Below are 136,743 nucleotides of genomic sequence, written 5' to 3' on the forward strand. Positions count from 1 at the left end.
TGTCACACCGGTTTACAACCAAAAAGCAGGACTTCTTCTACAGAAACAAGAGGAATGCTTTGTGCCTCATCTGCTGCTGCTGAACACACTTCACAGCGTCTCTCTGCCAACCTGACCGCTCAGTATTTACAAAGTATTTACAGAAAGGACTCGCGCTGGATCGTCTGTTTGCTGCAAAACAAGCTCTGGTGGTGATGTGAAGATAAGCGATGAAGAAGAGGAGCATCAACCCTCGTCCCGGTCCCTCTGAGGAGCAGACACTCGGTCCTCAGGTGGCCAATCATCACCTTCCTCTGAAGGCCGCTCAGTTAAAGAGAAGCTTCTGGTAATAATATTCATGCTAATGTCAAACAAGTCCAGACAGCGTTGTGATAACGATGAGTTTTACAGATCAAACACTTTCCCACATGTTCATCACTTCAAACCCTGGAGGAAGGTCAGCGCTCGTCATCAAGGTGACAGAGTTAAACTACAGTCTTCATGTTTTTATTGCACATGCACAGAAAACAGACACAAGGAAAAGCTTCTTTTAGTCCTCTTTACACACAGAATTACAATAAACAATGACATTAAAATGCAAAAAAATGCTATAAATTCTAATAATATAGGAAAATACTGTAAGTAAAAAAGGCCCAAAAAACCTCCATATTTAAATATTTTTGAGATTTTAATGTAATGTATGCAACTATTGTAATTAATTAATCTTTATATGAACTGGCTAAGTGTGTGTCTGCATGTGTGTGACTGCATGTGTGTGTCTGCATGTGTGTCTGCATGTGTGTGTCTGCATGTGTGTGTCTGCATGTGTGTGTCTGCATGTGTGTCTGCATGTGTGTGTCTGCTTGTGTGTGTCTGCTGAGGGAACAATGGAGCGCAGGAAGGGCTCGGCTCCCTGCTGTCGTAGACGAGGCACATACCTCCATACATATTGTGTGTGTGTGTGTGTGTGTGTGTGTGTGTGTGTGTGTGTGTGTGTGTGTGTGTGTGTGTGGGTCCTTCCCCCACTATATACTCCAGAGTGAGAACAGGAAATGGCTCATTCACAAGGTTGTGACAGAAAGAACAACTGAAGAAACACAAGAGGTGGAAAAAGAAGAAATAAAACAGAATCACAAAAGCACAGAAACATTTGTACTCAATAAAAACACTTTGTGACAATCACAAGCAGACAAAACCAACAAGAACTGTATCAGAAAATCACTGGAAGAAGAACAGAAGTTAGATTTGCTGCCCACGAGCTCACGACCAGACAGAAGAAGTGTCTTGAGGACGAGTCCTCTGGTCTCTGGTCTCTGGTCTCTGGTCCACTAGTCCTCTGGTCCTCTGGTCCACTGGTCCTCTGGTCTCTGGTCCTCTGGTCCTCTGGTCCACTAGTCCTCTGGTCCTCTGGTCCACTAGTCCTCTGGTCCTCTGGTCCACTAGTCCTCTGGTCCTCTGGTCTCTGGTCCTCTGGTCTCTGGTCTCTGGTCTCTGGTCCTCTGGTCCTCTGGTCCACTAGTCCACTAGTCCTCTGGTCCTCTGGTCCTCTGGTCTCTGGTCTCTGGTCTCTGGTCTCTGGTCCTCTGGTCCTCTGGTCCACTAGTCCACTAGTCCTCTGGTCCTCTGGTCCTCTGGTCCTCTGGTCTCTGGTCCTCTGGTCCTCTGGTCCTCTGGTCTCTGGTCCTCTGGTCCTCTGGTCTCTGGTCCTCTGGTCCGGTCTGCAGGGGGCTCGTGGTCTCTGGGTCCGGGGTCCTCAGCCTCCACACCGTCCTGCCTCCAGCTCTCTGTCTTTGGGCAGCGTGTCGGTGTTTCTACAGCCCAGAGCTGCGACGCTGGAACAAAGACGGTCGTTATGCTGCTGAACCCACAGGCCCGAACACCCAGAACCCTGATGGCCTCCAGCCAAGTCTGTACCGGGTCTGTCTCGTGTCCTCTAGGTAGGACGCACGAGGAGAAGAAGGAGAGAGAGCGAGTGAAGCAAAGGAGGAGATGAAACAAGGAGGTGAGAATGTGACGAGAGAGAGGATGTAAAGCTCGACCTCCATCTAGGAAAGGAACCAAAGACACGACGAGGAAACCTCACTGGAACTGTGTGTGTGTGTGTGTGTGTGTGTGTGTGTGTGTGTGTGGGTGTGTGTGTGTGTGTGTGTGTGTGTGTGTGTGTCAACACAAAGAGTGAGAATATTCACCATGAGGGGAGATATTTGTTCAGCCGGGGAATTTACTGATGAGATTATGCTGCAGCTCTGCTGAGGGGCGAGCGGGTTGGGGGCTGGAATGTCAACAAGAGGCGAGAGGAGAGCGAGACTTAAAAGATTCAACCCCCCCCCCTCCATCACCTCCCCGCTCCATCACCCCCTCCTTCACTCCATCACCCCCCCACCCAACCACCCCAATTATTCTCCCTCCCTCTGTGGTCATCAGGGTTTTAACATGTTTTCTGCAAACGTGTGTGCATTAGTCGTCAATGCAAATAATTGTCAAAACATGTATCTCCTAAGTTACTCCACTGGGTGTTACTCCAATAACCATAACAACAATAACTCGTCAAAATTACTTGAAACAGATATTGCGTTATTTCACACATTCTTTGTCCCATCACAACCAGGTGCATACATTACCCACAATGCAGTTCGGTCAATGGTTTAGGTGTGTTATGCTGGGTTAGAAGCGGCTCCAGAGGTCTGATGAGCTCACATCTTGTTGCACACCTCCACATCTTTTTCCTTTTCAAGCCCGTAGCCTTCAGCTGCAGTTGAAGCTGACATCAAGTGACATCCCTTGAGGATATTTGTCAGACTTCACTTAGCTCCTTCTTTAACCACAAAAGGCTTTACACAATTTTTTCCAATCAGATGTTCTCCCGAGACCCTGAACAGGCTTTGATGTGCAGCTCTGGTGGAGTTCCCCTCCTCCAGAAGGGTCATCTCGTCGTACAGCCAGAGGAGAAGTTCATCGTGTAAACTGAAGAGAATTGATAATGTGACCTTGTTTATGACAAAGGAAACCTCCTCTTCAGGGGAACAGTGCATGCTCTATATGCTCTATACTTCACACGTCATGCATCGTCCTCCATTATCCCCTCCACGCCTGCATGGATCCACACGCCGGCGCTGGAGGTGTGGAACCGTTTGGAGGTTGAATATCTGGTGTCCAGAGAGCCGCTGTTTATTTTAGGGACCTCCTGATAAGCAGCCGGCAAAGGAGCAGAAACATTCACCAAGGGACTGCATGGTTGGGGGGGGGGGAGGCCGGCGGGCCTTTCCACAGCGAATGTGATTGAATGAGTTATGGACATAACTGTGGTTACAACATGGGCTCTAGAAGCTGCTCCGTGGCCTCGAGACGTGGACTGGAACGAAGCGTGAGAGAGGCGGCAGGAGGGGACGCGAGGACGCTGAGATTTCCATTCGCCCCTCAGTTCCACGTCCATTACAAATCCGTCCAGAGCAAAGTGAATGTTAAAATACTCCAAATTAACCCTGAGAGGGACAGAAGCTGCCTCAGCTGTCTGCCGTATCACTTTCCATCCAAGTGGTATGGATGGGGGTCCGACAACTGTCACCCTGACCTTGCTCCTCCAGACCACTCTCCCAGGACTCACTGGACTCTCTGATGCAGCGGGATGAGATTACCAAGATTTACAATCTCGCCGTCTCTAAAAACACAACCATCTGCCAATCAGGGACATGTATGAAGGTGTAGAGCTGCAAGCGTATGAAGAACAACACGTGAGGATCTCATGTCGTCCAGAGGGTCTATATTTAAATGTCACCATGAGTCACAGCAAAAGGTGATTACTAGTCAGCCAGAAATTGCTGACTGGTTTATTTGCTAATTAGCGAGTCTGTTTCGCAGAGATGAATTACATGCGTCCATGGATTATCTCTACATCTTCAGAAAGTAGAACATCACTTCTCTCTCCACTCATCTTGCTTGACCTTCATTCTGATCTTATCCTCATGTTGCTGGATCTTAACCATCTATTTCTTATTCCTAAACAAGTCTAAAGAATGCAGTCATGATGGGAGCTAAAAGTTAGCAGGTCTCAGTTTAGCGTGTCAGAAAGCCAACAGCAGGAAGAAGCAGTGAGGACGCCACACACCACCACCATGGAAACATGCATAACATTTAAAACAGTCCATCAAATAGTTGTGGAGACATGTGATCAAAAATAAAATGTCAGCCAGGTGGGCGTGTCACCAGAGTCATGAGGATTCATCCACTGGGGACCAGGAATGTTGGGTCAAAGTGTCATGGCCGCCACTAAATGCTTATGATAGGTTGAGTACAAAGGGTCAATGTTCATGTTTCTACCTGTATGTGACGATTAAAATATTTAGTTTAGCTGTTAAGATTTTTAAGGAGATCAAAGTGGTGGACCGACTGACCAACAGGACAACATGGCTGCCAGAGGCCACCACGAGCCGTCTGGAGGTGAAACGTGCCTTTGGGTGTGGTGGGTTTGATGGGTTTGGGTTTGGTGGGTTTAAGTTTGGTGCCTTTGGGTGTGGTGGGTTTGGGTTTGGTGCCGTCGGGTTTGGTGCCTTTCGGTTTGATGGGTTTGGGTTTGGTGGGTTTGGTGTTTGGTGCCTTTGGGTTTGGTGGGTTTGGTGTTTGGTGCCGTTGGGTTTGGTGGGTTTGGTGTTTGGTGCCGTTGGGTTTGGTGCCTTTGGGTTTGATGGGTTTGGGGTTTCCCTGAGTCCTGGTGCTCGTAGCACAGGAGCCGTTATCCCTCTGAACAGATTATATCAGCTGTCGTGCTGGAATGAACACGGTTGGTGCATGTTGGGTGGATGCTGCATGTGCAGAACGTGGACGCTGCTCGTTGACAGTAAATTGACATCTTCACGCTCAAACCCGGCTGCAGGCTGTGAACCATCGATTAAAGCCAGAACTGTGTCTTCACATTAAACTGGTACATGATATCTGATCAAGGCTACTGGTTTCCACCAAGGCCAAGTGAGGGGCTGACAGGAGGGAGGGAGGGGCCTCAGGGGGATGCTGCAGGGTGTGTGAAGCGCTGGCCTGCGTGCCGTCGACCAGCCGCCCGAGGGGGCGGCACATGGTGCCAGCAGCTGCCCCGGTGAAACGCTAACCCTCTAAATGCTCCGTCCAGTAAACAACGCGGGGCTGAACACATGCCAATGGGGGAGCCTGGGTGAGGAAGGGGGGAAGAGGTGAGCGGGGAGACCCAGCTGACGCCGTGGAGAAAGGAGAATTGACCCCTGTGAAATGGCTCATTGCAGCGCGGTGGCCACTTTTCCGGGGGGCCTGAGCGCGATAAGACAGTGAGAGAAACTCAAAACCCTGTTTGGCCGACGCGGCGCTGCATGCCACCAGCCACAGACAGGAAGCCCCAGACTCAAGACGTGCTTTCATTGGATGTATTTACAGAGAACACCACGTGCATGAAATACTGACGACGGACGGTTTTATCTTAATTGCAGAACCTTAAAGACTAATTATGCATGAGCTTATTTTTATCTATCTATATATATCTATATATTAAACAAGGTTTGAACTAAGTCTCCTTCCTTCTCCCGTCAAATAAAAAGCATTCATATTCATATGTGACTGATGTTAATGTGATAAATAAAGTGCACTCTGCGAGCCGGTTGCTTCCGGCCCTCAGGCCCACGACGGAGTGACAGGAACAGATGTAACGTCTGCGGCCCCTCGCTTGTAAAACAATCCATCTCACACTTGGAAAACATGACTTTACACCTCCATTGTCTCCCACCATCAACAACAACATCTAAATCTGGTTTGTTTGACACATAAAAAGTGCAAAGGTTTGCACGAGTTTCCATCAACACGATGGAGCTAAACCTGACCTGATGGTGGTGATCTGCAGCTTCAGCCGAATGGATTCAAGTGGAACTGGGATGTGGAGGAAAGTCTTCACACATTGGATTTAAGATTTGGTGCTTCTAATCGGGCTGCGCTCCTGCAGCTCAGAGCACGCGAGTGGCTCTTGCATGTCTGCACGTTGCTGAGACGCTTCTGCAGCGGACGAGGCCAGACTTTGACTTAATGTATGGGAGAAATAATTTTATTAATTTGCTGGATTTAAGTTGTGTTTTTTGTCCTGCACTGAAGGTGTGGTGGGAGGTGGAGTGTTGGATTGGGATGCCACCTATTGGTAACCACCAAAACCTGTTCGTTAAGCAAGAGGAAACTTCCTGATGTCTTGTATAACCTCAACGTGCCGTGAAACCTCTTTCTCCCTGAGCAGACTACAACATCCAGGAGAAGATTGCGAGGGGAGAGGTATGAATGCGTCCTCTGAACCATCTGTCCATTCAAGCTGAATATTCTCAGTATCTGTTCCATAAATGCTCAAAGACATTGAAGTGTTTCACATCGTATTTGTTTTCTCTAAAGGAGATTCAAAAGGTTCATTTCCACAATACCAGTAACTGTGATACTTTAAATCCTTCTTTTTTTGTTCTACTTCCTTCTGAAAGACTGCGGCCGTGAACACAACAACGCAGCAGCAGCATGACAGCGGTTTCTCCTGAAGGACGCAAGAGATTCTCTGATAGCAGATGAACTCTAACATCCCTCTAATCTCTGCATCCTGTAGTTTGAGGCCCACACCTGCCCGTACAATCTTTTCTATCAATCTATTAACCGTGTGTGTGTGTGTGTGTGTGTGTGTGTGTGTGTGTGTGTGTGTGTGTGTGTGTGTGTGTAAGTCAGAAGATGGGGCTCTAAACCTAAATATTTGTTATTCCCTTCTTCTGCTCCTCTATCTCAGCCATCACACACCTGCAGAACGTGACAGTTGATCAGCAGCGCTGCGAGCCCCGGCAGGATGAACTCACTCGGGGGACATTGTTCAGGGACGCTGCGCCATTAACAAACCACAGGCCTCCAGTTGATATTCAGGGGGCTTATCAGGAGTTTAGACAGTGGTTTACCAAACATTAACCACTCTCCTGGCTTTCCTGTGTAAACACGACCTTAATGACAGACCAGGCCAAGTCTCTGAGGACCAGCACTGCATCACTGCGTACCCACAGGAAGCGATGCAGGCCGCAGAACACACAGCCGTGGACGACTGCAGTGAAGAGACGGGGAGAGATGAAGCCGTGAGCAGAACAGGGAGGTGTTTGTGGGTGTTGTTGTTGACTGTGGTGTGAGAAACGGAGTGTGTGCACGCGTGTACAACCTAAAATGCAACTTCAGTTGCAGCGCTACAAGTTATGGCCATACTTTACTTCATCCCCCACACGCATTTCATAAACACAATGTAAAGATATAATGGATGTTTATAACAGATGTGGACTTTTAATGGTTTGTTGTCAGCAATTGTGTTACGTTCATCATAGTGAGTTATTACTGTATCTCTAGTTTGTCATCAATACATTTTGTGTTGAAATGAAGTAATATCAACTTCAGCTGAAAGTATGTTAAACAATGAACTTAGTAATATCAGTAGCATTTATTACATGTTTATCTCATTATGAGAGACATGACACTCTGACTAGTTGCCACATTATCAGCAGAGCTGAAGATTACTCAATATCCTCCTCCAGCAGCAGCAGGACCAGCCGGGGTTTCAGGTGTGAAGTCGAGGGTCTGTTCCAACCTGCCCCGAGTCTCCAGACACGGTGGGAGGGAAGGTTTCGGTTGACAAGTCTGAGCGAAAGTAGAAGAAAGGAGGGTGTGTGAACATAAATCTGTGTGTATTATTTGAACTCTGCACTAAGAGTTTAAGAGTGTTCCTCTCGTTTGTGCTACATGCCCACTCGTCTGTTTTCTTTGAAACAGAGATGCGAATGAATAAACACAGGTCTTGGTTGCATGGAAAGGTTGATTACACATATATAACTATGTGTATCATGTATTCATTATTACTGACTATATTTTAAAACAAATTGAGTATAACTGTTGCCTTGTTGGATACATGCTACGAGAATGATTAATTTGGACATACACATGATCAGATATTATAATGTGTTAGTATCAATCACGGATCCCAAACGTCTGTATTTGCAACTATGTGTTTATCGTGTGACCATTTAGTCATACAAGTAAAAAAAATACATGTTGCAATAAATTGTTTATTTTTGTTTTAATTGGATCGTAGACAAAGACTTTCCACTTTAAAATGTCAAAAACGTGACACATATTGATGGAAAGGGGGGCAGGCAGTATATTAATATTTAAATACACCACTGGACTCCATACTCTTGTCTTATACAGCTGCATGACTCGTATCAGCGATGATTAAAACATCTTTGTCCCTTTGTGAGTGTGTATCACAGCACAGCGCCCCCCCTAGTGGACGATTGTCCGCATTACCTGCACTTTCTAATGTTGCTGGTTCCTATCTTTCTCTTTTGGCTCTTATCTTTGGTACTATAATATCTTGCATAATAGTGTACTATAATCTTTTGTTGCACATATATAATCTGTGTATGACATTAGGGACTTGTATATATATATATATATATATATATATATATATATATATATATATATATATATATATATATATATATATATATATATATATATATATATATATATTAAAATTCCCTGTAACTCGTTGATCCGGGATATTGGGAAACTACTCCATTGGTTTTGCATTAACGCTTCATTTATTCAATGTCAATGTCATTAATTGATCTTGGAGACAAATACATTGATTCAGGTGAATACACGAAATGTACCTTTAACAAGCCCCGCCACGTCGTGACGCAATGGGTGTTTGGCCCGTGACGCTGCATGTACACGTAGCCTAGTAGGATGTGTTCATTGAAGATGGTGGCTGTGTGTCAGACTCACTGTCCTGTACACTAGTAAGAATTTGATTATTTTTCTATACATTTCCGACCTCGGGTAAGAGTCAACATGTGCCATCGTTAACTATGCGTCACTTTGAACGTTTCTATCTGGTTTATATAACGGTTACCCTTGTAAGTAGCTTAGGCTAGTTAGCAAGCAAAGCTAACTAAGCACCGATGCTAAGGCTAGCCAACCAAGCAATGACCCTGTTTAAATTAAGCCAGCGACCTGTAACTCTTCGGCATGCCTCCCTGTCAGTGTTCAAAGTGTTCACATGGATATGTGTGTTTGTTTTGGGGCAATTTTTGAGCGACAGAAGACATTAGATCGCAGTGTTTTGATGGTTATGTCGTTCAGGACGTGTAGCCTTACAGCAACGTACCGTTAGCCATTGAACACTCTGGACCTTTCCTCGCAGGCTGCTTACTGTCACGTTAATTTGATGTCGTGTCAAAACAAACAGGGGTGAAGTAAAGTTACCGGTTGGAGTTAAACACGTGTGGATGATTATCAGTGTTTATCTCAGAAGCTAGCTTAACTTTGTCTCGTTTTAATGATGACTACTACCCGGTAAGTTTACTTGTTTGCAGCAGTTCTTGGCGAATTTATAGCTCTGGCATAGTTTGGCTAAAATATCCGGGTTCGTGTTTGTTGAGCTCTTCTCTCCAAGAAGACTTTCCCACCAACTCGCTCTGCTATGTTACCTTTGTTACCTTTCTATCGGTTGAAATGCTCAATGTCAGTCCATGCTAGCGCCCCATAACTTCTCACTGACAGCTCCACAGTGTTTGTATCTGAAAGATATACAAATCTGTTTAGTCAGCGTTATTCTCAATCTTTTGTTTAATATCCATTTGTTAAAATGTCTGCCAGCAGCTAATCTGATCAACCAAAGCAATAAAGCTGCGCAAAAGCACAAATTAGCAAATTAGCAGCAGGGCTTATTTGACACTTTTTAGTTAGCTGTCAGCTACATCACCCTGTTTAGTAATCTCAGCTTTACTTTACTTCTCACAAAGAGCTACCAGTTCTCATCCCAATAGGTACATAAATAATTGCAATGTCACTTTGATATTTGTCAATAGTTTGTTGAAGCCACTAGATTCAATAATTAATTTTAAAAAAAAATCAGTAAAGACAAGTTGTTTCAGTGATATTATTTTAAGAAAGTTTTTTTTCTCTCCAGATACTTTCATATTTGTCAAAATTGATATTTTCTTCCCAGTTTTACAGTTTTGTACATTTTTCCCAACAAAATAAAATAGACGTTTACACTTGTTTATTCTAAGTATTTGAGTGCGATAAGTAAAACCATTATACTCAAGAGTACGCAATGTAATCAACGTTGCCATTCATTACAAACGGTTCCTTACTCTATAAAGTACTGTAGTATTGTTCATAACATCTTAGCGCTGATGTAGAAATTGCCACGTTGTCCTTTATGTTTCAATACACAAATAAAGGTGTGGTCGAATCCATCAGAGAGGCATGTGTAGCTTTTTGTTCACCGCTCCCTCTTTCCTTTTCTTTACCCAGCTTTGCCTGACTTCAGTCTCTTCAGTGACATCTACTACGGTGACCTGGTCCTCGGACCCGTTAGCTCTGCAGCCATGCAGCCCCCTCCTCGGACTGGACCTCCAGGACCCTCGGGTCCACCTCCTTCTGGGCCCAATATGTTCCGCAGGACCAGGCCTCACAAGCATACAGCAGCAGCTACTGCCGCGATGCCACCCGCTGCACAGCCCATGACGGACCCTTTTGCTTTTGTGAGAGCTCCTCCCCCCATGGCTGCAGGTGCACATTTGGCTGCAGGTGGTCTCTCAACAATACCCAACAGCAATCCCCCACCAATGCAAGCCCCACCTAACGCCATGTACTCTCAGGCTGGCTCAGGGCTGCCTCTACAACCACAGACACTGGGAGATGTCCCAGCTCCCCTTTCTGGTCCCCCGCCCTCCTCTCTACCAGCGGTGACACTGTTCAACCCTCACAGTGCAGCATCCCCTGGCGTTTACCCAGCACCTACTCCTGCAGGATATGCATCCTCGCATGGTGAAATGGGCTATTTTAACTCTACAGAACAGACATCATCTACGGCCACAGAGCCACCACCTGTGGCCCAGGCACCGGGTCAGACACCTTTTAACCAGGAATTTCAAGGACCGCCGGCTCCTCACCCCATGTTGTTCCAGCCCGTGCCTCCCACCACCTCCTATTCTCAGTGGGCCCCCGATCACGGAAGTCGCCCTCCATCCGTTCAGAACTATTTCCAGCCTACGAGTGACCCTCCGCCACAGCCTTTCAATTTACCTCCACAGACCCAAATGTACCCCTCCCATACCCCATCTCCCCATCACAACAACCCCACCCCTCCAACACAACCTGGGCATCCCCAGATTCAAGCTCCTCTTCCTCCCCAGAACCCTGTTAATGCGCCCAGTTCTCAGTGGGCTGACCCAAATGCACCCCAGCAGCATAATTCCCACTTCCAAACGCAGAGCTACTTCAGTCAGGCCTCTGACCCCCAGGACTCATGGTTCAATATACCTCCACAGGACTCAGGCTACCACCAAATGGGGACCGGCTTAGCCCATCCTCAACCCCGGCCTTACTCTGTTGGATCTCAACATGCCTCCAACACTGGGGCAGCGGCTGGGCCTAGTTCTAGTTTTGTCCCTGCCCCGGTGCCATACTCTGAGGAATCTGGTGCAATCTCAATGTTCTTCAAAGACAATGATGTGGAAAATGAAGAAACACTGGCTGGAGAGAGAAACAAGGCAGTGAATGGTATCCCTGGATCATTTCAGTGTCAGAGCAACCCACAAGCCCACAGTGGCCAAGCAGATGCTCCTTTAGATTATCAAGGACCTTCTATGCAAGGTCATTCACACCTACCATACATGAATGATGGCGACCACGCCCCACAGGCTACTACCCATAAGACTCACGATTCCCAGTACGACCATGTGGAGAATTTGGAGTGTGTCCCAAACCAGGAAGTATTACCCAGTGATGTTCATGGCAGCCCTGCTGCTGCTGCTACTGCAGCACATGGAGTTGACCAGTTTGAAACCGGGCCGAACCTGGAGACTCCCGATTCTATTCAAAGACCAATTCGATCTGCCAGTGTGTCTTCCAACTATAGCAATATGAGCCATGGAAGTGGAAGTGGCACTCGACGGCAACAGGGAGTCGTAGGTACCTTTATTCAGCAGGAAAGCCCACGTCTCACTGATGACGCTAACCTGTCTGCAGCCACTGGAGGCTACTTTGAGCAGATTGACACTTCTCCAGCTGTAGATGTTGGTGTGCAGCAGAGCTCCCTGGAGCAGACGTGGCCTCCCACACCGAGCCCCCCAAAACCGACTGGCATCTTTCAGGCCAGTGCTAACAGCTCTTTTGAACCCGTGCGCGCTCATGGGGTTGGGGTGCGTCCTGCTGAAGTTGATCGGGCTAATATGGTCGCGGAAGGGGGTGCAGATACGACACATGGCAACCTGGAGCAGCCGCCAGATAATATGGAAAATATTTATGGCTCAGGACACCCCCTGCCTGCCGGGGCAGCAGGCGGTGTTCCTCATCTACCACACCCGGTGGTTCACTCTCACTCTCGACCTTCATCCCGTGCTTTTGGGGGCAGTCGGCCCTGTGAGAGCCCGGCCACTACTCTGTGGGCTCAGCATGACCCTGCCAGCTTGGGCGCTAACATCATCCTCGCCCCCGCTGCCCCAACCGTTCTTGCACCTTTACGAGAGCCCAGTGCCGATGTCATCCAACCTCCAGAGGATGGCCCAATGGACCTGCAACCCTCCCAGAGAGTCCAGCCAACTTCACAGCAACACTCGGAGAACCTAGAGAACCCACCAAAGGTGAGTGAGGCAGAGCCAACTGACCCTCAAGGCAACCTGGGCTATGCTTCTCTCCTTGTGTCCGACTCGCTTGACCAGCCTGTTTTGATTGCCCCGCCAGTGTCCAACTACAGTGTGATTCCCCCCAGCACCTCTGCTCAAGCACTTAGTCAAAGTAGCCTTCGGGAATCAACCCCGCCTGTAAGAATTGTCACGCAGGGTCAGGGTGCAAGTACCTTCCAACCACCTCCAATGACCTCCAATCACAATCCAGTGTTTGCTCCTGGACCTATAAGCTTCAATTCTTCTGCCTCAAGCCAGGGCCCGCTAAACCTGACCCGAGACAACACGGACGCAACAACATCAGACATCACAGCTCCACCGCCGTCTCAGCCAGTCCGCCCGCCTCTCTCAAGGGGCCAATCATTGGCTGGAGACTCTGCTCTCCAAGTTAATCCACAGGCTTCTCTTGTGACTGCTCCTGTCTCTAATCATAATCAGCCATCAAATTATGAACTGCTTGATTTTTCTATGCACCAATCACAAGCCCAGAGCCAAACATCTGGCCATCCTTCCGCTCTACACGAGTCTCCGCAGTCGAGTAATGGATTTTACCTACAGGTCACCAAAGATGCTCAGCAGGGGGTAAGAACGCCAGGGAGTGTCCCTGACCAGACGCCGGCCTCTTCATCTGCCCCACAGGTACCACCAGCTCCCTCCCAAGCAGCTGCGAACAGCCAGCCGCCACCAGCTGAACCGCCTCAGCCATCAGACCCTCAGGCTGCACTGCAGGGACAAAATCATGCTCCTCCTGTTCCAGGGAATGAAGCACAACCTTCCCTTGACCAGTATGCACCTCCAGCACAGGGGCCTGCCGCGGGGCCTGCTCCTCCATCTGCTGCTGCGTACCCCCCTGCTGCATACCCGCCTGCTTCATACCCCGCTGCTGCATACCCCCCATGGCCTCGAGGACCAGTTCCTCCAGGAGCTTCCCAGCCAGCTCCTGCAGAACCACCTCGACCACCCTCCTCTGCAGGCAGCCAGCAAGGCTATGGACCCCCTCCTCCAGGGCCAGGACAGATGTATGGTGGCTATTATGGTAACTATGGAGAATACCCGGATAGCAGAGGACCATATCCACCTGGCCAATACCCACCTCCACCTGGGGATCCTCGAGCACAGCAATACTATCAAGTATGTGGAAGGAAAAAAATATATTTTTCTGAAGCTGTACAAAATGTTCAATAACATCATGGATCCTCATTGCTCCTATCTTTCAGGAGGGCCCATACAGGGGCCGAGCAGATCCTTGGTATGGCAGATATGAAGGTCAGGTCCCACCTAATCACGACCCAAACTACCAGTACAGAGAGCCTCCGCCAGAACGACCCAGCTCCAGAACCAGTCAGTACTCTGACAGGCCCTCCTCCAGGTGTGTGAGCCCCTTGCCATCATTTTTATATGAAGCCAGCAACATTTCATTTAGTCGTTAATTAGTCTAAGCAGTTAAGTGATTTTCTTTATAAAGATAAAATATAGGACTAGTTAAGGAATCCTCATGGTGAGTTTTGTTTTGTGTACATGTGTATAAAACAAACTATAGTATGTTCAGATGGTCCTTGTACTTGATCTGTAAAGCTCACTTTCTTCTTCTTTCCTCCCGTAGGCAAGGCTATCCTGAAGATTACCAGAGAGCCAACCAAAGTGCCTACAATGAATATTATGCAGAGTACGCCAAACAATATGCAGGTATGAGCTGAAAGCTGTGATTACTTACTAGAATGTCCAACAATTAGTTCACAAAACACATTAATCTCTATGTGTGAGTAAATGTTTTTTGATTAAAATCTCCTCCATATTTTCTTTTACAGGATACAACTACGGACAGTACGACCCCCGGTACAGAGGATACTATGATCCTGCATACTGGGCTAATTATGACGACAGGAGCAGAGACAACTACTATCATCAACAGGCGGCGTATCCTGCGAGGTATGCAGGGAAACCATTCATGTGCATTTAAACTGTGGCTCATACATTAATGTATTGTGGTGTTTAGCTTCTGTTGACCTATATGTGACTTCTGGATAATAGATTGAAAGCGGAAGTTAAAGGTTACCTGAGTGCGATCTGTCAGATAAACAACGACGCTCCGCTCTCCTCACAGGAAAGAGGGCTACGATGATCAGTGGCGCTACTATCCCGGTTATGACGCCAGTTTTGATGACGATTTCCGCCGACGCGGAGAAGCATACGCCGATGACTTTGACCGCCGCAGCGTCCACAGCGAGCAGTCGGCGCATAGTGTGCACAGCTCTCAAAGCCACCACAGCAGACGGAGCAGCTTCAGCTCGCGATCACAACAGGTGAAGATGTGTCTCCTGTGCATTGGTGTGTTTTACCTGTTGGTGTTTCTTCCACTCTTAATCTGCACTTGTGACCTGCATAAAGCTCTCAGCATCATCATAAGTATCAGCAGCAGTAGGCTTCAGATGTAGAACATGTAGATGCTAACCTGGCAGCTCATTCTGAAACCAAAAAGGTGAAACAAATGGCTAACTCTCACTTGAAATGTGTTTCTACACTGTTGTAATATGTGCAACTTACACTATGTGCCTGTTTACGTTGATGTTTTATTTGTTTTCCATTTGATAATTAACTAAATATGTCTTCACACCCTGCAGAGCCAGGTGTACAGAAGCCAGCCTGACTTGGTGTCAGCAGCCTTCGACGCCACATCATCCACGCTGGCTGTGGATTACTCCTATGGACAGTACCCGAACCCGACTGAATCCACCCAGAACTACGGCCAGTACCTCTATCCCTCTGAGTACACGGCAGACAGCACCTGGATCGCCCCTGAGCAACGTAAGTACACGGTCCTCAGTCTCAAGAAAGTTGACGTTTACCGAACGGTAAAGCCTTTTTTATGAAGACAGTTCAGTCGAGTACAGATGACACCACGAGATGTGGGACGTTCTACTGGTTCCTCCATGTGTTCCCTTTAGCTCCTCCGCGTCCAGCAACACCGGAGAAGTTCAGCATGCCCCACCGCTGTGCCCGCTTTGGACCTGGTGGTCATCTGGTCCAAGTTCTGCCCAACCTCCCCTCAGCGGGACAGCCCGCGCTCGTTGATATCCACAATATGGAGGTACGTTTATGAAACGTTGTATTTCAGCAGGTTTTGGTCCATTGAGGTAGCAACAGCGGGATGGAAATGAGGCGTAAGGGGTTAATGTTGCTGTTGTGCTATTTCAGGAATTCCTTTTATAGAGAAAGACTTTCTTTTTTTTTTAAATAGCATGATAATTAAAACCCTGCACAATGCAAACTCAGTCAAATGTAGCTCCCTCAGTGTTTCTTCAGGCTCTTTAGAATATGTAATGCTGCTCAAACTGTCAGCGTATGGGAGCTTTCCTTGTGATTTTCCTTTCTTTTACTGTTAACATGTAACTGCTACACAAAAGCTGTATGAAGTCCTCTGTTTGAGCCGTGTCTGTATTTGCAGACCATACTGCAAGACACCCCGGATCAGGCAGAACTACGAGCTTTCCCTGGACCTCTTGTTAAGTAAGTGCACGCTGCATCTTCTGTCCATCACAAATGTCAAAGTTTTATATTGTGTTATTGTCTGCGACCTCTTTGAAAAGACCAACACCATCAATGCATTAGCTGACTTCCTTCACCTGTTGGTCAATTGGCTCCGACTGGAAAGCTAAAATCTTTAAATCAGGTCCTCAGCAGTACAGAGAAGATAGTGTGTTTGCTTTGGCGAGACAGACAATACTTCAATTCATTGTTGGTTTTGGTCTTTTCAAAAGATTTCAACACAAGCATCCATATGACCTTCCCAACACTACATATTCAGATGTGTAGTCCATATTGTGTATCAATGCATACAGAACATGTTGTGTGCGTCTCTTGCTCTCTGTAAGTATAAAAGGAAGCACTGGTTTGACTAGTCACTGCGAGTCCGCCTCACATCTCGTGTCCTGCTCGTCAGGGAGGAGACCCACAAGGTGGACGTGATAAAGTTCTCCCAGAACAAAGTGCTGGAGTGTTCTCGAGACAACAACCTCTTGGACAGAGACTCGGCCCGCCTGCTCTGGGAATTCATTGTTCTGCTCTGCAGACAGAACGGGGTAAGACGGTGCGACGCGTCGCTGGGAATATGTCAAAGTAGGAATCAAATGTCTCACCGTCGCACTCGTGTCTCTCCAGACGGTGGTCGGCACAGACATCGCCGACCTCCTGCTGAAGGAGCACCGCTCCGTCTGGCTACCTGGCAAATGTCCAAATGAAGCCAACTTGATCGATTTTAACAACGAACCGCTGGCAAGAGCCGAGGAAGAGCCGGGAGCCGGACCGCTGTCCCTCCTGTCCGACACCTTCATGACCGTCCCAGAGAACCTCGGCAAGGAAACGGAGCGCTTCAGGGAGCTGCTGCTGTTCGGCCGCAAGAAGGTAAAGAGACGCTCTCCTCCTCTGCGTTGTAGTCATTTAACGAGTATCTCGTGAAATCTGACACAAGTTCTGCTCTATCTGTGAAATAGGATGCGCTGGAAGCAGCGATGAAGGGAGGTCTCTGGGGCCACGCCCTGCTGTTGGCCAGTAAGATGGACAACAGAACACATGCTCGGGTCATGACCAGGTGAAGCACGTGGACGGTTGGGACTCGCAGACTGCACCTGTGATCATTTTAACAGATTTAAAGATGTTGTTTGTATTTTGTTGTGTAGGTTTGCCAACAGTTTGCCGATCAATGACCCTCTTCAGACAGTGTACCAGCTGATGTCAGGGAGGATGCCTGCATCAGCCACTGTGAGTGGTTCTTCCTCCCTCTCCCTTTCTTTGACACTTCACATTTTTACCAATTATTCTGAAGAAGTTGCTCAGCTCTCATTGCCTCATTGCCGCCTAAGTTGCCATGTGTTTCGTACTGTGTGGTTTCGCGCAGTGCTGCGGGGAGGAGAAGTGGGGTGACTGGCGCCCTCACCTGGCCATGGTGCTGTCTAACCTCACACACACCCTGGACCTGGACACCCGCACAATCACCACTATGGGCGACACTCTCGGTAGGATGGCGCCTCTCTGCACCGAGCTAATACGGTGTTCATTCTTTACCACAACCAGCACGTTTCCTCACGTTCTCTCTGTGCTGCTGTTGTGCCGTTGCAGTGTCCAAAGGGCTGGTTGACGCTGCACACTTCTGCTACCTGATGGCCCAAGTTGGTCTGGGAGTTTTCACCAAGAAGAGCACCAAGATGGTTCTGATTGGCTCCAACCACAGGTTAGAGACAGAGGCACCTTTGTAGATCAGCATACAGTTACTGTACACGTGTTATGCCTCACGCATCACCTCATCTTTGTGTCTTCACTTCAGTTTGCCCTTCCACCAATGTGCGACCAATGAAGCGATCCAGAGGACGGAGGCCTACGAGTACGCTCAGTCTCTGGGCTCCCAGTCGTGCTCACTCCCCAATTTCCAGGTAGATGTTTTGGTACTTAAAGATAAATGTGTCGCAAAAAGTAATACATTGATTGTACTATATTAAGTAGGTCTATGAAGACGCTCAAGAAGTGTTTACATGTCCCTACCAGTGTGGCTTAAGACTGGATTCAAAGGTTCTACTACTGAGGAATAACGCTGTTCTCTACTCTTCATCAATCAAGGTGTTCAAGTTGATCTATGCATGCCGCTTGGCTGAAGCAGGCCTGAGCGCTCAGGCCTTCCACTACTGTGAAGTTATTTCTAAGAACGTCCTCATGCAGCCTTCCTATTACTCTCCTGTTTTCCTAAGCCAGATTATACAGGTATGCACTCACTATCCCGCCTCCTCTGCCCAGACACTTACCCGCTTTAGCGTTCTAAGAAGTTAAATTAATGTTGTTCGTGTTGACAGATGTCGGAAAAGCTGCGATTCTTCGATCCACAACTGAAGGAGAAGCCGGAGCAGGAGCTGTTCAATGAGCCTGAATGGCTGCTGCACCTCCGGCAGCTGGATGGGCAGATCAGGGTGAGGACGAGGACGAAGCCTGGTTATATTCACACAAAGATTTTCAAAATAAAATGTATTTTTGGAGTGTATGTATTTCTTATTTGTTAGACGTCTGACATTTTATTTGATGGAGAGGTTGTGGAATTGTATTAAATCTCTAATCTGTTCCCATGCAACTCATGTTTGAAGCTCGTCTTTTATTGTCTGTACTTGTTTTAGACCGGAGTGATCACATACAGTGAAGACAGAGGAACTCCTACACAGTTCAACTGCAGCAGCCCGAGCTCTGACTTGGACCAGCTGAGTCCACATGAAGCTTACGGTTCGTCCGAGCTGGACGGGCAGACCCCTGACAACCCACTGATGAGCTCCTTAATGCCCCCGCAGGGGGTTCAGCTGATGCCTCCAGGTGTGTGTGAATGTATTATGTTGTTCTTTACTATGAGCCAGATTCAGAACGCATCAGATCTAATATCTTCTCCTTTCTCTCAGCTCCCACCTCCATCCTCCAGGACGGGATGGCACCTTCTCAGACGCTACCCTCCAGTGAAGCGCCCCACTTCTACCCCGTCCCCCCCAGTGGACCACCGGGCCAGATGCCCGTCTCGGGCTACCCTCCACAGAACCCCGGCTTCGCGCCGCCGCCCTTCCAGCCACAGCCGGAGCAGACGGAGATGTACCCGGGGGCCCACCAGCAGCCGGGGCCCCCACCGCTTCAGGTGGGCCAAATGTCGCCCCACATGCTCCCCGCCCAGGGGCCGCATTCACCGATACAGACGAAGCACCCGCCGCCCCAGCACATGCCCCAGCACATGCCCCCTTCTCCCGGGCACATGCCCCCTGCTGAGCACCTGTCCTACGCCCCCCCAGAGATGCACCCTCCTCAGCCGATGTCCTCCTCCCCACCCAGGAGCTCCTTCACCCCGCAGATGGACTTCTATGACCACATGGCTCACATGGTCAGTGTCCCCAAAAATATGACGTAGAGCTTTTCTCCCTCGCTTGTGTTGTTGTGTACATGTGGTAGAAAATAGTAACCTCGTTGTCGTTGTCAGGGCCCCGGGAGGAGATCGAGGACGACTTCACAATCTTCAATGCACATGGTGCGTGTGTGTGTAAAACAACCTCCTGTTGAATCGGTTCAGGGAGGGTTGGAGTTTGCATTTGTTTTCATTACTGTTTTTTTTTCTGCTCAACAAAAATCCATTGCATTTAAACTTGTTTCCAGAAAATGAATTGAATCTCTACAATTTGGTTTCTAAATAGTTAATGAATTCATCATATAGCATTTTCTCGATGATGCCCAAAAGCAAGCTCCACATGTGTGATATTCTGACCAGTATCTTCTGGTCTGCAGGCTCCGGGACGCCGCTCTCGCACCACCTCTGAATCCTCCACCCACTCAGGTGGAAGAGAGCGCAGCAACTCTGCGGTGAAGCAGGTTTCTCCGCCGCCGCCGTCGATCCCTGAGCAGCCTCGCATGGAGGAGGCCAAGAAAGTCAAGAAGGACTCCCCGAAAAAGGTTCATACTCAGACAGAACCGCTGCGAACAGATTCAGCGCTCCGACAGCGTTCATGAGTGATCACCTGTGCTGTTTCCTTGTGTCTGTCCCACAGGGAGGTGGAGGAGGTGGAGGTGGAGGTGGTTGGCTAAACTGGCTCAAAAGGAAGGGGAAGAATGAGGCTCACCTGCCGGATGACAAGAACAAATCTGTAAGTTCCAGCTGTTCCATGTGCATGTCTTATTTCAGCATTCGTCTGTATTCATTTTCACATTTCTGCATTGGGTTTGTTCATGTACCTCGAGTGCTAAGAGCTCTACGCTCTGTGTTCTCTATCCTCAGATCGTGTGGGATGAACAGAAGCAGAAATGGGTCGACCTGAACGAGCCTGAGGAAGAGGTCTGCAGGGACGGATTCATTCTTTTAAGCAGACTGCCGTAGTTGAAAGCTTTAGAGATCAACCTGTTCCCTTTTTTTAATGATTTCTTTAGAGGAAGCCCCTTCCACCTCCCCCCCCTGGCTTTCCCAAGATGCCTCAGATGCCCGGGCCCGGGGGCCCCGGGGGCCCAGCGGGGCCTCCGGGTGGTGGTCCTCCTGTCAACATGTTCTCCAGGAGAGCAGGTGGGACCCGGGTTCCTCTCTGTGGCTTCCTGGCTTCACAAACACGGCGCTGGACCTCCATCATTCTGTTGATAGCTGACTAATTGGTCGGGTATCTTTCACGCCGGTTCTCTCTTTCCTCTCAGGCCCGAGGAGCAGATATGTGGACGTTCTGAACCCCGGCCGGATCGCTAAGCCGGGCGGGTTGGCCCCCGCGCCCGCAGACATCTTCGCTCCTTTGGCGCCGATGTCCATGCCCGCTAACCTATTTGTGCCTAGTTCAGGTGAAAATAAACTAGATAGAAAAATAACCGGTCTTTGATCTTAACTATTGAAGTAATTCAATATTTGTCTGTATCTCTCGTTTAGCGCCTGACGATCAACAACCTCTGGAGGGCTGCGAAGGAGGAAACCAGGACCAGAACTCACCAAACGCCGTCGCTGCTCCGCAGGTATCTACGCGTCCTTACTGGTGAACCCAGTGGGTTTATGTTCAAATATCCTACTTTCCATCTTGTGTGGTTGTTGCAGGGCGAGATCCCTGATGCGCTTTCATTCATGTGGTTTTAGATGTTCAACCCCACGTTGTTGCCGCCGGCTCCAGAAGGTCCTCCTGTGCCTGACGGCTCCCAGTCTGGGGAGGTAAGACTCTTCTCTCCTGTCCACCGCAGTACCATCATGCCACTACTGAACCATGACGCTCGACGCCCTAACAGCCGCAGTGTGCTTATTAGTCTGAATGTACGATAATGTCAGAGGGTGGAGGATGGTGGGAATGCACGCATGTCAACTTAAACTCTTTCCCCATAAACACGCTGCAGCGCAGCCTGGATGCGATGTTGAATCTGTGTTCCATTTGTTGTTTTAATCTAATTCTCTCCGTGTCTGTTTATCCAAGAATCACAATCTTCTACCGCTAATGTTGTTCATTTTCATTCTGAACTGTTGGGGAGTGGGAACAGATCTGATCTGCTAATCTGGTGCGTGGGAGGTTGATGATGTGGGTTTGTGGTTTTTTTTGTTGTCGACTGTTTATTTCCCTTCTGCTGTCTTTAGCTCTCACGTTCTAGCTCAATGAGTTCTTTATCACGCGAAGTGAGTCAGCATTTAAACCAGGTACCTCCAGCTGGGCCTCGACCGGCCCCCCTCCCCCCGCCCGCCCCCCACATAGCTCACCCCGTCACAAGTAGCACGCTTCTCCATCTGCACCCGAAGCTCCACCGCACATCTAACCCAGGACGTCTGCCGGCTCACCCGCCGGCCGCCTCCAGCATCTCCAGCATCACTCTCCACAGTATGACAGTCAAACCAGGCAAATGATCTACACATTTAAAAAACAATGAACGAAGTGGTCGTGACCTTATTTTGATCTCAGAATAGAATGTGTCCAATCAAATATTTGCCTCAGCTGTCAGTTGTAGAGTTCAGAGTGATGCATGCTGGGGGCAGGACGACTCCATTGCTTGTTGTCGACACAGAGCTTCAATAACACGTCATAAAGCTTGCATGGTGACTAAAATCTATGACGCGGTGCTTTGTCTTGCTGCCTCTGTGAACCGCAGTCCTCATTGTCATCACTTTTCCTTGACGTCAGTGTCAAACCGTCGCGCTCCTCACCTCCTGCGCCCGTAGAAGAGACGCGACGGTAACGCCGCACACACTGAGGTGACTGTGTGTTCTTTGCAGAGTCACGTTCAAGCCCAGGAAGCGGCGCCCGCTGGAGGCGTCACCTTTTACAACCCTGCCCAGTTTGTACAGGTGAGGAAACCAACACTGTGCAGCGTAGAAGGAGCTCTCTCTCTTTTAATTTAATTAATTATGACAAAAAAGTCATGAAGAAAAAAAACAACAAAAGTCATTCTGAAAAGAAAGTATTAATAAATAAATCATCTTTTCTCGTCGTAACGCTCGTTCCTTGTTGCGGTTTCCTCCTGTTCTCCAGACGAGTGCGGCATCGGGCGGCGGGCAGCGCGCTGGGCGTTTGGGCGGGCAGCGCCAGTACCCAGCGATGAAATAAACCTCTTCCAGAGAGATTGTGTCAACAGACTCGTTGGATCGTAAGATCCCACTTGGAAGTAAATGAAGCACATGGACACACGGCTCTCCGCCTGGACCTTTTCTGTTTCTGTACCTGCACCGAAGAAGAGTCTTCGAAGTCTCCATCATGTGATCTTCGTCCCAGCTCTTAACCACTCTGTCATCCATTTCTTTGGTTCAGTAATTGTCACTGGTGTATTTTCTTGAAGGGCTTTTTTTCTTGCATTAAACAGCAAGCGGACAGTCGTGTAACACGGACATTAAAGCTAAAACATGGATGCATTCATTTACATACTGTATGTTTGTGTTCAATAGAGAAAAATGTTGCTCTTCAAATCTAACACTGTTAACAGAACGATCATCCCAGGTCCGCTTCCGGCTCCCTTTGTGTCTGAAGTCCAAATGTCCCGTTTGATGGATTGATTGTATGTGTGATGGATAGAAAGTGGCACCTTTTTAATTTGACAGTTTGGACTCGTCTCTTGCGTCTCTTGGGTGTCACGTCAGCCGGAGATGAAGTGTTGTGTGAGAATGAATTGTGTCAATAGTGCGTTGTCTGCGTTGTTGTCTGCGTTTCCCCCGTCGCCCTCCAGTAGAGGAAAGCTGTCCGATGGAACCGGAGAAACGGTCTGCAGTGTTGGGAGGCTGCTCGTTTCAGATATTTATTCAACGTCCTCCTGCCGTCGGCAGCTCTTCACTTTACAGATGTGTCGGGGTCTTTTGTCCAAGTTGGGCTTCAGTTTCTGCTCCGAGAAATTTGACTCCCTGAAACGAGTGGAGGTCTTCAGAACAGCAGTAATTGGGATTAAACTGTTTTAAATGTCGCTAAAAAGAAATCTATCCAAATATTTGTATATCAGATTGATTGTATTTATGAGCTGTAGGCATAACTGTGTGTGTGTGTGTGTGTGTGTGTGTGTGTGTGTGGAGAGCAACTATTTTTTTCTGATAGCTTTGAAGAAATGCAGTTATGACTCACAGATGACGCGGATTCATTGACTGATCGTTTGTATTGGCCGCTTCTGCAAACAAATAAATCTTTATCTAAATTGTGAATTTAGAGTTGATTGTGCTTCTAATTCTTGTCTTTTTAATTTGCTGATGTGAATTGTAATTTGATTATTTGTCATCCTAAATGCATACCTGCATACTTGTCACCTTTCGGCGAAATTCGCTGTTTTGAAATCAAAATATGCCGTCAAGTGGATCGTGAAGGTCCGAAGAGTTTTTTGTTTTTGCCAGCTCTCTCTTTTAATTTAATTATGACAACAAAAAGTCATAATTATAACAAAAAAAGTTGACAAAAAAAAGTTATAAAAAAAAGTCATGACAAAAAAAAATCAACAAAAAAAAAGTCATTATGAAAAAAAAAGCCATGACAAAAAAATAAAGTTGACAAAGTCATAAAAAAAAAAATTACAAAAAAAAGTCATGACAACAAAAAGTTATGACAAAAACAATCAACAAAAAAAAGTCATGACAAAAAAGTTGACAGTCAGAAAATTACAAAAAAAGTCATGGCAAAAAAAAAGTCGACAAAAAAAGGGATTAAAAAAAAATACAAAATTTGCAAAAAAAAGTCATTCTGAAAAGAAAACTCATAACAAAGTTATGACAAAAAAAAATCAACAAAAAAGTCATGGCTAAAAAAAGTTGACAAAAAAAGTTATTAAAAACAAAAGTCAACAAAAAAAAAGTCGTGACAAAGTCATCATGAAAAAAGTCATGAGTTTGCAGGTCTGATTCTACTTATCAATTAAATGTTGTGAATGGTGATGGAGGTATTTATAAATTAGCATTTCATTTCTAATATACGTGGAAATGCAATGGAAACGCATAGTTCTTTATTTATATATAATCTGCCGTATTTCCTCTAAACAATTCATCAATTTACACTTGCATCATTATGTACAGTACAAAAACTAAATTGTCATAACATGACTGTTGGCAACACTTAAAAACCGTCACTTTGACAGATTTACAAGTAAATCCTTTTTGACTGTAAACATTTTCATCAAGCAACGATGATGATGATGATGATGATGATGTCTTGTGCGGAAGCTGGGCTCCCAGCTGGAGCAACATCGGAGCATAAATGTTGTATAATTGGGACGGTAACAAAGTGAGAACCTATATTTAAATATACATTTTGGCAAACTGGACTTTTCAACTATTTACAGTAAGTTTAGTCAAACTTAGACTTTCCACAGTCCACTCATCAGTGAGTGTAAAACAAAGACAGCTGCTTGAAATTAGAACAATGCATTACTACGATCTCCTCGGAGGGACGGCCAGCTCTTCCCAGCATCATGTTATCTGAGCTCATCAGAGTTCTTAATGTCTTAGTCTGTGTGTAAAATGTTGCTTTGCTCTTCTTGTGCAGTACAGAGAGTTTGATTGGGAGTGTCCAGTGCTGCCTGAGCTTTCTGAACAGCAACCTCCAGCATGGTGGGGTCACTCAGCAGCTGTTGGAGAGCAGCCGGCTCCATCTCCAGCAGCATACCTGCACAAATAGATGCAGCAGAACGGAAGCAAAGTATCATTAGTGTTACCAACACTCAGCCTTTATCCATGTAACAAAGACATAACATAACAAAGATGATAAACTTCTAAAGATATTAGATCTGTAAGAGCGATGATGTTTACAGGGAATGCTCCTGCAGAGTATCAGGTTACCTGTTATATCATTTGCATGAAGTGGATCCAGCTCTTCCACCAGTGAGAAGATCTTCTCTCCGAGCTTCTCTGTGTCGTCAGCGTCTGACGCATCACTGATGTCCGTCTCCTCCAGGCTCAGCCTGAAGGGAGGCAGCAGGAACATTATTTCAAACATTGTTTTGTGTAATTTATAACAAAATAAATCTTTCTTTTTATCTTAGTTCAGTAGATTTCACTTGAAATCAAAAGAAATGAACCACATACTCCTTAAGTGTCTTCATGGCAGATTTCACCTGCTCTTCCAGCAGTTTGGGGTCTGACAGAAGGTTTAAAACGACCTCTTGGTGCTGCTCCAGAAGCATTCCTGTTAATCAACAAATAATTCATGTCACAAAGCAAAAGGTAACAAATATAGTATAGTTCAGTGTGTCATATAAATGGGATTGTAAAAAAAGTAATGGTATATTGTATATCATACTAAAGTATGCATTACATAATAGTTGCTTAAAAAAGTATTTGCATATCAAAATAATAATGAGACTAAAGATTGCACATCCATTCTTGCTGCTCTGGGGGCCTCACGAAGACACAGCAGTGCAATAAATACTGACACTAACATGGCAACATGCTCACAACGACAATGCTAACAACCTGATGTTGCTTCATGTCTGATGGGTATCTTACTGCATAAAGTAGGAGTGTGTCGAGTTACACAGAACTGGTTGCTTACCTGTGATTTTCTGAGAGTGGCCGGTGTTGTAAACGTCCACCAGCTCAAACAGCTGCTCCCCCAAAGAGTCGGAAGACACAGACACGTCATCGTCGTCCTTACGTGGGACTTTGCTGCAAAGAGGTATCGATGACATGTTCATGCACACTTTTAAGGTTTTTTTTAATTTAAAAATGGCACAGCATTAAATTTATGTTAGGACTCTGACACACACACATTCACATCTATCAAGGGTTACCAAAATAATACAAAGCTCTTGTTGTCTTCATGGCTAAACACTCATGAAGACATTTCTTCAGACTATTAAATGATTTTGTCCTGCATTTAAACACTAGCTCACTCCTCTGCTGGGAACACATCTGGATCAGAAAAGAAAACTTATGAGAACCCACAAACTATGCGTATGGTGAAGGGAGATCTGGGTTGGCAACCCTGTGCCCATTGCTGTACCTGGGCTCCTGTGCCAGCTGCAGGGCTCGGAGAGCTTTCTCCACACCTGCGGTCAGCGTGGCTTTGTCCTGCACCATCTGAGTCAGGACAGGACCTGGCAACTCCAGCAGCATGCCTGGGACATACACAGGATTGGGAACTTTGACATAATTTAGTATTATTAAAGTTAAATCAAACAATTTGGCATGCAGTTCACCTCACCTGTGAGTTTCCCAGCATTCTCTTTGTGTTTGGGATAAATCAGAGTGTACAGTTTCTCACCAAGTGTGTCCAGATCTTCTGCTGCATCCATGTTTTCACTTCTCACATGAAGACACTGCTTGCAGGTGCCATGTTACACCATACTGTAACTTTTTAATCAACGGTGTCACAGAAGACTTTGACCTCTTGGCAACTTGTTTTGGTTCACAGCTTCTAATCACATCAACATTCAGACATCATCCACTTGACTTCACAAAATCTGCATCCAAAAATGCTGATTTTACAAAAAAAAGATTAGTTTAATTTAATAAGTGCGTACTCATCTTCACTTGCCCTCATATCATCATCTAAATTATTACTCGTTTTAGAGATAAAACAGCTGAGATTTAAAATGTTTTTTGACGGCTGTCTGTAAACACGAGTCGCGCATTAATGACGTCGGATTTTGACCGAGTACGGTGAAGACGTGTTCCTCCGCCGGGCTTGTGGAAAAGTAGTACTTGATCAAATTACATTTAATATGCTTTGTGCCCTAGTACAAACATAACTATGACTCTAAACGGGATCTTGGTGATTTATTATTTGTGTAAAATCTGATAAAAAATGAGTGTTCGATGGCAAATGCTGCATAACAAAGTATTTGTAGGTGCGCAGTGATTTGTGACAGAGGCTCCGTAAAGCGGTTTCCGGTCTCTCTAGTCCTTTTCCTTCGCTAAAAGGTAACGTGGTCGCCTCGGCCGCTAGTAGCCACTCACTAAACTGTATTTATCTTGTCTTCGCACTTGAATTCAGTCCCAGAAAGTAAGATATTATATGTGTGGTAATATTTATACATCCCATGTGGCATAAAATGTTCCGGAATAATGTAGGAATGGAAAGATACATTAGTGAGCACGATGCCGATGCTAGGCCTCGCCGTGCTCGATCAGCCCGTTAGCTGAGCCGTAGAGCTAACGCTAGCTAACTGTGCTTCAAAGTAACATCTGCGCTGTACTGTCTTGATCTGAGTGCAACAGTTGAAATACACTCAATGTTATATTTCGCAATACTTAACCAATAATTACTCCACTTAGCTGTCGGCTAATTTAAGAATCATTGAATCAAGTGAACACGTTACGTTGATAGTTAGAAATGGTAGCATACAAATGACGCCCGTCAGTTGCCAGTAACTAGCTAATAGTGTGATAAGTACCTCTAGCTTCTTAAAGTTGCTCTCAACCGGGCTATGATTTAAATAACTCTGTCTTGTCTTGTTTCCAGGTTCATCATGTCGGCCCATTTGCAGTGGATGGTCATAAGGAACTGCTCCAGCTTCCTCATCAAGAGGAACGGACAGACCTACAGCACCGTGAGTAACACTGCTTTTACTGCTCAGACCTCATACGAGTCCTAACCAGGACTGAATATGTGGAGCGTGAACACTGGAGGAGAGACTCAATTTGTTGTTTCCAAGAACTCTGTATGAATAGTGACAGCCATTTTTGAGTGTGCTATTGATATACAGTGTGGCCCAGAGCAATGAGGCAGTAGAGGTGTTTTGTGGTTATTACATACATAAGCAAGGCCTACAAACTACTGAGATACAGTACACTAAGTGCTCAATGCAGACCCTGTAGCTTACAGGATATGATGGTACTGGTCATGACTGTGTAATAAATGTGTAATAGTTTGTACTACCATTACAAGCTGTCCATTGGGGTTATCTGACTTGAATGTATTCATGTGACAGGAGCCCAACAACCTGAAGTCCAAGAACTCGTTCCGCTTCAATGGTTTGGTGCACAAGAAGACTGTCGGTGTGCAGCCGGCTGCTGACGGCAAAGGAGTCGTCGTAGTGCTGAAGAAGCGTAAAGGTAAACATTTGACACAATTTCAATCTTCAGACACTTCCTGTGTCTGTAGAACAAGTGATTTATTGCATGAATTAAAACTCATCAGCTGCCTGATGCTCACAGGGTTTTCACCATTTATATTCAAAGTCTGAATGGACATTTTTTTGTGATACCGATGCTTTCTTGAAACAAATGTGCTTATTTACAATGCGTTAAAATAGTTGCTGGTGCACTGAATTGTAGAAACTCCAATAGTAAAATCCATTTTACTGTTTTTAGAACAGTCATGAGCTGAAATTTAAATCATGGCTTTACAATTTCTTTATCTCTGGATTAAGACAACATCAACTGATCTGTAAGGACAAGATGGGGCGCAGATGAGCATTGCACTTTTAAGAAAGACATAAGGATTTATATAACAGACTTCAAGCAGACTCATATAAAACATGTCGGTTGCTTGTAGCTAATGTGGTAACATTGGAACATCTACTTTGTTTTCTTTCTGCACAGGCCAGCACAAACCCGCCAACTCTTACGAGAAGATCACCATCAACAAGAACTCTCGCGCCACGCTCAACAGCGTGAGGCACATCATTAGCAAGAACAAGTACAGGAAGGACCTGCGCATGGTGAGCGTAATCTGTGATGCTAGGCACTGTAATTCTTATCTGTATGATGGCCCTCATTCATTTATAGTTTTAAATTTGAACATGATTTGAGTCTCTCTTGTTTCCCCAGGCTGCCCTGCGTCGTGCCAGTGCCATTCTGAAGAGCCAGAAGCCCGTTGTGGTCAAGAAGAAGCGCGCCAGGACTGCCAAGACGGCATAAACTGATGCACATGATGAATAAATAAAAGTCTTTTGTTCAGAAAAAAACACCACATTGTCCTGTGGATCCTTAAGGCATCTATGGTTTATATATTATAGATGATTGAGCAGTTATTCGGTTTGGTGATGAATCGTGTTATTCCCATGGATATTTTAATATGGATTAAAACATCCATGGGAATAACACCATAGCATCAATAACTTTGACATGTATGCACTTGTCAAACTTATTGATGCTTCTGGGAGAGAGGAAAAGGATTAGGATTATTATAGGATTGTCAGGTTTTTTGTATTTTATGGTCCAGTTTGGAAAAGGAATCTCGCATGAAAATGTAATGCATACAATAAAATAGCTTTGGATCAATTAATGCCTTATGGTGGTCTTCCTTAACCACAGATGGGTCCCCAAGGATAAATTTCTTTTTATATATATTTTACACAAATCCTTGAACTCAGCCCTAAACATTTATTTTCTTTGTTTTTTTATCCAGCATTAGCTTAGAACCCCAGCGGACAGGGAAACAAACAGGACTTGCTTTGATCAGTAACCACTGAGGTGGAAACATTGGATAGATTTTAAAGCAGCCCACTGGCAGCTTTCCACCCACGAGCTTTGGAAAGAAATAACCGGTTGTCCTCTCCCCGTGAGCCTAAGCTGATAAAGTATACGGCAGCAATCATTTCTACAGCGGAGCGCATCGCCCTGACGCAGGAGTGAGACGTGCCTGCGAGAGGGAAGAACATCTGAAGATGTGATGGAGGCTGCGGACGCTCTGCGGGGACTCCGGCCGGTGCTCTTCTTCATGCCTTTAACTCTGCTGGTCCTGCAGAGTCAGAGCTTTGAGCTGCAGGACACGATCCATGCTCTGATAGAGGAGAACATCCACCTCCACGACCAGCTGGAGAACCTCACCCGGGCCTTCAGGGAGCTCAAACGGATGCTCCTTTATCACTCAAATGGTACGCAGTATTTTGTTATTGAAGTAAATGATTTTTTTTTAAATTTACATTCTTCATATATTTTTTTAAATTCTAATTTGTATTCTCCTTTTACACCAGTACACATATTGCATTTGTACATGCAAATACAACAATTACATTTGACTGCAGACAGGATGAATACTGCAGGCCAGCTTGTGATTGTGGGACCTTTGCTGAACTACATATTGCTCTTATGAAATGTGTTTTTAAACGCTCTGCCCTCAAGGTCAGAAGAGCTGCCTGCTTATCCCCCTTCCTCTCATTTCCTGTTGGTGTCCCGTGTGCTCGCTCTAATCCTTTCCACGCTGTCTTCATTCACTCTTTGTTTGACCTCACAGAGAGAACAACTACTCATGCTTCCTGTGTTTTGTGTTCACACAGACCCGCATCACCGCGAACACCGTGAACATGGTGACGACGATTCCCAGCATCTGTGGGACGAATGGGCCGAACACGGTGCGTATCGCGACATGTCGGTCTCCTCAGCCGACTGAAACACTTCAAAGCTTCCAGCCGATGTACTGCAGGACAAGTTGCAGCCTTGGTTGGCATTGATTTCATGCCGTGTTGGATGCAGTCAGGCTTACGGGTCATTCAGCACCAGAGGGATAATGAAGTGAAATGCAAATCTACTCTCTAGCAGCGCAACATATTATGTTGCACACAAATTGGAGGTCAAAGGGTCAACGCCACTTTAACCTCCCACGATGATGGTGTGACAGTATTTCTCCTTTCCACGCAGGCGTCAGTGCAGACACCCATCTTCTGTTGGAGCATGCCTTTTGTGGACAAGACCTGCACGACTCGGCCGCTTCCCTCCGTGAAGAATCGAGCCTCCTGCTGCTGACGGCGCTCTGCCTCACGCTGCTGCTGCTGAGACACGTCTAGGCTCCGTCCCGCCAAAGAGCTGCACAGAACTCCATTGTTTATGACAAAGTTATTCTATTGTGTCAATGGGGCCAACTCCAAAGGATGCTGTAATGATTGAGCCGTGAGTTTGGATGTGATGTGATTAGCTCTAACCGAGCAGAGTGATTATTGAGTGGAAAGGTTTGACCTCTCTGTGTTGGATGCATTTCCTCTGATGACTCCAGTGAAGCGGGAAGCAGCGCGTTGACGCCGGCGTCGCAGCACGAGGACGCTGAACGCACAACCTGCTGACCCCTTGAATGACTTCTTTGTGCTCATGTGGAACCACGTCGTTGTTATAGCGACGCTAGGATTGTCATTACAAAAGATTACTTCTATAACAACTTGTTTTCTTCTTTTTGTTATCCCTTAAGCTGTGAACACTGGTACACATTGAGCGGTTTGGATTCCTTGAGAAATAATCTTGGACACAGTTTTCCACAGGAAAAGCAGGTGGAACTAATATTAATGCTGCTCTGCTCCTGACAACATGAATTACATGTTTAACACCGTTACCTGAAACTACTTCTGTCCTTCAAGATGAACTCAGCAGCCTGATGCGTTTAATATTTATTTACTATGGCCAACTGAATGAAAGATAATATTCTAGTTCATTTGTGACTGATTAATAAATAAAACACTCAACAGCACTGAGTCCAAACGTGTTTATTCTCCTCCCTATTTCAATTGGTACAGCACATACAAAAGTTATAAAATTAACTAAGATTCAGTTTGTTTTCTACAGATTGAAACATATTTAATACAACGAAACAAAACAGGGAATGTGTTTCAAAACAATGAATAAATAATCGACATTCACAGCTCAAACAAAACATTGAAGCTAACATTACATCATTCTCACTGTGTACAACAAGTCATCGATTCAAATAATGGCAAAAATGTGCTTTTATTAATGATAACTTATTTTTACCATGGATTGATGTCATGAGGAAACCTTTCGGCCGTGATGTCGTGTTCTGCTTCACCGCTGGCCGTACGAGCAGCAACCTCGTCACCCCGGCTCCATCTGCCATCACTCGAGGCTCCACCTACATACAAGTCGTCTACAGCCCATGCAGAGTGTCAACACGTTTCAGAAGCAAATCATTCACGGACGCTCTAGAGGCTCTAGTCTATATCAAGGTCAGAGTCATCGTCGCTCACGACGGTCTGTACGATGGATCCGTTGCGAACCGTCTTGGAGACGACGGCGGTCTTGTCGGGCAGCAGGCCGTACTCCTGCAGCAGGGCCTCCACGTCCACGGCGAAGAAGTCCTCGCCGAGCTGGTCCGTCACCCGCACGAAGTTGCCGATCAGCTCGCTGGCTTTGTACACCAGCAGAGCGGGCAGAGCGCTGTCTCTGAACAGAGCGCTGGTGCTGATGGCCGAGCTGCGCACGCTGCAGAATTTGACCAGCGGGTACTCTTGAGCCAGACACATCAGGCTGCCGCTCATGCTCTCGCAGCCCGGGATGTCGGACTCGTAGATGTGGATCATGACCAGCGTGCTCTTGTCCTCCTCGTCCAGAGCCTCCAGGAAGTCCTCGCCGCCGCTGAGCTCACAGACCCGCGCGAAGCGCTTGCCGCTGCAGAGCTGACGCCGCATCTCCTCGATGCGCTGAAGACGGTAATGCTGGAGGAAGTCTTCGTCATCCTCCTCTTCCTGGAGCATGTTGTACTCTTGCATGGTCATCTGTGAGGCAGACGAAGAAGAGAACACATTGTTACAAGCTGATGAACAGTTATTAAAAGGAACTGTTGGACAGTCGGTGAAATATGCTTTCTGGTGGAGAATGACATCAGAAGATTGAAACTGTTCGAACGTCTGTTCTGTAAAAATGACTACAAAGAGCAGATGGCTAGATTAGCTTAGCACAAAGACTCGAAATGGAGGAAAACAGTTCGCCTGGCTCTCTCCAAAGGTAACAAAATGCACCAGAATCTCACCAACTAACACATTATCGAATATTGTTTGGTTTTACTCATCTGAACAAAAAGCCTATCTGTAATTAGACTGTCAGAAATTAGAGGATGGAGCCGCAGGGTTTCCACTATTCTAATTAGGTCGTATTTAATTTATATCATGACTGAATTTAGCCTTTTCCCACCGCGAGTGTCCTGTTAGGGAGTGTGGCACAGTTTCAAGAGTGAGTCACCGATGCCGGGTCGGAGTGAGGAACACAAGACATTTAAAAGCATTTCTTTTTTTCCCATGTCGATAGTTTGCCCTCATACTACTTACTTTGCCTTTGATTTTCTCCTGAAGCGCTTTCTGCTTCTCTTTGTCTTTTTCCAGGTCGAGGTCAGAGCGGCAGGTCATGGACAGCTTCTTGATCAGTCTTTCCATCTCTTTCTTCTGCTCTTGTTTCTGCTCCACCTCCAGCTGCTTGTACTTCCTCCAGTCATTGATGACCCCCTTTGGTCCTGAGAGAAAAGACAGTTTTACCATCATTGTAATTCCTTCACAAATGTTCACACAGCCGTCTTATTTGGGCAGTACTTCTTGGTGTGTGTGTGTGTGTGTGTGTGTGTGTGTGTGTTAGTACCTGTGTTGACAGCACTTCCATCGGCGCTGTAGTCTATTTCAGGCTCGCCAACGTTGCCGTCCCGGATGGTCTTTTTCTCCCCATCCTCATCTTCGTTGTCGCTGCCTTCATCCTCACTGCTGCTGTAGTAGTACTGCAGCTTCTCGCCCAGGATTTTGTCATCCAGAGTCGTCATGACAAAGGCTAACCTGATGGTGGACGTGTTTAATCTGTTAGATAGGGCACTAATGCAACTCTCTAACACAACACAACACGACACTTAAGTAGTTCATACGAGGAGTCGTCTGTTTATTCTTCGTATTACCTCGACTCATGAGCTCATACTTCATCTTCATACTGCAAGCAGAGGACAGTCTGTAAAATTCCTAGATTATATTTGAATAACAAAGGATGTCTCCATTTTGTTAAGTAATTTGACTCATAATTTGCCTGAGCTGCAGCTGACAAACCTGCTTTATCTTTAACCCCTCATAGATGAGACCTCTGCAGATAAACAACTGTGATAATGTCACACAATAGTATTGTGCCAGTGGAGCATAATAACCCAGATTGACAGCCATCCAAGCTGTCATAGTTCAGACAGAAAGGGTTTATGTCAAAAAAATAGGGCAACTGCATTATACATAGCTTAAGCAATGTGTGTCAACACAACCTTTAATGATGCACCGAGTCGTGTGTAAAGCAGCATAATGTGCACAGATGGAGACAGAGAGAGACACCCCCTCTCCTTTTAACAGTGGTAGGGAAGCAAAAACGGTAGAAAAATAATAGTATGTCTCGCTAACATTACAGCACTTTGGTTTGATAGTGTTGATGCTAATAAAATGTATTAACGTCAACAGAGAAGGAGCGAAGGCCTGCAGCTAACACCGAGCTAACGTCAACTGCTAGCTAAATTGAATCCATGGCGATGTGACAGCGACGATGGCCGTTATTAGATCAGAAAGCTATCGTCGGCCAGTTTAAGGCCGTTTCTGCAGTTTCCTAAAGTATATCGACGCTCCTGTAAAGAGGATAAGAGACAATCTCATAATCTTGTTTGAGAAAGTGAGCTAGCTAGCGATTCTTGCACTGACTTACTGCGACAACCAGTACACGTTAGCTAGCCGAGTGTAGATTACATCAGTCTCTCCAACATCATACACCGCTACAAAAACATATTAATGTCCTTTACTTATCTTACCGTAATTGTATAACCAGCTAAAGGTAGTCAAATATCTCCAACTCCTCCAAACTCACTCCTACTAATCTTGTAGCTGCCGCAAACCGCTCCTGAGTATGATGCCTTCATGGATATCGAAAATGTAGTAATTTGGAAAAGCGAGCGCAAAGAGAACCAACATGACGTGTTGCAGTTTAAACTACATTTATGATGTGGCCATAACAGGAAACATTGATTAGAATCACTCAATCTGTGATGTTTGTTACAACTTTTTACGCACATTTATTGCCCTAAATACGCTTATTAAACCTTTTTTGTTGTTAGAATCAAACATCTTAACCACATCATAGGCATTCAAAATAGCTAAACTGCAGAGTAAATTACAGCATTATTTTCATCTAAATTTGTATTTCAAAGTTTGGAGTGTGGTAACCGTGCAGTAAAGTTAGATTTTACAGAGCAACATTAAAGGCAACACGGTACCACGGTTAATCCGGGTTCCGCCCTGATGAAGGAAATGCAGGAAATTGCTGGAATTATTATGTAGTTTCTAGTTTCACCACTAGAGGGCAATCTGACAATGAAGTGTGACAGAGTATTTATCCTAATATTACTTCTGCTGGCAGGCTCACCAACATTGTCAGGATTAAAAAGTACCACGATATAATAATAATTATAATAATGGAATTATAGTTTCACTAAAAAATCCAAATTATCTAAAAATAAAAAATGTGATTTTCTGTTTGGTCTGGTATGAATAATCTTATACGTATCCTAATTTACCTAAATGTTCAAAGCCAACAGTTACCCGTGCTTCGATATGTGTTTTAAAACGTTGCTGTGCATGTTGTTCATTGATAAAACAACATGAGGTGTCTCTTCCTTGTGTTTCCTTCATTGTTCAGTCTCAAGCCAAAAAAACAGGATTTACAAGAAGCAGTGAGACATGAAAGTGACAATAGTGAGTCATGAGAAGCTCATATTAATGAATAGTAAAAACAAACATTTTAATTACTACCAATTTAAATGAACGGACAATAATCTGATTTGTATCTATAGTTTTATTTCAAGGAATGTCTCTATAATTTGTCTTTAAATAAACCCACAAACAATATATACCGTTATTGCTGGACAGTGTGAACATGACGTCGTCTTCAGACTCAAAGCATTTAACAGAAACTCATGTTCTCTCATGTTCTCACACTAAGCTCCCGTAGTCCCGTATGATTCTCCAGTGACATTCAAACAAACATTGCTGCACATTCTCTACACAAACATCTTTTTTCTTGGCAGCAGCCTCTTTTACCTAAACATCTTAAACCATAACCTCCTGGTGTTCGAGTCAGAGCTCGTCTGTCCTCGTTTTACTGTCGTCATCCTTCAACTGCTCCTCTGTCGGTACTCTGAACGCCACGTAAGGACACGTCCTGGTGTTCAGACAGACCAGTTTCTTCAGCGTGGCAGAGTTCACGATGTCAAAGCCGACTTGGCCCCCAAAGGTGCTGGGCTTCCAGTAAAGCGGAGAACAAATAGGGTTTCCCATGAGGCCTTTCAGGGAGAAGGGGGCGCCCATCTCCACCATGCTCTCTCCAAAAATGCTCCCCTCGCGGGTTCTCTCCAGCAGCAGGCCGGGGTAAAACTCAAGAGCATCAATATCACCGTAGAATTCTTCAAGCTCACGGGCGATCTCCTCATTATCTGCAAATGGCAAACACATTAGTTGCATAATTAATACAATAATCTACAACACAATGCACGATCTATAACGTTGCAGCCGTGCAGCTCTTTGATGGAAAGGAAGGAGAACGTGTGCTCGGCTTTTCTCACAGAGTTGTAAAAGTGAAACAGCACACGCTTCAGAGGTTGCGTGGTGCACGCGCGTGATGCGGTGCCCGCGCGTGATGCGGTGCCCGCGCGTGATGCGGTGCCCGCGCGTGATGCGGTGCACGCGCGTGATGCGGTGCACGCGCGTGATGCGGTGCACGCGCGTGATGCGGTGCCCGCGCGTGATGCGGTGCCCGCGCGTGATGCGGTGCACGCGCGTGATGCGGTGCCCGCGCGTGATGCGGTGCACGCGCGTGATGCGGTGCCCGCGCGTGATGCGGTGCACGCGCGTGACGCGGTGCACGCGCAGAGCTGCTTCCCTCACCAGTGAACTCTGTGAAGGACGCGTACGGCTTGAGGTTGAAGCGCTTCCTGTACTCGTTGAAGGGCTGCACGCGCAGTTTGCGAGACTCCTTGATGGTCTGCACAGACACTCGGGTCACGACGCCGTTGATGTTGAAGCCACCGCCGATCTGGAGGACAAAGATTTAATAAAGGAAAAGGTCATATTTAAAATACTGTATTCCCGTGTTGGTCATCAGTAAAGAGTGCAGATCGTGTGCACGTGACGAGGTTGTGTTGACATTTCAAAAGAGTCATAAAAAGTAATGATCGATCCACCAGTGTCGCGTTCCTGCCATTAAAAGAAAAGCAATGCGATAAAAAGTCATAATTATGAGATATAAATTCATTATTATGAGATAAAAAAGTTTTTTGCAGCTTTCTATCTCAGAGTTATGACTTTTTATTTCCTCTGTGAATGTTTTACTGGTGGATATGGGCTTACAGAATTTCTGGTAAGTGGCCATCAGCCTAAAAAACACCTGAAGATGAACTCAGTTCTCACTTTTCATCCTTTACAGGACACAAATCCAGCGAAACAGGAAGACGTGAAGTGTGAATGCCAAAAACTACGTTTTGGATATTTGGAGTTAATAATACTGTCGATTACATCCAACGTCCTCACTCATTAGGATTCAGTTAGAACTATGTGAACTTCTAAACACCACACACAACAATGTTTGTTGCTGCATGCGTCAGAGGTTTCCTCACCTGGCCGGCAGCCTGCAGAGAGAAAGCCTTCACCAGGTTCTCGATGCCGTAGTGCGTGAGCACGGTGTTGTTGAACACAAACTGCTTGTACGAGAGTTCGTCTCCATCGATCAGGAAGCTCTCGGGCATCAGCGGGTGCCAGTGGTACAGCAGGCTGAACTCCAGAGCGATGCGGTTCCCGTACTGGAAGTTGGAGTTAAACAGCAGCGAGGGATCGAATTTCAGCTGCAGCAGGTATCCACTGAGCTGCTGCACGTACTCCTCGATCACGATCTTTATGGTCTCACCTGAGGGGAAGGTGCAGAGACAACAAGAGGGCATCTGAATGAAAGCACCGACCCGACACGACACGATGGAACAGGTTCAAACAAAAGCTGACTCAATAACAACATTAATTATCTACGAGCGTGTGCAGGGGTTGTTGTCTCGCGCTGTGTTTTAAAAGTAGAGCAGCGCTACACAAACTTAACAGGATAAAACCATAAACGCGTTAAAGAAATAGTTCAACGTTTTAATAACAGTCGAGGAGAAGGATGAGTTCAAAGTATCCCGACGAACGTCTGTGGAGCTCACCGATGATGACGAAGCGCGCGGTCTGGAACAGCTGCTCGTCGTCCCAGGTGGGATGCTCCGCCTTCAGGACGTCGCACACCCGGTTGTGCTCCCGCAGCCAGAGCGTGGCGTACATCCCCAAACCCGGGAGCAGTCCAAACACTTCCTGACCGATGGCCATCTGAGCCTCAGGAGGAACGCCGGAGGGGTAGCTCATCTTCACGGGGGCGTCGGCCACCGAGGGAGGAAACATCTGTCCGTCAACCAGCTGACGAGAAAAGAGAGAAAAGATGAGCGTCTGTCCCTCGCCACGTCATCGGACAGCGAGGCGCGGTCCGTGTTCACGCAGCAACAAGCTGAAGGCTCAGTTACTGACGTTGAGGCCAACGCAGGCAGATTAAAGGCAATTATGAAGCATCAACAGCCCGGTGACGAGTGGTGGTTTGACTTTGCTCTTAGGATGGAAAGTATCTGTTCTTGAGCAACACGGTGAGAGACATCCTGCTGCTGCTGCTTTCGCTCCTTCACCTGATACTTGAGTTTTCCGTCCTGGTGAAGCCGGAGCTCCAGCTGGCGCTCCAGGTTGTCTCCGTACACGTGGCCGGCGTCCACCTGGAGGCGCCGCCGGGGGAGGAAACACACGGACGGGAGACAGGAAGAGGAAACGCATGAGTCAAAGCAAAGTCTCATGGAAGCCAACTCCTGTTTTTCTATCCAGTCAATACTCAAACACACAAAACCAACTCCAACAGAACCTGCCGGTCGTACTAAAACACAGCAGAGCGCTTTTCAAATAAGGTTCATTCCCACGGACAGAAGCTGTAAGTGGACGGACCCCGTGCGCCAGAGCCTTGGTGAAGCCCGCGCCCATGCGGTTGTAGGTCTTGAAGAACTGGTGCGTGAAGTGCTGAGCGAAGAAGGCGAACATGAGGTTGGAGCCCTGCGGGTCGGGCCTGAACGTCCTTCTCTTCAGCAGCCGCTCCACCAGCAGCTCAGGGTCAGGCAGCCCGGCCTCGCCTGCACAGGAGCACCACGGCGTCACGCAGCACACACACACACACACACACACACACACACACACACACACACACACGGCAGTCACAACACTGCAGGAGTGCGTCTGTGAAAACATCCTGATACAGTGAACTCGTCTGAAGGCCGGCGAGCCGCTCGCACGTCAGCGCTCCGCCTTCACGCTTCGTGCAGCGACACGTCGGCTTCATTTAAGCTGCTCCAGTTTAGGACTCCAGTTTTTCTATTTCTTACATTTTTGGAAGTAATAACTTTAAAACAATCGCTTGTAAAACACAGAGAGCACTAACTTATGATACCAACGTAGTTGCTTCCCTTCTGCTATTGTCAGAGCGTTGGATGAATATATTACAGGAGCGGGAGTATCGGAGTGTTTTTAATACCGATGCCAGCACTGGGGTTCGGTACAGATAGTGAAACATGAACGAGAGGCTGACCTTTGACCCCCAGAGGCGTGGGGCAGTCCTTGGGCACCGGGGGCAGAATCCGGGTGTAGTAGCTCAGGTTGTAGTAGGACTCCCAGCTCAGGTAGTCGTACTTGGAGTTGTAGGTCGGAGGGCTGGGTATCAGGTTGGACCTCACTGTTGAATTAAACAGGTTACTGGACACTTTGGCGCCGCGACGTCACTGAATGGATTAAATAAGCAACGGAGTCTGGACCTGTGAGGACCATCCGCATGAGGACGTCCCGCAGGAAGGTGTGGTTGATGAGGTCCCAGAGCCAGGTGAAGTGGGTGAGGATGAAGTGCTGCACATCTGGACTGGGCTTCAGGTACTGATGCACGCTGGACCAGAAGTCCGCTGAGGACAAAAAAAACTTAACTTAACAAAATTGTAACTGCAGTGCAGCCCGGAAATAAAACCCCTGGAGCGTATTAAAGTCAATAAATCACAGTCCAAGAGACGACTCATCCAGCTGACAGCATTGCTTCCTGGTGGATCGCTCAGCCGGTCAGAGGATGAAGTGGTGAGGGATCCTCAGAGATGTTTGAGCTTCCTGTCGGCCGGCAGGATGACTGGAAGGTCTCAACGGTCTGAGCTGATTGAACCTTTTCTTTTAGAGGATGCTCCATTAAATCAGCATCATATGATGAAGGTCCTGCTTCATTCCTTCATCCTAACATCTTCATTTTCATCTCTTAGCTCTGTGTTTGGTCAACAACTATCACAGCTAACTAGCTTCGCGGCTAACTAGCTCCACTGTGTACAGCAGCTAGTAAACCAAAGTGTTTGAAACCTTTTCCCAGTGTTGCTCGTTCCTTCTCTTTCCAGCAGCCATCACCCACTCGAGAGAGAAGAAGCCACGCTCACTGAACCAAAGCTGAGCGTGATGTAACCGCAGCGCTGTCATCCAAACACATCGCCTCTGATTATGGACCTCAATATGAGAAGGTCCTTGTTGATGTGAAGCAGAGCGGAGACGAGAGAGAGTAGATGTCAGAGTAGATGTCAGAGTAGAAGTTAGAGTAGATGTTAGTGTAGAAGTTAGTGTAGAAGTTAGAGTAGATGTTAGAGTAGATGTTAGAGTAGATGTCAGAGTAGATGTCAGAGTAGATGTCAGAGTAGATGTCAGAGTAGATGTTAGAGTAGAAGTTAGAGTAGAAGTTAGAGTAGATGTTAGAGTAGATGTCAGAGTAGATGTCAGAGTAGAAGTTAGAGTAGATGTTAGAGTAGATGTCAGAGTAGAAGTTAGAGTAGATGTTAGAGTAGATGTTAGAGTAGATGTCAGAGTAGAAGTTAGAGTAGAAGTTAGAGTAGAAGTTAGAGTAGAAGTTAGAGTAGATGTTAGAGTAGATGTTAGAGTAGATGTTAGAGTAGATGTCAGAGTAGAAGTTAGAGTAGAAGTTAGAGTAGATGTTAGAGTAGAAGTTGGTCGTTATAGAGATAGAAAGCTGCTCTGCTCCAGCTGCTCTCTCTCTGGCCGTCGCTCTTGTTTCTGTTTTGTTTCCAAATATTTGGGTCTAGACAAGAAATCCAAACTCTGTGGGCTCGAGGCGAAGTTCCCTGTTTCCTGATTAAACAACAAGGAGACTAGAGCAACCTTTCCTCTCGTGTCCAAAGGAATGACAGAGTATATTACACGAGGAGGACATGAGGAAATGAGGAGGAGATGAGGACATGAGGACATGAGGAGGAGACGAGGAGGAGATGAGGACATGAGGAGATGAGGAGGACATGAGGAGATGAGGAGGAGACGAGGAGGAGAGGAGGACATGAGGAGGACATGAGGAAACGAGGAGATGAGGAGGAGACGAGGAGGAGAGGAGGACATGAGGAGATGAGGACATGAGGAGGACTCACGGACGGTGCAGTTGTCTCCGCTGTAGCCGGTCCGGGTGCAGTCACACTCGTACTCGTCCTCCCCGTACCGGACGCACACACCCAGGTGCTGACAGGGGAAGTGACAGCACGGGTTCACTGTGGAGGGAAAGCACAAAGAAGACTCTTGTCAGACACGCAGAGGAACACATGACGGCAGGTGATGAAGGACATTGTGACATTAAATATTGACTCGCTCATGCACAAAACATGCGTCTTAACACACCTCACCCCGGCTGTCTCCACACAGGAAGTCTCACTTGTAATAATATAAAACATCTTCCATCAAAGTGTCGCTTTAATTCCTGCTCTCAATGCAGAACTTGTTTTCAGACATTCAATTCAAAACATTCGGTATCTTGAACGAGGATAAAGAAGAAGTCCTGAGAGACATGCACTTCAGCTGCAGGGAGGTGAAGGAGGTGATGTCATACTTGGAAAGACTCCTCATAACTCGTTTTCCTACACACAGAAACAGGGAGAGCGGGTCTGTGGATGTGGGACATTAAATCCAACATGTTGGCAGATGGAACATGCCTCTCTGCCCACGCAGACCCGTCCTCTCTGTCCAAACAGAGAAGCAGCAGATCAGCAGGTCTCATCTGCTGCTGTGTAAACCTCGCTGACACCATCTGATCTCACGATACAGATCCAACATCCAGGAAGCTGGAAGTCATCCGGAGAGCCGTGTTGGAGGCGAGGTATCAGGAGTCGGTGAAACTGTTTGTTCTCATGTGAGAGCAGATAGCGCTGGCCTCGGGGCACGAGGCATATTGTGTTTTACGAGTGGGAGTTGCCCTGACAGGTCACACCACATGTTTGGATACAGGTCAGACCCTGCAGGGAATACACACATCCAATTACATCCATTACCTTTGTTGCTACTAAATAAATAGTCTCACTGCATTGATTCGATGCACAAAGAGGCCTCGCTGCGATAAGGAGTCAAACATAAGAAGATGAGATAAAGTTTTTTGGCAGAGCTACTTGTGTGACAGAGCTCGCTGGAGCTGGTGGATCGTGTTTGGGGCCTGCTCGGGCCTGCCTTTGTGACCAGACGTAACGGAATGTCTGCAAGCTTCACGGAGCTGAACCGAGAGGTCTGATGATCTGATAACACACCGGGAGAAAGAAAACTCTGCATTTGAACATGTGTGAGCTCCTGCGAGAGCAGCAAACACTCAGACCAACATGTGGGACAGTGTAATACACACCAAGAACACACAAGCACGTTGACCTCTCACCTACCTGAGTCGGAGGTAACCTCATCACCCCGGCATGCGGGCTCCCACAGCAGCACCAGCAGCGCGCACACGGGTCCCAGGACAGGAGCTTCACCGGAAACAAAAAGAAAAATCACTTTCTGTGTGGTTGTTCTTCAGGGACAGAAAGATCAGACACACAGCGAGCGAGCGGCACACTCACATCTCATGTCAGCAGCCTCGGGTCAGGAGAATGGCATGCCAACTCCCGAAAACTGTGAGAAAAGTATATCCGCCCGGAGAGGAGGAGGAGGAGGAGAAGAAGAGGAGGAGGAGAAGAAGAGGAGGAGGAGAAAGAGGAGATCCCGCCGTGGACACAAGCAGACCGGCGGTCCAACAGGTTGGGTCCTGTGTGAGAGCTGCAGCGCATTGCGCCTTCACCTGCAAAGGAGCGGCGGCTTCAGGGAGCCGCGCCGCTGCACCGCCCCCTGCTGGCGGCCGCGCGCCACTGCAGCGCGCGCACGCCCCTCCCTCTCGTCTGCAGGTGTTCTCCAGTGCGGGTCCGTGCACCCCTTGAGGTAAAAAAATAACATATTTAACAATAGCATAAATATTCAACAATGTAAGAGTAAGTTCTGCAACTGAATTGTATATATTTTGCATTAGATGAGGCACTGATGGCACAGCGCTGTGTATTACGTTACATTCAAGCAAAAAATGCTTTTTGCTGGTACTTGGCTGAAAAAAATCTTCCACAGGTACACCACTAGAAAAAGGTTGAGAGCCACTGGTCCAATGAACCTTTTTAAAAAGTCATATTAATAATATTATAATTGTTGGATATTCGCCGACACGGTGGGATGTGATGAAAACAAAGCTCCTACAAGCGTTTCCTTTTTGGAGCAGACGTGTTCTTCAGCTCCACAGGACACATTTCAACATGTCATAGTGGGAAAAATATTAATGCAATTAATTTAAGATGAACCATGGCTTAATGATTAATGACTTCTGCTGCTTGCGGCTTAATGTTATGAATTAATTAATTATTCTGCAACAAAGATGAGTAAAAAGGACCTTGACCTCTTCATCATGGCTTTATTCTGAAAGGGCATCGTGATAATGACGCTTCATCTCAAGACTGTGTTCCAAGTAGAACCACGTTGAGTTCAACAGAGGGAACAAAAAGAGCTGCAGTGTGTTTCTGGCTCTGCTGCACATCCTGTAACGTTGGTGTGACATGTCTCACTCACACTGAAGACACAGCATGAAACAAGCAGCAGAGGTCATAGGGTCGAGGTGGACGATCTGACCTCTGACCCCGGACTGCATGAAGAGGTTGTGTGTCCACAAGTCGTAAAGTACATCAGTTACAGACGTTGCAAATGTTCTTTAATACACACTACTGGCATTCAGCAATGTTTTGGTATCTGTACTATTTTAGTTTTTATTGCTGTTAAATGTTATTTCTACAAACACAAGATGGGAACACTGCTTTACTGCAAACACGTGCAACTGTTCCTTTTGCTTTATTTTCCCTTGAGTGCAAAAAGTAAAGCGTATGAATAAATTTTGCAAAGAATTTGTGAAAATACGCACTAAATCTTTAAAACTGACGATTAAAAAAATGCTACACAGATAAGCTGTAGTGAAACTGGCAGAAACACAACTTTACCAAGTAAAAACAGCAGCAGAGCAGGAACACGCAGCAGGACTGACAGCTACGCTGTAAAATCCTCACAGGCTTATCTGGGATTGAAGCCCCACTCCCTCTGCAGAGCGAGGCTGCAGATCGAGATACAGATAGAGAGAAGACATCTGTTGACAGAGCAGATGCAGGTTTCAGGAATCACAGGAAAACTCTGCTCTGAAATTCCTCGTTTCGTTCGGTGCGTATCGCTTTATTGTTATCTGCCATGTTAAATCTCAGGACGGCAGTATTTCAAACATGCGGCTGCTGGTTTGCTTCTCCGTGGTGGTCTCCTCTCACGGCCTCCAGCTGCAGCCCAAACACACAAACCGTTGACTTATTTTGTAAACCGCTTTCCTTCCAGTCGTCAACTGAGAAATCTCTGTATTGTTTGGCTCCGGCTAAATATTTACATCTGGTTTTGTTTCCAACGACGTTCGAAAAACTGCCTCTCTGCTGCTGCAGATTGAGGTTCATCCTGCAGCTGCACTTCCACTACGCAAAGGAGGAGGTGCTGCTAGAAGTGTTGGTCGGAATGAACACATCTCAACTGAGGCCCTGAGAAAGTGTCTGGACGGTGCAGAACCTGCACACACACACACACACACACACACACACACACACACAGTCCTGTTTATGTACAACAGCTGTTGGGTTCATGTGCTGCCAGTCTGTCGCCCTCATACATGCTGTCTGAATCAAACTTCAGCATGTGAGTGAGATGTTGGTTTGCTACTGGAAACAGTTCAGCACTCGAGTGAATGATTTGACTTTCCACATTTGTGTCACACCACAAACTAGACAAAGAGGTCCTCAGAGTGTTATCCTGCAACGCTTTCCCAGGAGAAATGAAACGGACCATTTGAGTTACGTCATCAGTATTTATAGGCAAACTTATCGCTTCACCAACGAAGCCTCTTCATGAGCACTTTCAAGACCTTTAAGCTGCTTTAATTCATAAAAAGATGCATTAGCAAGATGTCTTAAAGTATGACAGCAACATTAGTGCATCTTAAAGCCAACATGAAAACAATCGTTCACGTTTCTGAAAACACCATTTATTTCAGGTTTGTGTTTGGATGTGACAAGAGAGAGATTTGCATGAATGAAGCAAGAGGTAATAATGCATCAGCACCATGACCGTCTTCTGCTTTTACTGGAAGACAACGAGGCTGAAAGATGGAGACAAGACTGAAACGCCGGTTTAACATCACATTTATTCAACAAAACATGTGTCTTTTAGGAGGAGCTGGAGGCGGCCACTGCAGCGCGTCTGGGTTTGGGGGTGGTCCCTTCCCTGAAACCATTCCTGGAAACAACAAGAAACAAGTGAGGCTGATGCAGAAAGTTATAGTAATACCAAGGGCCAGTAAATATTGGTGAAAAAAACTCCCAATTTATAATAAATTGTAAGCTGTAAGCTTCATGTCCCACAGTTCCATCAAATACTGGTAGTTGGTGGTCAGCAAACCAGAACATTAACCAGCTAAAGTAACCACAGTTTAGACACAAGTCATTCTAAAACAAATATTTATTGGTCCCGACTTGTTTAAAAAACAGAATAAACAGGGAGTCTGAGGAATTCTGGTTTACAGACTTTAAACAAGCCTTTTTAAAGCAAACCTCTGACAGGAGCAGATCACATGTTAGTTCCACTAAAGTGTTGGTTAACAAGCTCACACAATACCAGGATCCTAAACTGGCACAGCTAATTTAAAATGGTAAATATCTACATTCATGTGGCACGATGGAATAATAGTTATGATCGTAAACCATCAGTCCAACTTAAATATGCTCACAGAATCCCAGAGCATTGTTTTGTCCTTAATAAAGCTTACCTCAGAGAAAACACTGATATCACATTGAAATCAATTGTTCAGACATTTATTTTTCACCATCATTGGTAAGCAGCATTGGTCTTAAAATATAGATGTATTCTCAATAAAGCTCAGACTTCCTGCTCCCCCTTCCTAATCGAGTGAAAGTTAAATGAATGGTCTCTTTGAGGCAGACTTGTATTACAGCCCATGTTAGGAACAGACATTTAGTTCACACACGTGTTTGTTTGACAACACTTTCTTTATCATGCAAAGTCACAGCTGGTGAGAATATGGTTATATGACCCTGCTTTCTTATATACATGTCTGTTTAAGGTTGCACATCACAACCTGAGATCAATACAACCGTCTGAATAGAGAAGTATGTCGATATCGGCTTCCCCTGGGAGCAAGATGCAGTAAACTTGCTTACATTACATGCTGGGACGTGTCAACACATCGTAAACGCAGAGCCAATGTTTCTAGTTCCAAGTGGTTCAATCAAAATGTAGTGTACGTTTAACTTGTCCAACTCTTTTACGAGAGATTTAAAGCAAACACATTTTTGCTGACCTTGGGGTTAATTATATTTCAAAATCTTAGCATCAACATTTATATTATTCTGATATAAAAAGCCCATTAAACATATTTTCCAAGCTGATCCGATAACATTTGAGGTTCTGCTCCCGGTCATCTCAGGCGAGTATATTACGTCTAAAGATCTCACCTGAATCTCTGGTACACGACCTTCAGGTGTCTCAGACGGCCGGTTCCGGTGGTGTTCCTCCTCTTGGCCTTGGCGCTCCAGTTGTCTACAAAAGCAAACATCAGAGTTTATCGAGGCCGCTTGACCATTCACATGCGCTCAGTTCTACTCAAGTGTCCGCTAACAAGCTTACACAAAACCAGGAGCCGAAACTTTTCTTCTCCATGAAATCAAAGTTAAAATCGTAACCATGTACATTCATGTGGCCCAATTGAATAACACTTATGATAGTAAACCTTCAGCACAACAGCCAACTTCAATGTACTCAGAGACCCAGAGCATTCATTATGTCGCTAATCTCACCTGAATAGAAAGCTTACCTCAGAGAAAACACCGATATCATATTGAAATCAATTGTTCAGACATTTATTTTTCACCATCATTGGTAAGCAGCACTGAAAATATCTTAAAATATAGATATATTCTCAATAAAGCTCAGACTTCTCCCCCCTTTTTAACTGAGTAAAAGTTAAATTAACGGTCTCTTTGAGGAACACTTGATTTATGTTAGGGACAGACATGTCGTTCACACCCGTGTTTGTGTGTCACAACACATTCTTTATAAGGAAAAGTCAAAGGTTCTGGTCCAAGACAAAGTGATTAAACTCAAGTTTGTTTTACCCGACTACACATATGTATATAATATCTGCACATTATACCTGAGAGTTACAATAATGATCAATAACTTGTTTATCAGCCCATTTTAAAGCCAACAGCACACTTGCCTCCACAGTTTTGAGTATTAAACATTGTCTTATCAGTACAGATCATTAAATAACTTACACTTTCTCTTGCGCTTCTCAGGGTAGCCACATTTTCCACAAGAGGACTTCTGCAGGTGGTAAGCCTTGGACCCGCAGCGACGGCACAAGGTGTGCGTCTTGTTGCGGCGCTTTCCGAAAGAGGATGTTCCCTTGGTCTGAGAAGCAAGAATATGTAGAGTTCAGACACAATTATCAAAGACTTGATTACAGTGAGAAGCTGACAGTCTTGTCTCAGAAACAAAGGATGAAATCACAGAAAATCATTTGTTCAGACATTTGTGTTTTAAAACATCATTGACAAGACTCAAGAGGCAACAATCAGCACTGGAGGTTTGCTGTGAGGGATGCGATATTGAATACAGCTTCAGTATTACAACTACATCGTATTTAAATCATCAGTATGAAGCCCCCTAGAAGGTAACATCATGAAAAATTACCCGTCTTCAGCGGGTTAAAGGGGTTTGCAGGCTCGCCACTGCTGCATGCTGGCGGTGTGTACACTCAGTACTGGACGAAGCGGCTAGCTAGTTATGCTAGCCGCTATGGAAAAGCTCGCAAGTTACGCCATTTAGCTTTCTACATTGTGACTGATAAAACTATTCCTCAGTAATAGCTCGCCGGGAAAAACCGTATGGTGTTCAGAATTACATTCACGTTGTAAAGTCTCTTCCCGGCTAACTGGAGCCCATTTTGTACCCTGAATCGCAATGCTACGAGCAGCAAATAAACGCTGTATGGACGCAACGGGAACCGCGTTAATCTCAAATAAACGACGCTTCATCTAAAAAATACTTCACCCGAACGGTTACGATGTTTATCCAACATCTAAAAATGAAATGTTCACAACAGATGAACGGCTCATGACACAGATGTTAAAAGATTTTGTGCGCCAACGTTTCAACATACCATTTTCGTCCAGGGGCTAAGGGAAAAGAGACCGGAAGAGGAGTTTGCGCCGCATAAAACAACTTCCGCAGCGTATCCTGTGTAACACCGAAATGTGACCCGCGTATAGCATTTAGCTAATAGGCTGTAATGTTGTGAAAAGGGGAGCGATCATTTCATTTCCCTGCATAAAGCATTTTGTCAATACAAAATAATGTTATTACAACAGCCAATGATTTATTTATGAGTATTGTGTTGTTTTTGGGGCAAACAAAATATATATTTTAGAAGGTTTGTGATCTGTTGTTGTAACCCATGTAATGACTAAAAGTCAAGCCATGGTACCTAAAATGAGTGTTACATGCAAAATGAACGATTGAAAGGTGAATTGGTGTTGTGTAGCTGATTCTGCAGGTCCCACAACATCATCCAATCTTTATGTCAAGATATAGGCTAGTTTTACAACTATTATTGTGTTAGTAATAGTAGTGTACTGAGCCATATGGTTCATATTTTAAAATCAAATTGACACACAGCAAATTGGAGGTCAGGTTATGCATAACTATTTTTTCAACCCAGTACCTATAGCTGGTTAATCCAGCCATGGATATATGCTCCATGGTCAATGACTATAGGCTTTAATGGGCGACAAAGAAAAGAACTGTGGGTAGAGGGCAGCGACGAGCTTTCCTTTTCTTCATGCTTCCTTTTGAAGTATTCTATGCCTGTCCAACTAGGAGGAGCTCTAGGGCAGTGGGCAAACACACAGAACATGCTGCAGGGACTGTATGCAATCTGGCCAGGGAGTAATGCAGGTCCTGAGGGCCTTTGCAAGAGAGAACAGCGAGAGAAAGATATCTGGGCTTCTTTCTTAGCCTGCATGCTGACCCAGATTACTTCATGTGGTAGAAAATAAACCAATGGATGGCTAAAACTTTCTAAAACTCTAGATTTCTTGGAATTACATTTGAAAAAACAATGTTTTCATGTGATTTATAGATGTTCAGTGATGTCGATTACTGCAAAGCAACGCTACAAAAATGATGTGAGTCCCAGAATATGTGTCAGTAAAGGTACATTTGAGATCACACCCACTGATCACTCCTTGAAACACAGGTCAGATTTATTTCTATCCCCACATCTCAAGCATATAAGAGTCTGTCACCATAATGACCTGATGGCTCATCAGCTATTTCTTCCTTCACATCCATACGGCTCTGCAGCTTGTGGAGGTGATGCAGCTCAGACTGTTCAGATGGACTTTGATGACACATTCAAACAGATGTCAGACTGGACAGAAATCAATATCACCAACACGATCACAGAGCGCTATAAACATCCACTGACTTCTGTCAGGAGTTTGGCTCTGAGGAGGTGCTGCTGTCAGAGCAATTGGCCACCGTGTTGCTGTGAGGGTTTTAAATTGTACCGCGAGAGACTGAGTTCAGATAGACAGATAGTCTTCTGTCTGTCACTTTGACATGAACCCATGAAAGGAATTTAAAACAAAAGTAATTGCTGAGACATGAAACCAGCAGGCATTGGTTTGCAACAGCATCCTCTGAATAAAGGATAATGTAATGTCATTTTAGATGACGTAACAGTTTAAGGACAAGTGCTGATACACGTTTACCAGCCAAAGGAGGTCATGTGAATCAGGTGAATTGAAATAGGCTATTTTAAGAGCAGGTGCATTATTGTAAAGGAGACCATGACCTTGGGCTTCGGCTGAGTGAGGAGCATCTGAATGAAGCGACGCGCCCCCTCCGGCTGCCAGGCGGGGAAAAGGCGCATCCTTCTTTTACATTTCAGTCACGCAGCTTTGCTCAGATTTGAGATGAAGCATGGAGGATGTGTGTGTGAGTTTTTTGGTCGCTGCTTGCATCAGTGATCTAAAGACGAGGGAGGGAAAAATCGCGTTTGCTTTTATCTGATTTAACATTTCGGGATCCATTATAGAGAAGAACAAAACATATCCGTGCGCGTTAATTGGACAAATCTGCATTGCTTGCATCCGACCGAGCGACTGCACCTCATCGAGGAGGCACGATATCCGACACAAAATCAACAATTTCCCGCGGGACGTTTCATGATTTTACGTTTCATGTTGGCTAAATATATACAGATATAATAATCATTTGGTCTGAAGTGGACACAGGGAGATTTGCAATTGAGGTCACAACGAGGCGATTCCTTGCGATGCTTATCATCCAATAGCAATGATGCTGCGGTACGAGGGCAGTGAAATAGCATAGAAAGGTGATGGACAATGTCCTGTCCGGCGGGTACTCGACCCCTGCGCTGCTGGTCCTGAATGCGGCGGAGAGAGACACCTAACTGGGTGTCACCACCGAGCCCTGGATGCTGCGCCGCAGGATGGGATACGCCGACCCGTCGTCGGGTAAAGACATTCTCGGCAGTAGGTCTCTTTGTTTTATGTTCCTTTGCGCATTCGGACTCGTCACACTGCTGCAGCAGATTCTCTATGGGAAAAACTACATTAAGAGGTAAGTGCCGGTTATCACCGTTGAGTCGTCGTTGAGAAACATGTCGCGGCCTTCCTGTTTACAACAACAACTTACAGGCTGTAGTCATTCAGCTTTATACAGCATGCATTCACAGCCGTTTGTGTGAGACTTATTGCCCAATTAATGACTGAATGGTGACGTATAGGTAATGAATGATAACGTTGTTCGGTGTAAATGGGAGTAGTCTGGATGAACTATGGGACGCATGGGGAAAACAAGCTTTCATGGCTGAAAAGAACAATAGCAATTAACCATCCATCTTATTTTCCAGTGGCATAGAAGCAATTTCCATTGGATGTATTTGTTTTGATATTTTCTGAAAGCGAAGCATCACATTCATACCATACACAGTGTTGCAGCTGTGTATGGTAATGTTTTCCCTTTCTTTTCTTTACCCCCAAAGATCTTTATTTGATTTTCTGTTTCAGCTTTCTTGACTGGTCGTAGCCTACATCTGTCAGGCATCAGATTATCACAATGCAACCGAGAGCTATTGGAGCTGCTGCTGATGATTACTGATATCGACACTATAAAGATGATGTGTATTTCTTATCGGTCCCTGTTGAATAAATAATGTCACCAGGTTGCACCCAGCTCACACACCGTCACTGCAGAGCCATGTTTTATAATACCTCTGCAACAGTATCCGTCTCCCTGATATGGATTGTCCTCTTTTGCACTCATCGCCCCCATTTTAAGACCAAGAAATCCACTAAATCACAGACAAATTTCAGTGTGAGACGAGCAGATGCAGAGAAGCCGGGATGTTTTATCTTTAGGTGGTTAAAACAAAACAAAAAAGGTCACAAAGAACATAGAATCTCACTCCAAACCAAAAGGAACGATCTGAAAACTTGATCCCCTGCTGCAGATCGCTGAGCACATATGATGTTACCTCCAAAGCAACATATATGTGCTTCAATTTGAACGCTCCCCACACGCTAACCCCCCTGCTCCCCCGCCGGGCCGGTCTGATGATGATGTGGATTCATGCATCTCCACCTCCGCGGTGAGATGCATGAATTCAGACCCCACACACACACACACTTTCCTTTGCCTGTGTCCTGGGAGAGAGGGGAACAAGCCACCCATCAGAAAGCAGGGGGCTCATGCAGCGGCAGCCATTTTGCTACAGTCTGTCTGCACACACACCTCAGTGCAAGAGGGGGAGAGAAGGGAAGGAGACTGTGAGAGTGAGAGATGGAGAGGGAGGGACTTTTGCCTGTGTGTGTGTGTGTGTGTGTGTGTGTGTGTGTGTGTGTGTGTGTGTGTGTGTGTGATGCAGAGAGAGAGAGAGAGAGAGAGAGAGAGAGAGAGAGAGAGAGAGAGAGAGAGAGAGAAGGGGGTGAAGACGTCATCTTATGACATCTTTTCAAGCGTAAAAAACAGGAGTTGTTGTCCACAGGTTCAACCACACCCAACCTCCTACTGCTAGAGCCGAGCATGACAACATGCTGCAAGATGCTCATCATGCGCTCGCCTGAAAAAAAACATGTCGACAGTCGAGGCCAGAGCAGCAGCAGAGGAGACATTTGGATGCATAGATGGGATGGAACTCTTTAGGAGTAACAGTATACTATACATACTATATACTATATATACTATATACTATATATACGATACTTCCATCCCACATGACCAGAGACCAGACGGTTCTGCTCCATCACGTCGTCCATCAGTCAATCTGAGTCACAGTCGTTGTTGTGATGGATAACTCTCGACGTTGAGTTTCCACGGAGTCACAAAGTGTCACATGAATACTTGAGCCGCCTCCACTCACATTAAAGATGAAGCAGCGGAGGATGTACGACAGTCGCAGCTTCAAGAGAAGCCGACTTAAAGGCTCACAGCAAGTGACACACTTCTGTAAATGAAGACGCATTCAATTTCATCTGGATGTGACTTGAAGAGGACAATATCTAAAAATACTCTCCGCTATAGGGAGAAGCAGCAGAGACCGGCGGCTGCAGCCGGTTCATTAGCATCCAGCCAGAGAATCAGTGGCTTTGCAACTGGAACTCAGTATTTCATTGTCAGGTCATCTGCAGATCGTTAAATGTCTGTAAAACAGCAGCAGAAGTAAAGTAAAACATTTACTGTTATCTGGTTGGAAATGGTTGGCTTTACAAGAACTCTTGTTTTCTTACTCGTGATGTTGGAAAGTCTTTCTTGATGCATTATGTGTTGGAGGTGAATTCTAAAGAGCTTTTCTTGTTTTTTAGAGCTTTACGTTGATTCGTGCTCGTAGCAGCACAACAAACCGCGAGTTCATTATTTATAAGACAAACAGCACTTTGTTACTAACTCTATTCATTGGAGCTCCGCTAAAAATAGAGAAGAGAGACAAAGACTGTGAGCTAACAAGTATAAAATACTCCACTTCTCGACATCGTATCGATGCTTCTAACGCAGTAAAGCAACCGAAGGAGAGACCAAGAGGAGCTGGCTTCTGTTTTCATGAACAGACAATGAAGTTTCCACTGAAGCGCTGAGACTTCTTACAGGAAACACGTCTGGTCTAAGACATAAAGGTCTTAGACCATGTCCAGGCTCTCCTTAAAGCCAGCCAGTCACTAAATCCAATATGTATGAAAGTCCTTCCTGCTTTTAAGTCCCATTAAGGCTGCAGGTTTCAGAGCATTAGTGCAGCAGAGCGACTTGCTGGACCGCTGCGTGCTGCTCGAGGCTCTAAGGGAGATAAATGGATCCTAATGTTTGATTTGAAGACTGTGGATTGACCTCAGAGTCAGTGGGAGCCACATGAGATAGGTTGTGGTTTTACTTTTAGTACCCATCAATATATCTGTTATTGATCGAGCTTTCACGGGCCGAGTGTTTTGGTGATGATTTGGATTTTATGGTTTGAGTGAAAACATTTGGTTTGATCAGCGTTTCTGTGTAACATCCTTGATTTCAGAGCGTTCAGCATCCGGTCACATGGAGGTGTTGAAGGGGCACTAAGAGAACGCACCTGCATGTAGGTGTTGATACGAGTGCCCGGCTATGAATACTCCATCATATAATGCACCCAGAAAGGCTCTTTGGGTTCAGACTCCCTGCTGAATTCAGCTTCACACCCACGGAGCACTTAGAGATTAGTCACACATGAACACTTGCATAATAATCAGTCGGTAACGGGAGAAGTTGAACACCCACTAATATCTGGATGGACAGTCTCTTCAGTGTGGAAGAACTGCTCACCTTTAATGTGTTGATATCAGATTCTTAAAAGATGCTTATTGTCAACAAATCCCATGAAAATGAATTGATCCCGCGTTCATAGTTTGGCCTCTGATGAAGTCACTGCGATGGTCTCAGTGGAAATAGATGCAGCCGAGGCAAAGAGATCCCGACTGTCAGTCGCTCTGCGTCCTGCTGAAAGAAACATCATGCCGCCTGTAGACACAGACAGGTGTGTTCAAAACGTACATGTCTTCAAATCACATTAGAGAGAATCCCTGAGCACCTTTATGAGGAATATCTGTGTGAAAATATGCTCTAAAGTTAAACCTTTGAAGCTTCTCTTGGCGAGTCTGTTGGCGTCTCTTCCTCAGCAGCATTCACAGCAGTTACTGTTCCTCCCTTCTCTGCAATAAATCACTAAAAGTCCAACGCTCTGCAGGCCGGAGCTTCAGGCTGCTGGTGACTGAACCACAGCAGCGTCTCAGCCCGGCAGAGACGACCATTCAAACCATGACGTCATGAGCCGAGGATCCATCCCAACATGTTTGGTGTCATTCCTGTTTTTCTTGAGCCAAAAAGCTGGTCCCCCTTAATGTGTGTGTGTGTGTGTGTGTGTGTGTGTGTGTGTGTGTGAAAGGGGCTTGGTGGTATGTGTTTGAGGACAATAAATCACAAATAAACTGATTCATTTTCTTGCATAGTGCGCAACAGTTTAGCCGACTCAAAGGGGACGAGACAGGAAATTGGACCGGTCCCGTTAATTTCTTGGATGATGGATCTCTGAAGCCGGCCAGAAATGGAAGGAAAAGGTACCTTTCCAGTGTGACCTCCTGCACAACACCTCTGAGAAAAGAGAGAGAGAGAGCGAGTGTGTGTGAGAGAGGGAGAGAGAGAGAGAGAGATTGAACTACACCATATAGTGACGACCCAGCCCTGCATGTGTGGACTGGGCCGCTGTGACGTTGCAGCAGGCTGTCAGATGCTTAGCAGAGAATGAAAGCTGCAGCACATGTACACTTACTTTGCTATATATTGTTTTGACATTTGCAGGTAGAGGAAGTTAGCGAGGGTGGTGATGTCACAGGACCACAGACACATATTTACCTCTAACTTAACCTGTCTGCATGTCGACAGATGTTTCCGTCAGAATTTTCAGCCAGATTCTCAGATCTCCGTAATAGTCACACCCTGCCTAGCCGATATTAAGAAGAAAAAAAAAAGGTAGGACAGTTTGAAGGCATTTTTAGTATTTTCACAGAAACCCAAGAATGCCTCTTTTTTTTTCTTCATTACTCTGAAAGGTATAAACTCTCATATTTTTTCAGTGGTGGTTGCACTTCAGATTTGCTCTTGCATGCTGTCTGACCCGTCCACCTCGACCCAGACCCCATCCCCAGAAGCTGGTTGACCCTCGGTCTCCTGTTGGTGTGCTGGCTTCTCCTCGTGCCTCTGTGTCCCATCCAGCACCATCTCCCAATGCCTTGTCCTCAGTCTGTGTGTCATGTGTCCTGCACAGCTCTGTGTGTATGCCATGTACATAGTGGACACGTCTCTCTGCTCCCCTTTCTCCCCTTCTCACATCTGCATTGTCTCTCTCTGCGACCTGGACTCGCTCCTGTTCCTACAGTACCTTCTTTCTTACAATAGGACAGATTCCACATTCTTCCCCCCAAAAACGCTCTAAATTGAGCCGAGCAGCAGACGTCAGCATCTGTGGTGAAGTGCTGGCTCGTCTTTCTCATCCTGCATTGGTTTTGAGCCAGCATCGTACAATTAACCCTAAAACTGAGGTGACATTCATCTCATCAGTGATTTGCTGTCTTGCTTTTAGAACAGAGAACACTTGCACAGGTTTAATCATCTGAAGAAGTAGTAGAAGAAGAGCTGCTGCTCTCAGAAATACATCATCAGGTGGATGTAGACAACCAGTTTCATCGTTCCTCACCACTTCATCCCAGCATCGTGTTCCTTTAATGCATCTCTCCATTGTATTGCTCCTTGTGCTCATTTATTATTTCTTTGAGTTGTTTTCTTTCTGTTTTTAACCTTCGCCTTGTTTGCCTCCACAGCCAAAGTTAATATTCTGCAATATTATCCATCTTCAAAACATCACACTCCACCTTCTCTATCTGAGGACGCAAAGACCAAAACTCATTCTCACAAAGAAACATTGCATTTTCTATTTTAGCATTAAATCACTTTAATCCCCATCCAGCATTATAGATTATTACGATTACAATCTTTCCAGGATTCAGATATATCTCAGAAGGTTTATTTCTGCTGGTTTGAATAAAAGTTAAAACTGCTTTATTTGATATAAAACAACGTATTTAAGGTAAGAAAGGCATGTTTTGAAGCATTTATTTTATTCTGGATTTAATGTTCTATGTGGAAATTTTACTCTAATCCGTTCAGAATATTGAAGATTGAAACTTTAATATGAATTTAAAATCCACCAAAAACACACTGTTACACAACTGAAACTGATGAAAACATTATTACTTATATATATATATATATATATATATATATATATATATATATATATATATATATATACATTAACATTGTATTTATTTATTTTAGAAGTTAAAATAGATTTATTAGAGTCTTAAGCTGCAGTTGTTGATATAAAATAATATTCTGTATGTAATTATAATGATTTAATGCATCGACCCTCTCATACTCATACCAGACTCTAATCCACCATTTAACTCTTTCCTCTTCCAGACGGTTTCTGCTACTCTTCTAAATTGATATTCAGCATTTATATTTTAATCCCAGGATGCACATTAAACCATGCAAGTTTCCATCATAACCAATGAAATAAGTGAAAATATGAGAGGTATTACTTTTCTCCGTCAGTGTAGAGTCAGATGCAGTGAAGCCGCCGTCTGTGACGCCTGAAGCAGTCGCATCACGTCTCACCTGCCATCCCATAATGCCACACTGATATTCTAGTACTTCATTTTTCAGACATGTTATATTAAATATAAGCTGTTTTCCTTCATCGTGTTCTGTAAATACAGTTTTTTAAACTGCATTTCATCTCCACAGTAGTTTCTAGATGCCTTCTGTTGGTCGTGTGGAGGTTACGGCCGAGCGTGACTGTCTCTGTCCCTCCAGGTATCTGGAAAACTACGACGGCTCATATGAATACAACTCCACTGCATGCAGGGAGCTCCGGCAGGAGATCATGGACGTCAAAGTCTTGACAATGTGAGTGGTCATGTGACCGCCTCTTTCACCATCATGCGCTTCTCTCCCCACGGTGCTCTCAGGTTTGATTGACAGCCCGCTGCAAACGCCCACAGCGTACAAACACAAAAGCTGGAGTACGACGCCTCCCTCTGCCTCTCTGAGGAGGATGAACGCCATCACATGATGGCGCGCGAGGATCCATCCTCAATGCAGCGCTGTGCTCGCTGGAACTTCAGCGGCGCTTTTCGTCTCGTATGAATGTGAACATTGTCCAGTGACCTTTTGTGCCGGTTCCTCGAGCCGCCAAACCTTTGTGTCAAACATGTTCTGGGCGTTTGCCGAAGGGCCGTGAGGCAGGAGAACAGCTGCCGCCGCCCAGAGCAACGCTCCTCCCAGCATCTCAGAGGAGGAAATGTCAGCTCAAGGACAGCTATTCACACACAGGCCTGAAGAAGCCTCTGTCCTTAAGGGAAGTGTCCTTAAGGGAAGTGTCTTTAAGGGAAGTGTCTTTAAGGGAAGTGTCTTTAAAGGAACTGTCTTTAAAGGAACTGTCCTTAAGGGAAGTGTCCTTAAGGGAAGTGTCCTTAAGGGAAGTGTCTTTAAAGGAACTGTCTTTAAAGGAACTGTCTTTAAGGGAACTGTCTTTAAGGGAAGTGTCTTTAAGGGAAGTGTCTTTAAGGGAAGTGTCCTTAAGGGAAGTGTCCTTAAGGGAAGTGTCTTTAAGGGAAGTGTCCTTAAGGGAAGTGTCTTTAAAGGAACTGTCTTTAAAGGAACTGTCCTTAAGGGAAGTGTCCTTAAGGGAAGTGTCTTTAAGGGAAGTGTCTTTAAAGGAACTGTCTTTAAAGGAACTGTCCTTAAGGGAAGTGTCCTTAAGGGAAGTGTCTTTAAAGGAACTGTCTTTAAAGGAACTGTCTTTAAAGGAACTGTCCTTAAGGAAAGTGTCCTTAAGGGAAGTGTCTTTAAAGGAACTGTCTTTAAAGGAACTGTCTTTAAAGGAACTGTCCTTAAGGGAAGTGTCCTTAAGGGAAGTGTCTTTAAGGGAAGTGTCTTTAAGGGAAGTGTCTTTAAGGGAACTGTCTTTAAGGGAAGTGTCTTTAAAGGAACTGTCCTTAAGGGAAGTGTCCTTAAGGGAAGTGTCTTTAAAAGAACTGTCTTTAAGGGAAGTGTCTTTAAAGGAACTGTCTTTAAAGGAACTGTCTTTAAGAGAAGTGTCTTTAAAGGAACTGTCCTTAAGGGAAGTGTCTTTAAGGGAAGTGTCTTTAAAGGAACAGTCCTTAAGGGAAGTGTCCTTAAGGGAAGTGTCCTTAAGGGAAGTGTCTTTAAAGGAACTGTCCTTAAGGGAAGTGTCTTCAAAGGAACTGTCCTTAAGGGAAGTGTCCTTAAGGGAAGTTTCCTTAAGGGAAGTGTCCTTAAGGGAAGTGTCTTTAAAGGAACTGTCCTTAAGGGAAGTGTCTTTAAGGGAAGTGTCTTTAAAGGAAGTGTCTTTAAGGGAAGTGTCCTTAAGGGAAGTGTCTTTAAGGGAAGTGTCTTTAAAGGAAGTGTCCTTAAGGGAAGTGTCTTTAAGGGAACTGTCTTTAAGAGAAGTGTCTTTAAGGGAAGTGTCTTTAAGGGAAGTGTCCTTAAGGGAAGTGTCTTTAAGGGAAGTGTCTTTAAGGGAACTGTCTTTAAGGGAAAGACAGAGCCCCCCCCTCCTCTTCCTTCCCTCCGTTTCTCTTGTTGAGTAGTTTTTATGATGTTTCTTCTATTTACTGCCTTCATAGCATCTTAAATGTGAAAGTACAGCGTGGTCGTCCGTCCTCATTCCACTGGTCTCTCTGCTGTCTGTCAGGGTGAAAACCTCCGATCTGTTTGAGCGATGGAGGAACCTGCAGGTGTGTCGATGGGAGCAGAACAAGGAGTCCAGCAACAACTTCAAGTAAGCGCTCAAAAACATATTTTACATGAATGTTTCATCCTCTTCATATCTGTTATTATTATTATGGACGTATTGGGTTTCTGTTAATGGAGCCTGATAAGATAACTGCTCACAAGAGGTCAAGCAGTAGGTTGGACTTTCTCACAGGGCTTCAAACTGCACAGTTCTATGTGACTTATCAGTAAACACATACCTGCAAGATCATGCAGCCGTCTAACATTTAACATTTAACATTTAACAACAGCTGGTGTTCTTGATCACCCAAGAGAAATGTGAAGTTCTGTGGCAGAAGATGTGTCACTACTTCTTTATATTCACATTATTATTAAGATTGGGAAAAAAAGAGTAGAAAACAAATGATTCAAAGCAAAAACAAATGATTACTATTTGCACAGAAGCAACAAGGAGGAGGTGAAGCCAACTCTCAACATGAGGTTCAGGTCTTGTGGTGTGAAGTTTCCTCCTGATGAACTGACTCCCTCTCTGTCCTGAAGGATGTCTCTGTCTCGCTGCTGCAACGCTCCGTCCTTCCTCTTCACCACCAAGAAGAACACGCCTGCAGGAACCAAGCTGAGGTACGAGGTGGACACCAGCGGGATTCTCCCCATCACCACAGAAGTCTTCAAGATGTTCCCAGATGTGAGCGTTTGGTCTGATGCCACTAAATCTGTCTGCATTCAAGAGCCCACTAATCTGACTTTAACAACCGCATCTGTCTCCTGCAGGACATGCCGTATTCCAAATCGCAGTACAAGAAATGTGCTGTTATTGGAAATGGCGGCATCATCAAGAACACCAAATGTGGAAAGGAAATCGACTCAGCAGATTTTGTGTTTAGGTATACAGGATAAAATCCTTCCGTGTTTGTTTTTGCTGTCCGTGAGTGAAAGTTGGACTTGAACCCACAGAGCATGAAACACTCAAACATACTGGTCCTCCAACATTACCCTTCATATGCTGACTTGTTTTACAACGCTGTCACCTGTGACTGTGTACTCGACACCTGGAGGTAAAGTCATCAATCAGGACATTTACTCTTTACAAGGAAGGAGTCAGAAGTACAGAAGTACTTCTTTGTGAATATAAGGTAGTAGTGACCCATTGCACATCCACTTTGACTCATTGCAGAGCTCCTGGTCACAGACACGTCCTCCATAGTGCAGCCACCAGTATGCCGAGTGTGGGTCAACACCCAGTGCATGTTCACCACTTCATCAGTGCACCTGTCCTTTCTTCTGTGCAGGTGCAACATCCCTCCCATCAATGAGAAGTACTCAGCTGACGTGGGCACTAAAACAGATCTGGTGACGATCAACCCGAGCATCATCACTGAGAGGTACTGACCACAGAGCCTCTCTCTCAGTCGCTGCGTCTCTTTTGGCTTCTGACCTCCACGCTTCACTTCCTCTGCAGGTTTCAGAAGCTGGAGAAGTGGCGGCGGCCCTTTTACGACGTCCTCCAGAATTACGAGAACTCGTCTGTGGTGCTTCCCGCCTTCTACAACACCCGCAACACCGACGTGTCGTTCAGAGTCAAGTACATGCTGGACGACTTTGACTCCCAGCGGGGCGTGTTCTTCTTCCACCCGCAGTACCTGCTCAACGTGCAGCGCTTCTGGGCCGTGCAGGGCGTGCGGGCCAAGCGGGTCAGCAGCGGCCTGATGCTGGTGACCGCCGCCCTGGAGATGTGCGAGGAGGTCCACCTGTACGGGTTCTGGGCGTTTCCCATGAACCCCTCCGGCATCTTCATCACGCACCACTACTACGACAACGTCAAGCCGCGGCCGGGCTTCCACGCCATGCCCCACGAAATCTTCAACTTCATCCACATGCACACTCGCGGGATCCTCAACGTGCACACGGGGCCGTGCACGTGATCGCCCACTCCACGCCCGCTTTGATGCGGTTTACCTTTTCCTTAGTTTGTTTACAGGTTGTGTTTTATTTCAGTAATGAGACGCTTCACCACCTGCAGTCGCCTTCAGAGCGCTCGCTCGCCTGCTCTCCACGCGGTGAAGGCTGCTGCTTCAACTGCCAACATACTTCTCTTCTTCAGTTGTTCATGTAGCCGATGGAATCACTACGGTTATCTCCAACTCTGCAGCCGTAGGACGCTTGTTTTTAATGTGAAACGTGGTCTTCATAGTGATGTTGTGTCTGTGAGGTTTTCTAGTGGCTCTGCTGTACAGAGGTGTTGTTTTCTACTCGACATTGCACAGATGTTCATGCTGCACTGGCAGCGGGTGTGTTTGTGCCCTCATCCCCGACTCTCTATCTCCAACACTCTGTGGGTGTGGCAGCTTTTAATGTTTGTGTAAAACAAAACCTGGACCTTATTACTGAGCTAATATTTGAAGTAAAACGATAGAAAAAAAGATAAAATTCCAACATCCAATTGTCTACTTTTGTAATTTATTTCCTATTTGCCAGATTGACTGGCTGAATATTTGAAAAAACACTCTTAAAATAGCCGGTTTTCAGCGGCCTGCTCTCTTCCAGACGTCCTGGTGTATTTCTGAGAACAAAGCGGTGCATGCAGAGGAAAGGTTGTGTTTCTTTCTTTTGGCTGCTCACGGTTTTTGGACCGGAGCCACATCAATATTTCAAAACGACACCAATGAGCAAAACTCGATGCCGTCCAACTTGTAGAGCAGCGTTGTCCTCAGTGCTGTCATTCATGTCTTATGCCATGCTGCCTTATGCGATATCAAACCCCTACATGATATGCAACGCACCCACGTGTTCTGCTTATCTACAAATACATTAATGTCAAACTAAATTGTGGTTTTACTCTTGAATCGAAGGATATTTAAGGCTCTCTAAGGTACTTAAATTCATGTGCGGTTCTCAGCTTGTCTTCTATTGGAATTAGTGAAGTCCATTCCTCATGTGACGCTGCATGACTTTACTCTACTTGGCTTTGTGTGTGCCTGCTTCAAAGATCACTGAAATGTTTACACCTCCTCTGGAGCGCAGTGGAGATATATACACAAACCTTCACACAGAGACAATGGATTAGTTGTTCTTGTTGATCAAAGATGCACGAAGATGGTTGCTGCCCTTTTGTGAAATGACACTTTCATTTCTCCTGTATGGTTTCCTTCCTGTTTGACTTGTGGACATCCAGCTTGACTGCAGCGCTTTGAGCGTTTACACCCTGCAGCGCAGCTTTTTACTGTTTGTTTAGTTTCACACTGCAAAAGGTTTTAAGAGAACATAATATTTTATTTCTCCTCTGGTCTGCACTTCTTCTTTTTCTCATGATTCATACAGATTATGTATGTGTGCGTGTGTGTGTGTGTGTGTGTTTATGCACAAGGGATACGAGTTGAACACCAAAAATGTTTTGGCTTAACTAAATTGTGCACAACTGATTCAAGAATAGAAAAGGAAGGAAGCTGGTCTGAGTCCTGACGGAGGTCATAACCGTGCTTCTGAACTCTGGATCGTTCTTTATAATGGTATTGTGTTTGTAAATAAACTTGTTTGGATTTTCTCACTTATGTTTATGGCTTACTTATTATTGTGTGTCCATACGTGTGTGTTAGGTCAACACCGCTGCACGACTTCAGCTCATTCCCTACATATATAAATAATGCTCTTGCCTCAAAAGAATATGCTGCCTGATTTACTAAACATCCTGATTTACTGAATCAGGACATTTCGTGAATCAGGCAGCTCCTTGTGGCTTCAGAAGATACACAATATTCATTCAACAATCTCTTTTAAGATCAGTTAACCTCTGGTTTGTGAACACCATCATTAATCAGCGGCCGGTGTCGGTGTCCTCTCACTGACCGGCTCAGCAAAGGATGCTGCGAATATGAACGATCACACCTGAGGCTGCTGCGGGGCCGTTGAGGTCATTTCAATGTCGACTCTGTTGGAGAGCACAAGAAAGATGAACGATTTACGATTTACACTATTATTTTATATACACTATTATACACGTTTATATCATTTATGTTGGTCTGAGGCATCAGAGAACAGCGCTGCAGACCGCAGAGCTCCAGCGTCACGCCCGCTCTCACAAGTTACACAAAATGAGAAATAATTGTGTATCTGAACTCGTGATTCAGATCAGCTCCAAATATGTACCGCATGCTTCTTGTTCTATGGAAGCAGAAGTCAGAACAAAAAGATAAATCTCATGACATTAATGTTGTAAATGTAATTAGTGAGGAATGATTCCTGGTCACATGGGTCAGATGAGATTTGACTCTCTGCTGTCATTCGTAGGTCTGTAATCTGATGTTGAAAGATCAATATGACCAGCGGCTCCACAGCGATCAGGTGACATGTGAAAGCAATGAGACTGATGGGTTTGGCTCAGAGGTGCAGATGTGTACGCCACAGTGAGAGAACTGAAACCAGTTTACACAGACATTTCTGCTGTCAGAGGAAAATTAATCTTTCATACTTTAAATATTTATATAAGTTTACATTCGTCCTTGTTAATGTAAAACTATGCTGTGTTTTTGAAGTATTGCTTTTTTTTTTTTTTTACATTTTCCAACACTTTTACCCACGATGAGTGAATACAGTACTGCGAGCTCATGAATTGTTCATAATTAAAAAAAAAATGTTTTCTTGTGGTTGTAAGGATGCATTAGACACTAAGCTAAGCTAAAGACGCTAACCTAACCGCCTGCTGGCTCTTGCTTCATGTTAAGTGCACTTATTGACGCACAACACAAGAACACACACACGCCTGTCTAACTAGAATGCAAATATTTAGTATATTTACAGAATTAGTCATCTGCTCTGAATGTGTAGCATCTGCAGAAAGCGATCGGACACGTTCATGAACGTTGATCAACCAGCAGAAAGACTCAGTCCAGCAGCGATGGCGTCGCTTCAGGCGTCTGCAGACCGGCTCACTGACTGCTGCTCCTGTTGCTGCTGGACAACACAACTTTTCTTCACTTTCTTGGAGTCAACGACCTGAAGAGACTCGCAGGAGCAGCAGTTTGAGCCGCTGCTACTCAAGTCGTTTCCATACTGACAGCACGAACAGACGCCCTGCATGTGAGTCTGCCTGCGTGTCCCGGCTGAAGCCTCTTGGCGAGGAGGCGGAGCTTAAGGTTGCAGCTACGACCGGCAAGCGTTAGCTAGCTAGCGCGTAAGCTAGCTAGCTAGCTAACGCTTGCCGCGTAAGCTAGCTAGCGCGTAAGCTAGTTAGCGCGTTAGATAGTTATCGCGCTAGCGAGTTAGCGCGTAAGCGAGCTATCGCGTTAGCGAGCTAGCGAGTTAGCTAGTTAGATTGTTAGTGCGTTAGCGAGCTAGCGCGTAAGCTAGCTAGCGCGTTAGCTAGTTAGCGCGTAAGCTAGCTAGCGCGTTAGATAGTTAGCGCGTTAGCTAGAAAGTGAGCTGCTAACTTCTTTTTTTCATCACACCTGTTGCAATGTGTCAGTTGTAAAATGGACGTCAGTCGTTGACATTCTGTTCCTTTAAGTGGACGTTTAAGTTTTCTGAAAGCAGCGAAGAAAAGACATAATTCATTGCTTCATCGATTTACTCATGATTTACACACAGAGCCACACTTTCTATTAAAATAAACAAAGCGCAGTAGTTGTAAAGGAGGCAGAGTGAGTGTGTGTGTGCGTGTGGTAAAGCGTGTGTGTGTGTGTGTGTGTGTGTGTGTGTGTGTATGTGGTAAAGCGTGTGTGTATCCGTCTATCTGTGGCGGGTAAAAGCGAGACGCCCCCGGCTCGTAAAGCGATCCTAACACCATGAATAATGGAGCGCGCCGTGGCAGAGAGGATAAGTTCTCGCAGCAAGGCTCCTTTTTCACAGGGCTTTCTCCCGAGGGTCACGTGACAGCTGAAGTGATGGTTATTGTTCATGAGTAGTGTGTGTCCGTCATATAGACATATACCGCCCAGGTAGGAGCCGTCCAGGTAGCCCTCCACCCTCCTCGCGTCCCGCAGACGTCCACGCTGCCCCGAACCCCTCGGCCCCGCAGCCTCCCAGCATCCAGAGGGTCAAATGAATTACCTTACTCCATTAGAAACTCAAGGCAGCACTTACGAAACTAAAAGCCAGGGAAGTGGATGAATTAAAGATGCCGTCGAAACAGAAAAAATCCACCGCTTCAGAAGAAACCGAAGAGGTTGATGACGACGTGGAGGAAGAGGAGCCAGAACCAAAGGACGGGAGCAACGGGGTGGCCGGCGATGACACCAAGAGAGAGAAGAGTCGGAGGAAACACAAGAGCCCAGAGAGCTCTGAGCGCCCGGAGGACCAGAGACAAGAGGGGGGAAAAGCAAAAGTGAGAAAGAAGAAAAAAAGATCAGATGATGGTGTTGACGGTGCTGTGATTGAAAATGAGGCCGAGGAGCCAAACAATAATGACCCCACGAGCAATTCCAAAAAGGAGAAATCAGGGAAGCTCAAAGAGGAAGTGACTGAGATAGCGAAGGAGGAGAAGAAGAAGAAAAAGAAGAAGAAATCTCCCACAGAGACGCCAGAGGGAGAGGAGGAGATGGGATCCAAGGAGAAGAAGTCCAAAGACGGAAAAAAGAAGAAGAAGTCTCACAATGACGGAGACGAGGAGCCCTTGATCGAGGAGCAGGAAGAGGAGGAAGACTCAAAGAAAAAGAAGAAGAAGAAGGCAAAGAAGGGGTCGGTGGACAGCGACGAAGACAAAAAGAAAAAGGGGAAGAAATCCAAAAGTAAGCAGGTGGACTACGGCGTGATCTACCAGGATGAGCTGCTGAACTACCACACAGACTCGTCTGACGGGTACGAGGACGAGTACTACAAGAAGAAAGGTAAGGATTCAACACTGTGGAGCATGCTGTCCTCCAGGTGAGTCTCAGTTACCTGACACCTGTAGTTACCAGTTGGAGTTTCCCGACCGGTCAAGTCTTGAGTACAGTTTTCCTCCAGCTCCCTTCAGCTCAGACGCGCAGCACCCGAGGGAATCCCTCTCTGATTGTTGTTGGGTGAAAGCTCCGTTATGTTCCACATGAACGGAGCCAAACAGAAGCTCGGGCAGACAGGTGCTGGGAGCCGGCCCAGACGCCGGGCTGAGAACCAGCGAGGCCAGAGGGCCGGCAGCCAGAGCAGCTCTCTGGAGCATCCAGAGGAACGCATGGAGATGAATGCATGGAGATGAATGCATGCAGATGAATGCATGGAGATGGATGCATAAAGATGAATGCATGCAGAGGAATGCATGAAGAGGAATGCATGGAGAGGAATGCATGGAGATGAATGCATGCAGAGGAATGCAGAGATGCAGGAGATGGATGCATCCACAGGAATGCATGGAGATGAATGCATGGAGAGGAATGCATGCCGATGAATGCATGCCGATGAATGCAATGAGAGGAATGCATGGAGATGAATGCATGGAGAGGAATGCATGCAGAGGAATGCATGCAGAGGAATGCAGAGATGCAGGAGATGGATGCATCCAGAGGAATGCATGGAGATGAATACATGGAGATGGATGCATGGAGAGGAATGCATGGAGAGGAATGCATGGAGATGGATGCATGCAGAGGAATGCATGCACAGGAATGCATGCAGATGAATGCATGGAGATGAATGCATGCAGAGGAATGCATGAAGATGGATGCATGCAGAGATGCAGGAGATGGATGCATCCACAGGAATGCATAGAGATGAATACATGGAGATGGATGCATGGAGAGGAATGCATGGAGATGAATGCATGCAAATGAATGCATGGAGAGGAATGCATGCAGATGAATGCATAGAGAGGAATGCATGGAGATGGATGCATGGAGATGAATACATGCAGATGAATGCATGCCGCTGGAGAACAACACTATTAGGACACATTTGTAATAAAGGGTCTGCAAAGTCGCATGAATATTCTTGCTCAACAGACGTGAAAGATGTTCATCAAGTTATTCTACTTGCTGTTTATGTCTCGCAGCAACTAAGGATGTAGACTTTAAAGGTTTGGGTACTGTCCTCTAAAGATTCAAAGGAATTAAAACTGAAGATAGCGAACGCAGCTCTCCGGCATCAAAGTTTTGTAGATCAGTAGTCTGTAAATCTAACCTGTCATGAGGGGCCTTGAAGGAGCGTTTGCACAGTGCAGATGTGTTCACGTGTTGATGTCATGAAGACGTCTGAACTTAAAAGCTGTTTGTGCCTGCGCCCCGTGATCACGTTAACAAAGAGAGAGCTGTGAATTTAAAATTGTTTTTTTCTAGCATTTCTTCACTGCCAGATAATTGCTCCCATAAAGAAGCTGCTCATCATCTTGTGACCTTCAGAGGAGATGGTGGATGGAACAGCGAGTCCTTGTTGAGCGTCAGCAGCAGTGACACAAGCCTGTGTCTGGTTTCCTGCTTCAGTGGCTCACTGAGGCCTCTGACACTGCAAGGACTTTATCAAGGCTGATTTTATCAGCTCTCTCTCTTTAATCTGGCTTTAATAGCTCTGTTCACTGTTAATTAGATACCGCGTCCCTATCGGATGGCTGCCGCTGCTTTCCTCCTCTCCTGGATGTTTTTAGGTAATCTGTTTGCTTCCTCATGCATCCTTTACTTCCAGATCTGTTACGCTTTACTTGATGGATGTTTTTCATGAATTCATCTAAAATTACAGTTTCCAGCTTCAGTCCACATCCAGGTTTTTAACAGGATGAACAAAGTGCTCCAGCCCTTCAACACAGCTGTGTTCAGACTGCACACCACTATTCCCACAGTGTCCCACAGCTTCCAGTCCAGCGGATCCAGTCTCTTACACAACCGCAGGAGGGATGAGTTCACATTTGCGTACAGTAATGCAGACTATAGATTTACCACTTTATAAGAACACAAGTCTTCTGGTGCCAAAGTTGAGTGAAACAGACGATACAGCGTCGCCCTGAGGCTTTACCACCGTGCTGCTCTGAGCTAAACGCTACCTGCAGGAATGCTAACATGCTCACAGAGACAATGCTAACCTGCCGTGTTTTTTAATGTGGTGTCATCTGAGTTATGGCAGCGTGCCGAGATCAGATAAACAGCATGAAACACAGCTGAGGCTGAAGTGAATGACATCACTTTTTTTAGTTATGGAGTTATAAACTAAAGTCATTTAACAATAAATACACACATTACAATGTCCTGATGGTAGCACAAGTTATCAGAAGATAAGATAATCCTTTGAGAGCATGAATGGCTAAATATACTGATGATCCATCCAATAGACACAAATGAGAGGAAACATTAGCGGTTCATCCTCTGGGAACAAGCAACGGCTCAAATGTCCCAGCAACACATCCAGTCGTTGCTGTGACATCACAGCCAACTTAAAGAGCATCCTGTGATGTGTGCATGTCCCTCCGCTCTCCGTTCCCTCAATACAAAGACCTGAAATCACACAAACTGAGCTGGATTTGACAGACTGATGAGTTTTCCTCCTGTTTACCTTCTCGTCAACCCAGAAGCTTCTCGTCAACCCAGTCACTCGGTCACACAAAGAGACACAGTTGTGAAACGTGAGAGAGGCCTGTCTGGTGACACACACTCTGTATCACACACCAGACATGGATTCACTGCAGATTCGCCGCATTGAATTCCCTGGCATCCGAGCATGGAAGAAACATGATGCTGCTGAGTGTTTATGGATTATTGGACGCTGTGAGGATGTGACTGTCTTTGTGCTTTTACTCACCATTTCCTTCACCATCACTAAGTCCCGTGTGTGTATAATGTATGCATCGTGTTGCCTCGACATCACTGTTGATTTGTGCCGTTTGTGGCAGAGAGGTCCACGTGTCCTCTTCCTCTCGGTCTAATCTTCACCTTCCTCTTCCTCTCTTCCAGTGTACGAGGTGGTCACTATCACCGGTGACGTAAAGGGAGCCGGGACGGATGCCAATGTGTTCGTTACCCTTTTTGGAGACTTTGGCGTCACGCCCAAGGTTCACTTGGCGAGCAAGTGAGTTTAAAAGGGTTTGTGTGATTGTGCTGGCACGATGTCATCGAGTTGTAATCTGCTTTATTAATATGTAAAGCTCCAACGCACGTCTCAAGGACTTGCTCTGCTTTGACTTATTTCCTTCATGACGAGGTTTTTTGTGTCGCTTACAGTCAAATGAATTTCATTCTGCTTCAGTTTGTATCGTTGGAAAGCTTCGCTGGTCTAATGTTTCAATGTCAGCTGTTAACTTGAACCTTTTCTATCCCTTTTTTGATCATTCAGCACAGAAAAGAGGTATTGTCTGCTAACAGGACGGTTATGATTCTGTCCTTGTGTTGAGTTGTATAAATATATATATCGAGTGTATAAAACACTGTATGGGGGAGCATTCCTACACTAACCCGATGCGGATCAATCACCACAAATCAATCTGCACATTTCTTTGACGTGTTTGTCGAAACGACATCGACCCGAACCTGAAATGTCTTTTGATGTCGGGGAAGCGGCTGTGCTGCAGGAATCTCTCTCCTATACAGTCCTTTAATGTCGGACAGAGAATATCTGGAGTAAGGAGGAACTGTGTGACATGGCCGGTCTTCTTTTCCATTCAGAGGCGAATGAAAGAAGACCACGATGTCATTTCTGAGGATGATCAAATGACTCTCAGGGGATCTCAGCAGCAGCCGGCTCCCTTTATCTCCCCACACATTGATTGACAGATAGGGTTACCTGTGCAGCGTATAGGATATACCGACCTACTGTAAGGCACACTGGACCATGTCACTCACACCTCGTGTCGGTCTCGTTCAGACCCAACATGTTGTGCGTTCGGTGTCTCCTGCTGTGCGGCCGTCGTGCCGCTCAGCAGCTGAAACACCCGACATGGATGTCCATAAGTCTTTTTTCACAACAAACATGCAGCATTAGGAGTTTCACCTTACTCCGATATGTATTAGGTCCTGCCTGCATCGTGTGATACATGATACAGGTGAGGGTTTCTATGGCTCTAAGCTTATTTGCCCGATTGAACAATCGCGGCAGATTAAAAATGCAACTCTTTGGAAATTCATTGTGATCATAACAAATTCAGATTGCATGAATTCCAAAGTTTGCATTGGGTTTGCGTTCACACATGATCAATGTCTCCCGTCATTGTCTTCCAGGTGATCTCACACGGAGACAGAGAACGAGGGCATGAACACACACGTGTTCGACAGTATTTCACTGTGCACTTTAATTATGAGCGCGTTGCAATGTCTGTGGGCTGAATATTGCAGGAAGCTGAGAACAGATGGAGATGTGGGTCAGAGACAAAGGCAGGTATTCTCTGCTAGTGGAAAAGAGGGTGTCTGATTCGCTGCAGCGGGGGTCCATGCACACAGCGCCGTGAGGGCTGGACGTGCACGAGGAGGCCAAGCGGTCTCAGATTATTCAATCTCAGATTATTCAATCTGAGACCACCACAGTCCCCAAAGCCCAAGCAGTCAGGAGATGTAATCTACTGCTGCAGAGTCCATTCAGTCGTCTTTCATTGACCCTGAAATCTCTATCGATCAAGTAGAACATCTCTCTCTTTCTCTGTCACACACACACTTAACACTCAAGTTATCTTCCTCCCAAATTCTTATATTATTTTCTCAATTTCCAGGAGCCGAACGGCATTTGAGAAGAACAAGACGGATGTTTTCCGTATCAAGACGCACAACGTGGGGCCTCTGAAGAAGCTGAGGTACTGCACAGCGCTGACTGGGCTTTGTGATTTTGATTTTATTTCTTCTTATCAGGCAGTTTTGATTTTAGAGCATTTCACTTGTTTCAAGAAGTCTTGGCAAGTCAAATTTTCCTGTTCTGTTGGCAGATAATTTGTCTTATTTCAAGTAATATTTCCCTCATTTTATTACTTTTTTTCTTGTTTTTGGAAGCTGAATTTTTGCAGTGAACACGTCTCTAGTGTTCCAGCTGCGACGGCGGCCATCAAAGGCTTTCATCCGGCGACAGCAGGTTACGCCGTCTGTTGGGAGTTAGCGTCTCGCTCCAGAGGAGTTACATCCCAGCCACATGAGCGGCGGGATACATTTAGTCTGAGGTTTTGAACGATGGACGTCTGCTTATTCCAGAGCGCGTTTTACATTTATAAGACAAAACCATCTCAACTCCAGGGACACTTCCCAGCATCCGTTGTCTCTTTTACAACTGATGCTGCTGTTTCTAAGTCTCCTAAAAAAAAAAATTGCTCTAAAAAAAAAAATTGTTCTCAAAAACAATAAATTGTTAAAAAAATTAAAAAACACTCTCCCAAAAAAAATTGTTCCCTAAAAAACAAAAAATTGTTAAAAAAAATAAAAAAAGCTCTCCCAAAAAAATGTTCTCAAAAAAAAGAATTGCTCTCAAAAATAAAATTGCTCTAGAAACAAAAAAAACGCTCTATAATTGTGTTGTACTTACAGACAAGAGATTTGCTCGGGTAAAAAAGACTCAAATGAACCTTCATGCAGGTCCTCTTACATCATGAAGCGCTCTTCTTCTGTTTGGATGTTTTCTGCTGTGAGCGATGACAGAAATGCATATTTGGCATCAAACCACTGCCAACATTTAGTACAACACAACTCTAATCTGGTTGTAGCGTCGCTCAGGTTGCGTTGTGTTTCTCTGAAATGAACTCACTCGAGGACTCTTGAGCTTCCAGAGTTGTTTGATTGAGCTTCACCAACGTGCTTGCAGCTCTACTTCACTGTTATTCTTCCACATGTGGGAAGCGTATTCGCCCGCAGGATGAATTCATGCCCCGCTGTGACTCCCCAGGATCGAGCACGACAACACAGGGATGAACGCCAGCTGGTTCCTGGACCGGGTGGTGGTGACCGACATGAACCGGCCTCATCTGCGCTTCTACTTCGCCTGCAGCAACTGGCTGAGCCGCGAGGAGGCCGACCACCTGTTTGTCAGGGACCTGCTGGGCAGCTTGAACCCCATGGACGTCCCCAAAAGTAGGTCACTCTGGGACGAGCACCGAGCACGCAGAGGTTCACAGAAATAACAGTTGATTCAAATTCCAAATAGCTCCCCCGCGTAGCAGACAAACCACCGGGTTCGAACCGCCGGCAAGACGATAAGTTAGAATTCAATGAAGCCATGACGGCTCACAACTCCTCAAACGCTTTAATGCTCGTGCTCCAATGTGAGGACAGAGGAGCATGCAGAGGGCCGGCAGCGAACCCATGGAGCTACGGTTTCATCTGGTAACTGAATTCCATCAGTTTAATCCTCAGGTGAGACAGGTAGACCAGCCAGCGGTCCTCTGCTGCAATGTGATCTAACATCTCAGTGCTGCAGCCAGTGAAGCAGAGCGCTGTGAAGGCTCAGATGAAGACATGAGGACACTGCAGGGCGTAGTCACACACACACACACACACACACACACACACACACACACACACACACACACAGTTATGAATATTTAACTTGTAAACCATCTCCGTGTGGACTGTAAGGCACCTGCCAATGAAAATATAGAAGTTCAATTCATTCTGATTAAATAGTGCGCAGAGAAAGAACATTGGTTCTGAAGGAAACTGAATTATGATATTCTTACATAAGTCACTGTCTTCTTGACTTCCTGTTTTGCAGTAAATAAATACATCGTGAGCGTGTTCACTGCCGACATGAAGGGAAGTGGAACGGATGCTCACGTCTTCCTCATCGTCTTTGGAGAGAACGGGGACACAGGTTATATCATCATCATCATCATCATTTTATTACACGCTGAAACCAGCAAATGTTTGGCTTTTTATTCTTGATAAATGACTTGAAACAATCAGTTGCATATTATCATAAACAAGCAGATGAAGTTTGTGTAGACGAAGTGATCCACGACAAACGTTGTCTAGTGATTGTTCCTCAAACGTTGTCGTTCGTTTCAACGTGTTTGCCTCTCGTTCCTGAACGCTTGGTCCGTGTGAAAGGAGAGCGGCGGCTGGACAGCGACAAAGACAACTTTGAGCGCGGCTCAGAGGACAAGTTCACGGTGGAGGCGCCCAACCTGGGCAGGCTGAGGAAAATCACCATCGGCCACAACAACAAAGGCTCATCGGCCGGATGGTTCCTGGATAAGGTTTGTTCCTCCTACACAACTCTTCACACTGCTGCCCACCATGAACCCTCACAGAGGAGCATGACGCGTCTCCAGGTGGTGATCGACGACATGGGGAATAAAGAAATCTACGAGTTCCCAGTGAATCGCTGGTTCGCCATGGACGAATGCGACGGCAAAATACAGAGAGACGTGTTGGTGGGATCTGTGCAGCCGATGGGTGAGAAGCACACGAGACACTTTAAATGTCTTTTAGAGAGTTACAGTATTCACAAAACAAATATCAATGATATATTCGTGGATTTCTGTGGTCACATCTCAGCTGTTTTGTGTAATTTCCTGGATGAACTCAGGAATCGTGTACAATGTACAAGTGATGACCGGAGACGTGAGGGGCGCCGGCACCAACTCTAAGATCCACATCGTCATGCACGGCGCCAAGGGCGTGAAGAACAGCGGCAAAGTGTTCCTGGAGGGCGGCGCCTTCGAGCGCGGCCTCATCGACATCTTCAACGTGGAGATTTGCGACCTCATCAGCCCGCTCAGCAGGGTCACCATCGGGCACGACAACGGGGCCGTCGGGGCCGGGTGGTACTGCGAGAAGGTACGGCGCCGCCGTCCTTTAGCACAGCGACGCTCCACCTGCCCGTCACCCACCGAGCGCCCGTTTCGCCCTCCAGGTGGTGATCTACTGTCCGTTCACCGGCATCGAGCAGACGTTCCCGTGCGGGAAGTGGCTGGACGAGGACGAGGGCGACGGGCTGATCGAGAGGGAGCTGTACGAGATGGTCTCTCGACGGCAGAAGAAACAGAAGAGTGGGTAGGAAAGTAAATCACACGTCTCCTCTTCGCCAAAACAGAACTCAGGTTGCATTGTATTGGATCCATCCAGAGTACCCGTGGTCGCTGTGGATCCTGACATCAGACGTGAAGGGGGCCGGCACAGACGCCCAGGTGTTCCTGCAGATCTACGGCGAGAAGGGCAAGTCGGATGAGATCAGGCTGGAAAACAACTCGGACAGCTTCGAACAGGGCCAGCTGGACAAGTTCATGGTGAGCTCTGGAACTTTTCTTCCTCTGTTATCACGTTGATAAGTTCCTGTGAGTATCTGTTGTTCTCTTGACGTGCTTTGGGGTCGCTGTAGATTGAAATGCCGGACATGGGAAGACTGCGGAAAGTACGCATCTGGCACGAGAAGAGACACCCGTTTGCCGGATGGCATTTAGCGAAGGTGAGACCCGTCGCTCTGAGCCGGTTGAGGAGGTCGGATGTCTCCTCTCAGCATTATATCAGAGGCAGGATGGTCGTTAACCTTCCTGATCTCACATGTAGAGAAGAGAGAGTGTCAATGAGCCTGCAATGCAAAATGCAAATATCTCAGTTGTATGCTTTCAGAAAACTCCTGGCATTACATTTATTTTACTAAGAAGTGACGCGGCTGCACCATGATGTGCTTGTTCGTGTCACTTCTTCAGTCTTCATTTGCCTGAAGGTGAGACGATGAAGACACATGAGGCTGTCACTTTCTGCAGGTCACTTTGCTCAAGACCTTGACGATGGAGAAATATTCTTTTGAATGTGGCCGCTGGCTGGACATCAACGAGGACGACAATGAGATCGTCAGAGAGCTGCCGGCCACCGGAGAGCTGATCGCCGACCCGCTGCCCCGTAAGGCTCTCGACCCTAAAGCCAGACAAGCTGTGATCAGCAATGATTTCAAACTCTGTGTGAAGGTGCTTCATGTGAGCGCGCTCCTCTTTCTTTGTGGTTTTCAGTGATAAAGTATCGCGTGACCATCTGCACCGGCAACGTCAGCGGCAGCGGCACCGACGCCAGCGTCTTCCTGCATGTGATCGGTGACCTGGGCGACACGGGGGAGCGCCTCATGTTCATGAGCAAGAACAACGTCAACAAGTTTGAAAAGGGCAACGTGAGCGCATCATTAACACGCACGCGTCGGCTGGGGGATGCGCCGCGGACGTCTTTTAATCCCTTTCCCTCCGTCTCCCATCAGCACGATGAGTTTCTCATCGAGTCCGTGTCTTTGGGACAAATTCGCAGAGTGCGCGTCGGCCATGACGGGCGCGGCGGCGGCTGCGGCTGGTTCCTGGACAAGGTGATGGTGCGGGAGGAGGGCCAGCCGGAGAGCGTGGCCATCCAGTTCCCCTGCTTCAGGCAAGGCAATGCGACTCTAGAGACGGCTTCAAGGGATGGAAGACAGTATTTTAAAGAGTTAGATGCTTGTGTGATAAGATCCAATACACTCGTGTGTCTTCATCGGTTTAGCTTAGAAACAAACTGTCTCTGAAGGTTAAAAAGCCCCTCTGAAGATCTTCATCATAGCGTGTTATGTCTTGTTTGAATCCAGGATGCATCATCAGGAAGTGTAAAAAGTGCTTCAGTCTTTGTGCTGTTGCTTTTTCTTCTTCTTCGTACATACGGGAATGTTTGGACTTCTCTTCCCAAGATAGACAATAAGTGTGTTACATGTTCTTCTTAATTCTTTAGTCTGTAACCAATCAAACCTGAAACAGCCAGAGGCGTTTGTCTGCAGCGCTTCACCTCCACTGGTTCTCCAGTAGCAGGCGTTTAGTCAGACAGCTGATGGACGAGTTCGACACGACAAATAGGGACTAAATGCAGTCGACAGCGCGCTGCGTCCTTCAGTAACTGGAGCCAAACCGCAAGGTGGAGGTGCAGGTGGAGGTGCAGTGTTACACCCAGAAACCTCCTGTCTGTCCGGACGAGGGCAGGCTCACAAGGGGAGCCGGTGTTTTGTGTTTTAAGGGTGATTTTACTTCCTCAGTAATTCAAAATGTTTTGTGATTTGAAATTGAATTGAAGTATGAACTTAGACCTGTCAATTTTAATTGTTAAAATATAATATTAGCTTAAGCCAATGCATTTTGATGTCGGGGTCTTTCCTCCTTATTTCTTGTGTAAACTCAACGTTCCCATGTTTATGAATTATTCTTTCCACACATTGAAATATTCAGGGAGGATTAGTGGGCGGCTTGATTTCAGTGTTTTTAGGATTCAGTGTGTTTGTGTCTTTTCTGTCTGCAGGTGGTTGGACCGTAATGAAGACGACGGGCAGATCGTCCGTGAGTTGGTCCCAGCTGGAGACGGCCTGCTTCTCTTTAGTGAGCGCCTCCATGACATCTCCAGCACAGCTTGAGCAACTTTCATTTCCTTTTGGATTTCTAATATTATCTGTAATGGCCGTCTGTCCCTCCTCCCAAGATGTCAGCTACCACATAGCGATCAAGACCGGCAGCGTGAACGGAGCCAGCTCGGACTCGCGGGTGTTTGTGAAGCTGTACGGAGAGAAGGGCGACACCAACAAGATGATCCTGGCCGTCTCCGACAACGACCTCAGGAACTACTTTGAGACGGGACAAACCGACATCTTCACCATCGACACCTTCGACATCGGACAGGTGAGTTCTTCAGACATGAGTCCACTTCAGGAAGCAGAGTTCATGATCATGTAATGAGGTCTTACGTCCCCTTACAGATCAGCCGTTTCCTGATCGGTCACACTAACGAGGGCCTGCGGGCCGGCTGGTTTCTGGACAGTGTGCAGATCTCTGTGCCGGTTCATGGGAAGCAGTACATGTTCCCGAGCCACCGCTGGCTCTGCAAAGACGAGGCGGATGGGAAGGTGGAGGTGGAGATCTATCCCAGCGAGACCTTGGAAATCGAACAATGTAATTAACACCAACACGGTAGAACAATCATTTTACACATGACTGGTTTTTAGTTGGTGTTGCACTTCCTCTCCGTCTCTGCTAGTGATCAACTATGAAGTAACAGTGGTCACAGGAGACGTGCGAGCAGGCGGCACCAACGCCAACGTCTACTGCCAGATCTACGGAGACGAAGGAAAGACCGAAGTCCTCGTGCTCAAGAGTCGCTCCAACAACTTTGAACGCGGCACCACGGAGATCTTCAGGGTCTGTATGAAGCCTCGTGTTGTCTCAACGCTTTGAGGGCTTGAAGGTCCTGGTTTGACCGCTTGTTTCATGCCTAAACCCAGATTGAGGCTCAGGATGTCGGTAAGATCTACAAGATGCGCATCTACCATGACGGGAAGGGGATCGGAGACGGCTGGTTCCTGGAGACGGTGGACATCAAGCGGCTGACGATGGCCATGGTGCAGGTGGAGGTGAAGAAGCCGGAAGCCAAGAAAGACAAGAAGAAGGACAAGAAGAAGAAGAAGAAAGAGGAAGAGGAGGAGGTGGAGATGGTGGAGGAGCTGCAGGAAGTGGTAGAGACATTTTCTTTCTCCTGTAACCGCTGGCTTGCCAGGGACGAGGAGGACGGGGAGATTGTGGTGGAGCTGCTGACTGAAGGCAACGAAGACCTGGAGGGTGAGCAGAGCCAAACGGAGAGACTGGTGTTCTCTCCTCGAGGCCATGAGGTGTACATGACAATGAGACTCACTTCCTCACTGTGTTTCCATCCCAGTGAACTCGTATGAGGTCCATGTGTTCACTGGGACCATGTGGGGGGCCGGGACCGACGCCAACGTCTACGTCAACGTCTACGGAGAGATCGGCGACACGGGGGAGCGGCGGCTCAGGAGGGCCAACAACCTGAATAAGTTTGAGAAAGGCCAGGTGAAGCTTTGTTTGTCAGTTCTAGATAGTTTGTTGGAGAGTTTGTGATGTTTAGTTTGTCACTTTCCTGCAGAGAGTTAGATGAGAATATGCATACCTCTCCAATAGTTAAAGATGAGGTTAGCTTAGCTCGGTGTAAGAAGTGGTGTCCATAGATTAGTTTGATTGGTTTGATCTGCATGCTCCTGATGGTTATCATTGATACCGTTTCCCTGGATGAGCCGTGATTGTCTAACACATGTCAGATCTAAGGTGCCCTGCAGGTTAAATACAGATCAAATCAATAAGTAATGAGGTTCTCATGGACTACTAAACTGAGACCTGTGACATTTCTTGACCCTTCTGTTCCCGGCTGGATGGCGTGTGACCCAGGAGGACATCTTCAACATCTCGGCGGTCGACTTGGGGACCCTGAAGAAGCTGAGGATCCGGCATGACAACAGCCAGGCCGGTGCCGGGTGGTTTCTGGACCGAGTGGAAATTGTAGACAACAAAGATGACGCCACGTAAGTCACGACGATGTTGGAAAAGGAGCAGAAATCCATCTGTGTAACTGAATCTAAATGCCTTTAATAATTAACTTATTAATTACCCAAAAAATATTCTCATTTATTCAAATGCTAATACATTATTCACACCTCGCTGAGTCATTGAAGACGCCCAATCATTGCCGCAGGTTTCACCACACAGCATCAACCTTCACTTCATGAGAAGGTTCAGGCTCATAAAGTGACTGGAGAGCGCCACTGTGTGGCGGGAAACGGTACTCTGAAATAGTCTGGTGAAGCAATCCCAACAGAGAGCCTTTCTCTGAGTACTTCTAGACTCAGGAACATGTGATGGTCCTAAACAGACTCTTGTACCGGTCGCTGCACAGCATTCATCACATCTCCACGATGTAACCATGTCTTGTGTTTCAGGTACTTCTTCCCTTGTAAGCGCTGGCTGGCGGTCGATGAGGACGACGGACAGCTTGCCAGGGAGCTCGTTCCCGTGGACGAGGCTTTCATGAAGAAAGGCGATGATGATGATGAGGAAGACTCTGAAACCACACTTGGTCTGGAACAGAAAGGTGAGAGGAGCACTGTCCCAAAGGAGCAAAGGGACGTTCATACGTTTTGTCTTTTAAAGAATGAACAGGAATCACAAGGTTGCCGGATGTTTCATTTCTCATGATTTGTCGTTACAGCCATGTCAACAACGTACACAATGAGGCTGAAAACTGGTGACAAAAAGTATGCAGGAACCGATGCCAATGTCTTTATGGTTCTGTACGGCACCAAAGACGACACAGGTAACACTTCAGACGATACCCTGAATGTATGTACGTTATCATACGTCAGTGATGACATCACTCTGTGACGTGCACATCTACAGGGATCATTAACCTGAAGGCTTCAAAGACTCACAAGAATAAGTTTGAGCGGGGCATGATCGAGGAGTTCATCGTGGAAGCTGTGGACATCGGGCCGCTGAAGAAGATCCGCGTCGGACACGACAACCGCGGTACGGTAGGACGGACCAGCGGCCTGCAGGCGGCGCAGCACGAGCCACAACGCTTTGTGTTCATGTTGAAGGTGGAGGATCAGCAGGCTGGTTCCTGGACTGGGTGGAGATTGATGCCCCGTCTCTGGGACTGAAACTGCACTTCCCCTGCGGCCGCTGGCTGGATAAAGGCGAGGACGACGGGGCCACCGCCAGGGACCTTTTCCCCAATTCCCTCCAGACGGAGCATTACACACCATGTGATGACGCACACACACACACACACACACACACACACACACACACACACACACACACACACACACACACACACGTGTTGGGTATTTGATGCACGTAACTGTTGGTGTTTCATTTTTCATTTCGTAGTCGTTCCGTATGAAATTAAAATCTTCACCAGCGACGAGTTTGCAGCCGGCACGGACGCCGACGTCTTCATCGTCCTGTACGGGCGCGATGCGGCGTGCACACAGCAGAAGAGTCTGTGCGTCAACAAGAGGGAGAGGAGGATGTACTTTGAGAGAGGAGCTGAGGACATGTTCATTGTTGAGGTACAGGAACATAAAGAGGCAGAGATGGAAGGTCATCGCGCTCAGTGAAGAGCAGCGAGGCCGTCAGTGTTCGACTAACGCTGAACACTATTCATTCATGAATCCATGTCTTATTTCTGTGCAGCTGGAAGATGTGGGGGATGTAATTGAAAAGATCCGGATCGGCCATGACAACCGCGGGGTGAACCCGGGCTGGCATCTGGACCGAGTGGAGATCAGACGCCTGCTGAGGAAGGGAAAGGTACGAGGACGAAGCCTCTGCTGACGTAGCAGCGCTGCAAGATGTCAATACTCTGTTACGATGAAAGACCTGCAGTGAAAATGTGTCATGTCATATACATCATATTGTTGGATGATTTCACGGTTGTAGTAAATGTTGGAGCTGTTTTTTAAGTACTTCACATACTGTTTGGAACAATGTTCATGTTATACACGTAGTGAGAAACAGTAAAATGTTTTCCCATGAATTGTGGATAGTGTCACAAGGTAGACTCGTGTCTTTTACCCAAGCACATTTCTAGTTTGTATTAAATTATCTTCAAATCTTTTAAAAAAAATTAAATTAAAATTTTAAAAAATTGCTCCCCCCAAAAAAACGCTCAAAACTAAAATTTGCTCTCAAAAAAATTAATTTACTGTAAAGAAAAAGAAAAAGAAAACACTAAAATACACTCCAAAAAAAATCTTCTGAAAAACTAAAATTAGTCTCTTTTTTTTAAGAGTTTTTAAAAAAAAATTTAGAGCAAATTTTTTTTGAGCAAAAACTTTAGAGATAATTTAAACTTAAAATTTGCTTTGGTAAAAAAGACATAAATCCACCTTCATAGGAACACAGATGCTCTGCTTGGTCAGCAGGTGGCGATGTTCTCTGCTCAGATGGATGAGGTTCATGCAGCGCTGAGCTTTCAGAGGACAACAGCAGAACACTCACTGACTCTCTCTCTCTCTCTCTGTCTCTCTCTCTCTCCCTCTCCCTCTCTCTCTCTCTCTCCCTCTCCCTCTCCCTCCCTCTCCCTCTCTCTCTCTCTCTCCCTCCCTCCCTGCAGGGTTCAGAGACGGTCATCTTCCCGTGTGAGTGCTGGCTCGCCAAGTCGGAGGATGATGGAGAAACGGTGAGAGAGCTGGTGCCCTCTGACATCATCACTGAGAAACTTTCACGCGATGGAAACCTGAAGGTCACCGAAGTGGAGGTGGAGGACGCCCTGGAGAGTATGTCACCACACGCAGACAATGCATGCTGACATTTACACAGAGCACAGCAGAGATATCTGCAGGATTTGTCACCCTGTTCCTCCCCCCTCCACCCCTCCACCTCCCCCACCTCCCACCACCACCTCTCTGAGCGTTCGTTCAGAAACAAGACATTTCCCCTTCAGGTCCTCTCGTCCCTGACTGAGTCTCTGTTGTGACACTGGCACCAAACACTGATGGCGCATGGCTTCAGTTTCACTCTTTTTTTCTGCCAATTGCCCTCAAATTGATCCCGTGTGCGTGGTCAATGTTTCCCGCTGCAGCTCACACATACAGCGTGTCCGTGATGACGGGCGACGTGTACGGAGGCGGCACCGACGCCAACGTCTTCCTCACCATCTACGGGGACCAGGGGGACACCGGCGAGAGGAAGCTCAGGAAGTCAGAGACCAACAGCAACAAGTTTGAACGGGGATCTGTAAGACGCATGTTGTGCACCGCTCAACGCAAACAATCCAGACACAACTGGATTACAGCAAATACATCAGACACACTACACGATTATACTCGTTTCTTCTCCCCAGGTGGATAAGTTCACCATAGAAGCCGTTGACCTCGGGCAGGTTTTCAAGATCAAGATACGTCACGATAACAGCATGATGAGCGCCGACTGGTACCTGGACCAGGTGGAGGTGGTGGACGTGGACACGGAGGAGGTCTACCTCTTCCTGTGTGAACGCTGGCTGTCCAGGAAGAGGGAGGACCGCCGCATCGGGAGAGTCTTCTACGTGAAGGTATTCATGACGTCACGTGTACAGATATGAAGAGATTAAAAGCCCTTTTGTCCGTTCAGCCAGATTACAAAAACACTTTCTTCTTCATGGCATCTCTGTGGCAAACTGTCGGTTTATGAGCTGTATATTTCCTTAACTCTTTTAGTACGGAGCCTGTCGCCGGCGACAGAAAGTAGCATGCAAACAAGATGCAAAACTACTTTGACCGAATATTTGTGCAATGAAAAATAAGAAGCGTAGCTTTCCAATGTCTTTACAGTGATAGGAAACAAATCTCTAAAAGGTTCATTTTCAATTGTTTAGAAGAGAAAAATGATGAAAATTCAAAGACCTTTCTTTACTTGTTATACACACTGTTTAAAGCCTTCATAACATAATAATGAATAATACTTGCCAGATTTTGGAAGTTAAATTTCTCCGGAAAAAAGGAGCAAAATATTTATTGATGAATAAGATTTTTAGTACCAGGCGGAGTGTTATCATTACAGTACTAAAAGGGTTAAAGGTTTTTGGTTCTAATCCAATGTCAATGAAAGATATTTTGTTTGTCTCAGAGGACTAAAACAAATATTATTCTGCAGATTTACTACATGTTAGTGACAGGATGCTAACATGCTGCTATTAGCATTACCATGCTGATGGTGAACAGGTATAATGATTACCTCGTTCATTCAGGTGGTTCATGTTGAGAAACCAGCTAACTACAAACTAAACAAAGATACATCCAACTGAGCCTTTAAATACATCAACAGTGTTTTATTACAAACATCATAAAACATGACGAACGATGGCAAAATAATCAGCTCATGAATCCTGTTAAACACAAAAGGACTTTGTGTTTCTGTAGATATTAGCATGCACCTGTGTGTGTGTGTGTGTGTGTGTGTGTGTCTCTCTTCAGGGTTACGAAGGCGTCAGAGAAAGCTTCGACAGCAAAAAGAAGAACTCCGCCGTGACGCTGAAGAGCGTCGACAGCAACATGAACAAGAAGAGCAAGAAGAAGAAGGAGGAGGAAGTCGAGCTCCCGAGTAAGTGCAGACTTCCTGCTCTGCTCTGGACGTCGGTCACGACTCCTCCAGCACACCTTCACATAATCTCTGGCTCTCCATGAATGAACAAGCGCTTCCTCCTCCGCGTGCAGTCATACCGTACCACGTCACCCTCTGCACGGGGCTGGAGCGAGACGCCGGCACCGGCAGCCGGGCGTACGTCATCATCACCGGGGCCGAGCACGCGCAGACGGACCGGCTGTGGCTGCAGCTGCCGGACCGCAGGACGGGCTTTGAGGCCGGCTCGCTGGAGAGCTTCCAGCCCCACGGCGCCGACGTGGGGGAGATCAAGAAGGTCGAGGTGAGGGAGGTCCACACACACACACACACACACACACACAGGTGTAGTCTGACTGCTGCTCGTCCTCCTGCAGTTGGGTCATGACGGAGCGACGCCGGAGAGCTGCTGGCTGGTTGACGAGCTGTCTGTTGCCGTGCCAACCAAAGGGGTCAAATACATATTTGCTTGCAAGTGCTGGCTGGCCAAAGACCGAGGAGACGGGCTGACCGCTCGAGTGTTCAACGTGCTGGACGCAGAGGCCATCTCCATCTCGCAGCAGGTCTGTGAGCTCTAATGTGGTGTGTTAGCACCCCTTTAGCTGAGATGCTAATTCAATTAAATCAACGCAATAGACACGGAAATGTTGCACGACTCCAAGAGAGATTTGCGACATTAATATAGATGAAAGTGTGCTCATTGGAGGTTGATTTATTGATGAAGATATGAAACATCTCTAGATATTAAGAGAATAAATGACTTCATTCTGGTCAATGTTTACAAAACATAAAGTAACATCTGTGTTGTTCATTAGCTGCATAACTCATTAATATTCATGCCCAGTGACGTAGTACTGCTTGTGGGAGACGGCTGTGGTACGTGAAAAACAAACACAAGTAAAAGTACAATGTTTTCAGGTGATTTACGAGGTCACCGTGGTAACAGGAGACGTGCAGAACGCAGGAACAGACACTCAGATCTTCATGTCTGTGTTCGGAGCCAACGGCAGCACAGAGGAGATGCTGCTGCAGAAGAATGAGGACAGGTGAGCCCAGGGACGAACGAAGGACCATCTGATCTTATGTTGCCAAAGATGCACGAAAACAAGGTGAAGAAACCGCATGCAACACAGAGACTCGTCCATCATTAACTCTGTGTGGGCCGACAGGTTTGAGCGCGGGCAGGAGGACACCTTCAACATGGAGATCGATGACATCGCTCCACTGAGGAAGATGAGGCTTCGCATTGACGGCTCCGGCAGTCGACCTGACTGGTTTCTGGATCAGGTCAGACCAGTAGTACTCACCAAAGTCTGTTTGAAGGTCTTGAGGAGTGAACAGAATAGCCTGTGAGTGTGGAGATGAATATGAGGAGCTCACAGAGCCGTTCCTCCTCTGTGCTCGTGGCCAGAAGCTCGAGGCCACGTTGGCCTCCGCCAGAAAAGAACAATTCATGAAATAACACAGACGATGACTGTGAGCCGGTCTGAGGCTCCAGGAATAGCTGATCCTGCACAATGCACAGGTTCCCTATATTGTTGTTCAGGGCTAATCGGACATAAAGAAGAAACTGCTGATTTCATCTCATCAAACACCAGCAGCATAAAAAGCTGAACAGTTCTTCCAAAATCAATACAAAACACTCACAGGTTTGTGTTTGTACACAGTGTATGCTGTAGGTCACAGGACCATTCACTTCATTACATCACCAGCACAGACACACATCATCCTGCAGGAGGAGGGTCAGAGATTCACCGCCCACACAGACACACACACACACACACACACACACACACACACACACACACACACACACACAGCAGGAGTCCTGGAGTGTGCATATTGAACCATTAATTCTGTTTCCTGGCATCATCACACGCATGCATGCACACGTAATAAACCCACCACAGTGATGAGCGCTGTGTGTTACTGCAGCCAGTACAGAGGTTTACATGTTATGTGTGTGAGCTGGTTGTGTTAGTGCAAATGTCTCCAATGTGAATGAAGTCCAGCTATAAATAATATAAATTCTCTTCTTGTTGACCTTGTGAGCTCAACGTCGCCGCTCACCTCTAAATTCAGTCTGACGTCTCGGGCCGAACGCCTCGATGAAACCGAACACATTTCCTATGCAAATGTCTTGTCTGGTGAAGTCGGCGCTGCCTGCAGAGCAGCAGAGCCGTCAGGAACAATCCCGGCCTGTCCCTTCGCGGCTGGGACTCGCCGACTGCGAACATCTCCTTGACTTGACCCTGCAGAGCCCCGTGTGTTCAGCATCACAAGCAGATGTGCTGCCGTTATGGATTGCTGGGTCCGTGTATTGAAGAGGACGCACGCCGGTGCACCTGGCGGACCGCCAGCATCCTAATCCGCCCAAATAAATATGCAGAGCGGAGAGGTAATGCGAGTGCGGCTGCCAGAGCCGAGTCTTTGTCTCGTAATGAAACGTTTCCCAGGACCGGCGCTCAGACATCCCGGGGAGGAGAGCGCTCTCTTGGTGTCCACAAGATGATGACGTATGACACGACGCTTATTCATAGGAACTGTCTTCATCCACGCTGTGACGCTCGTCCACCACTGTGGATCAGACTGAGATATTTCAGCTATGTTAATGGACCGACGTCTTCATAACTCTACTCACGAGGCGTCTCTGAGTGCTGTGACGTTGATATGGTTGATAACATAACTCCTCCAGCCTTTTTTCTTCTAAGTAGTAAATTAACAACACGCTAAGCTAACGTGGTGGTCATTGTACCTGAAGGTCTGATGGTTAGCATAATCATCCTGAGCATGAACACGTGAGCATTCATACAGTTGATGTCGTACTTTTTCTTACGTTTGAGTAAATAATTAATAATATCCACATCGAGATTCTGAATAATGTGTGTGATTATAATGTGTGAGGGGCTATCTGTGTGCATCCAGGTGATCATACGTCACCTGACCACAGAGGAGGTGTCCTCGTTCACCTATGAGGACTGGCTTTCCAGGACCATGGGGCCCAAGAGAACCCTGATCTGTGAGATGGCCGCCGTGGTGGACGAGGAGCTGATGGTGGAGCTCACCACTTACACCGTGCAGGTCAAGACCAGCGACAGCGCCGGTACGTCCTCGACACACGATCACAGACATCTAAAGGGTCTGGTAGCTACAACAGATACTGTTAGCATTTACTCAAGAAGAAGACAATATGTTAACGTTTGAGGAACTGCGGTTTAAATCAACAGATGAGTGCATCCTCATCCTCTCTTTCCCTCAGTAGTTTCCTCCAGCTCTTCCTGAGAGATGCTGAAGGACTCAAGTGTCAGACGAGCGATTACATCTGTCAACTCAAGCCCTGGGTTCACCTTGCCGTGACCTTTCATGATTATTCTCTGAACTCTTTCAAAATAAAACACCTGCGGGTCCTTCAAAGGCTCAAAAGGGACGGTGGCTTGATATTCTCAGACGAGTGAACTCCTCACCCTGTAATGCCAAACTAGTGCCACAGCCTTTGTGTCTGTAATCACATTATTTCAACTGTCATCCGGAGCTGGAAGCTGAGTTCATGGATACGTTGCTCCTCATCGTCGTTTGACCTGTCCTTCAGCAGAGGTCTGTTTTTTTTCAGGAGGAACAAAGACGGAATAATTTATGTTTGACTCCAACGTGGTAATGAAAGAAATCCTCTTAAGAAAGCGTCCACGCGGCTTCGCTCCCTCTTTTCTTCATGCAGTATTTTCTACGGCTCAGAAGAGCTGCTGATCAATACGATAGCGTGGAGAGAAGTCTGAGCCGACTTCAAAGGAGCGCTCGCTGCCTCCGGCGGTTACTGGAAGCTGAGATGTAGATGTAGCCCTGCACCAGCACGCACTGGGAGAAATAATGAGCTAGGCCGATAGACAGACACACACACAGACACACACACAGACACACACACACAGACACACAGACACACACACACACACAGACAACATTACATGGGCGATGCTGTGCATGAAGTAATGGTCTCCTTTGGGATCATGACGAGATGATCTGCATGTACAGTCTGAAGAGGCATCGAATGTCAAGCAGGAGGGATATTAACAGAATATAATCATTTGAAGGTAACAGTTACATAAAACGCAATTCTTAATATTCTCATTTCGCTAACACTGTTATTGCTCATTAGAACTGCAGCGCTAATTCAATTCAATGAGATTCATTACTTGGTGCAGACAGGTGTCGAACAAGGACAACGAAACGCTGCAGAATGAGCGAGGTTTGTTCTGCTCCACATTCACTTAGTGTCCAACTCGCTGTAATGAAATAATAGAGCACAGAGGGATTATAGACGTGCTGTCTGAGTCAAAGAGCGCGGCTCATTTTACTCATATAGTCTGCATAATGTGTAGATCACTTTCCTCTGGGCTTTGCAATCTCACAATTTATTGTCAATTCAAGAAATCCCTTTATTAGTTGAGCTGCATTGCAGTTTAAAAAGATCTACAACAAAGTGCAACCACTTATTCAGATGGATAAAGATCAAGTGCATTTTTACGAGTTAATAATTGGAATAATATTTAGAAATTTCATTACAATCATAATGTTGAAATCGTTCAGATTTTGGAAGTGAATTCCCAGTTTGTTTCCCCTCATGGTTCTTTGTCCAACATGTTTTTGTTGCAGAACTCCTGCTGATTTCTTGTCTGTGTCCTCAGGCGCCGGCACCGACGCCAACGTGTGGATCATAGTCTTCGGGGAGAACGGAGACACGGGGACGCTGGCGCTGAAAGAGTGCAACAAGTCCAACAAGTTTGAGCGCAAGCAGCTGGACACGTTCCACTTCTCGGACATCCTCAGCATGGGAGAGCTCTCCAAAGTACGAGTCTGGCACGACAACTCAGGTCAGCAGCAGGCAGACTGTGTGACAAGCGCTTTTTGAACGACGTTAAAGTGAATCAGTCAACCAAACGTGTCGGACACGTCTCGACTCAGCGCTCTGAGGTTAATGAAACCTGAACGGTGGACGTCCGGTTTGAGGGAACCTGAAGCGGTGACGCACATTTTGACTTGTTCACCTGAAAGATTGCTGCGTTGCTCTCGTTTCATCGCTCGAGACAACATTCTTAGTGACCGCCGACGTGTGTTTCCTGACTCGCAGGTCCTGCTCCAGGATGGCACTTGGAATATATCGACGTGAAGGATGAGATCCTGGACAAAACCTTCCGTTTTCCCTGCGACCGCTGGCTCGCCAAGAATGACGACGACGGACAGATAATGAGGGAACTGGCGTGCGCCAACAACGACTACCTGGACCTCAACGAGAAGACGAGTAAGGCCGAAACACGCGACTCATTTAGAGCTGAAATCATTTAGAGTTCAGTCTGAGGTGATTTGGTTAAGTGCAGGACTGCTGTCTTGTGGTGTAGTGCATTGTGTTGCCTGTGGCTTCTCAGGACGGGCCGCTCTGCGTTTCAATGTGAAACCATAGCGAGGCGTCAAAAAACTGTTTTGTGTCTTGATGGCTCTTCAACAGACAAAAGGCCAGAAGCCACCTTGATGCTCTAGCCTGGAGCTATGACTCACTCACTGACAGACACGGTGGAATTGGTATTTTAGTTAAAGTTATAGTCTGATATGATATCCACCCAACTCTAACAATGTCCAGCATGTGTTCTGCTGTGTGAAAGATAAAACATTAAACTCTAACAGCATCTGCTGGTTTTGACACTCACCTCTGCAGCGATCCTTCCAGCTGATTAGCATCCAGCTAACCAGCTCCGGTTAGCATGTAGCTTGAGGAGAAGCTCCTGGTGGACGTCCTGCTGGGTTTTTTAATCCGGACGTTCGGGTCCAACTCTTTCAGCCTCTTCTTGTCACATCTAATCGTGGATTAAAAGGTGTTCCGCGTAGAGATACCACAGAGTTTCAGTCGCCATGTCTCTGCTAGCTATGTTGCTGTAGCTACGTGGGAGCTACATGAGATGTGAGGGAACGATAAAGGTCTCTGATTCGACGAATAGTCCAGTCACGTTGGAATAAGAAGCGATGTCATTGGCTAGCGCAAGTTTCATCCGCCAATGAGAAGCTGTTGTTGCCGTAACGACCGTGAAATGTTTACTCGCCGCCATTTTGACTCCCGTTGGTCGGCGCCCGAGAAAGGGGGCGGGGCTTTCCTCAGTGACGATGAATGACGATTTATTATATTTGTTCACGTTTAACTTAAGTGGTTGTTAACAGGAGCTTACGGTCTGGCATGTTATCATGTTATATATATATTATATATATGTTTCTTCTTTTTTTCTATCTTTTTTTTTCTTAAAAATTTTAAGAGGGGCGGCGCCCTCTAGTGACGCACCGTCACTGGTAAACAGTCGCTTAGATAGAGGCTGACGTCAATGAGACAAAATCGGATTACGTGCTGCTTTCATTCAGTGAGACTCTGCCTCTGAGAATGAACGAGTCCATGAATAGCTTCCAAAAGGGATTTCATATAATGAAAATCTTAAGGATTTTAACAAAACCGTGTATTTTCGTGCCGAGGTATCTCAATGCATGATGTGTATTCCGTGTGGAAATGGAGGACATGTTTGTTTGTCTGAGACCGTTTAATAAAAAAGTCCGTGTTTTTTCTAGAGTACGAAATCTGTATCACAACTGGAGACACCGAAACCAAAGAAAATGCCTGGATTGTACTTGAGGGGAGGAAGGGCCGATCAAAAGAATTTGTAATGGAGAACTCCTCGAAGAAGAAACGGTTCTTGCGGTAGGTACTTCAAGATTAACTTAACGAGCTGCAACTTGTGTACACGAGGAAGCTTAAAGAAATGTGTTTTCTCTCCTTCTAATTCTGCCTTCCCACTTATTATGATAATCCCCTTCAGCACCAAGCACTTGAGCTCAGGCCAACGCTGCCATTGACGATGATGACGTGACAAACTGGCAGTGACATGAATTTAAAGTAACGCGCTTGTGTTCCTCTCTTCTCAGGGGAAATGTTGACAGGTTTGAGTTTTCCTCCAAGAACCTGGGGGACATCGCCGGCATCTGCCTGGGCCACACGCCCAAGGATGGGAAGAAAGTAAAGGGGGAGGTTTTCTGGAGAGTGGAGGAGGTCGTCGTCACCGAAAGGGAACTAGGAAACAAGTAAGACGTCGGTTACTGCCATGTGGAAGTCAGCCGATCGTGTGTGATAATGGCTCCTATCCTGCATCAATGAGGTAATTATCTGCCTGTGTGTCTTCACCTGCAGGTACATCTTCAGCTGCAACGCCCTCATCGCGCTCTCTCCAAAGAGGGAGGATTTCTCCACCTTCGAGTGCACGAAGGCCATCGAGAGCTTCGCCAGTAAAGCTCGGAGCCTCGTGCCCGTCAAGTACGAAATCATCGTCATCACGGGCGACGAGAAGGGAGCCGGCACGGACGCCAACGTTTTCATCGCCATCTACGGCTCCAACGGGGACTCGGGCCGCCGGCAGCTGCGGCAGAAGTTTCGAAATCTTTTCGAACGCGAGCAGACGGACCGGTTCCTGCTGGAAATGCTGGACATGGGCGAGCTGCAGAAGGTCCGGGTGGAGCACGACAACACCGGCCTGAGCCCCGGCTGGCTGCTGGACCGCGTGGAGGTCACGAACACGGCCAACGGCGTCACCACCATCTTCCTGTGTGGGAAGTGGCTGCACACCAAGAGGGCCGACGGGCTGATCGCCAGGGTGCTGTACCCGAAGTACTAGAAGGACTGTTCACGACCAAAGAGATGCCGCTCTTTACGTTTTATACCTCAGGAACAGAGACAGTTTTTATATTCAAAGAGTTTTTAAAATTATTATATTAGTATAACATATACTGTGACAATATCTTGAAAGGTCAGGAAGCTGAATGTGCCATTCTTTTTAACTTTCATGAGTCAGGGATGGTTTGTTATTTAGCTTTTATAAAACATTAAACTCTTTTTGCACTTCAATACAACGTTCCAGCTGTTTGACTCAAACATGCAAACCAGCACAGATCCAAACGGCAGAAAGACGCCGTTATCGACCAGCTGCTGGAAACAGAGGAGCCACAAATGTTTCCCTTTAAGACAAAAACTGAGACGATGGAATTCACTACAAATGAATCCTAATAAAATAAATCCTCACAGTGCTCAGTATGAAGCTCACCATCGCTGCTGTGGGAAAAAACATTATGTTGCCTTAAAGTCTGGTGAAAATTCTAGTTTTACATATAAACATGTCCAGCAGAATTGTAGAAAATTGTGTAGAAAATGATGCTGAATACATTTTGTTATTTACAGTTCATTATAACGATAGCAGCATTTTCTCTATTCTTCTCATTTGACCTAGAAAAAGCTTCTCAAGTGTCCGAACATTTCACCATCAGGAGCTCGTATCTTATTATACAGAATATAAACCAGAACGTGTCCATTTTATCCAATTTATTACAAAAAGAGCACATACAAAAGGATAATATACAAGCCATGAAATAAAATTAAAAAAACAGAACAGTTTGGGTTTAGCAATGCAACTTTTGAAATTATCATTATTAGTAGTACTTTCTTGTAATAAAGTACAAAATTCCACCACATGTGACTAACATTTACCCATAATATGCTCATCCATTTCTTCATCAACACACACATCACCATTAATGCGCTATTGCTTTAATATTAATGATAAATAGTTCTATTTTCAGATAAAATATCCTATATTGAAAAACATTGCGCAGTCACAGCTAAACAGCAGAGTTTCGTACGGATGGCGGCAGCCCTTTCACTGGCACTTTTTGGGATATTTTCTCTTCAGTTTTGTTTTTCAGTTTCAAACAGCGACAAAATTATGTTTTTTTCTGATATATTCTTTGTATATATTTTCACCATATACTATTAAACCATTGAGACTATATTGAAACCTGAGAAAACATGCATTTTTAGAAAAGGTTGTGCTTTAATATCCTCGCCTTCCTTTTGAGACGGTGAAAGGAAACGGAGGATCGGTTCTGAGAGGAGAGATGGACGGGAAAATAAAAGAAGCGGAGAGTCGGAGAGAGAAGACAAACAGGATTAAAGATGACTGAACTGTCGGGAAAGCCACAGTGAAACATGCCTCTTTACACTCAACAGGTCTCACTCCACTTCTACACTTTGACTTCAATTTGGAGGACGATGGCTTTTGTAGGTTCAGTCAAATGTTTTCTCCTTCGCTCCGTGTTTAATTAAGCAACCAATAAGGCGTGGCGGCTTCATGGATTGATTGTTATTCATGGTTTCAGGAATATGGAAATATCTCCTAACACTTAAAGCGAGGCACTTGTTATGCTTAAAGTCTACCAACTGAAGAGAAACACCAGAGATGGAAAGTAAAAGACACAAAGAGTTAAAGGAACATGCTTCACAGATGATCGTTATCAAGACCCATAGTGCATTGAGAGAAGCAGAGCGGACCAAAGAAAAGCTGAATATTAATGAGCTGTTGCCAGTGAGAGGGTTCCCACACGCAAACCAGTGCAAAACTAAAACCAAAGAAATCACTCCATTGCAGTTTGTCCACTACGTCATCACAGCATGAGGGATCAGAGGAACCACTGATGGAATGTAACCAGACCCACAGCACCACGGGGGGGGGGGGGGGGGGGGGGGGGGCATGAGAGAGAGAGAGAGAGAGACACCATGGGACCATCAGAGAGAGAGAGAGAGAGAGAGAGAGAGAGAGAGAGAGAGAGAGAGAGAGAGAGAGACAGAGACAGAGACAGAGAGAGAGATGGGGAGGAGGGGAGGAGAGGATGGGGAGAGAGAGAGAGAGAGAGAGAGAGAGAGAGAGAGACTAAGAGAGAAGGACCAAGAGAGAGAGACCATGGGACTATCAGAGAGAGAGACTAAGAGAGAGAGAGACTAAGAGAGAGAGAGACTGGCGAGGCCGAGCGGCTCGTCCTCGTCAGTAAACATCACAGCTTGTGGAGATTCAAACAGCGGCTCTTTTTTTTTTTCTTCTTTTCTTTAACGTCAGAGTTCAGAAAGTACGACTGCATGCAAAGCATTCCCATTTAAAACAATGCAAAAATGAGGTAATAGTTTTTTTTCATAGCATTTTTGTGTTATTTCTAAATAAATAAATTATGATTCAATACCCGATCCCCTTCCCACCCCCGAAAAAAACAAACTATATAAAATTAAATACATACCCACAATATCTACAGTTAGTAATAAATTATGATTGTTAAATACTTAAGGCATCTCAACTGACAACACCCTGTGTAAACTATGAAAACTTCATCACAGATGACTCCACTACAGGAGGAGGCAGCTTCCAGACCCGCAGTGCACAACCAGGGGGTTAATCCCAGTTACTTCAGGGGTTAATCCCAGTTACTTCAGGGGGTTAATCCCAGTTACTTCAGGGGGTTAATCCCAGTTACTTCAGGGGGTTAATCCCAGTTACTTCAGGGGGTTAATCCCAGTTACTTCATCCTGAACCCAGGAGGAACTACAGCGTCTCCGGCTCCTCTGCTCTCGTAGTGCAGCGAGCAGCGAGTCCTGAAGGCGTCCTGCAGGACTGCAAAGACGAGCCGCCACAAAGGGTTAAACTAGAGCAGTGAACCTGCTCAGCCTGCTGTCTGCAGCCTGCTGTCTGCAGCCTGCTGTCTGCAGCTTGTTGTCTGCAGCCCGCTGTCTGTAGCCTGCAGCCTGCTGTCTGCAGCCTGCTGTCTGCAGCCTGCAGCCTGCAGCCCGTTGTCTGCAGCCTGCAGCCTGCAGCCTGCTGTCTGCAGCCTGCTGTCTGCAGGCCGCTGTCTGCAGGCCGCTGTCTGCAGCCTGCTGTCTGCAGCTTGTTGTCTGCAGGCCGCTGTCTGCAGGCCGCTGTCTGCAGCCTGCTGTCTGCAGCTTGCTGTCTGCAGCCTGGTGTCTGCAGCCCGCTGTCTGCAGCCCGCTGTCTGCAGTCTGCTGTCTGCAGCCTGCTGTCTGCAGCCTGGTGTCTGCAGCCCGCTGTCTGCAGCCCGCTGTCTGCAGCCCGCTGTCTGCAGCCTGCAGCCCGCTGTCTGCAGCTTGCTGTCTGCAGCTTGCTGTCTGCAGCCCGCTGTCTGCAGCCCGCTGTCTGCAGCTTGCTGTCTGCAGCCCGCTGTCTGCAGCCTGCTGTCTGCAGCCTGCTGTCTGCAGCCTGCTGTCTGTGCACGGCGAGAGGGAGGCTGCCTCCGTCCACCACGTCCTACATGTTCTAGCAATACAGCAACCAGCATAGCAAACACGAGGGAGGTCTGTCACACGAATACACTAAATCAATACGCAAGCTCCTCTGCTCCAACACGGCATGATTCTAGACCGAAATATAAACCAACGCAACGCAACGCAGGCAACCCCGCTGTTGCTTTAACTATTGTCACATGTGCTTGTTCTTTAGGCAATAAGGTAAACATTGACCCCGTCGTTGCCACCGAAGGGGGAGGATGAACACACGCTACAGTCAGGGAGCAGCCGCTGACACTGCTTTCTTTTGTTTTTTGTTTGTTCGTTCGTTAGTGTTGAGAAGACAGCCACAGCTCAGATTAACTAAGTCATGCAAAGCCATCTCTGTACCTTTTTTGTGTTTAAATTGAAGAAACGCTACCAAAGCTAACAGCCCAAGTCCACAATGAAACATGCATTTTGTGTGTGTCGTACACACTGTTCTGCACTGGCCCGGCGCCAGGTGAACACACAGGTACAGGAGCTGGAGGCCTTCCTCCCACCTCGCTCTGCACCTCCATCTCTCATCCTCTGGGCTTTTTTTGGCTTTGAGTTGTGTAAGCGGCGAACCCGCAGTGTGTCCACGTCCAGGTGTTGAAACACATCTGCACTCGCTGAACAGCCGTTTGTTAGACACATTCTTTAAGTCACACACAGCAGGGCAGAGCACACACACACTCACACACACACACACACACACACACTCACACTCACGTGAACCTGCGCGTCAGGTTCAAGCTACACCGTGACAAAAATGCATTTTGGTAAAATTACTTTCTACCTATTTTTAAAATACGTAACGACTCAATCAGCTGTGTCCACGGCAGTGAAAGAGACGACTCACACGACACAACCTCACACGACACCAACGCAAGGGAAATGTACAACTGTATTGCAAAATGTCAAAGCTGCATGATAGAAGTAAAACACTCAGCGAGCTGGTGTCCCCCCCCCTCCTTGTTACCCCCCCCCCCCCCCTGTTACCCCCCCATGTTACCCCCCCATCATAGAAGGCGACAGCGTCAGATGTCACTTGTTGGTTACTGCTACTCTACTACGACCACAAATGATCTTCAGGTAAACATGGCATCAGAGCATCTGTTAAGCTTTCATGTGGCAGAATATTCATTTTTGATTTAAGTGTGTTTGAAAAGAGAGAAATATATATTTATATATGTATATATAGATATATATAGAAAGAGAAGAGAGAGAGAGAGAGAGAGAGAGAGAGAGAGAGAGAGAGAGAGAGAGAGAGAGAGAGAGAGAGAGAGAGAGAGAGACAGTGTGTAGCCACCTCAGTGTGGGTATTTGTGTTCCCTCTCAGGACGTTACGTCATGGCTTTGAGGACATGCTACACAGCCCAGGACGACCTACAGCACAACACCACGACAGCAACAACACCCCACTACGACCAGCAAGCTACGAGTAAACCCTGTGTACATGAGTGTGTGTGTGTCTGCACGTGTGTGTGTGTGTGTGTGTGTGTGTGTGTGTGTGTTGCTTCCAGAGGGATGTGCTTCTATAGAAAAAGAGTTGGCCTCTCTTGCAGTTAGTTTTCCTGGCTTGGCTCAGTAAAGCGAGAGTCAGAAGGGTGGCGATGTCACATGAAGTCTGGAGACATTTGGCAAAGCACCCAACAGGGGAGGAGGTGGAGGTGGTGGTGGAGGTGGAGGTGGTGGTAGTAGTGGAGGTGGAGGTGGTGGCGGCCGGCGGCGGCAAGCCGAGGTGGAAGAAAGCAGGAACCACGCGAGGGCGATGGACCAGCAGCGGCTGAAAGCTCATCAGCTGTCGGCGCTCAGCTGTGTTTCGATGTCGACTCGACAGATCGGACACTTCCTGCTGGTGGCCAGCCATTGGTCCACGCAGCCCTGGTGGAAGAGGTGCATGCAGGGTAATCTCCTGGAGGACGGAGACACAGAGACACAGCGTCAATGATGATTCCTGCACGACTCTCTGACAGCGGAGATCACACCAGCTGCTAACTGCTTCTGTCCTCCGAGTCTCACGCCAGCGCTTTGAAATGCTTAACGTGTCGGGCAACAATCTGTAAACTGTTTGCTTTCAGCTGGAGTTAAAGGAAAAGGAGGACTTCCCTCATATCTGTCTGTTAAACAGGAAGCTAATGCCAGCACCTGGTTAGCTTAGCTTAGCACAAAGACTGGGAACAGGGGATGCTCTTGGTTTATCTAACTAAACCTGTCTGTCAAGTGGAGTCAGGAAGATGGAAGTTGGAGTTTCTCTAATTTGATCACGCTGGAACATCGAGATGTCAGTTCATGGTTTGTAAAATATTCAGCATTTGCTGTAAATGTATTTACAGCAAAAGGTTGAGAAGGTTGGAACATTTTACCTGAACATCTTTTAGGGAGATGAGAAGATCAAAACCTCTCATGTTCTACGTCCCCCTTCAAGCTAATGACTGCAATTCCCACAATGCAGCACTCTGATCTCATAAAGAAAGTGATGTTTTTGTGTGAACAGGAAGTTCTGACCTGACGTCCTCTTTGTCCTCCAGCATGGACAGACAGATGGTGCACTTCTCGTCCACATCTGTTTCCTCCTCCTCTCCGACCTTCAGCAGCAGCGGCTTCCTCTGCGAGCGGAGAGGAGGAGACAAAAGGTGAGTTTCAGGTGACTCCACTGCGCTGTGTGTGTCTGTGTGTGTCTGTGTGCGTCACGCCTTACCTTCTTGTACTTGTGAGGGAAGGTGAACCGCTCTATGGTGGTCTGCACCGCTCCTCTGCTGACACTGCCCAGCCGGTCCTCCAGCTGCAACAGCTCCTGGGGTGAAGTGGGCATCCAGGTGAGATTAGTGAAGAGAAGAAGAAGAAAATAAACGACAGTAATAACAACAACAACAACAGCACAGCTACAGCATGTAGAGGAGCTCTTGAGAGATGCTTTTCCAGTTCAAGGAGGAGTTTTGGAAACGGGTTTACCTCATAGCTTTCCCGCACGGCGGTGGCGTGCCGCGAGGGATTCAGACTCTGGAGCGCCAACAGGTGCAGCTGAGGGTACGGGTAGTTTCTGATTTCATGCACGACCTAACGGAGGAGAACCACCGTTACTTTACAGACCGTCTATTGTTTTAATGCATTGTTACAAACTACACAACTGGGTCTCTACTTCCAAGACAACAAAAGCAGAACTCAGCGCGTGTTCAACACACACACAGCTGTGGTCCAACGCACCACTTGTGCAGACGATGTGTTCCTGGGGAAGTGGTGCATCCGAGGGGAGGCCAGGTAATGCTGATAGTGCTGTGGAAGCTGCTGGAGCTGGTACTGGTGGTGCGGGAGGCCGGCGTCAACACTGAGGTCCCTGCAGGCAGACAGACAGGCCGCTAATTAAACATCATCCCCGCAGCGTGACGGCTGTCCGCCCCACGACAGGACCCCGCTTACCAGTCGGTGCCCTCGGCCAGGTAGCGCTGCTGCTGCTGGCTCATCGGCTGCGGCACGTGGATGGGAGGCGAGTACTCGTAGCCGGAGCGCAGCCGGTGCGCGTTCAGGGGAACGCGCTCCTGGGTTCTTCTGCAAAGACACGAAGAAGAGACCGTAAAACAGCCGCGTCGGTGTTGACGCGCGTGCGCGTGCGTGCCTGTGGGCGGGGCTTCTACCTGGCGTGCGGGAGGATCCTGCGGTGCTGCGCTTCCAGGAGCTGCTGCTGGATGAGGTATTGCTGGTGTAAGGCCTGAGGTAGGAATGGAGGCCCCGGCACGTCCTGGAACGGGGGCGGTGCGGGCAGGGCAGTGAGGGGCGGGTGGTGCGCCGGAGGCAGGTGGGGGGCGAGGCCGGTCTGAGGCGGCTGGCTGGCGTGGCCCAGAGGGAACTCTGCTGAGATGGGAGCCTGGGGAGCGGCCAGGGCGAAGTGTCGGCAGGAGGTAGCATGGCTGTGTTGGTGCCTGGTGAAGTGAGCTCCTACGGGCGAGCAAACGCAGGCGATCAGACGTGAAGCGCAGCGCTTTCATTCAGACGCCACAAAGAGGAGGAGGAGGCCAGCGCTCTCTGGCCTCCACACACACACACACACACACACACACACACACACACACACACACACACACACACACACACACACACACACACACACACACACACACACACACACACACACACACACACACACACACACACACACACACACACACACACACACACACACACACACACACACACACACACACACACACACACACACACACACACGGACACATACCAGACAGAACACACACGGACACAGGACAGACCTGACACAGGAAGAGACAAGACAGACACAACAGCAGATGGAGGACAGACACTGGGACCCCTGTGGAGCACCAGACACACACAGACACACACACAGACACACACACAGACACACAGACACAGACACACACACACACACACACAGACACACACACATACACACACACAGACACAGACACACACTCACACTCACACACACACACACACACACACACACACACACACACAGACACACACACACACACACACTCACACACACACACACACACAGCCTCTCCGCGGCAGGAAGGATGGATCTAACGGTCCGGCGCCTTGCAGAGAAGATCTACAGCAGAGGGTTGTCTTTGGTCCGCTGCGAGTCAATTTGATGGATTCAGGCTCTGTGTTGTGTTGTGTTGTGTTGTGTTGTGTTGTGTTGTGTTGCTGTTTGAAGGAACACATCTTCAACGGATTCTCATTAAAACCCATCACAGCGATGAGGCGGCTCACAGGGTCCACCTCTACCTCCCCAGCGCTTCCTATCAGAGGACACGAGGCGGCTCGTCCACTGAATCACCTCGGTATCAAGTTGCACAAAACAATCAATACTAATTACTCGCGGCCCAGATGGAGGCAGCTTCCTCCTCCAGCAGCATCACCGCTCCCCGGCTCTCTGGAGGCGGCTGCGTGTCATGAAGGACCGCAGCATCGTGCGTCTGCTCGGTTAGGAAGAAATAATTGTCTCATGTACTGTTGTGTCAGCGGTTTCCAGCAGAGTCAGGAAAAATACAGCTGGACGTGTTAAACAGTAACACGGAGCGACAACGCGAGTCTGATAAGAAGAGAGATCATTCAGTGATTAGTTAATGGACCGGGAATTATTAAGCAATTGCTGACAAATCTGTTTCACAGTCGATGGCTCACTGAGCCGAGATCCAATTCACTGGTTCTCTGTGGTCTATAACAGTTTAATGTAAACACTAAATCCCACATTATCCTTAAATAAATGTGCATTTATTGAAAGGAATAGTAAAATCTTTTGGATGTATGCATATTATTTTTCTCCGCTGGCTCTATGAAACTATTACAAAATAATAAAGCTCAGTGATTAGCATGTTGTCTTTTAGTTGTTTAATCTGTACAAATACAGAAGTATGCTGTTGTTTAATGAGCTTTAACAAACTCTACAAACACGACACGTGTTCATCAGCCAGAGGAGCTGCTGGACGTCACCTCACAGCTCTGATGACTTTCATATTAATCTCCACCAGCAGGACAAACGCACATTTCTTAAAATGTTAAACAATTCCTGTAATTGTTGCGCCTGACATAGTTGCGTTGCCGGTTGCTTTTGCTCCGTTGCTCGCAGCCGTGAGACGCGAGAGGCCTGCGAACCTCGAGCGACCCCAACGCGAGGAAGGAGAGCAGAAAAGGCCGAAGCTGGTTTAGTGTGAAGCCCGTGACCCGGCGAGACTGGACTCAAAGTGAAGCTTCAGGAAGAAAATCTAAATATGAGTCTTTGGGCTGTTTCACAGCATGAACTGCTGACATTCATATTTGACATATTGCAGTGCTGCCAGCAGCAGCGGTGATGATGTTATTGTTGCATCGCTGCTTCCGACTTTGACTTGCAGATACAACACGCCTGATCGGTGCAGAACACACACACGCACACACACGCACACGCACACGCCTCCCCTCACCCCTGCGCGGCAGCCCCTCCCCCGCGGTTTGGCTGCGGCATGGTGTCCCTGCGTGAGCGGCGGCCCGTAAGCCCCGCCCAGCCGCGACTGCAGCAGCAGACATCAAACCTGTCTCCCTCTCCTCCCCCTCGCCGCCCCTCCCCCTCCATCACTGCAGCTTTACAACCTCCCCTCCAACATCCAACAGCCAACATAATCCCGTCTTCGGCCCGGTGCGGCGGTCCTCCGTCATGTGAGCCGGGTGCGCGCGGCGGCGGCGGCGGCGCGCACCGAGAGCCCGTCGCCACGCTGCTGACCTCACTGATTGGCTCCTCTCCCAATCAGGAGCGAGGCACTGACGAGTGAAATCAGCTGGCGTGTTGCTCAGCTGGTCTGTGACCCGCTCACTGACCTTGATGCTAAACATCAGTTGGACGAGGCGCGCGCCATGGAGACAAAGCAATGGACGCCAACGTGTCCAGAGCGACGGGGACGCTGTGCATGTTACAGCTGTTGAGTTATTTAAAGTCTGTTGCTGTCTCGCAGGAGTAAGTTGCACACGTTGCCGTGTCTCAGACGCCCCTGTGTGTAAATAACTCAGCTATTTCTGACGCCGTGAACAGATGTGAGGCTCAAGTGTCTGAACGTGAGGAAGTCACAGGCTTCAAGACTGAAATGACTCGTTCACATTTAAAATGCTAAACATGTGAAATGAAGTGACACCAGAGTCTGAGCTGCAGCTGTTGACCAATCTTGTTTTTAAAGTTTTCACAGAAGAGTTTAATTTCAAGTGAGAGCAGCTTTTCAAACCAAGAGCTCGTTGGAAAATAATTAAAACCACTAATCATGTTGTAGGCCTAATACAGGCAGTAGAAGGTTTGTAATTGAAGGCTCTTGGAGGGCCACACAGTACATTAACAAACAGCCTGTGATTTAACGACATTATTCATCCTGCCATGAATAATCAAAAAGCTTTTCAGCACTCGAGCTGCCGTCACAAGCTACGGAGGAACAACTGCATATATTATTTTATTTTTAAAACCGAGTCACTCCGTGCTTCTCGATGTGCTTTCACTTGTGTAACTGTGTCAAGGTCTGTTCTACTATCACCACGAAGAGGCCGACGTGATGAAGACTGCAAACATACAAACACTTCAGAGGAGACATTTACATGTGGTTATTAAATGAAATTGACCTCTAACTATGCTACACATTTGGAGACTTTTAATCTATTGATAGTGATACAGTTGGATAAGATCTGTGCCGCTATTATGTCCTTTTGTTTATTCCATATAACATTTATTAGGTGGTAATGTGCACAAAACCCTCTGCACACCAGCAACTTCACGTTACGCTTGTTTTTGCATGAAACACAAACAGGAGACGTCGTGTTGAGCTTCAGAGCCGCTGCTCGAGGATCTGCTATGCTGCCCGTCTCGTGCCTTCTTTATGCTAAGCTAAGCTAACCAGCTGCTGGCCGAGCTTCATGTTTTTTTTCATGTGAATCTTCTAATTCTCTGCCAGAAAGCGAACAAGTTAACTGAGTTGACTTGTTCCATTAATACCAGTGTTTATGTGCATGTAATAAGAGACTTTAAAGGTATTTTAGTGTCAAAACCTCGAGGTAAAGTTTGGCGGGATCATAAATACCACAAGATGATTTATTTGCCGTATTGTTTTTGAACAGCTTCATTGTTTTGGTTCTTTTGGGCAATGCTGCAAATTGATATTGGATTTTTTTTTTTGCGTGATTGGCAAAAACTAAATTACTTTAGTTTGTTGTTTTACACAAAATTGACGGTCGTTAAATATTTTACCTGGATACAAAATAAATACCTAGACAGAAGCCTGAGTCCATATCCATGAGCTGTTAACTCTTCAGCAGTGATCACCAATGAGGATGAGTGGGCTGCGTTCTATAAACAGTGTATGGATCAGGAGGAAATGACAGCGTGTAACTTTACATATCAATGTTGTGTTTCCATTAAAACATGCATTTTTTTTCTAGAAAATGTGGTTGCCCCAACTTTAAAGTAAGCAGAGGAACAACTTGAACGTGTCAGACAGCTGAGAAATGAGAGCACATAGAGAGTGAGGACCGTCTGAGTGACGGCACAGTGGAGGGAGGAGGGGAGGAACACATGGAGATCAGCAAAAAGCACACTGAAGGTTAGAAAGAAAACTACAGTCTTTATTGGAAAATATTAGTATGTGTGGCACTGTATGATAATAGTAATATATCCTATATATAACCATAATAATATCATGCAAATAAAGACCAAAGGCAAGGCCCGACCATGCTCTCTGTAGGGTTAACAGAACAGAAGCAGCATCCAATGAGTAGATGTGTATGCTGACAGCACAGTTCAGTATAGCAGGGACATCTCTACACAGCGTTTACATTGGAATCTGCTGTTCAATGTGGAAAAACAAAAAGTATAAAATGACCATGCATTAGGATCTAATACAAGAACATAAGGTAGAAAACCACAACCAAAGAATAAAAGACATTTTCATTCTACAAAAGGAGTTCTACAGCAGTGCAGGATAAACACATCCCTGTAAAATGGATAGCATTCTGCAGGTGTCTGAGGGGACTTGAGGTGTGGAGGAGGGAGGGGGGCTGTGATTGATAGTGGGGGATTTTCCAATGGCAAGATGAGTTGGACTGGAGTCTAGTCAATTGATTGTGACTGACTAAATCAATTTAGCTAGCCGGAACAAAGGCTTTCACACAGGTAGGATCGCGGCAGCAGGTGTGGACGCCACTAAGAGGTGCAGTGGACCATCAGAGGTGAACATAGCTTCACTCAAACTGCATGTTTCAGCCAATTGGTGGACGTTAGGATAGAAGATTATCCGTCGTCTATTTAGGGGAAAACAGTGATCCAACAAGTTCTTTATGATTACAAAAGTTGGCACAATGCACCTTTGCAAATAGGGGACGGAGACTAAATTGAAGAGTTCAATTAAGTCTAATAATCGAACGGGGAGAGGGAATCAAAACGTATCCACTTTACAGGAATTTACAGCAGAATGTGGTCTATCCACACTGAATGGGATCACAATGACAGCTCGTAGTAAAGTCTGACGCTACAATGGGTTATTCACTGAAGAGCAACATGACAGTAAATAAAGACAAACTGTTTTCTACAGAAGGTGTTATTCTTTAGTCTTTAGTTACACAGAAGGATACGGTATGAGTGGGAACTCGGTTTTAATGCCAATGTCGTCTTCAGATGGAAAGAGGAAATGAGGAAGAAGGGGGTTCACAATACAGCTAGATGCAGAGAACAGGCAGAGGCTACGGCAGACAGCAGCAGATGATCGTTAGCTACACAATGGAGGGGGACAAAGGTCTGAGAAATGCGGAATGTGGAGCCAGCCTCGATACTATGGAACAGGAAAAAAGAACACAAATAAAAGCACAATGAAATCATTGGTGCTACTGCATGTAGTTTTAACAAAGCACGTAAACGTATTACCACTAATATTATTGTTATATAATCAGCATAGATAGCCTACTGCAGAGGAAGATGATTAAAGCTATTATGCCCAATTCAGCCAGAGTGGTTATTCATGTTTATCCTTTTGGGTTTTTTTTGTGGTTTTTACTGCACATGCAGCGCAATTTGCAGGTTTCATTTGACGCTTTTCCATCGCACACACACTCACACGTTTGAGGTTTACGGCAAAATGCCACCATTTTATACCATTTGTTAAAATAGCCAGCCGTAGCCATACAACTGAACTACGGCCATCACGCTACCTGTCTTTGTTTCTATTTATTTGTATGGAAGAGCACTTAATTGAGCCTAGCTGTGTGAAATGAGCAGGAGATCAACACACTGCATGCCAGCTGCACACAAAGGGACACACGTCCCTCACGTTGTCGGTCGGCGGCTTACGTTCAGATACTTGGCACCAAATTAAATGACAAATCCACGCAAAAGCGATGGATGTTTATTAGCTAAAGAAGAGCGAGTGACCGTATGAAGCCACTAATGTTGAGAATAACGTTAGCTTAGCGGTGACTGCACACGCACACACACACGCACACACACACACACGCACACAAACACACACAGAGAGAGAGAGAGAGAGAAACGCACGTAAACACCACGCAGTGGAAGATAAACCGCTAGCACAGCTGCGGATAAAAGACACACACGGAGGGGCTGCCGTTTGACAGCTGCTGTCATTTGGTGCGTTTACGGACCCCGAAACCTCCCTAAAAAAAGCAAACAACGTCCATGTTCCTCTCGTGTAACATTAAATGGCTTAAGTCCCGCTAACCGCGCGTGAACCGTCGTTTTAACGCGACGCTGCGGTTAGCGACGCGGCTAATGTTGTCTGCGCTGAACTGTCGCTGTTGTGCTGGCTTGCGTTTTTTTTTTTTTTTTTTGCTAGCAGGTGTCAGCTCTGTTTACATCGTTTGAGGACATTTAAAAGAAGGAAAAAGCCGAGAAATACGTGAGGGTTAGGATAAGAAGATATATGGAGATGGTCATACCTCTATTTCTAACTGAGCCGAAGACGGGGAGAACCAGATATCCAACATGAACTAACACCATCCTGGGTCCTTCTTTGTTGTGTGGGCAGCCAGCGAGACAGATGGTCCATGGAAATGATCCCCTCCAGTACCCAGCGCGTTCAAACGGACAGGCTGCGCAGCGCGCGCACGCAGACCCGGGCGACCAATCACAGAGCGCCTCCGATCAGGACCCTGCGGCTCCGCCAATGGGAGGAGTCCGTGCTGTGGACAGCCCGCCCCCGCGGCTGAACCCGTCAACCCAGATAAGGCAGTAAACTCACTCGGTACCGCTGCTTTCTGGACCCTCAAATAGACATCTGGTTAGATTTCCCCCCAGCGAGCTTCATTCACAGTTATTTATGTTTATTACAAAGGAATTACATGATAAACATTTCCCAGTAGCCTAATGCGTAATATTATTTTTCAGCAACTTTCAATTCTCTCACTTTCAGAGAGAAATGTTGGATTTTTCACTCCTGTGCATTTATATATTTTTTATTTGTGATACAAAATTTAAGATTAAAGGCCGTACATACCCACATTGTTTTTCAAATTGTTGTCTTATTGTGGGCATTTGCAAAAATGTGCTGGTATTCAGGCTACTTCTCATTAGTGTCAAATGACTCACTTCTTCACAAAATCAAGAACAATAAAATGAAACCATAGTTCTTCATGCTGTGGTAGTAAGTAACCAAGCACATTTACTCAAGTAATGTTCAACGTGCAACTTTGAGGTACTCTTTGTTTCTTTCTACTGCCATTCATTTATTTAGTCATACTAGTTATCTTGATGTTCACGTGCAACAACAAGTGATAAAAGTAAATATTCTGATGCATTATGGATGACTGGAGGCCTTGCTCTGCACTAGTGTTGTCAAAACACAAACAAGCAACATTACAAGAAAATCCAATTCATTCATTAGACTTCACTATAACTGCAAATAAATGTCCTGAGCAGTTTAATTCCCTGTGAGCACGCTGGACATCTGCTGCTCCTTTTCTGAGACCAACGACTACAAAACCGACTTGTAATGTGAATCTTTGAGTTTTTTAAGAACATGAAAACTTGTTAGATGAAATTAAATTAGAGTTTAATCATATTATTGTTCTCTTTGGGAGACAGTGGCTTGCTTGTCCCATGCAGGCTCAGTGAGACGTCTCCCACTAACAGCCACCAGGGAAACGCTGCAGGATGATAAGAAGTAATGTTCAATTCTTATATTTCCTTCTTGAAAAACAACCTCTCTAGGGTATCACAGTACAAGTACCTCTTTCTTGTACAGTGGATATGCTCAAAACTGTCTGTGTCCTGAAAATCTCTCTGCCTTTAGTGTTAAGCCTGCAGGGTGAAGGAACAGATGGGCGTGGGGAGGCTGAGGGGTCACAACTTAGTCCCATATGTCCTCCTCTTCCAGTTCCCACCATCTTAATGTTTAAGCCTGCGGTGCCACACAAAGAGCCTTTAGCAATGCTCCACCATCGCTGCACGTCAAACTACTGCAGTTCCCTTTATTCACAAATGAGAGGCCTTTAAATTCTGGAAAACTCTCACTTCACACTACACAACCTTTATAAGGTGTCTAGTTTTGTTTCACAACCTGATGTTATGTTTAGAATTATACATGGCAAAAAAAGGAACAAATCCTTTTTTTAATATTGCTTTAAAATAAACTAAAAGTGATTAAATGCTAAAATAGTAGCCAGGTTTAACTGATCAATTAAATAAGTGTTTAACATTTGCCCATTGGAGCTTTTACATTTCTTTTCATAAGGTAAAGCAAGTAAAACGTAGTTTTCTCACTAGTAATCACTGGTCTCATGCACGTGGTTCGGCTGTGCAGCATCGAGGCCGTCATGTTGAATAAACCTGGAATAGATTCATACAATGCACTCCAGAGCAGCGTCACTAAAACGACATCTGCAGGAGGAAGGATACTTATTTCTGTCTTTTGAGAGCGAGCCAGCACACAGGCCTGTAGAGATTAGCATACAGCTGATGTTCTGCCCCGAGGGTGAAAGGAGCCGGCGAGAGGGCTTTGGTTTCAGGAGCCGAAGACGGCATCGCTCCACTCTCATTGTCCTTTTCATGTGAACTCCATGTGTCCCCCTAGCGGCAGGTGTCGCAGAATGACCTCTGACCCCATGCGAGGGTGACGTATTGTTCGCGGCGAGGCGGTTGTCTAGACTGTTGGGCAACAGGATGAAAGGAAACAATAAGGCGCGTCAGTAAGTTTGTACCTACGAGGACAATTCTTCTCTCTGGGACGCGCGCCGTGCAGAACCCGGTTTGATGGACAGGACTTCAGGTTCATGTCAGAGCGCTGACATGTTGCGTTTACATGCGAGGGAGACGCTTCAGAAGTAGAACAGTGACGGCTGAAGATGTCGTTACAAACATGCAACACAAGTGATCAGTTCATAGAGTTCAGTCCCAGTTAAACTTGTTCTGACCGCGGCTCATGAGGAGCGGACCACATGTCCTGCTTCTGAACGACTGTTCACTAGAAAGGAAATGAACTGCTGGACAAGAGGCTCATTAAATAACGCTCTATTTATTTAGTTTTAAAATAGTTTCTTTTTGTTCTACAGACAATTTCAAGGAAGTCAAGGACTTGCAGAAGCAACAAAATAAACCCCTTTTAAAAATACTGACAGTAAAATAAAACAATAACAGAAGAGCAAAGCTAAATTACTGGTAATGAGGATAATATCTGACTTGAGGTTAAAGATGTGACCAAACATGCGATGTGCAGCCATCGTCGGGCCTCGCTGCCCTAAACCTCTATCAGTAGAGTCTTACCAACATTCAAGAATAATCCTAAGGAACTACAGCAACATGGGTTTTGCAAGCAGAAGTGGTCTGGTAACATAATCATTACAGTGGAAAGAACTGGCCAAAGGACACAGAACACGTCACATGATGCTCGACTGGATCTGCAGCTTGATGCGTTCAAGTCGCCGCTTTTCACAACAAATGACTTCCAAATGAACACATTTAGACTTACAGAGAAACAACAAATAAAAAGGAAGCAAATTTAAAATCAAACTGAAAAAAAAGAAAATCCATTTAGACTTTGGTTTAGTTCCTTTTTATGTCTCGGCGTTCCCCTTCTGTGACCAGCAGAAGTCAAAATAATTAGATTCTACGCTTCTCAAACATCTCTTTGGGAAGGAGACGTTCAATATGAAATAATACAAATCTGAAGAGTTACAACAGTGTGTGAAGTTGGATCGTGGATACAAACATCCAGTGTGGCTGCAGAACTGCACGAAGACAAAAAGACCACAACACGAGGGAGCGAGCGCCTGAGGGTCCGTACAGTAAAGGTTCTACTAGAGACGCCCAACGTGGGTCCACACGCCACACCACATAAAGGTTTATTCCTGTGCTAAATTCACATCTATTATTAAAATATTTATTGTTGATAGCAAAATCCACTGCTTCGTAAGGTAAAAGAATAAGCTTTGTACGAGTCTAAAATAAAATAGTGCACTTCAAGGCATCGGGCCGTCTCGCTCTGCAGCGTCGAATGGAAGAAGCTTCTCCTCATGAAGGTCCCACAGGTGATGAAGGTGAACACACACATCAAGAGCAGCCGGTCTGCACTGCAGGCTCCTACATTCACTGACGACGAGACGCCACGAGTCGTAGTGCCGTGGTCACAACGTGGAGGGCTTCTGCATTTCTCCTTCGAAACTGGACAGTTTAACCAGTTTTCTGTGTTTTTATAAAAACAACTTATTGTAATATGGTAGAAGCAGAAATAAAAGCTGTGGATTTAACTCAAGACGTTTGGGGAAATGCACGGGTTATCTTTCTGGTGGAGGGTTGACGCTGGAGGACGCCGCCGCTGTCAGGAGGCGTGTGAAACTTTTGAGACAAACACAAACTCTTCCCGCCAGCAGCAGCTGCACCTCCTGACACAAAGCCATGGGGACCGGACGAGAAGGGAAACCAGTGGTGAGACTTTGGAAAACTAAACCGACCCTCGACCGGTACAAAGCAAACGCTCTGGACGGCAGAACTTTCACCAGCTGCCGCTCACGCCTCGACCACAGGTGACGACACATAAACACGCAGAATCTGAAAATATGCCGTTCAGAGTCCGGTGAAGCAGTTCAGCAGCCGCTGCGACGCCGACCTGCTGGCAAGCAGCAACGTGACGTTTCCACTACAGGGCGCGCAAGCGCAACACACAAACAGACCTAAAGGTGTCGCCGAGGGGGAATCGAGGTACGACATGAAGACGGGGTATTGCTGAGTTAGCGGATTAGTCAGCCTTACGCATTTTTCCACCTGCACTTGAAGTGCTGCGCCATTTTTATTCCAACTAAACTGATAACGGGGAATCGCGTCAGTAGACTTTGATTGTTTAAAAACAGACGGCGCTCTGGAGCGGAAGCGTCCACAAGCGGTTACAGGCGAGGCCGCGACGACAGGAAGGATGTCAGCCGCCGCATGGAGGCGAGAGGGCGAGGAGCAGTGAGGGGAGGAACACGAGTCTTCAGTGTACTGAGCGCTTAAAGTAGGTATTTGTGTCCGGCGTCCTCGTCCAGGGTGAGGTCCACCACCTCAGGCGGGGACACCCAGGTGGGCTGAGGGGAAACAGTAGTCCAGAGCTGTGGCTGATTTGTGCTGTTTAACTGATCCACTGAGTTCTCCTTCCAGGTGGACAGACTCTTTATTACTCCTCCGCACGGATGAGCGCATCTGGATTCAGAAAGAAAAACACATGAAGTTGAGTTCATTCGTAAAACCAGAGCGGGGAGAGAGGCAATGCACAAATAGAAATAAGGAAAGTACAAAATGTCCCCCGTCTTTACCGTGCTTTCTCTTGCACGCCGACTATTTCCACCTCGCTGTCAGAGGTGGCAATGTTAATCTGGCCCTTGTTGCGTTGAGAACTTTCCTTGTGCGAGCGCGCTGCCTCCACGTGGCCTGAAACAAACGGAGGAACAGAGTCACACATTGTGAAGAGGACCAGAGCGCATGGAGCTGCAGGCCCTGCTGACGCATTGAAACACTGCAGCTGCTTTGACAGGCCAGAACAAAACGATGAATCCGACACTTGTGTGTTTGAAAAGCTGACTGGGATAGCATGGAGCGACACACTGCGACACAACAGAAACTTTATGTTCATGTTGGACAACGACGGCTCGTCGGTTACAAGAGAGCAATTATTTCATTTGGAAACAAGGCAGCAAGAGTTTTTTTCTTTTCCATTGCACCCAATGCAAGCGAGAGACGAGTGGGATGAAGGCAGAAACACTTCAAAAGGCGTCTCGCTGAGAATGATAAGACTATTTTCCCAAAATAGCAAGTTGCTTATGGATGACACCCATGCCTCTAAATGTCCCGTCTCCATTGAGAGGAAATGATCAGTTTGGATTCAGTGGGTTTGTAACTGACCTGAGAGAGAGCACAGAGCTCTTATACACCCAGAGCGCGCTGCCATATCCCGGCCTCTGTGTGTTTTTAGCTCATGCTTTATCACCGTGGGCCGGACTGTCTCCACACTCATACTCTCCTGGTTAGAATCAGTGTCTGAAATATCATAGTGACCCACTACTGGAAGCGCGTCTGCAGAAAACAAAGAGAACACTTCATTATTCAAATCATGCTTGGGAGCCGTCGGACTGTTTGGAAACAGGCTGGACCTCCGCAGTCCCACAGAACCATTGAGGCCTTTTCACTTTGACGGCTCCACTTCTGCTGTGAAACATCAACAAACCCAGAAACGTTCCCACAAACACCTGGATGCGTTTTTCATTTTTCAAAGCCGCACTAGCGAGACTTTTATATTGTACGAGTAAATGAATAAACTCCTAGAATGTATTTTTCTCTGCATTTATTGCTTTTAAAATAACAGCCATTCACATAAAAACTACACAAGAATACAGTCATTACAAAACACTTAAAAATTGTCCTACTCAGTGAATGAAATGTGGTGGGATAATAACTGCCAAACAGAAGAACAACTCTGCAGAACAGCAGGAACATGTGTCTTTGTTCTACCCTGTAAAAGAAGTCCCTGGGAGAGACACACACACACTATTATCCAGACGAGAGTGTGTGTGTGCGTGTGTGTGTGGGTTCGTCTGGACAGCGTGTACCATGAGAGAACACTGGCTATGAATAGCTGATTGGGCTGAAATGGGCAGGTACCTCTGTTACTAGAGGAACAGGGCGTGCCGATGTAAAGGCCATGTATTAAAGATAGAAAAAGGACTAATGTAAACCAGGAGAGTCTTTGGTAAACCATGAACCGTCCTTAATGTTTTAATGCACAGTTTGTATTCGTATGAGGCTACTTCACCATGTTGACAAAGCGGCTGATTTTAAAGGGTTCGTTCAGTTTTAACAAATGCAGAACAGCAGTTGTCGGATCCATTTCAAACCCAAATTTAACTAATTATGCACTACGAACCAAAAACACCAATATTCACATCATTTTAAACAAAACAATTAGGCCGAGAGAAAACAACCAAATAGATAAAATGTTCAGTCAGTCACCATTAATCAGCATAAGCAAAGCGTTACCTTGCACACATGCTGCAGATGAAAACCAGTTTGGCCTTGCACATTCTATACACTAATATAACCACATGCAGACAGGTGGGGGACCGCTGCCAAACTGACAGAGCTACATATACACAATGTACAAAATGTAACTTTTCTTCTCCCTATCTATAAATATGATTAGGCCAAAGATTCCTTCATCAATGACAGTGAATGTTGGGTATTAAGAACTTTGACACAATGGTCTTCTACATCAGTAAAAGTAGTGTTTCCACCTCAAAGAGAAGGCCACGGGACGCTCCGATCAGTCCGTTGTTTTAGGAAGTCAGTAAACATTGCCATGCACCGCACTGCAGCTGTGTCACTGCTGTGCATCGGTTAGTTGGATGCCTGGGGTTTCAGTTTTGAAGTCGAGCTGCGGACACGCGTGGAGACGCAGGCCACGCTGGCAAACCAGTGCAAATAAGAAATAACTAGGCGTATATTATAAGAGTGAAGACTTGAGGCTCTTGACACTGCAGCCAGTAGCCACAATATAGGAACCCATGCCTTATCTGCTGTCTCAAACCTATACATAGGCTACTAAAAATAAACATCGGAGTCCCTCCTCCCTCACTAGTTTCTTGTTACTGCACAAAGGCAGCAGTAGCAGCAAATGTTACAGAAACGCAAACCGTACAAAATGTAAACGCATCTAAACTAATCGTCAAAGGATTAAAAAAAGAAGCAAGAATTGTGTGTGGGTTAGTATATTGTGTTTATAGTTTTTTTATGCAAATCTATACTGTTATGCAAATGTTTTAATGTTAGTAAAGCTATACCACCAAAATGAAAGGTTGTCCCAAGACCCTGAACAATTAATAAGCAAAGTGCAAACATGGTTCAGGAGAAAAGAGGGCAATGTCGAGCGTTGAACTGAATTACTAAAGAGATCGTAGTGTGAGCTCTCATCCCAGCATGAAGTCAGAATGACAAGGCACATGCTATAAGCAGCAGCCCTCCATCCAGCACGGTTGTGACGGCTGCTCAGGTGCTGAACGCATGACATAATCAGCTCCTGTGTTTGTGTGGGTGTGTGTGTGTACGGCTGGTACACAAAAAACAAACGAGCCACATGAGAAGCACTAGAATAGGAGCGCAGGTGGACAGTCTACTGACATGTGCCGTGTCTCAGATGCTGCAGAAATCAAACGGGTGAGTTGAATTATTCTGAATGTCAAATCTCACAGTGATTCAGTGCCAGTAGACCAACCGGGCCTCAGGTCTGCAGAGTCACGTTCAAATGACCAGCTCGGGCCCCGCTGCTGCTGATGGTGCATCCGTTCAGTGACCTTGCATCGTTAACCTATTATTACCCATTGCCGTGCTTTCTGCATCAACTAGTTCTACACTTGGTGAGATCTAAGTAAGTGAAATCTAAACATTCAAGAGACCGGGGTCTGGAACACTTAGATTCCCATTCTGAGTGACCACTTCAGGTAGGATGTTGTTGTTGTTGTTTATAGGGGTGGAGGTGAGACTGTTGTTCTCTCGCGCCAACATGTAGGCAGCCATAGTCTCTGAAGACTCCGACGATGGCAAAAAGGAACTGGGTGGGGACGGGCGTCCCCCCTGGGAGGGGTGCTGCTGCCCCTCGAGGGCGTCACTTGAGCGTTTGGACGAGTCGTTGTCCGAGTCGAGGTGGGCAAGCTTTTCCATCCAGATGCGGAAGCGCTCCTCGGTCTGACGCTGCATCACAGCAAATCGCGTCATGGCCTCCTCCAGAACACTGCCGATGCCGTTCCTGTCCCACGAACTGGTGTCCAGCAGCCCATGAATCTGGGCGCCCACTCTGGATCTCTCCGATGCACGTCTGAAGCCAGCTTTAAAGACATTGAGGCCAAGCCATAAGAAAATACAGTAGCACTTTCATGCTTCGGAGGTGGACTTTTGTATTAAAGAGAAAATGACAGTTTGTTTTTGGTTACGTGCAGATCGACTCTTTCATGCTGATGGACTACATCATGCAGTTGAAGCACTCAAATCTGTGTGCGGGATGTAAAAATGGTTGAAAACATTTCATGTAGTACGGATCCCTAAACAGAGAGAACGGGATGTCTCGGGCGACTGATTTAGTGACCGTGGTTTGAAAAATGTGTTAGAGAGACTGAAGTAAAAAACACCCATTTGATGCAAATTCATTATAAAACTATGATGAAGGGCAACAGATATGTTAAACTATATTTTCTGCTAAAACTTAGTCAAATATACCAAAGGGTTAGTATAAGCCACTGTAGTGCTCCGGAAAGACATATTACCAGATAGACTACTTCACTTCTGGACACACAGCCGTGAACAAAACCATTCAAACACCACCAGCTAAAACCAGATTTAACAAAACATTAAGTCAGTCTACCAGAACCAAAGTGTTAAATTCTAGGAAATTCAATAGCAGTGAAAACATCTAAAGTACATGAGACTTCAGCAGCAGCAGGCCTGTACATACCACCCAGCTAGTATATACTTATAGAAAGAGATTTCTACAATCAGGAAGCGTCAGTCAGAACGGTATGCATTCATATTTTCTAGACGACACAAAAGCTGTGTGAGCACTGACAGTCGAAGGCGCTACAGAACTCCTTATAAAGAGAGAACCACCTGTTCCCAAGACAGAGCGAGGCGTATGATGAGAGCTAAGGAATAATTAAAGCTGCAGGATATACAAAATGCTTCGTAGTCTTAATGTGCTACAGACATCCACCAAAATATAAATTGTTTAAATTGACTTCAGCATTCTGATAAAATGGCACATTAAATATTATTGAGTCTAAACTCGCAGGTGTAAGACTATATTTCTACCAGCACACAACACTTGAAAGCAACTGCAGCTTTGCAACTGACTAACATGGTGCGATCAGACACCATTCCTTGTCTATTTACAGCGAAGGCTGAGGATATAAATGGTCCCTTGTGGAATTGCAGAGCTCGTAATAAAGGTTATAACTCAGTATAAATCATTCCATGAGTTGAAGAATGTCCACTCAACTTCCACAGCATGCAAACGATGAGACATATTTCTAAAAAACACACCTTGTATATATTACTAGTGACAGGGCTTTGGCCCTCCTAAACACACAGTCTAACTACCCAAAAACCAGGGTGAATGAAGAGATGAGTGAGAAAAAAAAACAAAAAAAGAGTGATTGATAAAACAAACAAAGCGGTGCTTGCACAGATTTGTTATGGAGAAGACTTTCTACAGCCCCATTACATGTTCTCACTATATGTGGCAAGTGAACACTTTGATTTGGCTTGCCTGAAATGTTTACATCACGCAGGCAGCCTCTTATTGTCAAGTTAGACGAAAGCTTAGTCATCTTTAATTGTCAAACACTGTAGGCCTATATGATTTTCTATCATTGTGTGATACAGTGGATACCTAAGTGGCTGCTATTGTTACCCTGATGGTAGAAGTACTTTGCTATAGGCATGTGTTGTGAACATGTTGCGTTACCTGTAATATCTGTCTTGATTGTCTTGCTACCTCCTGAAGTGTCGTCATCCTCGTCTTCAGAGGAGCTGGTGCTGGAGTCACACGTGAGCTCGCTGTCACTCGTACTGCTGTCCTGCAGCAGGTTGTACTTCTTCCGTGCTGCTGCCTCCCGTTTTTGCCTCAGCAAACGCATTCGCTCCTTGTGTTTCTGGCTACGGTGACCTTTCACTTTTGCCAGTTTGCCATTGGTTTGTTTTTCCTGCCCTCCAGCTGCTATCAAGGTGGGCTGGCAACGATTCTTTTTTGCAGCCATTGCATTAGGCAGCAACTCGCTCTCTGAACGTGACCGGCGGGACTTCCTCCCCCCTGTAGACGTAGATGACGATTGCCTTCCTGCTGTCTGCCCAGGATCATTTGTAGCTTCCATGTTGCCGTCTTCGTCTTTTCCGCTGGGAGCAGCAGCCCCTTCTTCCCCTGAGGAGAGCGTGTCTGAGTCAGCGAGGTGGCCACTGGATGAGGGGGAGAGCATGCAGTTGTTTGAGGAGTCGCTCTCATAGATAAGATGGGATACGGGCTTGTCGCTCTCTGTGGAGGCATGCTGGGACTCTGGGGAGTCTCTGCGGAGCTCCTTCATCAGGCATGGCATGGAGAGGAGACTCTGCTCACCCTCTGTATTCAAGGGGCTGTCTCCCTCTTTTTCCCTTGGTGGTGAGCTGGTACTGGCCTCTGATTTTAGGTGCTCATCCTGCTCTCCCTGAACAGAGCCTGTGGCCGACTGTGATTCATCAAGGCACTCTGGGGGGCACTCAGCATCGACAAAATCCTCTGCCTTGTCTGAGTCAGCCATCTTCATGCTAGTTGAGCCCAGAGCCCAAAGGTCCAACACACATGGACCAATGTGCCTGGACAGGAGCTGACCTGCTGGAAGAAAAACATCACTAATTCAATATCAGTCTGTAAATGATGTGCGTCTGTGCAAAGGGCTGGATGTCTGCCAGCATGGGCAATAATAAATGACATTATTGAATGTGGCAATACAGCAATTCTATCACAATGGTCCCAAAAAATAATGTTTCTTATTAAACATGTAGCTCTCCAGTCCAACTAAGTTATATTCATAAATAGTAGCATTTAAAAACTATTTTCCCTGCTTTACAAACTCATAAAAACGGTATGGTACACATATTGAGTGCATTTGTACTCTGATAACGTGTTGTATAACTATTGACTGTTCACATACAAAAAAAAAATGTCATTAAATCTCATGCAACAATTTGGCCAGAAATTCCCGTTAGCAACATTGCTGGTATGAAATTAACGTTTGCAAGCTTCTACTTTTAAGTCTCAAACAGTCTGCTTTACGTTGTGTGGATAAAAGTCAGTTAAACCTCAACAGACACGTAAAATACAACGTGTGCACTTCGAGACAGTTAATGATGATCGATTAAATGACTTTTACGTTAGTTAGTTAGTCAGATGGGTTTGTGGCTAACTGGAGCTAACGCAGGCTCGGACCCAGGCGCTACTTTTAGCTGCGTAGTAAAGCTAACCTCGGTCACAACCTCATACCCAGCGAACTTGGCGAGAAGAAGTGACTGGAAAATGTCCAGGTTTGCAGGACAGCTGCCTCGAAAGGTCCTATAAATGGAAGCCGTATCCAGCCACCCAGGGGCGTAGCACGCAGGCTAATGTCAGCAGCTAGCGTTAGCTGCTAACGTTATCTCAGTCAAAGCGGCAGCGCTAGCTACAACTCACCTCGGCGTTTAGTTATATTCTTCTTCTCCCAGTGTCGGACTCTTCAACATCTTCGGTATTGTGTAGCCTCTTTGATTTACGATGCATGGACGACGCCTGACTAAATATACTTTACTTATATACAACTTGGAATAATTTTAACGTGTTTTTGGCGCAGTGCGCTCGCACCTTTGCGAAGCCCAGATAGCAGCTAGCGCTTAGCTGTGTGTTTATTTTAAAATGTCTCCATCAGCCGTCCGTCTTTCACAAAGATACATGCGCCACTTCCGGGACATCCGAAAGATCGAGTGCCCCCTGTTGGTTGGATGAATGTACTACAGGAAGGGTAAATACCGCAGGACAGGCATTGACGGGAGGGGGACAGGCAGCTCCTGGTTGTGGTTTACGGGAACAAAGGAGAAGTTTCGCCTTTTAGGTGAATGAGGGTTTGCTTCATACTACTATATTCCAGGGTTAAAAATTAGTTGTGTGGTTAACTCCACTACTATCAACAAGTGAGAGAAAAAAACAGAAACAGGTTATAATTGGTATTATATCATAATTATGTTAACAAAAGAAGAAGAAAAAACAAAGTGATAAAACAACGTATTGCTTAGATGTTGTTTTTCGTCAACGAAAAAAAGTCGATTAATTTAAAAAAAATGTGCCCAAAATTTTTAGTTATTTTTCGTCGCGGAAATGGGCTTCCATAAAGGACACACAAATAATAAATAAATTCAGAAGCGACAAATACGTCACTCTATAGTATAATAAAAAGTTATACAAATAATAAGACATTAAATAAAACATACGCCTACAATAAAACAATTGAACCAATAGCATAAAACCGTATAACACACACCATCATATTTAGAAAAAGAAAGAATATAAGAAAGGGAAGAAAAAAGTACGGAGGTTTATTTTGAAGTACTTCCGGGTCGCCGTGACCTTTCCAGAGCGGTTGCCGTGTCGTCCTTCTCGCGCTGCTCCGGGAGCAGACAGACCTCACCGGACGCCATCATGCTGTCAGTACGCGTCGCAGCGGCTCTCGCCCGCAGTCTGCCTCGACGGGCTGGATTTGTAAGCAACACTAACTTCTTTTGTGTTACCGGTTGTGTCGATGTGCTGCAGAAAACGCCGTGTGTTTGGTAACAGTTCAAATATGTCATGGCGGTGCATGCACACGTCTCTGCTCCGGAGGACACCGGGCCCTTCACGTTGCGTCCCCACCGTTAACTTCAGCAGCTGACAGGCGGCAGCAAGATGGCTCTGGACGTGATTCAGGGCGACTGGACGGTCACATTGAGCTCTGAGACGCGTTACAGCTTCGACTATGACGTGACGGCGCTAAAGCGCAGTAATGACGGATGTAATTTGGTATTGAAGGTCAGTTTTCACGCTGGCCTTTAATCGCAAATGCATTTGCGAGGCTGAGCTTTGCATATGTGTTTATGCATATGGCATGATACTACGTTCAGTTTTATGCTGTTCTGGCTGAAAGCGAACTGTTATTGACGAGGACGTCCTGTGACCCTGTTACCTGCATGACCTGTGGCCCTGCTCATGTTTTCACATGTTGGAAGAAGTCCCAACTCATGTTGCACAGATAGGGATGACTTAATAGTAGTTTGCAATAAAATGTGAGGGAAAATTGCTCATAACATAAAAACGTCTATTTGGACTAATGTTGTTGAAAGTTGCACTTACTGCTGTTTCGAAAGCCGAGATGGTGAAAGTGATTGATTTAATAAAAGCTGTTCTTAGTTTGCAGCCACTATGTTCAAAATGTACATTTGTTGGGGAATGAAAATAGGAAACAATGCAAGTTACATTAATCCTTCCAGATTGTTAGAAAAGTGTTTTGTAAACGCTTGTTGAGCCGAATGAGTGAACTGGTAATGTGAGGCTGAACTGGGAAAGTTAATTGGTAATCTTAATTTTCTTATATTTTCTCCTCTTTGATGTTGAGATATTTTTACAATTGTGGATGTGCATGATTTCTGGAAAGAAATTGCGTTAAGTTTAAAATCATCTTGAACTGTTGCATCAGTTTGATCAAAGTTAAGTCACAAAAGTAAAAATGCTCTTCTTGATTGGTGTAAAATGTTTTCCTGCACTTGTTCGCATCGTCTTTTAAGGTTTCCAAGACCGTCGCAGCAACATGTGTCGGGGTCAAGAACCTGCACACCACCCAGCCGTGGATGGCCAAAACAGGTCAGTGTTTCTGGAAACCTGCATGAACAGAGGACTTAAGAGTCTTACGTGTTAAAGTCACCCACAGTTGTTAAAGGCGTTCCTTTACTTTCCAGGCACGGCCGAGGTGTCGTCCATTCTGGAGGAAAAGATCTTGGGCGCCGACCAAAACGCCGACTTGCAGGAGACGGGCCGCGTGCTGTCCATCGGCGACGGCATCGCCAGAGTGTACGGCCTGAGGAACGTGCAGGCCGAGGAGATGGTGGAGTTCTCCTCTGGTCTGAAGGTAAGACTGACGACGTGACCCTCAGACCCTCAGACGCTGAGACCCTCAGACGCTGAGACCCTCAGACGCTGAGACCCTCAGACTCTGACCTTTTCCACTTAACGGGTTGAGGCTACATCATGAATGTCGGGATGCTTGCATTAGCTTAACGAGCCTCTGAGCTATTCGGATGTAGGTCATTAGTAAACGTCCATGTTCTCTTTCTCTGACTATAGTACATAGCCACTGCTCCTGTCAGGGACAACCCATATGTAAATATGTATTGTATAAATACTAGAATAAAGGAGGCTGCCCATTTCCATGTTGCTTTTTCTTCTTCAGCAGTTTGGCTCAACTAAAGGGAGAAGTGGTGGTAACTTGTCGTTTCTCTCATCCAGGGCATGTCTCTGAACTTGGAGCCCGACAACGTTGGAGTTGTGGTGTTTGGTAACGACAAGCTGATCAAGGAAGGCGACGTTGTGAAGAGAACCGGCGCCATCGTAGACGTGCCGGTTGGTCTGGAGCTGCTGGGCCGTGTGGTGGATGCTCTGGGAAACGCTATCGATGGAAAGGTCACTGATGATAATAATAACCTGTATTTCAAAGCACCATTAATACACAATGTGCAACATAAAGTGCCTTTTAAAAGCAAGTAATCCTGTTTTTTACAAGATCACACTGCTAGCTGCACTAGCTGACTCCTCTTCCTCGCAGGGCCCCCTCGGCTCCAGCACCCGCCGGCGCGTGGGTCTGAAGGCGCCGGGTATCATCCCCCGTATCTCTGTGAGGGAGCCCATGCAGACGGGCATCAAAGCCGTGGACAGCCTGGTTCCCATCGGCCGCGGTCAGCGCGAGCTCATCATCGGAGACCGGCAGACTGGGTAAGAGGCTTCTGCTCAAAGTGAATACTGGAACACGCGCAGCAGCATTTCATGTTACTCCCAGTGCCACTGGACCGCCGCTGCAGCAGCGGAAGCGCTAATGCGGCGAGTTCGGCCGTTCCTCAGATCACGGCTGCTTTAAATCACCAATATGAACACATGCAAGTGCCCATGGAGCTGTTCCTCGGTGTATCGGGTGCTCAGTGTTGGAGTTTGCGTTGCAGCAAAACCGCGATCGCCATCGACACGATCATCAACCAGAAGCGCTTCAATGAGGGAACCGACGAGAAGAAGAAGCTGTACTGCATCTACGTGGCCATCGGCCAGAAGAGGTCCACGGTGGCTCAGCTCGTGAAGAGGCTGACGGACGCCGACGCCATGAAGTACACCATCGTGGTGTCTGCCACCGCCTCCGATGCGGCGCCGCTGCAGTACCTGGCGCCCTACTCCGGCTGCTCCATGGGCGAGTACTTCAGAGACAACGGCAAGCACGCCCTGATCATCTACGACGATCTGTCCAAGCAGGCGAGTTTCCTTCCATCGGATTGTTTTCACACCCTGAAAGCGAACCTCTGTGAATGATTTCAACTCTTTTAGTTTTGGATCGCCGGCGACCTCGCGTGTTTCCTCTCTGCAGGCCGTCGCGTACCGCCAGATGTCTCTGCTGCTGCGCCGCCCCCCCGGGCGCGAGGCCTACCCAGGAGACGTCTTCTACCTGCATTCCCGTCTGCTGGAGAGAGCCGCCAAGATGAACGAGAACTTCGGCGGCGGCTCCCTCACCGCGCTTCCCGTCATCGAGACGCAGGCGGGCGACGTGTCCGCCTACATTCCCACTAACGTCATCTCCATCACAGACGGACAGGTGAGCGCGCGGCTCGTCGGCTCGCTTCGTCTCCAGAATCCTGAACACGATTCTATTCAAACGGTGTTTTCTCGCTCAGATCTTCTTGGAGACCGAGCTGTTCTACAAAGGTATCCGCCCGGCCATCAACGTCGGTCTGTCGGTGTCTCGCGTCGGCTCGGCGGCCCAGACCAAGGCCATGAAGCAGGTCGGCCCGTCTCGCAGCTTTTTGAAATGATCGCAATCGGCTTCATTGATCCTGACTCATTGCTCCTGTCCGTCACCAGGTGGCTGGTACCATGAAGCTGGAGCTGGCCCAGTACCGCGAGGTGGCCGCCTTCGCCCAGTTCGGGTCTGATCTGGACGCCGCCACCCAGCAGCTGCTGAGTCGCGGCGTTCGTCTGACCGAGCTCCTGAAACAGGGACAGTACTGTGAGTGTTTCATTTCCCTTCAAATGCATCTTTCATTCCGCAGTGTTCTTCTGTTTTGAGACCGTGTGCTCGTGTTTCAGGTCCGATGGCTATTGAGGAACAGGTAACGGTCATTTATGCTGGCGTGAGGGGACACCTGGACAAGATGGAGCCCAGCAAGATCACCAGGTTCGAGAAGGCCTTCCTGCAGCACGTGCTGAGCCAGCACCAAGACCTGCTGGCGGCTATCAGGTGAGTGAAAGGGCTTCTGGGTATTTATGCTTCTGCGTTGTACTTTATGTTTCATGCATTTTTTTAAACAATCTTCTCTTGATTGCAGGGCTGATGGTCAGATCTCTGAGGCGTCCGATAAAAAACTAAAGGAAATTGTGTTGACTTTCCTCTCCAGCTTTGACTAAAAGTGCTGCTTTTCGTTCTGGTTGTTCTTGTTCACGTTGTGCAACAGTCGGTTATACTTTCTATGAACTCAAACGTTCACCTGATCTTCAATGTACAGAAACCTCTTAATGGAGAATAAAGTATTCCATCTCGTTGATTCAACTGCCTCTCTGTGTTTTTGAAGAGTTGAAACAAAAGCTGACGTCGTGCTCGGCTCCACCTGGAGACATGTTCTTTACATCCGGCCTCATGTGTTGTTGTTTTCTTTTTGACCAAAGCAGTTCAGATCAATCCCCTAAACACACAACTAGTGAGAAGCTTCCTGGGCTTTAAAAACACTCATTTACACGACAGCAGGATGAAACGACGAGTCATGAAGGTAGAAAAGCCTTTGTCATCATATGTAGGTTATACTAACCTCTTAAACTAATTTAGGTTAAACTAACCTGAGTTATACTAACCTGTTAAACTAACCTCGGGCAGACAGTCTCACAACCAGAAATTCAACCAAAAGGAGAAAACTACAAACTGAGGTTGGACTCTGGTGTTGAATCTGCTTTTATTTTTATTTTTTATGCTCAAAGGTCGTCTGAGTTGTAACAGTCAATAAATAAACTTTCTGACTTCATGCGATGTTTTCCAGGACGGAGTGAAGTCTTCATGTTCTCAGTCGTATTAAAGACAAACCATCGAGCTGTGAATCAGGTTTTCACTTCTTACCGGTGTAGTTTCAGCCTCCAGGCTGGAGGGCAAACGTGGACTTCAAGGACAAACGCTAATCTGTCCACAGCGCCCCCTGCTGGTGAGGCGGCGCAGCGCCCCCTGCTGGTGAGGCGGCGCAGCGCCCCCTGCTGGTGAGGCGGCGCAGCGCCCCCTGCTAGTGAGGCGGCGCAGCGCATGTCCACGTCTAAAAGTCCATTTTTAAGATGCACTGTTTCAAAGATAATATTACTTTTGTTATTTCTATAATTTGCATTGAGACTTAACTCTGTGATGATTTGCAGTGAAAACGATGAAGAAGCACTTAATTCTAAATTAGTCTTTATTACTGAGTCAAAACATGTAAATCAATAGAAAGAATAAATATGTATGTGAAGGTAATGACATTCAGAACTGACTGACCAGCCTGGTTAATATAAAGTGACTCATTTAGATGAAAAAGTGAAGTGCATATTTCACAATAACACACGTGAAGGTGGCGAGTAAATATTTCATAAATTGAACCAATTCAGTGGCAGAGTGCATCCTTATCGAGCTGTGTGAACTTAAACAAACTAGTGATTATTAGTGATACTAAATAAATAAAAAGACTGAAACGGACAATATTTAAATAAAAATAATTATAAATAAATCAAATACAAATAAACATTAAAAAGACAGCTGGAACACGTTACACCCAGTACTGTTTGGTGTGCACTGCAGGTCTGTGCTGTTTAAGCTTGGGGAGATTATTCTGCTTCACATAGCAGGGGTCATAATAATCCCACTCCAGGACGGACGCCAGGACGCTGGACAGACCGTCGCTGTCTTCTGACAGAATCCGCAGGGACACGCCTGAGAAAAATATGATGCAAGCATATCGGACCTTTTGCTCAGAGATCCTTCCAGATTCATAATTATCAGTAAAATATGAAGGTAGAATTGTGTCTTTTGTACCCGAGCAAATTTCTAGTTTATAAGTAAATTATCTCCAAATCTTTGCTCTAAATTTAAAAAAAATGCTCTTAAAAAAATGCTTTAAACAAAAAAGAAAACTTTCTAAAAAAATAAATAAGAAAAAGGTTTTAAAAAAAAAAACACTTAAAAAAGCTTTCAAAATAAAAATTTGCTCTGAAAAAAAATTGCTCCGAAAAAAAAGGTTGCATGTACCGTTAACCCACAAGAGCTAACGGTACATAGCATCAGGTGCATGTGCCGCTAGCCGCTGCGCGCTAACGGTCCATGCAGCAGGAAGTGGGGCTGCATGTCAACAGCAATTGTTTTTTTGAGAGCAAATATTTTTTTAAAGCATTTTTTTTAAAGGACATTTTTTTTGTGAAACCAAATTTTAGTTTTGAGAGCATTTCATTTTTGAGAGCATTTTTTTTTTTTTGGAGCAAAGATTTGGAAATAATTTACTTACAGACAACAAATGTGCTCGGCTAAAAAGAGACACAAACGTACCTTCATATAAATGTACTATGACTTAAATACTCCTGTATATCACATATGGGCTGTAGTATTCATCATACTGTTCCCGTTCTACTTGTGTACTAATATATGAATATTAAGTAATCATATTAACTACAGTGCAGCAGAAGGACACCAACGTTTACCTGCACTTGCCCCGAAGTCGCCGTCCAGTCCCGGACCCACAGCCGATGTGTTCAGGTACGAGGCCTCTGAAGGCCGGCTGTCGTACTCGTACTCCGCGTCCACTTTGCCAAACACAAGCCGGTCGGCCTCGTTCACATCTGTCAGCATCTGGTGAGAGCTGCTGTGACGGAGACGGCCCACATGCTGCAACTCCTGCTGTAAACAAACACACACACACACACACACACACACACACACACACACACACACACACACACACACACACACACACACACACACACACACACTTACTTTGAAGCTCATGTGTACGCTGGGTTTAGGATGGACATTCATTTGTGTTACTCTCAGGTCACTTTGTCTTGTCGGGTAATCAGGTTGTTTTATTTCTATTGTAATGAGGGAATATGCAGCTCTAAAGCGAATATAAACTCATAAGGGCCTAAAGATGGCTCCTCTTTTACTGGGTGATCTTCAGGCCTGGTTTTAAATCTAGTTTCTCTTCCTGTTTGATCAAATCACAACAGGAAGAACCGGCCTGTGTGTATCTCAGGAGTGATGCAGACATTAAACAGAAACATTTAAACAGCACAAGCATCCCGTCAGCAGTCACAGGACACTTGTTTGTGTGTCTGTGTGCCTTGTTTCCTGCAGATGTTCCTGAATGGACGTCCTCTCCTTGTACCAGCTCCACTAATGAGGAGGAGTAGTCCTGACAGTGGACTCACCGTGGGAGAGTTTGGAGGAACAAGGTTCCCTCTGCTTTCAGCCTCACAGTCACTGCTCTGGGGGAGGACCGGCGCGCTTTGACGCCATCCCGCGTTCCTGCCGCAGGACAGGTGCAGCGTCGGGGTGAAACCCGCAGCTGAGGAGGACGACGTGACCCGGATGGTGCTCGGTGCCCTCATCGTCCCAGAGCCCGTGGCGCCATCTGGCATCAGGAGCCGGATCCCGTGGTCCACCGCGGGCCTCTCCCTGGAGCAGGAAGCCCTGGAAGAGGTGACGGGATGCGGGAGGATGGGCTCCGACAGACACATGAACGCGCTCCTCTGGCTCCGCAGGAGGAGAGCCGCCTCCGACACGCGGCGCAGTCTCTGCGAGGTGGACTGCAGAAGCATCTCCTCTGGGTCCCGCCGGCTCTTCTTCCCGGACAGGACCAAGAACTTGTAACCCAGGAACAGGCAGTTCAGCAGAAGCAGGATGAGCACACAAGGGATGAGCAAAAGAACCACTAACGTCAGGTTGCTCAAAGGGAAGCTCTCCGTCACGTTGGATGGCGTGCTCTGGCTTACCCGCGACATCTCATCCCAGACACATGAAGGGGGACTTTAGGAGAACTGCTGACCTCAACTGAGATGTCACGTTGCCTCTGAGCGCGCAGGTGCGTCAATCAATGTGCTCTACTTTGCGTTTTAACGGGTTTTTTTGCTACTTTATCTAATAGCATCATTCCAGTCTGCGTCTCACGCGCACAACGTCTCCCGATGTGACTGTTGTCTTCCTCTCCTCTCCTCTTCATCTTTGTGGTCTGTCGGTGTTAACTAAGCAAAGGCTCACTGGCACTGCTGTGCCACGCGCTCACTGCGCCTCCACAGACATCACAGACCAACAGGTGAGTCCAATTATGTGCAGGATGTTCGGCGCTGTCGTTGCAACCAATCACCACTAGATGGCAGCAGGGGACCAGACTCCTGCAACCATTTATATATTTATATATATATATATATATATATATATATATATATATATATATATATATATATATATATATACATATATATATATATATATTACACACTACACATTGAAGCTTTACTGTATTTACTCGATGTCAGATAGTTACTTAAACGCCTGCATGTGAGTATCACAAAGAAAAGTGTTGAACAGAAGTGAAATTGTAGGTTTTTATTGGTTTGTCAGGTAATGATACATCAACTGCTGGCTCGTCGCAGAATAAATATATATACAAACATTTCAAATAATTCAATAGAACATTTGACAGATGAATCTCTCTTAGAGACAACATGTTTCTATTTTGTATACAAAGTAGATCCTTGTACACAAGTATATTTTGCTATTGTAATAAATCAATGCAAAAGATCAGTCATATGAGCACCATATAACCATAGTAGAGTTGTTGTTTCCTCCGTTTCTAGCGTTCTGGTTTGAAGAAGTCTCCACAGACTTGAGCAGCACGCTGTCATCCTCCGTCAGCACAGCCGATCATCTCGTCCCTCGACAGGAAGCTGCGGAGTCAATGGACGCCCTCAGATACTAAAGACCATCACATCTAACTGCTCCTGTGGCAACGTGCAGAAAGTCCTCTCCTCGCTGAACGGCATCTCTCTTAAGCGCCGGCTGCCACTTCCAAACACCGGGAGGTTGTGATTGGTTGTGATACGAGCACCTCGGGAAGGCTGTTTGTGAATGGGTAACACGCGGTGACGCTGCGGCGGCTGGAAGATGCTAGCACTGCGCCAGGCTGTGCTTGATGATCTCGCGAGACTGCGGCGGGATCCGGTCGGGGAAGATCACCTGGAACTCCACCACCAGGTCGCCGCGCTGCGACGGGCTCTTGGGCAGCGGCAGCCCTTCGCCCCGCAGCCGCCGCACGGCGCCCGGCTTGATGACGTCGCTGCACGGCAGAGGCATCATCCGGTTGTCGAGCGTTGGAACGTTCACGGTGCAGCCGCAGAGAGCCTGCAGGAAGGAAGAGGAAGGAAGAGGAAGTTTAGCTCTGTGCACTCGTGTGATGTTCAGCAGGAGTTTCATAACGCGTCCTCGTCATGACGGGATGAACACACACACATCAATTAAATGCCGACCTTTGAAAAGTGTTAAGTTACATAACGGATAAATATGGAGCGTCTGTCTTTCTCAAAGCTTGGCCGCTTTCTGTGTTATGCAACAAACCGGTGGCACAGATGTGATAATCACGGCTCTATTTCCAGGCTCCGTGTGGGAGGAAAGAGCTTCAGTGACTGAAGTGAGCCGTGGGAAGGAGGAGGCCGCGCTTTGAAATGTCACTCTCTGTGACTGCGAGCTAATCTGTGTGTGGGCTGCAGGCAGAGAGCCAGAGACGGCCTCTCTGCCTGCCGAGCAGCAGAGGAGTCAGCGGCTCACGGCGGCGCAGAGGGACGTGTGATTCGCGGGGGCAGCGAGCGCCGGCGCTAAACTTAGCTCCTGCTCTCTGTGGCGCTGCAGGAGGTGAAGGAGCGCAGGCGAGGAGGCTGCTGGGGGTCTGACGGCCCGCCGAGAGCCGAGGGGTCAGATGCCGAACCAGAACTCTGTGTTCTGTCCTCAGACGCTCATCAAAGATATCACCCTGGGATCAAACCACCGGGCTTAAGCTGAAGGCTTCTGGGTAATCGCTTGTCTCTGGCATTTCAGTGAATGCATCATTCTACGGTTACATAAAGGGTGAGAAGCCGTGCCGGATGGATTTTCATCTCCGTGAGGGGGTGTGAGTGACATAGTACTCTGCTGACGGCCCGTCGTGTTTCATAATAATTCATAACACAGGAAGCGTAACGTCCTCGGTAGGAGTGAAAGTGGAGACCTTTCGGCCTGACGTGAATGCGCCACACTCACCTCCTTGAGGGTGATCTTGGCGGTGAAGACGATGTGGGAGCCGTCCCTCTTGTACTGCGTGTGCTCCTGGTCCCTGAGGATGAAGGTGATGTCGGCGGGCGTGTTGTTGGGCGTCTCGTCTCCCTCCCTGGGGAAGGTGATCTTGGTCCCGGCTTTCCATCCTTTCTTCACCACCACGTTCAGCACCTTCTCCTCGGGTCGCAGGCTGCGTCCGTCGGGGTTGAGGCGGCTGCGGGTGATCTTCACGTGCTTGGTGCAGCCCTGCAGCACCTCGTCCAGAGTCACCGGCAGGTCGTGCACCACCTCGTCGCCCTGCAGCCGCCGCTGGCCGCGCCGCAGCCCGGCGTCGCCGCCGGGGAAGCCGCCCACGTGGCTGAAGGGGAAGCGCCTGAAGGGGTTGAAGAGGTCCTCTTCGCCGTCGTTGTCGTTGCCGAAGAAGATGTCGAAGTGGTCGGAGCCGTGGAAGAAGGAGGAGAAGGTGGCGTGGGGGTCGGTGTGGACGTTGCTGCGGCAGCTGTTGCCCTGGCCCGCCATGGACGAGCCACTTTTAAGACCTGCAGAACACAGAGGAAAGAGAACGAGTCCTGTTAGTCATCACAGCCTGCAGCTTCTCACCGTGTGTCTCATGTTGGTGCTTCCTCCGTTTGGATTCTGCCTCTGAATGTTTCTCTATCATCTTCAGCTGTTTATGAATAATGTATCATCCTCACAGCTGTTGAGCCGGTTGATTCGAGGTGGAAGAGTTTCAGTCCATCAGTGTTCAGCCTCATGAAGGCATGAATAGTGAATGCACCACCTCTCCTCAGTAATCAGACAGATGTCAGTTCCCATGTTCGCTACTTGAATGGAGTCCGTCTCTCACCTTCTTCTCCGAACTGGTCGTAGAGGCTCCTCTTCTTGGGGTCGGTCAGGACCTCGTAGGCCTCTGCGATCTCTTTGAACTTGTCCTCGGCGTCGGCGTCGCTGTTCTTGTCCGGGTGGAACTTGAGCGCCATCTTCCTGTAGGCCTTCTTGATCTCGTCCTCGTTGGACTCGGGGATGACGCCCAGCACCTTGTAGAAGTCCTTGCCCGTGGGCTTGATGGCCGGGCAGGGCGTGTCCTGCTCTGACTTGGTGCTTTCCTGTTGGAAACATGACAACCAGCCATTTAGTACAGTTACAACCTCTAGTTGTCATAACTCCACTCCAAAAAAACAAAGAATGTACTTTTTTAGTTTTGCAGATGTAATATGCAAAACTAATGAATAAATAAATCTCACAATGACCATGGTGCCTGCTTTACAAGGCTGATTATCAATAACTAATAAGCAAACACTCCAATATTCATATATAGAATATAAACCAGGAGGGTTCATGGACGACCTCCACATTATCTATTCATATGCAGAGAGATTATCCATCTGGGAAAACACCCTGATCAGAGAGAGAGAGAGAGACAGAGAGAGAGAGAGAGAGAGAGAGAGAGAGACAGAGAGAGAGAGAGAAAGAGAGAGAGAGAGAGAGAGAGAGAGAAAGAGAAAGAGAAAGAGAGAGAGAGAGAGAGAGAGAGAGAGACAGAGAGAGAGAGAGAGAGAGAGAGAGAGAGAGAGAGAGAGAGACAGAGAGAGAGAGAGAGAGAGACAGAGAGAGAGACAGAGAGACAGAGAGAGAGAGAGAGAGAGAGACAGAGAGAGAGAGAGAGAGAGAGACAGAGAGAGAGAGAGAGAGAGAGAGACAGAGAGAGAGAGAGAGAGAGAGAGAGAGAGAGAGAGAGACAGAGAGAGAGAGAGACAGAGAGAGACAGAGAGAGAGAGAGAGAGAGAGAGAGAGAGACAGAGAGGGGGGGGGGGGGTATTTCCCCCAACTACGAGATGCTCTGCAGTGATTGGCTGCTCAGGAATCAGAAACTTCATAGCAACAGAAATAAATCAATGAGCCTGAAATACAGAGAGAAGCCCCTTATGATTATAATATACCTCTATGATTATATACCTTCATGATAATAATACTCCTCTATGATAATAATACTCTATGATAATAATATTCCTCCATGATGATAATATTCCTCCATGATGATAATATTCCTCCATGATGATAATATTCCTCTATAATAATAATATTCCTCCATAACAATATACCAGGTGTAAAAGGTAAGTTCTCCAGCAGCTTTTAGAACATCACATGCACTGTTTCTTTTTTAACTAGTGACTGAAAAGAGAGCCAACTGTTCATATTTGCTGTACTTACGGCTGATGACGCGGAGCCCGCGCTGTCTCCTCTGTGCATCGCGCGCACTTTGCACTTGACGTTGACGTTTTTGTGCTTGACTCCAAACTGCGTCCAGATGAGAACCATGATGCTGGAGAGGAGAGTCTGCTGGAGAGAAGCTGCTGCTGTCGCGGCTCCGCTGCTCTGCTCTGCGTTAAATAGCTGCGCGGCTCCGGTACGCGCCTCTCGCGCGCCCACGCAGCGTGACCGAGCTTTCCCCGGACACGCCCGCTTCCTCGCGCGCGGCCGGGGATGCCGGAGTCCTCTGCTGCCCCATTGGTGCTGCGCCGATGAGCACGCGGATGTTGCAGCCTCGCGCTCCTAAAGAGGCTCACTTCCGGAGTTCTTGAAGCCGGAGCGAGCAGACAGTCACGACTCACAAAACATTAATATTAATATTAATATTCTTCCACAGACTGCAGAACAACCAGACACCAGTGATGCTGCTGCTGTCTGTCTGCAACATGATAATAATAATAATAATAATAATAATAACAACAATAATAATAACAATAATAATAATAATAATAATAATAACAATAATAATAATAATAACAATAATAACAATAAATCCCAGCATGGTGAAATGTTTTCTCTATCTTTCCACCGATCCTTTTAATCCTGTAATGTCCCCACTGAGGGATTAATTAAGGATTATCTTATTTTAAGGAGCAGCTGGGGGTTCAGTGTTTTGCTCAAGGACACTTCAACACGCAGAATATATGAGATTACATAATTTTGCTTTGAAAGAATGCAGATCGTTTTGAGTGGAATATTTCCCTCCTTTAAGTAGAATATAATCCTGCAGTGATTTTAATAATCCTGGTTTCCACGTTGACACAATAACATGGTTCAATGGAAACAGCAGCAGAGGAAGACGAGCTTCATCTTTTACTGGAACAAAAGGAAAAAACATTTATGTGAAACTCACCTTGATGTGATGCAATACTGAAATATACTGCACATGTGCACTGAATATGAATGTATAAATATACCTTCTTTGTTACTTTCCAGCTGTGAACAGCACAGCGAAGGATGTGTGTGTGTGTGTGTGTGTGTGTGTGTGTGTGTGTAGATCCAGGTGAGTGTTCTGCATTATGTAAAGTGATTCAGATAATAAATGCACAATAATGCAAATGAGCTGTTTCATAGCCTCCAAGTGGAGGAGGGGCTTCTTCCTGTTATGTAAGCAGAACGTGTTAAACCTTGTGTGTTTTCTTGTGTGTGTGTTTTCTTGTGTGTGTGTTTTCTTGTGTGTGTGTTTTACTGAGTGTGTGTTTTACTGAGTGTTCACATATTTTGCTTCTGTGAAAATTCAATCTATCACCTTAAGCTCCTGTTGACTGAAGATGCTGACGGGATCTCCAGAAGCACTGAGGAGTCCGTCAGGAACATGAAGTGTTTGTGTGCAAATGATAGGAGACAAGTTTAAACTTGTGTTTGAGTTTTAAAAGCAAAAGCTTTGCCTCTAATAAGTGTTGAGATTGAATATTACAATGGTACACAACTTTATATATGACAAATTGCACATTAGGGATGGAAATATAGCCAGAAAGTGCTGCTCTGTCATTAAAGAACAGACTGTTGCAGTGAAATATATAACAGTGAATATATATCATGTTCAATGTCTACTAATAATAAAGCTGGAGGACGATCGCTGTCCTCAAACGTACCTTAAGATACCTTAAGAGCACAAAACACACAGAAGATTTGTTCTTGTATGAAGGGAAACGTACATAAGCTCCCTCTTGTATGAGCTCGTGAGTGAACATCTCAGCATCTTCTGAAGCGTCTCCTCATGAAGGCCTCCTGCTGAGATGCAGCGACGCGTCTCTTCCTGTCGTGGAGGAGCTGATTCTATTTACAGATCTCAGATTACGACACGGCGGCTGTGCAGGAGGATCTGTGGTGTCACAGCCTCCGTACATGGCAGCGCTTCCTCCTCGGCGATCTGCTCTCGTCCAATGGAGGCTGGAGTTCCCCGTGGATTCTCCTCTCGTCTTACAGGAAACGACAGACAAATTTGGGTTGGAGGAGCTGCTCGTCAGGAGAGCAGCTCTGACATTGACAGCCGGAGCGATGCAGAGCATCTCAGCAGAGCATCTCAGCAGAGCATCTCAGCAGAGCATCTCAGCAGCTCCTCACAGGAACAGCCTGACTGTGTTCAGGCTGTTTTGATCTGTTCTCTGTCACGTTCAGTCTCTCCTGTTAAAACACGACACGCAGCCGACGGAGCCGAGAAGAGCCGACAGGCATCACAGCGAGAAGCTGCAGAGCCGAAGCGGCTCGAGGTGTTTGCAGCTCTCACGTCCTCATTGTCTCCATAATGATCTGTGCTTATGCGCATATTTCACATGTGAGATCAAACACAGTTAATAATCCATTCACACTCGCTGCACACGTTGATTTTATGGCCATTGAGAGAAAGCGATGACGTCATGTTCATGTTAAATATGATAACCACTCTTCATGAAAGCCACAATTCATTTAGAGCCACACTGTTATTAATAAAACATATGATATACTATATTATATAATATACTTGTTTTGGCTTTTCTCCATCGTGATGTGCATTTAGACTGATGTCTTCATTTAATCAACACAAACAAGGCTATTTGTTTATTCTTTGGCTCAGTTACATTAAAACCATACATTAGGATAATAATTGTGATTATAACTTAGATCGTGACATTTGTCTTTTAAATGTTTGTAGAAAATTGGAAGGCTTTTTATAACAATAATCATAATGTATTTGATTCGTTTAGTGCTTTAAAAGGTACTTCAGGCACATTACATGAAGTCAGATATCAGGTATAGTATATGATAAATATGTTTACAGTTCTATATCTTTTTCTTTATTATTTATTCATTAGTTCTATATCATGAAGATATGAAGGTAGATTTGTGTCTTTTTTACCTGAGTAAATTTATAACTTGTAAGTAAATTATCTCAAAATCTTTGCTCTCAATTCAAAAAATTTGCCCCTTAAAAAAACAAAAAAACAACAACTTTGCTCTCAAATAAATTTAGAATTATTTTTTTTTGGAGAGGAAATTTTAGTTTTGAGAACATTTCTTTTCCAGCGTTTAAAAAATAATAATTTTAGAGCAATTGAATTGAGAGCAAAGATTTTGAGATAATTTACAAACCAGAAGTTTGCTCAGGTCAATAAAAGTACCTTCACATGCTGCTGCATGGTTTATGGGCTCTGGAGCAACACACATTTAAAACTATTAGTTTAATGTTTAGAGTTGATTCACAGACTGAAACCTGGAGAAACGAGCTAGCAAGCCGTGCTAGCAACATGCTAACAAGTCAACATTCAACACTCATGTCCTCCAGCTGGCGTTTAATATCTGATAATCTCTTTATTTTGTATTCTGTGCGTTTCGTCCCTCATGAGAGCGATCATTAAGTTTTCACTAATAAAAGATCAAATGATTAGAACTGCAGATTCCTCCTGTTTCCTTCTTCCTGTCGCTTATGAAACGAGTTCCCGCTTAGAAAACACTTCGGCTTCCTTATGTGAGACTCTTATTAGCTTACACGAGACGCTTCCTGGTTGTTCAGGAGCTGAATCTCTGCAGGCGGACGAGACGCTTCCTGGTTGTTCAGGAGCTGAATCTCTGCGAGCAGCTCTCACACCTTCCCACTGCAACACTTCTCTTGTCCTTCAAAGGTCGGCGGATGAATCAACGTGTGAAAGTCGCTCTGACGGAGGTCACGCTCACCTCCAGGCGGCGTGGAGAAAGTTTCCGTCTGCGACAACTTTGGAATAAGAAGCAGAAGACGGTTTGATGTGAGGACGCTTCGGGACCGAATGCAGAGCGGAGAGAAGTTTGACATTCAAGAACGAAAACAAAATCTGTCATAACAAGTCATATTTTATCGCCGGCCAGGAAAGAAACGAGACGCTCTCATCTCAACTCGTTCCCTCGTCTGGCACCTTCTCCCCCGATGTCCTGCGACGCCCACGCGTCTGAGTGTCTGGTGAAGCGGCGGCGAGACGAGCGCCGCGAGCCAGATGGCGAGAAACACCCAGAGACTCAGCGATGAACGTAAACATGAACGCAGACGCGGCGTGAAGACACAGAGCCAAACACACACGCCATCAGCTGCCATCATGCTGGCTTCTCTTCACACAGATCTCAGGCCGCAGGACGAGAGGAGAGGAGACGAGGACAGAGGAGACATGAAGGCCTCCGAGGACAAGAAGAAGAGCAAGAACATGCAGCAAACGTCCAGAGAGGGAAAGAGGATGAGGGCGGCCGATGGGACAGACCTCTGTGCAGGAAGCAGACATTACGTGTTTTTATGAAACACTGCAGCCTCTGCTCTGATGAAACGAGGAGGAAGCGTCCTCGTTTACTCTGTAATCTGTAATCTCATGAAGACGGGCTACAGAATACACAGCATATGAACTAGATCATTTCAGAGGGTAAACATAAACACACGTACTCCTGTAAACCTCACAGTTACTAGGTTTTAATCTCCTCTCAACACACGACGCGTTCCTTCTGTTGCTTTATTGATCGTCAGCTGCTTTAAAGATCAATAATGCTTCACTGAAACAAAATGTCTTTCTTATTGATTCAGCGGATGCTCCTGAAACTGAGTATCTGATCATATTTGTGTAGTGAATTTGTGTTAATAAGATAAATCCTCTTGCCAAAGTTATGATGATCACTCATCTGGTGTCTCTTCAGCTAGAATCCGTCCTTCAAAAGCTTCAAAAGCTTCTGCAGCACTAATATAATATTATAATTGACCAGATACAGCTCACAGCTGAGCCTTTCAGCTGGTTGCATCGTGTTTACTAACCCTGTAGATAATTAACTGCTTTAATTATTATCACTGACACTTCTGCAGCATCATTCACTGCTACGCTAACGTCCGCTAGCACGTTGACCATGAACCTCTGAAGCTCCTGCAGTGACTCGCATGATGTTTCCTCATGTCGCTGGTGTGCAGGAGAGGAGTTACCAACTGAACATCGACGTGAACTAAACACCTTCATCCAGCTGGTGACAGTAACCGGTGGTTCGATGCCGCAGCGCTAACACGCCCGCTGTGAGGCTAACGATGCGCTCATGTTGGTGCATGTGTGTGTTGCTATTTCTTTATTTCACTGTTGAAATGAGTTTTGTGATATTGGTAACATGCAAATTGTACAATTTTAAAGAGAATAAATATCAGTTGTATTCACTCTAAACAATCTGATACCTCTCATGAAATGGTATTCTTTATAATACAATATTTATCAGATACACTTATACTTATTAGTGAATAGTGTGTAATATAAAACGTTTAGTAATTAACAGTATGAAATAAAACCACATTGGTAAAGTTTCATACAGCACAAACAGAAAAGGTTTCAGGTTATATAAACATCATATAAACATCATATAAACATCATATAAACATCATATAAACATCATATAAACATGGTGAGCTTCTCTTGCACATTGCTGCCCCCTGCTGGTAAAGGAGCTGTACTGCATATCAAAAGATTTGCCATTTATAGATATTTCTCACTGCAATGTCAGCCATTTTATATCACAGATACAGTTATGTAAGAGAGGAAATAATATTCCACACCATTCAGATAAATGACCAAAAGTTCACACTCATCCTCTCCTCAAATGACTCGCTGCCGTCCTCCAGCTGGACGTCTGGTCCTCTCTGGTCCTCCAGCTGGACGTCTGGTCCTCTCTGGTCCTCCAGCTGGACGTCTGGTCGTCTCTGGTCCTCTCTGGTCCTCCAGCTGGACGTCTGGTCCTCTCTGGTCCTCCAGCTGGACGTCTGGTCCTCTCTGGTCCTCCAGCTGGACGTCTGGTCCTCTCTGGTCCTCCAGCTGGACGTCTGGTCCTCTCTGGTCCTCCAGCTGGACGTCTAGTCCTCTCTGGTCCTCCAGCTGGACGTCTGGTCCTCTCTGGTCCTCCAGCTGGACGTCTGGTCCTCTCTGGTCCTCTAGCTGGACGTCTGGTCCTCTCTGGTCCTCTCTGGTCCTCTAGCTGGATGTCTGGTCCTCTCTGGTCCTCTAGCTGGATGTCTGGTCCTCTCTGGTCCTCTCTGGTCCTCCAGCTGGACGTCTGGTCCTCTCTGGTCCTCTAGCTGGACGTCTGGTCCTCTCTGGTCCTCTCTGGTCCTCTAGCTGGATGTCTGGTCCTCTCTGGTCCTCTAGCTGGATGTCTGGTCCTCTCTGGTCCTCTCTGGTCCTCCAGCTGGACGTCTGGTCCTCTCTGGTCCTCCAGCTGGACGTCTGGTCCTCTCTGGTCCTCTCTGGTCCTCTCTGGTCCTCCAGCTGGACGTCTGGTCCTCTCTGGTCCTCCAGCTGGACGTCTGGTCCTCTCTGGTCCTCCAGCTGGACGTCTGGTCCTCTCTGGTCCTCCAGCTGGACGTCTGGTCCTCTCTGGTCCTCCAGCTGGACGTCTGGTCCTCTCTGGTCCTCTCTGGTCCTCCAGCTGGACGTCTGGTCCTCTCTGGTCCTCTCTGGTCCTCTCTGGTCCTCCAGCTGGACGTCTGGTCCTCTCTGGTCCTCCAGCTCGGCCTCTTCGTCGCTGCTGCTCTGCAGACTGAGCCGAGCTTCCTCTGAGGCCTTTAATCCTCTCTTCGAGGGGATCTCAGAGGAAACGAGGAGGAAGATGAGAGTGGACAGGCAGAAAGGCCTCGTGCAGGCGGGTAATGCGAGCTGAGAGGAGACGACATGTGAGAAGAGAGCATGACACACGATATGAGAGACGTCTGGGTTCAGATTGCGTTTGACTTACCACAAACAGCAGCT

At 46.4% G+C, this 136,743-nt stretch overlaps 12 protein-coding genes and 3 non-coding genes across 26 annotated transcripts; 5 read left to right on the plus strand and 10 right to left on the minus strand.

Moving 5' to 3' along the window:
- The first annotated feature begins 8,705 nt into the window (after positions 1 to 8,705).
- Positions 8,706 to 23,820, plus strand: sec16a (SEC16 homolog A, endoplasmic reticulum export factor). Of its 4 annotated transcripts, none has more exons than XM_068573749.1 (31): positions 8,706 to 8,792; positions 10,315 to 13,820; positions 13,907 to 14,058; positions 14,293 to 14,375; positions 14,498 to 14,618; positions 14,794 to 14,992; positions 15,311 to 15,494; positions 15,635 to 15,777; positions 16,135 to 16,196; positions 16,630 to 16,768; positions 16,848 to 17,090; positions 17,180 to 17,277; positions 17,366 to 17,447; positions 17,584 to 17,701; positions 17,805 to 17,916; positions 18,010 to 18,115; positions 18,300 to 18,440; positions 18,530 to 18,643; positions 18,845 to 19,034; positions 19,118 to 19,584; positions 19,681 to 19,728; positions 19,983 to 20,147; positions 20,243 to 20,338; positions 20,470 to 20,526; positions 20,619 to 20,748; positions 20,874 to 21,011; positions 21,097 to 21,179; positions 21,298 to 21,369; positions 21,784 to 21,843; positions 22,414 to 22,485; positions 22,670 to 23,820. In XM_068573749.1, the coding sequence occupies exons 2-31, from the start codon at positions 10,389 to 10,391 to the stop codon at positions 22,742 to 22,744; spliced, it is 7,182 nt and encodes a 2,393-aa protein (XP_068429850.1). In that variant the 5' UTR covers positions 8,706 to 8,792; positions 10,315 to 10,388; the 3' UTR covers positions 22,745 to 23,820. The 4 variants fall into 4 exon arrangements, with proteins under 4 accessions (XP_068429850.1, XP_068429852.1, XP_068429853.1 ...); XM_068573751.1 differs by having other exon boundaries at positions 21,784 to 21,822; XM_068573750.1 differs by having other exon boundaries at positions 8,755 to 8,832.
- A 792-nt stretch (positions 23,821 to 24,612) lies between these two features.
- On the minus strand, positions 24,613 to 27,231 carry LOC137784134 (uncharacterized). Its single transcript, XM_068574584.1, has 6 exons — positions 26,804 to 27,231; positions 26,603 to 26,717; positions 26,153 to 26,265; positions 25,687 to 25,786; positions 25,441 to 25,562; positions 24,613 to 25,267 (listed from the first exon to the last, which is right to left on the minus strand). Exons 1-6 carry the CDS (start codon positions 26,892 to 26,894, stop codon positions 25,107 to 25,109), a joined length of 702 nt encoding a protein of 233 aa, XP_068430685.1. The 5' UTR covers positions 26,895 to 27,231; the 3' UTR covers positions 24,613 to 25,106.
- A 285-nt stretch (positions 27,232 to 27,516) lies between these two features.
- Positions 27,517 to 29,512, plus strand: rpl28 (ribosomal protein L28). Its single transcript, XM_068574267.1, has 5 exons — positions 27,517 to 27,604; positions 28,064 to 28,151; positions 28,533 to 28,656; positions 29,146 to 29,264; positions 29,374 to 29,512. The coding sequence occupies exons 2-5, from the start codon at positions 28,071 to 28,073 to the stop codon at positions 29,461 to 29,463; spliced, it is 414 nt and encodes a 137-aa protein (XP_068430368.1). The 5' UTR covers positions 27,517 to 27,604; positions 28,064 to 28,070; the 3' UTR covers positions 29,464 to 29,512.
- Positions 29,513 to 32,002: 2,490 nt separating this feature from the next.
- Positions 32,003 to 43,428, minus strand: pdcl (phosducin-like). Its single transcript, XM_068574243.1, has 14 exons — positions 43,265 to 43,428; positions 43,088 to 43,171; positions 41,822 to 41,938; positions 40,181 to 40,321; positions 39,958 to 40,101; positions 39,324 to 39,505; positions 39,017 to 39,100; positions 38,510 to 38,756; positions 37,937 to 38,223; positions 37,209 to 37,356; positions 36,403 to 36,757; positions 33,898 to 34,085; positions 33,594 to 33,775; positions 32,003 to 33,044 (listed from the first exon to the last, which is right to left on the minus strand). Exons 1-14 carry the CDS (start codon positions 43,269 to 43,271, stop codon positions 32,481 to 32,483), a joined length of 2,730 nt encoding a protein of 909 aa, XP_068430344.1. The 5' UTR covers positions 43,272 to 43,428; the 3' UTR covers positions 32,003 to 32,480.
- A 2,499-nt stretch (positions 43,429 to 45,927) lies between these two features.
- rpl37 (ribosomal protein L37) lies at positions 45,928 to 49,055 on the minus strand. Its single transcript, XM_068573288.1, has 4 exons — positions 48,982 to 49,055; positions 48,095 to 48,230; positions 47,273 to 47,357; positions 45,928 to 46,037 (listed from the first exon to the last, which is right to left on the minus strand). Exons 1-4 carry the CDS (start codon positions 48,982 to 48,984, stop codon positions 45,968 to 45,970), a joined length of 294 nt encoding a protein of 97 aa, XP_068429389.1. The 5' UTR covers positions 48,985 to 49,055; the 3' UTR covers positions 45,928 to 45,967.
- Positions 46,560 to 46,638, minus strand: LOC137784336 (small nucleolar RNA SNORD72). The gene has a single exon (XR_011077392.1). It is a non-coding gene; the product is annotated as a small nucleolar RNA SNORD72 (small nucleolar RNA).
- LOC137784337 (small nucleolar RNA SNORD72) lies at positions 47,625 to 47,703 on the minus strand. The gene has a single exon (XR_011077393.1). It is a non-coding gene; the product is annotated as a small nucleolar RNA SNORD72 (small nucleolar RNA).
- Positions 48,299 to 48,379, minus strand: LOC137784338 (small nucleolar RNA SNORD72). The gene has a single exon (XR_011077394.1). It is a non-coding gene; the product is annotated as a small nucleolar RNA SNORD72 (small nucleolar RNA).
- Positions 49,056 to 50,699: 1,644 nt separating the features above from the next.
- Positions 50,700 to 63,285, plus strand: st8sia5 (ST8 alpha-N-acetyl-neuraminide alpha-2,8-sialyltransferase 5). Of its 3 annotated transcripts, XM_068574843.1 has the most exons (9): positions 50,700 to 51,467; positions 55,373 to 55,480; positions 55,806 to 55,892; positions 57,798 to 57,890; positions 59,701 to 59,787; positions 60,282 to 60,426; positions 60,513 to 60,625; positions 61,031 to 61,123; positions 61,201 to 63,285. In XM_068574843.1, the coding sequence occupies exons 1-9, from the start codon at positions 51,322 to 51,324 to the stop codon at positions 61,661 to 61,663; spliced, it is 1,335 nt and encodes a 444-aa protein (XP_068430944.1). In that variant the 5' UTR covers positions 50,700 to 51,321; the 3' UTR covers positions 61,664 to 63,285. The 3 variants fall into 3 exon arrangements, with proteins under 3 accessions (XP_068430944.1, XP_068430946.1, XP_068430945.1); XM_068574844.1 differs by lacking the exon at positions 55,806 to 55,892 and having other exon boundaries at positions 50,702 to 51,467; XM_068574845.1 differs by lacking the exons at positions 55,373 to 55,480; positions 55,806 to 55,892 and having other exon boundaries at positions 50,701 to 51,467.
- Positions 63,286 to 65,850: 2,565 nt separating this feature from the next.
- On the plus strand, positions 65,851 to 91,350 carry loxhd1a (lipoxygenase homology PLAT domains 1a). Of its 2 annotated transcripts, none has more exons than XM_068574841.1 (41): positions 65,851 to 66,559; positions 69,581 to 69,695; positions 71,326 to 71,406; positions 72,480 to 72,664; positions 73,305 to 73,403; positions 73,640 to 73,788; positions 73,864 to 73,987; positions 74,121 to 74,371; positions 74,448 to 74,583; positions 74,660 to 74,820; positions 74,913 to 74,999; positions 75,301 to 75,436; positions 75,544 to 75,698; positions 75,783 to 75,943; positions 76,835 to 76,911; positions 77,012 to 77,208; positions 77,286 to 77,478; positions 77,564 to 77,724; positions 77,808 to 78,141; positions 78,239 to 78,390; positions 78,763 to 78,896; positions 79,311 to 79,462; positions 79,580 to 79,684; positions 79,768 to 79,896; positions 79,968 to 80,135; positions 80,263 to 80,444; positions 80,569 to 80,685; positions 81,491 to 81,653; positions 81,959 to 82,113; positions 82,220 to 82,429; positions 83,331 to 83,457; positions 83,571 to 83,779; positions 83,853 to 84,038; positions 84,394 to 84,521; positions 84,645 to 84,762; positions 86,401 to 86,578; positions 88,155 to 88,340; positions 88,598 to 88,768; positions 90,073 to 90,202; positions 90,427 to 90,582; positions 90,689 to 91,350. In XM_068574841.1, exons 1-41 carry the CDS (start codon positions 65,851 to 65,853, stop codon positions 91,167 to 91,169), a joined length of 7,248 nt encoding a protein of 2,415 aa, XP_068430942.1. In that variant the 3' UTR covers positions 91,170 to 91,350. The 2 variants fall into 2 exon arrangements, with proteins under 2 accessions (XP_068430942.1, XP_068430943.1); XM_068574842.1 differs by having other exon boundaries at positions 66,256 to 66,559; positions 79,768 to 79,893.
- A 4,301-nt stretch (positions 91,351 to 95,651) lies between these two features.
- ark2ca (arkadia (RNF111) C-terminal like ring finger ubiquitin ligase 2Ca) lies at positions 95,652 to 105,284 on the minus strand. Of its 3 annotated transcripts, none has more exons than XM_068574753.1 (8): positions 105,071 to 105,284; positions 98,269 to 98,569; positions 98,054 to 98,182; positions 97,841 to 97,970; positions 97,589 to 97,693; positions 97,335 to 97,427; positions 97,142 to 97,242; positions 95,652 to 96,548 (listed from the first exon to the last, which is right to left on the minus strand). In XM_068574753.1, exons 1-8 carry the CDS (start codon positions 105,129 to 105,131, stop codon positions 96,431 to 96,433), a joined length of 1,038 nt encoding a protein of 345 aa, XP_068430854.1. In that variant the 5' UTR covers positions 105,132 to 105,284; the 3' UTR covers positions 95,652 to 96,430. The 3 variants fall into 3 exon arrangements, with proteins under 3 accessions (XP_068430854.1, XP_068430853.1, XP_068430855.1); XM_068574752.1 differs by having other exon boundaries at positions 97,335 to 97,430; XM_068574754.1 differs by lacking the exon at positions 105,071 to 105,284 and adding an exon at positions 102,394 to 103,892 and having other exon boundaries at positions 97,335 to 97,430.
- A 2,357-nt stretch (positions 105,285 to 107,641) lies between these two features.
- On the minus strand, positions 107,642 to 117,071 carry ark2n (arkadia (rnf111) N-terminal like PKA signaling regulator 2n). 4 transcript variants are annotated; one of them, XM_068574030.1, is made up of 5 exons: positions 116,839 to 117,071; positions 115,105 to 116,001; positions 110,502 to 110,672; positions 109,916 to 110,030; positions 107,642 to 109,802 (listed from the first exon to the last, which is right to left on the minus strand). In XM_068574030.1, the coding sequence occupies exons 2-5, from the start codon at positions 115,934 to 115,936 to the stop codon at positions 109,613 to 109,615; spliced, it is 1,308 nt and encodes a 435-aa protein (XP_068430131.1). In that variant the 5' UTR covers positions 115,937 to 116,001; positions 116,839 to 117,071; the 3' UTR covers positions 107,642 to 109,612. The 4 variants fall into 4 exon arrangements, with proteins under 4 accessions (XP_068430131.1, XP_068430130.1, XP_068430133.1 ...); XM_068574029.1 differs by having other exon boundaries at positions 115,105 to 116,004; XM_068574032.1 differs by lacking the exon at positions 110,502 to 110,672 and having other exon boundaries at positions 115,105 to 116,004.
- Positions 117,072 to 117,765: 694 nt separating this feature from the next.
- Positions 117,766 to 121,969, plus strand: atp5fa1 (ATP synthase F1 subunit alpha). Its single transcript, XM_068574688.1, has 11 exons — positions 117,766 to 117,897; positions 118,956 to 119,031; positions 119,127 to 119,296; positions 119,674 to 119,847; positions 119,990 to 120,156; positions 120,381 to 120,681; positions 120,794 to 121,018; positions 121,098 to 121,205; positions 121,285 to 121,429; positions 121,510 to 121,660; positions 121,749 to 121,969. The coding sequence occupies exons 1-11, from the start codon at positions 117,838 to 117,840 to the stop codon at positions 121,825 to 121,827; spliced, it is 1,656 nt and encodes a 551-aa protein (XP_068430789.1). The 5' UTR covers positions 117,766 to 117,837; the 3' UTR covers positions 121,828 to 121,969.
- A 1,228-nt stretch (positions 121,970 to 123,197) lies between these two features.
- On the minus strand, positions 123,198 to 125,421 carry hwa (huluwa). Its single transcript, XM_068573315.1, has 3 exons — positions 124,849 to 125,421; positions 124,123 to 124,318; positions 123,198 to 123,361 (listed from the first exon to the last, which is right to left on the minus strand). Exons 1-3 carry the CDS (start codon positions 125,419 to 125,421, stop codon positions 123,198 to 123,200), a joined length of 933 nt encoding a protein of 310 aa, XP_068429416.1.
- A 603-nt stretch (positions 125,422 to 126,024) lies between these two features.
- Positions 126,025 to 130,284, minus strand: zgc:122979 (uncharacterized protein LOC641576 homolog). Its single transcript, XM_068574038.1, has 4 exons — positions 129,938 to 130,284; positions 128,574 to 128,832; positions 127,712 to 128,265; positions 126,025 to 126,820 (listed from the first exon to the last, which is right to left on the minus strand). Exons 1-4 carry the CDS (start codon positions 130,043 to 130,045, stop codon positions 126,587 to 126,589), a joined length of 1,155 nt encoding a protein of 384 aa, XP_068430139.1. The 5' UTR covers positions 130,046 to 130,284; the 3' UTR covers positions 126,025 to 126,586.
- Positions 130,285 to 136,743: the final 6,459 nt, after the last annotated feature.

The sequence above is a fragment of the Clinocottus analis genome, unplaced genomic scaffold (assembly GCF_023055335.1).
Source record: "Clinocottus analis isolate CAN_PGR_092001 unplaced genomic scaffold, fCliAna1.0.p SCAF_13, whole genome shotgun sequence".
Lineage (NCBI taxonomy): Eukaryota > Metazoa > Chordata > Actinopteri > Perciformes > Cottidae > Clinocottus > Clinocottus analis.

What these genes read in the sequence shown, in the direction of transcription:
- sec16a (XM_068573749.1), top strand. Translation starts at nt 10,389, where the DNA reads ATGCAGCCCCCTCCTCGGACTGGACCTCCAGGACCCTCGGGTCCACCT. An exon ending in TGCTGTTCGGCCGCAAGAAG is followed by an intron (nt 17,091 to 17,179) that starts GTAAAGAGACGC and finishes TCTGTGAAATAG; the next exon opens with GATGCGCTGGAAGCAGCGAT. An exon ending in CGGATGACAAGAACAAATCT is followed by an intron (nt 20,339 to 20,469) that starts GTAAGTTCCAGC and finishes CTCTATCCTCAG; the next exon opens with ATCGTGTGGGATGAACAGAA.
- LOC137784134 (XM_068574584.1), bottom strand. Translation starts at nt 26,894, where the DNA reads ATGGATGCAGCAGAAGATCTGGACACACTTGGTGAGAAACTGTACACT. An exon ending in GAATGCTGGGAAACTCACAG is followed by an intron (nt 26,718 to 26,803) that starts GTGAGGTGAACT and finishes TGTATGTCCCAG; the next exon opens with GCATGCTGCTGGAGTTGCCA. An exon ending in GCCATGAAGACACTTAAGGA is followed by an intron (nt 25,563 to 25,686) that starts GTATGTGGTTCA and finishes GCCTCCCTTCAG; the next exon opens with GCTGAGCCTGGAGGAGACGG.
- rpl28 (XM_068574267.1), top strand. Translation starts at nt 28,071, where the DNA reads ATGTCGGCCCATTTGCAGTGGATGGTCATAAGGAACTGCTCCAGCTTC. An exon ending in AGTGCTGAAGAAGCGTAAAG is followed by an intron (nt 28,657 to 29,145) that starts GTAAACATTTGA and finishes CTTTCTGCACAG; the next exon opens with GCCAGCACAAACCCGCCAAC. An exon ending in ACAGGAAGGACCTGCGCATG is followed by an intron (nt 29,265 to 29,373) that starts GTGAGCGTAATC and finishes TTGTTTCCCCAG; the next exon opens with GCTGCCCTGCGTCGTGCCAG.
- pdcl (XM_068574243.1), bottom strand. An exon ending in CGGAGACAACTGCACCGTCC is followed by an intron (nt 40,322 to 41,821) that starts GTGAGTCCTCCT and finishes TTTTGTCCTCAG; the next exon opens with CGGACTTCTGGTCCAGCGTG. An exon ending in GTCCTTCACAGAGTTCACTG is followed by an intron (nt 36,758 to 37,208) that starts GTGAGGGAAGCA and finishes TGCCATTTGCAG; the next exon opens with ATAATGAGGAGATCGCCCGT.
- rpl37 (XM_068573288.1), bottom strand. An exon ending in TGAGAAGCGCAAGAGAAAGT is followed by an intron (nt 47,358 to 48,094) that starts GTAAGTTATTTA and finishes TTGCTTTTGTAG; the next exon opens with ACAACTGGAGCGCCAAGGCC. An exon ending in GTCGTGTACCAGAGATTCAG is followed by an intron (nt 46,038 to 47,272) that starts GTGAGATCTTTA and finishes TGTTGTTTCCAG; the next exon opens with GAATGGTTTCAGGGAAGGGA.
- st8sia5 (XM_068574843.1), top strand. Translation starts at nt 51,322, where the DNA reads ATGCTGCGCCGCAGGATGGGATACGCCGACCCGTCGTCGGGTAAAGAC. An exon ending in ATTAAGAAGAAAAAAAAAAG is followed by an intron (nt 55,893 to 57,797) that starts GTAGGACAGTTT and finishes CTGTCCCTCCAG; the next exon opens with GTATCTGGAAAACTACGACG. An exon ending in TCAGCAGATTTTGTGTTTAG is followed by an intron (nt 60,626 to 61,030) that starts GTATACAGGATA and finishes TCTTCTGTGCAG; the next exon opens with GTGCAACATCCCTCCCATCA.
- loxhd1a (XM_068574841.1), top strand. Translation starts at nt 65,851, where the DNA reads ATGCCGTCGAAACAGAAAAAATCCACCGCTTCAGAAGAAACCGAAGAG. An exon ending in GATCGCCGACCCGCTGCCCC is followed by an intron (nt 75,437 to 75,543) that starts GTAAGGCTCTCG and finishes TGTGGTTTTCAG; the next exon opens with TGATAAAGTATCGCGTGACC. An exon ending in AGACGGCCTGCTTCTCTTTA is followed by an intron (nt 76,912 to 77,011) that starts GTGAGCGCCTCC and finishes CCTCCTCCCAAG; the next exon opens with ATGTCAGCTACCACATAGCG.
- ark2ca (XM_068574752.1), bottom strand. Translation starts at nt 105,131, where the DNA reads ATGGTGTTAGTTCATGTTGGATATCTGGTTCTCCCCGTCTTCGGCTCA. An exon ending in CTGGCCGAGGGCACCGACTG is followed by an intron (nt 97,971 to 98,053) that starts GTAAGCGGGGTC and finishes GTCTGCCTGCAG; the next exon opens with GGACCTCAGTGTTGACGCCG. An exon ending in TCCCTCACAAGTACAAGAAG is followed by an intron (nt 97,243 to 97,334) that starts GTAAGGCGTGAC and finishes CTCCGCTCGCAG; the next exon opens with AGGAAGCCGCTGCTGCTGAA.
- ark2n (XM_068574030.1), bottom strand. Translation starts at nt 115,936, where the DNA reads ATGAAGATGGCTGACTCAGACAAGGCAGAGGATTTTGTCGATGCTGAG. An exon ending in AATCAAGACAGATATTACAG is followed by an intron (nt 110,673 to 115,104) that starts GTAACGCAACAT and finishes TGTTTTCTGCAG; the next exon opens with ACGCGCTTCCAGTAGTGGGT. An exon ending in AGCTCTGTGCTCTCTCTCAG is followed by an intron (nt 110,031 to 110,501) that starts GTCAGTTACAAA and finishes CGTTTGTTTCAG; the next exon opens with GCCACGTGGAGGCAGCGCGC.
- atp5fa1 (XM_068574688.1), top strand. Translation starts at nt 117,838, where the DNA reads ATGCTGTCAGTACGCGTCGCAGCGGCTCTCGCCCGCAGTCTGCCTCGA. An exon ending in GAAACGCTATCGATGGAAAG is followed by an intron (nt 119,848 to 119,989) that starts GTCACTGATGAT and finishes TCTTCCTCGCAG; the next exon opens with GGCCCCCTCGGCTCCAGCAC. An exon ending in GACCTGCTGGCGGCTATCAG is followed by an intron (nt 121,661 to 121,748) that starts GTGAGTGAAAGG and finishes TCTTGATTGCAG; the next exon opens with GGCTGATGGTCAGATCTCTG.
- hwa (XM_068573315.1), bottom strand. Translation starts at nt 125,421, where the DNA reads ATGTCGCGGGTAAGCCAGAGCACGCCATCCAACGTGACGGAGAGCTTC. An exon ending in TTCCTCCAAACTCTCCCACG is followed by an intron (nt 124,319 to 124,848) that starts GTGAGTCCACTG and finishes GTTTGTTTACAG; the next exon opens with CAGGAGTTGCAGCATGTGGG. An exon ending in CGACTTCGGGGCAAGTGCAG is followed by an intron (nt 123,362 to 124,122) that starts GTAAACGTTGGT and finishes TATTTTTCTCAG; the next exon opens with GCGTGTCCCTGCGGATTCTG.
- zgc:122979 (XM_068574038.1), bottom strand. Translation starts at nt 130,045, where the DNA reads ATGGTTCTCATCTGGACGCAGTTTGGAGTCAAGCACAAAAACGTCAAC. An exon ending in CGGGCTCCGCGTCATCAGCC is followed by an intron (nt 128,833 to 129,937) that starts GTAAGTACAGCA and finishes TGTTTCCAACAG; the next exon opens with GAAAGCACCAAGTCAGAGCA. An exon ending in CCAAGATCACCCTCAAGGAG is followed by an intron (nt 126,821 to 127,711) that starts GTGAGTGTGGCG and finishes TCCTTCCTGCAG; the next exon opens with GCTCTCTGCGGCTGCACCGT.